Source organism: Ammodytes marinus (genome assembly GCF_949987685.1).
Source record: "Ammodytes marinus genome assembly, chromosome: 8".
NCBI classification, from domain to species: domain Eukaryota; kingdom Metazoa; phylum Chordata; class Actinopteri; order Uranoscopiformes; family Ammodytidae; genus Ammodytes; species Ammodytes marinus.
The window spans coordinates 5,853,535-5,976,034 of NC_137212.1; the positions used below are offsets into that span (position 1 = coordinate 5,853,535).

The 122,500-nt window shown below is 40.7% G+C and overlaps 5 protein-coding genes and 1 long non-coding RNA gene across 6 annotated transcripts in view; 1 reads left to right on the forward strand and 5 right to left on the reverse strand.

Moving 5' to 3' along the window:
* Positions 1-6,893, reverse strand: part of ror1 (receptor tyrosine kinase-like orphan receptor 1) — a 170,676-nt gene extending 163,783 nt beyond the window's left edge. The window contains exon 1 of the mRNA XM_080032410.1: positions 6,541-6,893. Within this exon, the coding sequence (XP_079888536.1) occupies positions 6,541-6,649 (109 nt within the window). The 5' untranslated portion in view covers positions 6,650-6,893. The remainder of the gene's footprint in view (positions 1-6,540) is intronic.
* Positions 6,894-15,076: 8,183 nt separating this feature from the next.
* Positions 15,077-26,312, reverse strand: pgm1 (phosphoglucomutase 1). Its single transcript, XM_080033261.1, has 11 exons — positions 25,975-26,312; positions 23,869-24,031; positions 23,030-23,173; positions 22,280-22,405; positions 20,924-21,114; positions 20,572-20,726; positions 20,065-20,180; positions 19,605-19,740; positions 18,877-19,060; positions 18,029-18,163; positions 15,077-16,075 (listed from the first exon to the last, which is right to left on the reverse strand). The coding sequence occupies exons 1-11, from the start codon at positions 26,218-26,220 to the stop codon at positions 15,986-15,988; spliced, it is 1,686 nt and encodes a 561-aa protein (XP_079889387.1). The 5' UTR covers positions 26,221-26,312; the 3' UTR covers positions 15,077-15,985.
* Positions 26,313-27,713: 1,401 nt separating this feature from the next.
* On the reverse strand, positions 27,714-41,911 carry efcab7 (EF-hand calcium binding domain 7). The gene is made up of 13 exons (XM_080033232.1): positions 41,641-41,911; positions 40,908-41,119; positions 40,369-40,455; positions 39,456-39,681; positions 35,813-35,934; positions 32,488-32,629; positions 31,766-31,875; positions 31,344-31,507; positions 30,831-30,964; positions 30,204-30,352; positions 29,616-29,825; positions 28,576-28,683; positions 27,714-28,387 (listed from the first exon to the last, which is right to left on the reverse strand). The coding sequence occupies exons 1-13, from the start codon at positions 41,768-41,770 to the stop codon at positions 28,307-28,309; spliced, it is 1,875 nt and encodes a 624-aa protein (XP_079889358.1). The 5' UTR covers positions 41,771-41,911; the 3' UTR covers positions 27,714-28,306.
* An 11,664-nt stretch (positions 41,912-53,575) lies between these two features.
* On the reverse strand, positions 53,576-77,431 carry alg6 (ALG6 alpha-1,3-glucosyltransferase). Its single transcript, XM_080031975.1, has 14 exons — positions 77,292-77,431; positions 76,896-76,980; positions 76,256-76,345; positions 75,940-76,028; positions 75,415-75,497; positions 74,907-74,971; positions 73,690-73,875; positions 71,824-71,959; positions 65,963-66,048; positions 63,638-63,722; positions 62,876-62,946; positions 60,506-60,574; positions 57,088-57,286; positions 53,576-54,456 (listed from the first exon to the last, which is right to left on the reverse strand). The coding sequence occupies exons 1-14, from the start codon at positions 77,371-77,373 to the stop codon at positions 54,256-54,258; spliced, it is 1,527 nt and encodes a 508-aa protein (XP_079888101.1). The 5' UTR covers positions 77,374-77,431; the 3' UTR covers positions 53,576-54,255.
* A 5,895-nt stretch (positions 77,432-83,326) lies between these two features.
* On the reverse strand, positions 83,327-85,335 carry foxd3 (forkhead box D3). The gene has a single exon (XM_080032343.1). The coding sequence runs from the start codon at positions 84,912-84,914 to the stop codon at positions 83,700-83,702; it is 1,215 nt and encodes a 404-aa protein (XP_079888469.1). The 5' UTR covers positions 84,915-85,335; the 3' UTR covers positions 83,327-83,699.
* A 14,523-nt stretch (positions 85,336-99,858) lies between these two features.
* On the forward strand, positions 99,859-101,343 carry LOC307254756. Its single transcript, XR_013844996.1, has 2 exons — positions 99,859-100,227; positions 100,913-101,343. It is a non-coding gene; the product is annotated as an uncharacterized lncRNA (long non-coding RNA).
* The last annotated feature ends 21,157 nt before the right edge of the window (positions 101,344-122,500 follow it).

The following is a 122,500-nucleotide window of genomic DNA, read 5'->3' on the forward strand; positions in this document are numbered from 1 at the left end:
GTGTGTGTGTGTGTGTGTGTGTGTGTGTGTGTGTGTGTGTGTGTGTGTGTGTGTGTGTGTGTGTGTGTGTGTGTGTGTGTGTGTGTGTGTGTGTGTGTGTGTGTGTGTGTGTGTGTGTGTGTGTGTGTGTGTGTGTGTGTGTGTGTGTGTGTGTGTGTGTGTGTGTGTGTAAAGTACAGCAGGGGCTATTTCTATAACGTGGCAGGAGTAATTTGTCTTCCAGGCAGCAGCTTGAAAGACATCAACATAGAAACTATTGAAATCCAGTGTGTGTGTGTGTGTGTGTGGTTGTGGTTGTGTGTGTGTGTGTGTGTGTGTGTGTGTGTGTGTGTGTGTGTGTGTGTGTGTGTGTGTGTGTGTGTGTGTGTGTGACTTGTAGGAAACAGGTCAAATCGATGGAAAAGGAAATATAATGTTGGTCTTTAAATGTACCAAACGCTTTTGATATTAATGCTACCTTACAGCAGCTAAGTCCAGATCCTACCTCTGTTCAAATCATTGAAGTGCCACACACACACACACACACACACACACACACACACACAGGCTTCTACACTCACTGAAGCACTAAAATCCCAAACTAATGTTACTTTTTTTCGTTCCTTTTGTTAAATCCAGCGCTGGGTTTTTTTCCTGAACCCTGCCTGAGGTTTCTCTCTCTCTGGAACAGCCTGACCTCCTGTGCAGACGGCAAATTGCAGGAAAAAGGGTTTCACGCTCGGCTACAGTTTGTAGTGGCAGAACCTTCATCAAACGTTCCCCGACCAGGATCTGTGAGTGAACTGTGCTTAGCCTCTGATTAAACGCTGCCCTTTTTTTTTCGGAAGGGACTCTCTGACCGCTATAAGAAAAAAACCCTCTAAGCACGCTATAATACACAGTGTCCGATGTGTGGAAATAAAGGCATTTTTTACAGTGGAAAAATAGCAAGGGAAATTTACACTTTAAGTTCTTAGCATTCACAGACTTGGCTCTAGATCTAGAAAATGAAAACCTAAAATGTAGGATCTACTTCCAAAAAAAAAATCCAGTGTCTGTCAACCCCAAGCACTGCTGCTGCTGCTGCTGCTGCTGACGACATTATTTTTTATCCGGACATTCCAGCCAGCAAGTCCAGTGGAAAACAACTGTACCATTTACGGGAATCACACATCATAAGGGGGAAATTCTGGGAGTATAATGTACGGGAGTGAGTCAATGCTAATAGGAAACAAACAACCACAATAAGAGAGTGATGAAAACAATCAGAAAAGAGTCAGAAATGTTCAAATGGATAGCGTATACTTTTAAAATATCATTCGGAGCAAAAGGAAAACCACCCCGCTGGCCTTACATCAGTTAAACAATTAGCACACACAGTTCTCCAAACAGTGTTTTGCCCTATGGCAACCAGAGGAACGGCTGAGACCTTGGCAAACACATGGGCCTAATAATAACGAGTGGGAAGTCGGTAATTGCCGAGTGCCAAGACGTGGTTTACACACCGATGTTTTGAATCAGTGACATAAAACAGAGGTCGGAGCTGTGTGATTTATGGCCATGTGCAGATTAAATTAATGTCCATGACTTTTTCTTCTATGTTCAAAATGAAGTCAAACAGTCAGAATTTTTTTTTGAAGAATCACACCCCACCCTCCTCTCAGAAAAAGGAGAACATATAATACATCTGTTTCACACATATAGTTTTTCTGCAACATTCTTGTGCGTCTGCTAAAAGGTTTTTGGGACGCAAGGCACTTGATGACTGAGTTAGTGTAGCGTGGACTATGCAGAGAGGGGAGTTGAGTTTTTAAACACAGCAGTCATCTATCTACATTAGGAGAGATGTACCACTCAGACCATGACAGACAGACAGAGCCCAACGTTTCCCAGAGCATCTGGATAAAAAAAAGATAAATAAACGGAGTGTAGTATTGAAGTGCCGAGAAACTGAAGGCCAAAACATTGCCTTTTCAAGCACTGGTCACTGTTGAGTTTTTGTCTATTTTTGCTCTCATAACATGTCTTCCTTCATACTAGTATAAATATAAGGTCCAAAATGTACATGTGGGTGTTGCCTTTACTAAATTGTGTCTGTCTGCGATTGAATATTTCTCCTATACAACAATCTTCAACGGCCATTATCTCAACATGACTTTTTTTTTTCAATACTCTGAACCAAAAATCTCAACTTCCAAAGCACTTACCTCAACTAAATGTATTTTTTTTAAACCTGTACATAGTATTTCTTTGATGTATAAAATGAAAAGGGCTGTATCCGAAATGTATGTATTATTAGTTAGGTGATGTCAAATTTGCACATTTATTCAGACATTACAGAAAAATTCTAAAACAAAAACTAACTTTTTATCAACTGGCAAAGTACAATGAAGATATGTATGTTAAAATTGTTACCTACAGTGTCTCACCTTAAAGGACAACTTACGGGAATATGAGCAAACGAAAAGTCAGTGGAGCGCATTGCAGCTTTTACAAGGATGCATAAAGAAAGTGTGCTACCATAAACTGTGACATCTCTTTCACTGCTCTGTAAACCCAACCCTGAATATGAGTGCTAGAAAACGCCAGTAGACATATAACAGATATATGTAGAGACATCTCAGTAGCAGTGAGAGAGCAGAACAAGCTCCTACTCACTTTAGCCTAGACCGTGGATTTTCTTTTAAGGGGTGAAGTGCCTTTAGTGTCAACACTGTATCCTGGTTAAAAAAAAAAAAACTGCAGCTGGGCAGGTCCACCCAACATGATTTATAGCTTTCCCGAGTGTTATAAAAAGGCTAAATGCAAATCTAAACAGAATTCACATAGAGGCTTTGCCCTGCACAGGACCTTTTATGTCCAGAGGTGAATGTCCCGTGTTCACAAAGACTTACACAGTTTATAGAGTGAGAAAAACGTTTAAACAAAGTTTATTTTTATTGAACATGTCGCGGATTATTACTGTGGAGCTAAAGGGGCGCTGGGCTAAAATATGGAATGACTGTGACATGAGAGGGATTTTGATATGACTGCAGCTATCTTAGCTTTAAAGCTATAGTATGTAACTTCTGTTGCCCCCTATGAGGAATTCTGTCAACAACAATGTCGGTGTATCTAAATGAGGTTAACCTTTGGTGATAGTGCAGAGATCTGATCCCTTCTGCTGTACGTCCAGCTTTTTTCTTAGCATTAGAATCAACAACTGCATTTTTTTTTGGGAGCTGATAGGCTTAATCAACTTTATGTGACCTCGTTTGGCTATGGCTTGAATGTAACCGACATTCATTGATTAGAAAAAGTTACGCGCAGTAGCTTTAAACCAAATGTGCATTTACTCGCACTGCAGTAATCCTATTAATATCCTCTAACTTTCAGCAGAACATCTAATTTCAAAGCTGCAAAAGCTGGGTTCAATTGGAGGTTAACTGATTAGGAATAAACCCAGTTGGCACGGCTAAAGTCCTCCTGGAAGAAAAAAATAACTACTTGGCCAAGTCAACCTTCGCTATGAGTTTATTCAATTGTGCAGAAAAGCATGAGAAAGAGACCGCCAGGGGAGGAGAGTTGTGATTTGAAAAGTGACGCGGGCAGTGATTATGAGAACAAGATATTATGATGTGTTCGTCATGATTCCATCTTTGTTTATATTACCAAGGATGAAAGAGAAGATGCCTAAGCTGTTTTTAGTTAAGCGGAGAGAACGTGCATGTAAACTCAGATGTTTGGGTTATCAGTCGAGCCCATTATCCAATTTGCCTAAACTGGTCACGACTCACTTCCATTAATGAAAGTGAATATTGTGACGATGAAATAGAGACAGACTGAAACGCTTTTTCAGGTTGACTTTCTTCACTTTGTTCAGCAAGAGAAAGCAGCTGAGAGAAATACACTTGCAAACATACTATAAATCCTTTGTCAAATCTGCCACCATGTAAACAGAATGCCCTTGTAGTGGACAGGGGGGATGTCCTCACTGATCCTCCCTGAATGTTCCTGGCATTTGACCCACACAGTGACAGAGCTGTGACCTTTGACCTCTAAACTGGAAGCTCCAGACTGACCAGTAAAGCAGACAGAAGCTGGTCAAGACAAATAGCGGCATTTTTTAGTTTCGCTTTCACAGTACATCCATGTTATATCCATGGCCACTGATTACATGGTAGTTAAAGGTAAAAGGTAGCAGGTAGCGATTCTAGAGAATGCTTGTTGACTAAATCACTTTTTGTCAAAATGAATTAATATATTTCCTTATCATCCGCCTACCTGTCTGATGTGTGCGCGCTAAAAAAAAAAAACACTGTTAATACACAGCCTAGGCTCTGTAAACTGTCTAAGCTAGACAAAAAGTGATTTTGAAAACTTGCATTCTCCAGAATCATGCACTGACTCCAGCTTTTAGAGTAAAGTATTCAGTAAAGTAGATCATTAAGAATGTACAGCGAACAGTCTGACTCGCTATCATCTCTAAAACACAAAGATTGAAGCTGTTCTGTCTCCTACAATGGGAGAGAGTGCAAACGCATGCAGTTCTTCTTTGTGAATAACAGCATTAGCATATGAAATGTATTTTGAGGGTTGTAGAGTTTTTGCCTCTAAACTGTGCAGCTAACAAGCAGAGGCTTGGCTCTCCTCCACTCCGTGTTCCATCACCAAAGTTCTAGAATCAAACCCGTCCAGTTCAAGTTATATGGATTAACATTCCACCATTGGCTAACAGTAAGAAAAAGAGGGGCAGAAAGATATGGTAAATGGACTTGACTTATATAGCGCTTTTTTAGCCGTTTTTCTCAGCCCCAAAGCGCTTTACATTTCTTACCACATTCACCCATTCATACAAACACTCATACGTCGATGGCAGTAGCTGCCATGCAAGGCGCTCTCTGAACCATCGGGAGCAAATTGGGGTTCAGTGTCTCTTTGCCCAGAAACACTTCAACATGTGGCGGGTAGGCGGGGGATCGAACCTATACGACCCTGCACTCCAGAGGACGACCTCCCAACCCACTTCACCACTGCCGCCCATGGAAGAAGGGTATATGGAAAGGGCACGACTATAGTAAGAAGCCCTAACGTACACAACACATCTTATACTGTACATCTACATTGTAAATTGCATCTAAGGAGGAGAGAGATAATCCAAACAAACCCCCAAGAAACCTTCCGGAGATAATTCATCACTGCCCATCACTAAGCGAGGATTGGTTTATATACTATACTTAGAATGCACTCCAAAGCCAGAGCACAGATGAAAAAACTTCCCACGAGCGGTTTCATAAACAATTCAAATTCAATTCAAAATTCAATCAATCATACTTAACAAAAATAGGCACTCAAATCCCCTAATATACATGGTTTATGGGCCCTGTAAACCAGTGTGTAAACAAAGGGAGGCCACCGTAGCCAGCATAGCAACATGCCCGTTTACAGAGCCTAGGCAGTGTATCAGTAGCACACCAGTTTTTTTTTCAGCGCACACACAGTACAGATAAGTAGCATATCATGAGGAAATATTCACTGATTTTGTCGAAAAGGGATTTTGATAACAAGCATTCTCCAGAATCACTGACTCCACCTTTAAACCAGTCAACCAAAAGCCTGTTGAATGTACCATTAGTGCATGTTGATTCCACACACTCAGACAATAGTGGAAATAAAGTTCCTAATGTAGAATGAGCTGAACAATATTGCAAAACCCTTTACTTTGAACCACAGCGCACTAACAAACAAACTGACGATTTACTTTACGTTTGGTTTTGTTAAATGCATCTAAAACAAACTACAGTACTGTCTAATAGAAGCCCCAGTCTGGTCTGTTTTTCCTCAAATGTGTCCATGCCTCCCCATCCATGCCTACTGCCTGAAACAGCTACAAACTAAACGCTACTCTCTTACCATCTAAATGCTTAACAACTGTTTGCCTTTTAATTAAGACTGTTCTGCAGATCTTATCTCTTATCTTTAAATTGACCTAAATAATTGAGGGTGGGCTGAGTTGGGGGGGTGGGCACAATAGCTATCCAGCTGAGCAGTTAAGAGCCCCCCTATTGTCTGCCAATGGAGTCAAGTCTTTCCCCCCGTGCAAACGCTTCAGAATGACAATAGGGGCGATAATCTAAAAACCAAGATCATTTACATGAGAGAGGGAACGCTCAGTGTAGGCAAACAGCCCTTCTTTAAATGGGACGCAACAACAGTTTGTCGACACGTACGAGCAGATTTCAGGTGCGAAAAACAAATAGTTTGGTCGTTAAAAATATGCCACCCTAGACCCTACAGTGCACACAATGATGCATGACTTAAAAGTGTGTTTAAAGTACACTAAAGTCACTAAAAATCCACTGATGAGAACTTCGAACACATGCTTCAAAAGTCCCAAACTGAGATTTTTGTCGTAAAGGTTGACAGAAGATTACATTGTTAAACACACGCGTGGTGAGCCTGAGATGAACCAGCAAAGTGAGCAAACCCCAGCAGAGAAGTAGTGGAGAGGCACACACCACTGTTTACCGTAGGAAAAGAAACACGCACTGGGGACCATAGACTGTTTGGATTGGGACTTACCCGAAGCCGCGCTCAGGTCCAGCACATTTTGGAGCAGCAGGGCGATCCAGAGCGCGCAGGCTGGACATCTCCACAGACGCTGGCTCTCCGTGGCCCGTGTTGGATACATTCCTCCGGCTGTGTGTGTTTAAAAACCTCCGCTGGCTTTTTATCACATCCACTCACACTCCAAAAAAAATCGAAATCCTTCTTTAAAGTTAACGATTCTAGGCTAAAATACAAGTGCCTCAGTAACGTGTGCGTAAGTCTTTCCAAAGCGCACCAAACAAAATAAATCTCCAGTGGAAGAAAGTTGTGTCCGTCCGTCCGTGTGTGTGTGTCCTGGTTTGCGTGTGTTTCCTCCTCGCTGGAGCCCAGCAGCTCACTCTCTCTCTCCGTGTCTCTCTCAGACTGGAGCGCAAACCTTCCGACAAACATTCAATGCGTCTGAGGAGGCTGGTCGCTGGTGCCCACCGCAGCAGACACATGGCTCTGATTAGGGCACGTGTCGCCACCCCGTGGTCACTACAGGAACTGACAGAGATACGTTTGTATTAGAGAAATGTATCTCAAGTGGACATACCCATACTTCCCTACTATTTAGTATGCCAGAAAAAGATTTTGGATGTCCCAATACATGCACATGTCATTTGTAGCATGCTGAAAATATATAAATGCCACACTAACTCCAATAGCATTTTGGAGTATCCGTCTTTATTCTTGACATTTCACGACATAATGATACAAACATTTCCTTATCTGATTTTTTTTCTCTCCTGTGGCCCTTAAACTCTTCTTTACTTGAGCATGTAGTGTTGAAAAGAAAGAGTATGTGATTTGGAACGCAGGGACCAGTATTATGAAAATCTGACTTTACAGTGTTTGTGCGTATACACACATTTTGCTATTTGGTTTCCCTGTACCAGCCCACAAAAGCTGAAATAAGACAACTAAGTCAGTTTCCTTTGAGCTGTTGAGGTCCGAAAATGTGTGAAAAAATACCTACTTTAAATGTGATCCCTGGGAGGGGAAAGGAAGGTTTTGATTAGGAATCCTTTATGAGGCCACAATGGACCATGTGCTAGACCACTGGACCTGACAGGAGCAGGGCCACGAGAGGTGAACCCCAGACACTCATAAGCAAAGCACTACGCCCTCTCTCAGATCTACTATCCAGAAAATAATCCAATCTGTTTGAGGTTAAATGAAAAACATTCAGAGAGGATGATATTTCCTTCTAATGAGCAGGGCTAGGTCACTATATGGGGAGAACCGGAGATGCTAAATTGCTACCATTCTTTTCCTGGACCCAAAAAAGCCCCGGTATTGGACTTTTCAAAGTGCTGTGTGTGTGTGTGTGTGTGTGTGTGTGGGTGGACACACATGCAGAGACAAAGTATGTGTCAAAATCCAGAAGTGAGTAGAGTAAAATGAAACAATGTGTGGAGTTATAGGGGAAAAGGTGAGTTTAGAAACAGTGCAAGGCTCTGGAATTAATAATTGTATAATGGTGTGTCTCTGTGTGTGTGTGTGTGTGTGTGTGTGTGTGTGTGTGTGTGTGTGTGTGTGTGTGTGTGTGTGTGTGTGTGTGTTGCTCCAGTGAACATGTCTGCAGGCATGATTGTTCATAAGAAACCTTATTTTCTTCTATTTACACTCCCTATTCAGTGGGAGTCAATATTTCCCACATAGGAAAATACTGTTTAATCTTTGTTTACACTGTATAAACAGAACATAGACATAGTGTCATAGATAAGAGAGAGTTAAAGGTCTACACATCTATAACTCTATTGGAACTAAAGGAATGACATCTTTACACCCCAGACGTGCTCTCTGCTGACAGCCATCTATCTACTCCATAACTAGACAGTTAATCTTATAGCTAGTCATGGAGCACACTAAGGCTTATTCGAATCAAGTCAAATCATTCAAAACGGGCATTCTTTGACGTTAAGGGGAAGGGATTTATAATATTAATAATAATAATAATAATAATAATAATAATAATAATAATAATAATAATAATAATAATAATAATAATAATAATAATAATAATAATACAGTTTATTTGAGAGCGCCTTTCAAGACACTTTACATACACAGATAAAATAGACACACAACATTAAATAATACACACATGTTAAGTAATACACTAAATAAGAATCAGGCCTATGAATATACACACACACAAGTGCAATTAATACCAATATTAATAGGAACATTAGAAGCATAAAAAAAGTTCTAAAATGATAATCGGAAGAAATAATTAAAAAAATATATATTTTACTTTAGAAATTTTTATTTACAACTTGCCCAAAACCGACAAGTTAGTTGCTGGATTTACTTGGTGGTTTACTTGCCTTTGACCATCAACCCTTATTGTTGAACCCTCCCCTCTCCTCCTCTCCCTGGAGAAATGCTACTAACCAAAACTTAAAGATAACACTGCCCAAGCTTCCTGCATACAATATATATATATATACAGTACCTCCTCCTATAGGATAAGGGTGTGTCTGAGTTTAAGTTGGGGGGATGAAACCTTACTTTTTTTTCAAATATCCTTGAATAGGTTTCTGTGTTTTTTCAAGGATTCCTGCATTACCGTATGTTTACTGTATGTCATCACATCTTTACAGTGTCCCTTCTCCACTGTTACTTGAGTGGAGGAGGAAATTAAGAATCCAGTCATTATAAGAGTTGAGGGATACAAAGCAGCATGTTAAGATGGCTGAGAAAGCTCGGCTCAAAACTAGGGCTGCGGTCAAATCAAGCAACTCAACATGTAAACACAGACTGTAGTTCATTAGCTGCTGATGATTGAGTGTTTAGTCTCATTTTAATGTGTTGGACATAACAATACTATCAGAGTTTGTGATTTTTTGAAAAAGTGGAATTTTAAAGAAAATATTTATTCTGAGTGTGCGCTGAAAAAATAAATCCAGTGTTAATACACAGCCTAGGCTCTACAGTATAAACAGGCATCTTGCGAGCTACCATGAGCCCTCTTTGTTTACATACCTGTTTACAGAGCCTAGGCTGTGTATTAACACAGACTACACCTTTAAGTGGTTTGAGTGCCTATTTAATGAAGAATCTGATCATCTGAACCGCAATAAAAACCAAAGAAAAAATTGGAAGTGCTTGAAATGGCATGTGCAGACGTGGTGGCATGTGTTCGATTGAACATAACATTTCAGTTAACACAATAGAGGGCTCATGTGCTCCAGTGATATCACACCGAACCAAATGCAATTGGGCCTGACTGGTTGGTTACAGTTTAGAGAAACGTGTGAGGCGATGTGCATCATGTGTCAGCAGCAGTGTTTGCAACCGAGGCGCCCTGTAAAAATGGTCTGTTTGAGCTGCCAAATGGATTTAACTTAAGATGTGTTTAGGTGGTTTTTCTCTGCCATATAAGGACCCTTAGAACAGTGGAATGGGGGGGGGGGGGGGGGTTCGAGGCCCTCTTACCACTGCGCTGATCAAGTAGCCAGATCATTCCTGACATCGGGCCTATTTTTCCTCCTTGATGTCCATCAACTTCATTTTACCTAAAGTGGGATATGATTATTAAAATTGCAACCATGCGCGGTGAGAGTCTTCTAGATTTCCACGGTATATGGATTAGGGTTCTGAGGGTTTCTTTGAAGAGCTAGTTTACCCCTAAGGCTTTCCATAGACAGGGGGGCCCTTTGTTACAGCGCTGGCAATAATGTCCGAATTAATAAAAAGAGAACGCAAGGAAGAGAGTGGCGATGGCCTTTCAAATATATCTGCCACGTTTTTGAAGTGTTTTTTTTTTATGATTCTCCGAAAAAAATATCTCTTGTCAATTCTACTTCTCATCATTCGAATTGCGCATTTGTCTGAAAATGTGCAAGGGTTTTGTGCATTCTTTAATCAGCGGATAAGTCAAGATAGTTTCTCGTCCAGGATTTATACATCATTAAATGGCTGACAGATAATATTAGCCTCAGTGTGTTATCCTCTGCTTGCCCCTCACCCACCCCCTGTCAAACCACTGTCTCCGTCAAAATCAGATTGGAACTCTTGAGCTACATATTGAATTTTTTTAGGGGGCTTTGTTTTCAAAACGTCTGTTGCATGTTACTCTATTCCCACGAGGTGCCATTTTGGAACGTACTGCAGTCAGTGATGATGTAAAACAAACGTTGGATGGAGGGAACTTTTCAAGGACATAACTGTATGTAGCCTCCCTGCATTTAAAGGTGCAGTCAGTGATTCTGGAGAACGCTTGTTGTCAAAATCACTTTTTTTCAAAATCAGTGGATATCTCCTCGCGATCCGCTGCCTGTCTGAGAGAAAATCCTGAGTTTATACACAGCTAGGCTCTGAAGACAGGCATATTGCCAGCTACAGTGGGCCCCCTTTGTTCATATACCAGTTTACAGAGCCTAGGCTGTGTATTAACACCAAATGTATTTTCATCACACCCGCAGTATGGACAGGTAGCAGATCTTGAGGAGATATTCATTGACAACAAGTGTTCTCCAGAATCACTGACTTCAAGAAAGGGAAATCTTAAATGCGGGCTGGCAGCACTTATGTTTCAGATACAGTTTTACAGAACAAGCCTCGACCACTGAAAGACCATCCAATTTCCTGAGATTTATTTCAAAATCACTTTAAAAAAATAGGTCAATTATACACTGATGTCAAGGCAACTCTATATTGCCCAGCTCTCTTTACCTCATGTGAAGTTGCTGGCAGTGGAACAATAATTGCTAGCAGTTGAAAACATACTGTTACACACAATACATTACTAGGTTGGGTTGTGTACCATACATCCTGTCTTTCGTTTGGATTTTCTGAGCAGCACATATGGAATTTGGATAAACAAGGAGATGGGAGAACATTTTTTGTTGTTGTTTGACAAAATAAATCACATACAAAAGAAAGACTAAACCATACTGCACTGTTGCCTGCCTATAGTATACACTACATTTGAACATGTTGGGTATTTCCTGTTACAGTATGGAGCCTCAATTTGTTATTTTTTCTTTCATCCAAAATCCTAGAATTTTTTTTCGAAATAGTCTCTACTACATCAACACACACTTCAGAAGACAATGGGCCATAGAAGTGTGGAGTTTCTTGGCGTATTTGTCTTTTTATTGACCGAGAGCCAGAAGAAAAAAATAAATGTAGTACGGACACGCTAAAAAGCCTTGGTCCAAGTGTGTGTGGTCAGAAATGTACCAAAATCTTCTCATCCAATTCCTGGACTGTTTTTTTTTATGGCCTCACACATCATACTGTAGCAGGCTTCACTTCAGAGCCAGAGAAATGGAGGGTGTTACTATATGGCTATATGACTCATTTGGAGCCCCTATTATTGCCAGGTTTTTTTGGGGGGGGGGGGAATTGTCTTAGAATTTATCAACCTCACACACTCTGTCAAAGCTTGTTTACATCCAAATTGACAATCTGGAAGTGTTCTCCATTTTCGGGCATTGGCGTAACATCATTCCAGTTCACAAACAGCAAAGTCAAAAGCAAGCAGATGGTGCGATGTTCATTTAATGGCATTAGCTGGTTTGACAAATGAGATTTTATGAATTTGCTTGGGAAAATCCCTGTTAGAAGGGTGGTTAAGTGGTGAAGCGTACCTTCAGTCTTCTAGAAGCCTGAGCTTGTGTGTCTATTCATTTACAGTAGTAATGTAGTAGGCCTAAATTGCATTTCTTTAGTAATACACACTTATTCACAATATCAACATGCTAAGAGGGGCCTTCAATTGGGTCCTGCTTTAAGCCTGTGTACAAAACTAGTTTAAATACCTTGATTATTTCAACCGATTCTGTGCTTACATGGTAGGCGAATACATGTGTTTTGATCCGATAACTTCACAGCATATTTTTATCCATTTAAATATTCCAGCCCATGAATACGGCAGGTTACACAACGCATAGAGTGGAAGGAGCAGGGACCAAAAACCATTGTAACTTCCTGACGAACAATGTTGTAATCCTGCTAACATATACTGTATAGTCCCTATGGTCAGAATCCTAAAAATGAAACTACCTAAAAAACATGACGTCCATTAAAGTTCTCTAGAGGTGACATTAACTGAGACTTGTACTATTAGTTTTGGAACAGGCAGCCTCGGGATACAATTATTTAATGTAGTCAAGTGTTATGGAAGTTTTTCTAACTCTAAAACACTGTATCGTTTGACAGAAAAGTTATGCATAAGCGAAAGGAAAAGACAGAAATAACCACAAGAACCAAATGAGTAAAACCTGATTGTACAGCTACACAGCTTTTGCTTTTCCTTATTTGAGAATGATTTCTTTGTCTGCCCGCGTTGCCCTCTTCTTACAAGACATGCCGGTCTAAAAAAAAATATTAAAAAAACATCAGGCTCCTGGCCAGCTCCAGAAAAATACCATTTGGAGTTTCTAATAGCTGCGGACCAGTCCAGCTTAATGTAACTGTGTGTGTGTGTGTGTGTGTGTGTGTGTGTGTGTGTGTAAGCCTTATTGTGATTACCTGATGTAATGACAGCCAATCCAAATACAGCCTGCAAGCCATTAGGAACCGGCCCGGACGAGAGGAACACATTATGTATTGCACTATGTCAGCCTGACAGCATGCAGGGCCTGCCGTGTGTGTGTGTGTGTGTGTGTGTGTGTGTGTGTGTGTGTGTGTGTGTGTGTGAGAGTCTGAACACTGTTGCATGAAAAGCTTTTCCACCCGGTTATTGCAACTCCTGAGAGAATAGAGAGGAAAAGCTTAGGGCAGTTACACATCCCCAACACCACCGACTGTATACCTTTGAAGCCCCGCAATAGGTCTTTATAGCAGTATCTGTAATCTTAATGTAAACACAGATGAGAGATTTAGGTCTTAATTTAGGTTTCATTTGAACTGTGTCAGTAAAATTACAGGAAAGGTAAAATGGCAGAACACGGAACTTCGACATATTTATCAAAACTCTTCAAATATCAAAGAAAATACAACTTGAATGGTCAATTAGTTCCAGCTTAGGAACTATTACTGTTTACCGTGTGTGTGTGTGTGTGTGTGTGTGTGTGTGTGTGTGTGTGTGTGTGTGTGTGTGTGTGTGTGTGTGTGCGTGTAGGGGGGGATTAGTGCAAACAGGGCTGAGCTGATTGTGTTGGTCAGTACGAATGACATTGACATACTTGACAGAAATTGGGCGGAAAATGTGCCATCGGTGATTGAGCCCACTTATCCCCCATTTCTTTGTCTTCAGAGGAGTTTTTGCGTGGATGCACCTGATTTTTTTCCACCCTTTACGCTCCTATTAACTAAATTGCCGCCAATTCACATCCAGCTACGGTAGGTTGCGTGAGGGAAAAGTTGACACCGATCCAACACCTGTATAGCCTCAAACATACTGTGTTACTTCAAACATTTTTCACCCATTCCTCCTGTGGAAAACTACATTTCAAAGCATAAGAAAAGTATCAACTCATATCGGTTTTGTCTTTAGATATAGGCATTTTTGGATCCTCCCCAGACCTTTTATAAGGACGATTTATCACCCTAATCATTAATCAGAATTACAGTGACTATCTCGTTTCACAACAAGACCTTGTGTCAGGGAGGGGATTCATCACTGTGTTTCTCTGCTTGGCCTCAGGAATGTCTTTGGAGAGGAATGGACTTTTTTTTGTAAAACCACTCTATGCTCCTGGAAGCTTGTAAACCTGCGACTTGGCTCAATCGCTACAGGAAAGGATTTCTGCCTTTATCTAGAATAACTTCCCAGCTGAAAAGAAACCATCATTAATAAAATGCAGGCAAGCACACACACACTCTTGTACATCTATCTTTGTGAGGACAGTCAAATACTATCCTGAACTTTAAATGCAAGTCCTAACCCTCAAACAGGCCTTTAAAGAAGTGAGGACCAGGCAAAATGTCTTGGCTTTTCAAAAATGTTCTCACTCTTTAGGTTAAAAGCTAAAGCTGGTCCTCACAACGACGCCCCCACACACACACACACACACACACACACACACACACACACACACACACACACACACACACACACACACACACACACACACACACACACACACACACACACACACACACACACACACACACACACACACACACACACACACACACACACACACACACACACACACACACACACACACACACACACACACACACACACACACACACACACACACACACACACACACACACACACACACACACACACACACACACACACACACACACACACACACACACACACACACACACACACACACACACACACACACACACACACAGTTTCAATCTCCCTTGTGAATGCTCAGTTTTCTAAAACCAGGTCTGTTACATCAATTACAGTTGGCCCTTAACACTTACTTAAGCACCAGCTGGTTTCTTAAATAGAAAAGGTACAGTATCTAAAAATACTTTGGAGTATTGTGTGACTGTGACTGACACCTGCATATGAATGAAATGCATTACATATGGTGCAAGCAAGCAGACATTTAAAAAAAAGGAAAAGAAAAAAAGTAAAGCATGACGACAGTTGTTCTTTTTATGTTAGGTTGATTTATTCCTGGTGGATATGTTGGTTCTCGGGGCCTATAAGCAAGTGTTCATGATTCAGGTATGAGAGGCAATTTAGGTGATTCTGGAGAACAGAGGGAGAGGAAGGCACCATGTAAGTTAAGGGTAACATGGGGTGAGGTTTGCCCCAAAATGGCTGATTTATGATCCGTTTGGCAGTTCCCTCCATTTTAATGATATAGTTCAGGAACAGATCTGGACAATAACATACTGTAGTTGAAAATAAACTACTTGAGGGGAAATCCATTTTAGTTGCAGTTAATGCACCTTTGATTTTTTTTTTTACATGTTTCATTAAAGCTATAGTGCGTAACTTCTGTCGACACCATGAGAAATTCGGAGTAATTACAACAACACGCATCTACATGAGGTAAGCCTTCGGTGATCGCACATGGATTTTATACCTTCTGCTGTACGTCCAGGTTTTTTCTTAGCAGTAGAATCAACAACAGAAACATTACATTTTTCTGAGCTCCTGTGCCAGTGTCAGGGGGGCGACACCAGTTTGTAAACCGCTGCCATACTGAGAAATACAGAGAGAGTTCTGTAGTGCTGATATGCTTAATCCACTTTATGTAAGCTCATTTGACAATGGCTTGAATGTAACCCACATTAATTTATATTTAAAAGTTACGCCCTATAGCTTTAAAGTTAAATCAAAAGCCCCTCATATAATTTCTTCTACTCAACCTGCATGTTCAAGTTTCAAGTTTTAAGTTTTTCATCCAGATCGGTTCCTTAAAGGGCTAGGAAGAAACTGAATCCCAGACACCATTTTGGGGCAGCTTCACCCCCGTGATAGCAGAGATGACCCGTTGCTAGGGTTGAGAGGAGGCATCCCGTTGTCAGGGGTGTGTGTAGGCAGTGTGTGGCAGAGGGATCATGTGATGACGGTCGGGGCGGTGCGGCCTGTCTTCTCCTGGAGCTGAGAGACCTTCAGAGCGATGTCAACCAGGGGGGCAAGCATCACCTAGAACAGACACACAGAGCAGGGTGGATTGATTTAATTGACACAGCGAAAATATACACAGCATAATTGGATTGATTGGAATTCATTTTGGACAGGTACAAGAAATTAAAAAGGGTCATACAGAAAATAAACAGGGACACAGAGCACCAAATCACACAGGACATAAGACATATTCATACAGCTGTGTCTGAAAGCAGGTGTTAAAATGCATGTTGAAGTGGTCTGAAAGTGTGCAACATTTTCACTACATTTATGATCTTAAGACTCAATTTAAAAGGGGGCCATTTTGAATCCAGCTGTAGTCATTATATTAAATGAGCCAAGGACAGGTAAATTAGACAAATGATTGTCAATTGTTTCAACATACAAGTGTAAAAGTGTAAAACGTTTTTTTTTCCCCTGGCCAGCCAGCTGAGAAAAAGTCCAGCAAAAAATGACCTTCCGATAAACCTCAGCATGCAGTTTTTACACTCAAAATAAAGTGCCTGTTTGGATTATACAACTAATCTAAAACGTGTTCAAAATTGAATGTTGAAGGTGCTGGCTTTAGCTCTATATATACATACTCTATCGATCATCTTGTGCAACTCTTGGCATGAAGCATTAAAATGTAACTCCCAAAGTGTCGAACTATCCCTTTAAAAAAAAAAAAATCATAATAAAAAGATACAGTAAAATGCTTTATTTCAAATGATGCAATCTGGTGAAGGAGATGACCAGACATTTTAGCTGGCATTGCTTCCTCTTTCCCTTCAAAACCTTCTTCAATCAAAAGTTATCACTATTGGTGTGTAAATCAAACCTACCCAAACTGAAGCCAACTGAACCATTAACCCCACCCGGGCCATTTATCTGTCAAGTTAAAATTCTGAAGCAATATGTTTCTGCTTATCTGTTCGTTCCCGCTGTGTAAACACTGGACAAGATAAAAAGAACTAGTATCATACTGTATGTATATATACACATATTTTGCTCTCGTCCGACTGTCTTATTTTCTAAATCCCTTCCCTGTCCACACCAGTCAAAACTTTATGAGGTGTGTAGTTGGGAACTCACACACTTTATTTCCCCCCTGTGCTATCGTTTCCTCTCTCTCTATTTTGGCCCTGATAGGCTCCCATAACTCAAGACTTGGCCCAAAACATCTCGATCATCTCCCATGATGATCCCACAAATTCAAAATTTTGGAACTTGCTTTTAGAAGAGCTCTCTATACGGTGCAAATTGGCTGTCTAGCAGGATACTTATTGTTTTGGCCTGAAGTTTTGGAGCCAATGTGAGTTAACCTGTCACTGCTAAAGCTGGGTGGGGATACAATCTATATTAATATAATTTTTCTTATTCTTTTTCAACAATTTTAAATGGATGAAAAAGTTCAAGAGAAAATAAGAAATGTTTTATTGTACTTAAAGGAGTATTTGCATTTTCTTTTGGTAAAACACTTATACACATATTCACTTTTTTGCTAAATAAGATAAATACCAATTTAATGTATTCTACGGCCAGCAGATAGTTAGCTTCGCACAAAGACTGTAAACCAGGGGAAACAGCCATTCTAGCTATGTCCAAATATGACACAAAAAAAACAGCAACACATCTCAGCCCTCAAATCAATGTTTTTTATTTATCTATTTCATTTAGCCTTAAGGTTTTTAGGGCCCAAGTGAGCTAACCTGTGAATGCTGAACCTAGGTGGGGTGACAAACTATATTAAGATCATTTTTCTTCTTCCTTTTCTGCAATTTTTCATAGATAAAAATGTTTAGGAGAAAAAGTGAAAACTGGCGCAGGCTCGGCCAATGTTTATTTTTCTATCTTGTGACTTGATTGTCTGGTTTTTGTCTCAGTGTATCTAGCCGGGGGGGGGGGGGGGAGGGGGTAGAAAGACTCCCTAAGGTGCTGACCATAGATAGTATATAATGACCTATATATACTGTATGTATATATGCTGACCTGTGGGTCCTGGTAGATCTTCTGGGGGTCCTTCTCATAGCTGTCTATGTAGAGCCTGATGGTTGCCCCCGCGCTGCCTGTACCGCTGAGACGGAAAATAATCCTGGAGCCGTCAGTGAAGATGATCCGCAGACCCTGAGGGAGAGAGAGAGATGGATAGAGAGATAGAGAGAGAGGGAGAGAGGGAGAGAGAGAGAGGGAGAGACGGGGAGAGAGAGAGATGGATAGAGAGAGAGAGAAAGAGATAGAGAGAAGGGGGGAGAGAGAGGGGGGGAGAGAGAGAGTGGGGGGAGATAGAGAGGGGGGAGATAGAGAGGTGGGAGAAGGGAGAGAGAGAGAGACAGAGATTGATTGTGATGAATGAAGATGTACACACATACTAGGGAAAATATGTGGAGGATTTATGTCATAATAACAATGTTTCAAACTGAAAGTTATTCATTGGCAATAATCCTGTCTATATGACTGTATTATGTATTCAGTACATTTTGAATAAGGTTAATCCAAATGATCATACAATTCAATATTTCAACCCATGAGACACTGAGGTTGCCCTCATCAACAGTGACGATGGGTGTAAGAGCAAAGAAAAGGAGCATTTGTATTGGACTGGCTTAAATGAGATACATTCATGTTTTTAGAAAACGTAAAATAAGATCTATGGTGTGAATTCCTCTATTAGCTGAAACTAAAGTGGTCTGAAAAAATCTCCTATATATGAGCTTGAGCACAACTTTGTAAAAAAAACAACTCAAATTTCCATCCAAGTGATGCACTAAATCCAATGATTACATGGAAAACTTAGAGAAAAAAACAGAATAATATATAAAACGGATTTTTCCTCTTACCTGGTTTTTGGACACGCTTCCGTCCACGGGGTCTGTGTAGGCGAAGTTGTCTGACAGAGCGACCTCATACGTTTTATCCCCAGAGGAGAACTTCTTCCCTATGAAGGCCGGGTCGAACATGGCCGTCTCCAGCTCCTTGATCATCTTGTTGGCTGCGTCTGAGTCCACCTCCTCATAGTCGTACCTGGGGGGGGGGAAGTTTTAAAAAGATGTTGTCATTTATTGAATGTTTAAAAAAAAAATTATAGGAACACAAACAAAAATGATAAGCAAGAAAATTTAAAAAAAAAAATTGGATCCTTACAAACATATGAGTTACAAATAAGTACTGGTAGGTCAATTAGTTATTATTTTTAAGTTCAAGTTCAAAAAGTCACGCTTGGTTGATGCAAAATTGGATCAAATGTTGATTTGGTCACAATAATAACATATACAAACCTAAAACTTTTAAAGAGAGAGTCTTGAGACAGGTTTATGAATTGACTGTCTCTGGGCGTGTGTGCTGCAGTTCTCTTAATTACCACTAGAAGGTGCCAGGGTACTAATTTGAGTAACACAAAACCCTGCATCAAACCTGTAGGTTTTTGTACTGTACAACAGTTCAACATTCTGTTTTTTAAAATCAATAATGAAAAAAAAAAAAAAATAGAAATCATACTACTTTAACTCTCTTCTTGTGGGACTCAAGCTCACATTCCATAACCCTCTCTACAGTGTTCACTTCTGACCTGGTGAAGAAGTTCCTGCCAAACTTCTGCCAGTGATCCTTCATGATCTCCTCCACGCTCTGTTTCCTGGTGGCTAGGATAGACAGCCAGGCCAGCACCGCCCACAGACCGTCTTTCTCCCTGATATGGTCTGAGCCTGGGGGGTTGGCAGAGAGAGAGAAATAGTGGATGACTTTCATTTATTAGACTTCTGGCTACATTAAAGCCACAGTGCGTAACTTCTGCCACCATCATGAGTAATTCTGAGAAATGAGAACAACACTGTTGGCACATCTACATGAGGTAAGCCTCCAGTGATCGCACATGGATTTGATACCTTCTGCTGTACATCCAGGTTTTTTTCTTAGAAGTAGAATAATCAAATTAAACATTTTGTCTGGCTCCTGCAAAGTAACTTTGTCTGGCTCCTGCAACAGAAAAAGTTACTCACTATAGCTTTAATGAGACCATGTTAGCTGACCTGTGCCGAAGCTCTCCTCTCCACACAGTGAGAGTTTTCCAGCGTCCATCAGATTTCCAAAGAACTTCCATCCAGTGGGAGTCTCGTATAGCGCCATCTTCAGAGCTTTAGCCACACTGGACAGAATGGAAAACGCACATATGATGAAGCTGGTCAGTGACTTATGAGTGTTCAGCACTTTTTCAATTTATCAAGGAAGGTAAACGGTTAATATCAGCTAAATGTGGTTTGCTTTTGAAGTGAAATAGGCCAAAAGTTTGACTGGTAAATTGTTGTTTCATATACTTTGTAAATGCGTTGGTTCAAATTTCAAAAATAGGCAAACAGCTATTGGTAAATTCGGTGCTTCCTTGAAAAACGCCTCCTATTGTTTAAGTAATATTTGTTGTACCTTGACCATGCTGTACACTATTGTTTTGTTATTATTTTCTATGTGTGCTCCATACTATACTAAGGTCACAAGCCAGTAAGAAAATGAAAACATGTTTATGTTGTGTGTATGTTTACTTGTCCAGGGCTCCGCTGGTAGGCATACTGCGAGCCAGGCCTTTGACTCCAGTCTTCTGGAAGTAAGGGATGGCGGCCATGTTGGCAGCGATCACAGCCACTGAGTCTGAGGGGTTCACGAAGAAGCCGTGTTTACCCAGCACCATGTTACGGTCCTGGAGAGAGGGACACACACAGTAACACAAACAGGTGGTCAACACAACAGTCACACATTTAAGAATGAGGTTCCTGAGCTACAGTAAATGGTTAATTGGTGATAGAAACGTTGAGTGACAGCCCTTCTGAGGTTTTCTTGTGGAAGATACTTAAATCACTACAGATGATGTGTACACGGCTCCAATAATGTACTTACACCATCACCATCGAATGCGGCTCCAAAGCCGTACTCTCCCCCCTTCATAGAGTTGACCAGGTCTGCAGCGTAGGTGAGGTTGGGGTCGGGGTGGTGGCCTCCAAAGTCCTCCTTGGGGACACAGTTCACTGCTGAGCTGGCTGGAGAACCGAGCTCCTCACACACTATCTTCTTCACATAAGGACCCACCACTGGAAGGAGAGAGAGAGGCTTTGAAAAGGGAATAATACAGTTTGCTAAAAGTGTACATGGAGGGCTCCTCTACAGTACTGCTTAGAACTTAATAATCAGCACATCCTTTAACACTCGTGCAATTGTTTGTACTTTGCATTGTTTTGTTTGAGATGACATAAAAGGTCATTATAACTATGATATATTATTCACAAATGTAAAACACTTAGCTTAAATACTTAACTTAAGTAGTATTTGGCACTCCTCTAAAAAGCTTAAAGCTGTCTCCTGAAACTATTGTGGTAGCAGATTTTGCATATGATATATCTCTGGACTCAAATGTTGGAATACTTATTAATGCAATAGAAAACATTTGTTATTATCTTGTATAGACTTATGGGTGTAATGAAATATATTGCATGTTGGTGTCCCCCCCACCATCCCCCCTCACTCTCCCGTGTGGAGGGAGAGTAGCCAGCCTGACTACACATTTGAAAGAGGACAACGGTCCTGCAGACAGCCTCCTGCTGTTCTGGGTCAGCCTGCCCCACCCACGATTATAATATGAATGTATATCTCAAAACCTGTCTGCCTCCCAACCTGTCTCCCCCTCCTTTCCCCCACCCAGCTTTACCTGTCTACCTGTCTCCCCCTCCTTTCCCCCACCCAGCTTTACCTGTCTACCTGTCTCCCCTCCGAACCCACTGTTAGACGCCTCCCCCCTGGGGGGCAAATGTTCCTTAAATAGATGACGATTTAAGGGACAAATGGTCAATCTTTGCTGCACGTTACATGTGTTGGAACTAGTGACCACTCCGCGGAGTTTTCTTGCTTATTGATTGAAAATAAACCTTTTTGCTTCTACAACATATCACTCTGCTTGATTTTCTCACCACACTATCTAATTTATTTTAATTTAGGGATCCAATTGTCTTAAAACCTAAATCCAAACAACATACTTTGCAATCAGTTTTGTCCATCACAAACTGTGTTTCCAACTTTGCTTTTTTATACCGAATATATACATTTTGCCTTTCAGAATTGCATATTTTGCAAATGAGTTGAAAACGTCATACAGCAACTTCTCGGACGGCCAACAGCTTTCCATACAGAGGAGTTGGCAACACTGACTGGTCACAATTGGCATCGGTTGTGCTAATGACGTTTGGTATTTTATTTTCCTACCTCCGTGCATAGCATCCAGGCGGACGTTAATGTGGTTGGCTCCGGACAGAAGTTCTTTCAGTGCAGGGAAGTCAAAGATTCCCCTCAGCATCTCAGCGTAGGCCTCCACAGAGTCCACGATCTCCACTGAGACACACAGAGGAAACACAGTGAACACAGCAGGAGATGTAGAGATACAGACATTGGCTGGATAACCAACTTCCTTCACACAGTGGTCAAACTAGTTTTTACAGGTCACCATTTGTATTCATTCATTGTTACAGAGATTCAGAAAAGTACAGAAGTAAAGCTGTCTGTCAATAAGACAAACCAATATTTGCCCAGTGCTTGATATTAATGCTTGCCCGCTTGCACAAAAGAGACAAGGGGCAGGAGAAGGAAATAGAATTTTGTGTCCCTGGTTTGTTCTCTTGGGCTAGTTGGTTTGACCGCTTGACAGCCACGACTGTTATCTGTTGTACTTGAATACATTATTAGAATTCATCAAATGCCTGTTGGCTTTACAAAATTTTTTTTAAAGACCTACATTTTCCATTTTGGGAAAGTATGTTCTGCTATTGGGCAAGTAAAACATAAAATCAACTTGCCAGAAGGGCTGAAAAGGCTTACTGCCAACAAGGCCTGATTTGCAATTCTATTGTGGGCCACTGTTATTCATTTATCTTTACTCAAAGAGCAATAAATGAATGAACCGTCACAAACTCTTTTCTTTTTATTGTGATCAGGACACCGTTTAATATGCCACTTTACCTGTGAAGGGCTTGAAGGTTTCCACTTCAAAGGTCTGTTTGCCGATTTTGGAGATATCCACTTTGAGCTCGGGGCAGATGTGATACTCCTGAATACTTTTGCTGACCTCGAATATCTTGTTTGTGATTCCCTCTGGAGCCGGGCCTGGGGACAAGGGCAAAGAAATGATGCACTGATGGAACAACGGTGGCAAAATACAGAGGATGATGATGTGGTCAAAAAACACAACAAAATTACATCTGTAAGCTCATCCGAACAATTTTTATTCTTATTTACAGCATGTGTGTGTTGTCTATTTTCTGTATTGTATGTCTTTTAAATGGACCTTGAGTCTAATAATAAAAATGTATGATGATGATGATGATGAAATTGAAGTAAAGATAGAATGATTACCCATTTACAGAGGCTAAGCTTTGTGTTAACGCTCAATTTTTTAGTACAGACAGGTAGCAGATTGTCTAGATTTTGACTGAAGGTGATTTTGACAACAAGTGCTCTCCAGAATTGCCAACTCCACCTTTAATCAAGCCAATTAAAAGGATTTTTAAGATAATCAGCACTAGCAGATACTTGTGCTCATATCATTGACTTGCTCTCTGAATATCCGTATCGACCAGTGAAAAACCCATATCAGTCGACCACTAAATTGAATTTTACAAATTCAAATTCAAAAAACTTTATTTGTCCCCAGGGGGCATTTGAAGGCAGATAGCGCAGCAGTATTACAAAGGACAAAGGTTAAAATATGAATAAAATATGTACATTGTTTGTTTATAAATGGAGAACTGACTCTTAAAAGACTATAGACTGTACTGTACTAGTATGCAGTGTCCTCTCACCTCCACTGGCGATGTTGTACTTGATGCCAAAGTCTCCGTTGGGGCCTCCGGGGTTGTGGCTGGCTGTGAGGATGATGCCGCCCACCGCCTTGATCTTACGGATCACACAGGAGACGGCCGGGGTCGACATGATGCCATTCTGACCGATCACCAGATGACCGATCTAAAAGGAGGACACACAAATACATAGGGACAAACAGACTGATTCAAACATTCATTAACACACTTTCTCCCATTGCATTGTTGGAGTTTGAGAGTTTTTGTTGTTGCTAGTTGTCTTGCTAGCTTTTGGTAGTTGATGTGTTACTATGTTATCACAACAACTGGCGTGTTATTGTCATGAATGTTGTGTCCACAAAGATAACAAAAAAGGTGACACAATCTCATGTTTACCCATAGATAGTATATAAAAAGGTGTTTACCTTAAATAATGACATCTTTGCTACCATTGTCAACAAGTCAAAATCCAATCTAATGCCATTAATGTACATTTCTCCAATGTATCCGTTTCTTCTGAAGTGTTATATTGCATTACAATCATCAAAACTAAAAATATATTAAAGCACATCGTAGAAATAGCAAGAAAGGTTACGAAATTCTAGTATAAGTGTATCTTGCAGACGACTATTTTAAAAATCATGTCACTATCTCAGTCCGGGAATTCAATTTTAAACATGCAATGGTTTCCTTTATTATGTAAACATATGAACAGTAGCCCCCCCAGTCTGTGCACGTTTAGCAATGACAGTTTCTCCACTGCTTCATTTCCTAACATTAACCTCCTGTGGAGAAACTGCAAACAAACTATCACACATCTTTGTGCAACTTCAACCTAGCAGCATCACTAAAATAACCACTGCATTTAACAATATCTTCTTTGCAATAGCCACACAAGAGACAGAGTGGCCATTGCATGAGAGAGAAGGTCGCATACCGAGTCTAGACAGCAACAACAATGTCCTTTCCACATGTGATGACACTACATTATGCTTGCAATTGTGTGGGCTACAGTTAGGAAAAGGGCATGATGGTGAAATTGTATAAAGTAAAATTAAACGCACGTACTGTAGGCCTATGTACTATCTATTTCTGCACTTGCTTTTGCAGTTCCCATCTAGGCTACAGCAGGCATATGCAGCAGGGCAAGTGGGCCACGTTACGTGACTGGGTGCACGTCGCACGTCACGCCCCCTGCTCGCCTAAATTCCTTGCAGCAGCAGATAGACTGGAGAAGGCAGCCAGCGGCATCCCATTCCCACCACAGCTGATTATGAAACAACACAACAACCAAACATGTTTCTGCACGTTAGTATAATTGTGCATGAGTAAGTCCAAGTCATTTTTGTAAACCCACAAACAAAACGTCTTACATATGTTGTCATTAAGCGAATAAGGTGCTGTTTTAATGCCAGTATGTCGCGCTAAATGTCAACATTCATGTGGTATTCGTTTGACATCCAAGTTTCATTCAAAAGGTCACCGTGCCGTGATCAAGCTGGCATCGGTGACCGTGCAGGGAAACGCATACGGATGGGGTTTAGATGATGACAGCATTCTTTTTAACGTAACTACTTCAACATAACCTTGTGCGAATTGCCGAGCATCTTTTTATAAAGACATTTTAGTTCAACTGTATACAGGCAAGCTATGCTACCATTTTGCCAAACAGTGTTTACTTATCACGCCACAGGAATGAATGAATGAATGAAGGAGGGGGTGAGAGCATGCAGTTAAATTAATGCATGCTTTATATTATATTTCTGCACCCCTGAAATTGGTTGAGAGGTGAGCCACTAGCCAAACATTTAATATGGCTCATTGGCTCATATTAACCACACCTGTAGCGGCTAAATTACAGCACTGTATGCTTGCAATACTTCCGTAAACGTTGGCACCTCTCCTTGAGACCACAAATGATCAAACAGTGTCCAAGAGTGTACTTTAAAACTTCCATAATACTTTATGTTGACATTATTTGACAGTTAGCTCGGTGCTAGCTGCAATGCTAAAGAGAAGGGCAGTTGGTGTTCTGAGCTAACGGTTGCTAACGTTACCAGGCTCAGGGCAAAATGTGGATATTTCCTTGTCCTGTTATTTCCTACTAACCCCGTTGGCAGCAGCTATCTGGACGATGAGCTGAATCGCCTCTTTCATGAAAAACCTTCCGTCTCCTCCCACCACCAGAGAGGCAGCCTGGCGGTCCGCAGGCTCGATGACAGACAAGGTGCTCTGGATGAAGTTTTCCGCATAATGTTGGTTCTGCTGGAAGACGGTAACCCGCTTCCTCAGACCGCTCGTGCCGGGCTTCTGGTCCGCGTACGGCTTGGTCTTCACGGTGGTTATCTTCACCATTTTGTTAATACTAAAGCACCAGTCAGTCAGAGTCAGTCCCCCCGGTGTGTGATCCGCAGTGTGTCCCGATGAGGAGGCGACTGCAGCGGCGAGCAGCCATACGTACACACCGGGCAACTCCCACCTCATGGACCCGCCTTCTCGGATTAAAGGGCAAGTAATGGCACACATGGAGGAGGCTTGGAGGATTTCCACATATTCATCAACAGGAAGGTTTGTTTGAGAGATTGCCTTTTTAGATCTACTCAAGTGTTGTAGTTAAATAAATAACCATTTAAATAAGAAAACAGTTGAAATATCTCAGTAATCGTTACAAATACTCAGACTAGAGAAAGATGTTGCAATAACACTATTTGAGAGAAAAGGTTCATTTCACAACTTCAGGCCAGAGCTGTTTGCCTGTTGCATAACGGTGTGTTTGATCATCATAAGCAGAACAGAGTTTAACGTTAGACCTGCCATCATACCAGTGGGGTCCCTCTTCAAATAGGTGTAGGCCTCTATACCAAAGGCATGACATATGTACCAAGAACAGTCAAGTTACACTCACTCAGTGCTATTAAATTATTAGTAAAACCTATATCTTACTGACAGCCAGGCGATTTCCTATTCCATATGCTTTAAAGGTGGAGTAAGCGCATGTTGTCAAAATATTTTTTTTTTGTCAAAATCAGTGAATATCTCCTCACGATCCACTACCTGTCCGTACTGTGAGTGTATGCTGGAATGTAAAGGGTTTGTAAACAAAGGGGCCCACAGTAGCTATATAGCAACATGCCAGATAACAGAGACTATTTTTTTTCAGTACACACACACACACACAGATATACACAGATTTTGACAATGTGTGTTCTCCAGAATTGCTGACTGCACCTTTAAATGTAGAACTACAGTCTCTAAACATTCAAAATGGCTCACAACCCCCGACTGCCCAGAGCTCCATGGCCCAGAGCAGTAAAGAGTTACTGAACCTCTGAGTGGGGAAAGGAAGAGCAGACAGGGGCTCGGGACATTAAATACATCTCACATATCATGTGACATTTAGTTAGCCGGCTCTACTGTTTCAGCTGAGAAAGTCAAAGGTGAAATAATGGCCTCGGAGGTATAAATAGGGGGTCAAGAGTCTTCTCAACTGGAAAGGCCAAGTGCCAATAAAGTTCAGACCTGAGCGCGATGCAGAGGAATGCATTTCATTGCCAATCCAAAATCCCCACAGACACATACTGTATTAAGAGTATGGAGAGTGGGGTGACCAATAGACACACAGTAACAGATTGCATGCAGGCAGGAACACACTTTATGTCCAAGTAGTAAGGCACAAATTCAAATTAAAGCACTGATTTGGTCGTAAATAATAATATTTATATCTACACAGGTGAAGTTATAAAAAAAATTACAGTAAAAAGTAAAATATACAGTATAAAAACAACAGTAATAGGCTATATTTGAATGCAGTGACATGAAAAAGTAGCTATAAAGGTTAAAAAATCATCTTTCATATAATTGAGACTGTTTGAAAATTGGGACGCATAAACCTACATTGAAAACATGATTATTTCTACTGTCAATTCACCATGATAATAACCTTCATTTAAAGCTAAACTATAAACAAAAGTGCTATGTGGCTATGTACCCTTAGATCTATGCATTGTATATATGAAATTTCAAATTCTCTACTTTAACAAAAACATGTCACACATACAAAGGCACAACCAAATCCCTAACAGCCATTATCAGCTGAACTTTACGACTGCTTCTCTTGCTGCCGTCAATGTTTAACAAATCTGACACACAGAGTCAATGAGCTAACGAAACACCATTATTACAGGTGGGTCTGATCAAGATGCTATCCATTAGTAAGAAAAGGGTCTTAGCTCTCTGTTTCACACACACACACACACACACACACACACACACACACACACACACACACACACACACACACACACACACACACACAGGTACGCTTTTAACGCTGGGCTTCTAAACGTTGAAATGATCAGTCAGTGTTCCTTTTGGACCTAGTTAGATCTGGATTTTCTCTAGTAGCATAGGTGAGCATTGAATCCTTAGTGGGAGCACAGCTTTACGTGCAGGGTAGTATTGACTCCACACAGTTGTAGGTCCAGTCCTGTCTCTCATTGATGGGCAGGACATGTTGGCAAACCTAGAAGACAGGACACACATCTATGTATCAAAAACTTCATATAATATGTATTTATTCCATCGTGGCAGCATATCGATTATTAATAAAGTTTTTTTTCTTATTCAGAATTGACTGTTAGATTGTATGTTTGAATTTATTAGAAAGTATAAGACATAACCAAGACATTTTCAGTTTGATTGACTTCCTACCATCTTGGTCCGGCCGGGCACCTCCACAGCAAACACACTCATGCCTCGGCTGCTGCTGCAGTTCCTGCTCTGCTCGTTGTTCACATGGACAGTCACCTTCTGGTTCGTCTGCAACACACATGATAGTGGTCACACATCGCTAGTCAGCTTTCTTCATTTAAAAAGCAGAAATGTGGTACAATAGCTAAACAAAAAAGACAAATGTTGTAATAGTTAAGATTCTTTAGCATTTACTCATAAACAATTACGTTAAACCAAAAATGGACAGATAACCTTATGGTCATTTAAGAAAATACAATTAAATACATAATATAAAACACAAGATCATCATTAGATGACAGTACTACATCCCACTCATAAAGCTGCTAGTGTCATTGAATAGTAAGGTAATAATTCACTATACAGCCAAATAAATGACAAATTAGCTCTCTAACAAAGACGAGGTATACATGTAACCATTTCCCCTGTTCAGTAGCTCCTTTGTTTCACCAGGTCATTCTCTCAGAGTGGCTCCTGTTGCTATGAGAGTCAAAACGATGGCTGCATATCAATTACACACTGGGTGAACTGAATGGTCCCTGCAACTATACACTGTAGACGGTGTTCCCTGGAGAGTGTTACTATTAAAGATACAATACATAGACTCACTCTCTATGCTTAAAGCTAGAGTGCGTATCTTATGTCGCCCCCATGAGGAATTCTGATTAATTAAAATAACACTGTCAGCGCATCTAGTACATGAGGTAAGCCTTTGGTGATCGCGAATGGATTTTAAACCTTCTGCATATACATCCAGGTATTTTCTAAGCAGTAGAATCAACAACAGGGGGGAGGGGGGGTGACACCAGTTTGTATACGCTGCCATACTGAGAAATACACAGAAAGTTTTGTGGAGCTGATAGACTTAATCAACTTTGTGTCAGCTTATTTGGCAATGGCTTGAATGTAACCAGCATTCCTTTAAATGGAAAAGTTACGCACTGTAGCTTTAACATCTGATAACGTTCACAGATTCACATAATAAAATGTATGCGGTCTACCTTGTTGGCTATGAGTGAGGAGATCCGGTGCTCTCCCCTGTATGTGTAGACGAACACACTGTCCTGTCCCCTCAGAGCTTTGGCCCCTGTCCTGTTGGTGATGGACTTCAGCAGGGCTTGGTTCAGCAGCTTGGGCCCTGAGTCCAGACTGACAGGCTGCATGGACGGCTGGCTGCCCTCACAGTGCACGTCTATCTGGAACGGACAAGCCTGGCGGAGAGGGATTCATTCAGTTTGTAAATAGGATTCAAGTAGGATACTGCAAGTTTGGATGTGTTTCTCCCCGTTTATACCATATTCTGTGCGAATACTCTATTCTGATTGGATGGAGAACATTCCATAGGTGTGGAATTAACCCCTGATGTATGGACACCTAGATGGAACTGTTACATTCTGCCCACTTTACCCCGTATATTGTAACCACCAGTGCATTTGCTTATGTAGCAAGGATAGTTGTGTAGCATGTGTTATTGAAGGTTGAAATTTATTTTCTTTTAAGTGAAAAACAAAGCCCTAAATGAAAGCTTATAAGCACAACATTACATCATGTCATATTTGGTTTGTATCAGACGTGTGCTGTGAACTGACCTCCAGCAGCTCCAGTGTGCGGTTGTAGCCCATGGACTCCAGAGTGACCCACAGGTCTGCAGGGTCTCCGTCTTTCTCTGTGGCTTCCATCAGGTTCAGCTCCATGAAGCCCTGCCGCGTCAGCTGGTTCTTCCTCATGTCAAAGTTCTCTGTAAGACCCAATATGAATAATAAGGACGCTTGTAAGAGCACAAAATGTAACATTGAAGGGTGTTTGTGTATGAAACTTCACTCTACATTGAAGTGATTAGCTCTGCAATCCATAAATTATTGACTCACTCTATAATGTTATACAATTATTACACTATTTTGATCGCTCCATTTTTAATAACTGACCCAAAATGAAATAAGTTGTGACATTAAGGTCTAAAATATATTAAGTTGCTGTCCATCTTGGCCAGGTCTCTCTTGAAAAAGAGATTTTAATCTCAATGAGACTAACCTGATTAAATAAAGGATAAATAAAAATAAATAAATAAAGTTTTTGGACTCAGTGTTTTGTTACATTAGTGACCAGATATTAGATTTTGGCTTGTTGTTAAATTTCGGAATCTTATGAAGCTTCTTTTCACATTTATTTTACAGAGTGTGATTCCTGTGTATCAGAGCCCTAATGAGAATGCTTACCTTTGCAGACGGCCCAGGAGTCCTTGTCACATTTCTCTCCACTGGTCCTCAGCTCAAAGAAGTTGTATTCCTCCAGACTGAGCAAACCGTTCCCATCCAGATCTATCACCTCAAAGATGTCCGACAGCACCTCCCTGTGGCAAGAAGGGAGCAACACAGAGAAATGTCATGCAGAATTTAAAGCTACAGTTTAGATTCCCACTAATTCTTCCATCCATGTATCAATTCAATTGCTGTGGTTACGATGTAGCTGGCAAACCAGACCAGATTTTTCTGGGGGCCTGCGTCCATAGGGGTATTCCATATTTGAATGCATAATCCCAATTTTTAAATATATCATATCAATGTTTGCTATGTGGTGTGTTTTAATATTACCATTGATAGTAAGCAGGCAAATACTCACACACACACGCACACGCACACACACACACACACACACACACACACACACACACGCACACACGCACGCACACACGCACGCACACACACACACACACACACCCACACACACACCTGAGCTCCCTGGTGAGGTCGAATTCTCCAGTGTCCGTCCTGTTGACGAGCTCTACAGGTTTGTTAGTAAGGCTCTTCTTGCTCGTTCTCTTTAGTTTGCAGCCGCTGGAGAAGGGAAGCAGGTGGTACGTCCCAGCATTCAACTCTCCTTTCCAGACATACTTCTGTAGGGACAAAGGAGTCGCAGTGTAAGTTAAAAACACAGAGCATATCCTGGAATGTAGCACAATCAAGTTTTAACTTCATTGTTTCAGAAATGACAGTGAATCTAAAAACATATATCTTTTTTTAACTATGCAAAAATGTTTTGTATGAACATGCAAACTTAACTTTCTTAAACCATCATCGGGAATTATAAGACATTTTACACTATGAACAGATGATATGGTACATGTATATCCCCCAAACACACACCAACATACCTCTTTTTCTTTTGATTCAGTGAAACACACTAAAGTTGAATCCTCTTTGGTTTCACCAGCTGACATGATAAAAAGAGCTGTGTCCACCGTCATCCACGAAGAAGGCTTGTCTGAGAAATAACACAAAAATAACATGATAAAAAAGTATAAACTTTTTTTTTGGATAAAAAATGGAACCATATACCAATACAAACGAACATTGAAAAACACTTCAGATTCAATGAACGGTACCAACAATACCATTTAATAGTGCATAATGCAGAATGATGTAGTCGCCAGTAGGTCTAGTAGAGCTTTTTATTCATTTAATATGATGCATTATGATATTGTGATTTGATTGCTATTACTTAGTTTCATTATACCCGTGTTTTTATTACTTTGAAATAGTGTTTTATGACCTTTTAGTATTTCATGAACTGTCACTCAAAATGTGAACTTAAGCACTGTATTGCGTAAGTGCACGTACTGTATGTCATTAATGTGATCTATGTGTGAAGGTGCATTTTGGCAAGTGTGTTTTTGTGATAAAGTAGAACATTTTCTTAAAAGTAATTATAAGATCTGATGTATAATTTAGTTTTTGTGTAATGTTTATCCACATGAGATTGTGTGTGTGTGTGTGTGTGTGTGTGTGTGTGTGTGTGTGTGTGTGTGTGTGTGTGTGTGCGTGTGCGTGCGTGCGTGCGTGTGAGAATAAGGTTAATCTCCTCCTATCTTAGTACTTGGACTGTGGCTGAGGCTGAGTGGTTGGATGGTGAGGTAGACGCTGGTTGTCGTGGGGATGTGGAGCTGGTACTGTAGAGAGCCGATACTCCCGTCATCCTCTATGAAGAAACAGCCTTTCACAAAGCTGTGGTGCCACTCCTGGAAACATGGGAAACAATTCTGCTTAACAACAGTCCAATCACAGTCATACAAACTTGTATAGTGTGTCTGTTAAAGCGAAATAATTATTATCCCTCAGCTTTATTATCAGACCAAGTTATTTATTATTAATTTATTATTTATTATTATTTGCATATTTACTGTAAGCCCTTAGAAATGTCTGTTAACTATATACAGTGTACCAAGGTATTTTATTTTATTGCAGGTTGCCTTTTAGGAACTGGCTAGGGACAAACCATGACAATTAGCACACACAGCTAACTCTAGCTTATTTACAGAATCCTGTCTCTCAATTAATGAGCATTGTCCCTATCATAAGGACTGAAACATGTATCCTAATATATTTTGTTATTGTCGTCTCTGTTTTCATTTCGACACAATCCCGAAAAAAACAGTTTTGCTGCTTGACAACAAAATGCATTTATCAATTCTAGTAAAAGAAAACTAATTTGCAGTTCAATTGATCTTATGACAATGAAAAGTATCTTTTTATATAAGTGAGCAACAACAGTTTGGTTGCTCACATGATTAACATAAACTGCCATAGTGATGATTGCCACTCCAACCTTCAGGGGGCATATTGACTATCCCCGTGTTCCAAATCACATACTCTTTCTTTTTACTATACTACATACTAAAGTACAGAAGAGTTTAAGGGCCACAGGAGAGAATTTCTTTTTCATTATGTCGAGAAACGTCAAGAATAAAGATCATTACTCCAAAATGCTACTGGAGTTAGTGAGGCATTTATGTATTTTCAGTATACTACAATTGACGTACATGTATTGGGACATCCTAAATCTTTTTCTGGCATACTAAATAGTAGGGAAGTATGGGGATTGGAACACAGGGGTTGCGTTCCGAATCGCATACTTTCTACTATATAGTATGTAGAAAAAAGATTTAGGATGTCCCGATTCTTGTGGCCAGATTTAGGATGGTTAGAAGTACCCGGATGTCCTACTTCATGCGGCCAAGATTGTTAGTGTTGAAAAGTGCATCCTAATTGGGCGATTCTGACCCACAATCCAGTGCGCACGTGAAGTGACGTAACATCGACGAAGCCTCCATATGAAAACAAACGGGGATGCGACGGATATAAAAGCAAGAGGCAAGATCAAGGCGCAATGTTATGATGAAATAAGAGAGAAAAGTATGTCCCAATAGTATGCCTACTGCATCCTAACTAGATTATTTTTATCGTCGGATGTAGTATGTAGAATAGAAAAAAGAAAGAGTATGCGATTCGGAACGCAACCAGGGTATATGTGAGTTCGGCCACATGTAATCACTTGTTATACTCATGCTGATCCAGAGGAGGGCAGAAGTGTTACACTGTGTGTCTGCTGATAGCTGAAGTAAATCTCCCACTAGGATCTGATATGGCAACATTGGAGTGTGTTTTACTTTGATAAATACAGACTTTTCAATCTTGGGCCGGCGGTCATTCAAAACTATCAAGAGGCTACTCAGGCCATATTTATGATTCCTAATATTTCTTTCATCTAAAAAAAAAATCATGTTGTTCCTTTGTTTAGACTGAAATGAGGTAATCATTTGAAATTGAACAAGACCATAAAAACAAGGAAGTTTTTCCTCTTGCACTCATTGGAGACACATTAAAAGAACACACAGTTGATGTGGACACACAGTTAGAGCACACACAGGTCTAGAATGGGCTATATATCCTTTTAGTGGACTAATACATCACCAAGTTAAACAAAGAAAGTACAATAAAGATGGCAGCGTGTCACTCCTTTAGAGAAAAGCCATTTTCTCAACGTATTTATCTTGGGTTGTGAGAGGCATAAAAAAAATCAAACCATAAAACTTCAGTGGTTTGTCCAGACAATGTTAAATTAGGGAAACCGCCCCGGGCACCAATCCCTTGTTTAAAGACATGAGAGTGAATGCCCCCATTGAGAGAGGGTCAGCCAGTAGAGTAATACAGGGGCTGTCACCTTCTCCGGCCACACAACTGATTTACTGCTATGAAAGACCCCAAACCGGCCACAAAAACACATACAATAACAAACACACACACACACACACACACACACACACACACACACACACACACACACACACACACACACACACACACACACACACTCACTCCTTAAGCATGAATTTGACCTTTTCCTTATGTTTATTCTTATAATTATAACATACAGATTTAAAAAAATATATATATACAAATTCTGAAAAAAAAGAAGAATGTTCCATATAGTTTGCATTCTTGACGACATGTTCTTACACACACACACACACACACACACACACACACACACACACACACACCAACCAATTATCAGCCTGTGGCAATATCGCAGCCAATATAGCGAGCAGGACTTTCCTCTATACTCTCTCTAGACACACTTTCCTTTACCTCCGTGATGTCTGGCCCTTTCCAATCTCAACACTGTGAGATGGAGCAGAGGGCTGTAATGTTTAGTTATTTATTTTGTCTGGCCGTAAAGCAAACCAGCTGAGGTTAAGCCAAGAAGAGTGAAAACAAAGAGTGTGGGATCAATACAGTGTATATCTATCGGCAGTGGGGCTACAGTTACACGTTACCATAGAACACACATACTAAGATTACCAGGTTTTGTCAGTGTAAAGTGTTAATCTTTCAGTGTTTTTAATAAGCATATACTGCAAATGTAATGGATGAGTTATTGTTATAAATGACTGTATTAAATTAAACTTCTTGTCATGAAATACCAATTAGAAACATTGGTAGATTGAAATAGAAGTGGACTTGAAAATGAGTTTGAACGAACAACTCTGCTTATGTTAAAACTTAGTTTAGTAAAGAAAAGTGGTGTCTAAATGTGCTCTTAAGTGGGTAAATTACTGCAAAACCCTGGGCTCAGAAAAAAGTATGTACTGTATTTGTCAATGATATGATTGTATGATTTACAGAATAAGTATCTCTTATGAACAATTCTTTGTCATAATTTTACTCCAGCAAATTTTTCAACTCTCTCAAAACTAAATTGATTACCTCTAGGTTTTAGAACATTGATTGTAAAACCTTGGGCTATCAAAACTTGTAATGGGCATATTTTTCTGTGTTTGAAATTCCATGAACTAAATGATTATGACCATGACTATAGAGGGTTGTTACAATAGATAGTAATACTATAGTACATATGTTACCTGTAAACCTGAGGGCTCTTGTATTTTGCCGCCCTTAGTTCCGCTGGTCGTCATAGTGGTTGGATTGGACAGAGACGAGCGTCTACTGCGAGCGGAGGACGGACGGGAGGATGATCGGCTGTCTGCAACACACACACACACACACACACATAAAATCTCATGTGGATAAACATAACACAAAAACTAAATAATACTTATGATTACTATTAATAAATAAAACATTGCTGCAATAGAACAAAAAGCTCAATCGACTGACTGACAGATTAAGTTTAGCCCTCCTCCTCTCTGAACAGTAAACACACTTTCAAAAGAACGATGAGGCGCACACAGTAATTGACGTAATCTGTCTTCTCAGAAGTCGGTTTCCAAGTTCAAGTGACTAACAGCTACTTTGCATTTGGGTTGATTCTGTAGAATAGTGTGCTCTCACGCTCAAGCTCCGTTTTAATTAATTACGGAGGCATTTTAATCACAAATGGCATAACAGCACCCTTTCAAATCCATTATCTCGCACAACCTATTTATTTATTTATTTATTTACCTTGAACACTAATTGAAGCCAGAAAATATCAATTCACTAATGAGGGGCTCTGATTGTTTCCATTCTGGACAAAAAATAATCAAGATGTGATAGGCTTACAACAAGCAAATTACCGCAGCAAGAGAAATAAATAGACCCACTGTCATGGTTATTTGTCATGGATCTATTCTGTATTGATGGCAGTATCTTATTCTACAGCTACCAAATTGTAGCTATTGTGTGTGTGTGTGTGTGTGTGTGTGTGTGTGTGTGTGTGTGTGTGTGTGTGTGTGTGTGTGTGTGTGTGTGTGTGTGTGTGTGTGTGTGTGTGTCAATGTGGACAAAGATTGCAGTGAAACGTGGCCGAACAAAAGCGTCAATGTGAGCTTTTACTGACTGTGGGGTTTATAAGGAATGTTGTTTCAGCTCTGGTAACTTCCTGGTTGCTGGATAACTGCACAGATTGAACTAAATTGACCAATTATCAGAGAGACGCCATGACAGTTCGTATATACATTGCCCTATCTGTTTGACAAAACATATTAGACACAAAACACTGTTATGCATATTAAAAAATGTGTGTCTCAATTATTTTTTAAATGGGGCACTCAGGTATAGTGGTTAGAGCGCCCTCCCCCCACCCCCTCCTATAGAGGCTCAGTCCTCAAAACAACACCACAGGTTTGAATCCAGCCTGTGGTCGTTCTCTGTATTGCATCCCCCTCTCTGTCCCTTTTCATTTGTGTCTCTCCAAATTGTCTAATAAAAAAGGAAAATGCCAAAAAATCTAAAAAAATAAAAATAATAATAATTTTGTTATACAACTAGCAAAAATGACCCTTGTACTATGCTGTTATAACATATTTCTCAGGGTACAAGCGCTGGTTCACACACACTGACAAATCTAGCAGCAAATGAGCAGTCAAAACTGTTTTTGAGCTCCAAGAATAATCCATTCAACATGTGCGCTCACGTCCGTAGCCTTGTTAAAATGTAGCGAGTGTTGGATCGATACAGTGGGAGAGGCACAATAATGTGATAATCCAGAGCAGTGTGTGGGAGCTCATTTGTTTTTGCAGCGCTGGTGGACGGGGCCCTCCCTCTAATCTCTCACCATCTCCCCAGTGAGAAGTGCTGGAATCCTCCCAGATCAATAACATGAACATGGACTGACCACTTAAATCAACCCCATCTATCTTCCCCTTATACTGTGTATAGGACCATCCCTGGCTGGTTCCCTCATCCAGGATCTCTAGCCATTGTTTTACCTCGAAAAAAATGCTGCTTTCCAAAGTGCAAAAAGTGGATTTTACACCCACATTCAACTGGCTGAAGGTACAAGTGTCTATTAGAAAAAAGATACTATGTTAGTTCATTATATATGGATGTTAAAAGCTTCTGGAAACCGGGTCTAAAAAAGTAAGAAGAAAAAAATAGGCTATATGATATAAGTTGGGTGTCTCAATAAGCTTTGATTGAAAATAAATGTTCTTAAACATGCTAACATTAAGTTTAAAACATTTTTTTTGACAGGACTGTGAGGGTGTGGCCGTATTAATCGGCCTCCGTGGCAACAGTCATTACTTTTATAGAACATTCGGGCAGATAACTGCTGAGATTGGTTCAAAATACCCATAGTGTCTATTGCGTCGTAAGAACCAGAGCATTTAACCCGAATTTCTGTTAAGTTTATCAAAGTTAAATGACAATGTCTTTCATTTTGGATTGATAAATATGCCTAACTCTTTTCAGATGCTTTACTGCCATGCAACTAACTCCCAGAATTACATTGTTAGAATGACTTGTGGATGTGGGTTTACAGAGGCTTTAAATGGAGAAGCTGGACTGAATACAAGTCCTTGTTTGTTTAAGCTATGACAACATATTTTTGGCGAGAGCTCTGACTCCAAAGACATGGTTGAAAGGTGTTGATTTTTCATCAGAGTAGATGGAGCTTTTGTCAATCTCCTAATGGCAGAAATGATTACCCAAAGCGCGACGCTTTACAGTCTCCTCCCTGCAAACAAGCTGCCCTAATTGTGAGGCTATTATGATGTAGGGCCTGTGTGTGTGTGTGTGTGTGTGTGTGTGTGTGTGTGTGTGTGTGTGTGTGTGTGTGTGTGTGTGTGTGTATGATGTAGGGCCTGTCTTAATGAGGTGATTTGTCACAGTGTGAGTGAAAAATCGATCAATAACAGAGCTATTATTTATTCATCAAAACTAATCGGTGAGGCGTATTGGGCCAAGCAGTGTGTGTGTATGAGTGCACAACTATAAATTGGAAATCTGAAATATACTTGGTGTTCAGTCGCCATTGGCTGCTACTCTGGACCTGTAGGTTGTGTCGCGCAAATTGCTATCATGTTCTATTGTATTCTAAAGCCCAGTTCAGACCAAAGATTCGCCTTGCAACTGCTTGCGACGAGACGGTTTTAGAACGTCGCGGGGGAGAAATTGCAGCGGTGTGAACTGCTCGTTGCAGCGCGTTGCAAGGCGTTGCAGAAGATTCAACACGTCAAATCGCAAGGTCCAGTTTTAGAACGTCTCAACCGTCTCGTCGCAAGGAGTTGCGAGTTGCAAGCAGTTGCAAGGTGAATCTTTGGTCTGAACTGGGCTTAAGATATTAGCATTTCCAAAAATTTGCAAAAATACAGCCTTCTCAATACATGTGTGTCAGTAGATAAATATGTGCCAGTGTTATGGATGGGAAGAGAAATATTTCCAAAGAGAAAAATAAGCTAGACATAAACTTAAAGCTATAGTGCGTAACTCTTCTATATAAATGAATGTCAGTTACATTCAAGCCGTTGCCAAACGAATTGACACAAAGTTGATTAAGCCGATCAGCTCCACAAAACTCTCTCTGTATTTCTCAGTACGGCAGTGTTTACAAACTGGTGTCAACCACCGACACTGGTGTGTTGTTGTAATGACTCCGAACTCCTAATAGGGGGCGACATAAGTTACGCACTGTAGTTTTAAAATTGTCCTTGTTGAATAGCTTTTCATGTATTAACTATTTAAATAATAGCGCTCTAAAAACTGCTAAAACTCTGTCAAAAAAATAATTCAATCACTTATTAAATGTGATAATTCTGGAATGTCTATAAACCCATTCCGTACCTTTCTTGAGTGCTGTGTCAGAGTCTGTCCGCCCTGTCTCCGGAGGCTGAGGTTGAGTGGATGCTGCTGTTGCCGTTGACGACGATGATGATGATGAGGTGGAGTTCTTCAGAGGGCTGTGTGACTGGCTGCCAAAGTTCTGTCTCTTCAGCTTGGCATTGGTCTCCAGTCTGCCCATAGCAACCGTCTCACACTGCTCCACTGTAGACACAAGCAATCTGCAGAACTGACACACACGCACGCACGCACGCACACACACACACACACACACACACACATGCACACACGCACACACACACACACACACACACACACACACACACACACACACACACACACACACACACACACACACACACACACACACACACACACACACACACACACACACACACACAGGAAGCCAGCAGTGAGAGAGGATGATACATGGGGACAATCTGAGGCAAAGGAATAGGGTTAGACATCCTTAGAACTAGGATGGAGGTGAGCATATGACAAAAAATAAAGACATCTCCGTATTCTGTATTTAATGTAAATTCAATTCAACTTTAACAGAAACGGTTATAATGAATCTGATAGAAGAAGATGTATTTGTTATCCTGTACTGTGGTGCATACAAACTGTTAAATGACAGTGCAACACTATGGCTAGGAGACTGCAAATTCTACTTTTTCAATTTTTTTTACTTGCCTGCTTGGAATATAGGCTTTGTTTTGACACTACATTGGTGGTTGTTTTTTGTTTAGCTGATCGAATGGATGAAATGTTTCAATGACTGATACGAATAAGTTGACACAAATCTATTTAAAATACCCTCATGTATAGGCTTAGAGGTAGACAGGTAACATAACCTGAGTGACAAGGATGGCATATGCAGCAAAGTGGTTTCAGGGTCATTTCAAACTAAACTTACTTCTGCATAGTCCAGTTTGCCGTCCTTGTTGATGTCAGCTAATGAGAAAATGGCGTTCACCTCTTCACTGGTCATTTTCTCTCCACCCTGGAATAGTCAACAGGTTTTTTTTTTAGTATTAAAAACCACCAGACCAACTGAAATTTGTCAAAATAACTTTCTTTCAAAATCAGTGAATATCTCCTTGAGATCCGCTACCTGTATGTATTTTGTGTGCTAAAAAAATGGTTATGTTGCTAACTACTGTCTGAACCCCCTTTTTATACATTCTGTTGGTTTACATATGATTTTACAGAGCCTAGTCTGTATGCTAACACCAGAGTTTTTTCCCGCACACACAGAGAACGGACAGGTAGCAGATTGTGAGGAGATATTCCCTGTTTTTTACAAAAAGTGATTTCGACAACATGCGTTCTCCAGATTCGCTGACTTTTTAAACCTTTAATTCACTCAAAATGAACAATCAGCCCAAAACAAAAGGTAGCTATATAATTTGTTGCAGATCTGTCTAATACAAGATGTTTTTTTAGGATACTCACAGAGGTGAGGGCTTTCTCCAGCTCACTGTGTGAGATGAAGCCATCTCCATTAACGTCCATCTTTCTGAAGGCTCTCAGCAGCTCAGGTTCCTCGGCTTTCCTCTCACACCTGACGATCTCACAGAAGTCGTCAAAGTTGAGTTTGGACGTTCTGCGAGGCCAGTATTTATTCAGAGATGCTTGGGAGGGATTTCTACCGGCCTGCTGCAGAACTGGATCGGATTAATGGGGAGAGAATGATATTGAACATTGAGTTCACGGACAATTTTCTCATACAACATGACTTATTTAGTCCAAGTAGTAGTAAAAAGTAAGAGGTCTGTGAAATCTACTAAAATGTTTTTGGTTGAATTATTTAATTTCTGGTCATTCAACATATACAACTAAAAAGCCATATTTTGTCTCAAATGAATGTTCTCAACATGACCATATTAAATCATGCCCTGCAGATCTGCTGAAGATGTTAATGAGAGAGGGATTTGTGAATTATTTAAATTGATCAGTCAATCGCATCAAGTTGAGTTTTATAATGTAAAACTTGGAATGAAAAATGTATAGTCCATGGGACCAACCAATCATATACACTCTTTTGATAGATTTATTTCTAGATTACATCATTTATCTCTACCTGATATAACTAAATTATGAAATTCAAATAAATAAAAGTATAAACTTTCACTCTATTGGAAAACGTAAAGGTCGCACGCTAACAGTATGAAGTATAAAAGCTTACCGCGACATAGCTGCTGCTTGGAGGCGATATTAGTGAGACTGGACCTGAACACAGAGAGGTACGCGGCTCTGCATTGTGTGTAGAAAACCTCTCCTTCATCAGAAGGGCGAGGCGACTCATGAAAAGACATCTTTGGAAGATCAATCCACCTGGTTGCTGTTAGCTTTAGCACCCTCCAGCTCAGAAACAGCAAGACAGCCAAATACGGCGGTTAAATTAGAGTAAATTATATATTTTTTAGACCGTTGAAAACATCTTCTAGCATACAATATCCATTTTATTCAGTAAACTACGCGTTAGCAACGACGGCTGTCAAACACCGTTGCTAGCCGCTGCCTGTTGCTAGGTAAACAAGAAACTCCTCGGTGTTCACCAAAATACGACACGGAAGAAACAAACCTTAACCCTTCCTCTGGCTGAAAAAATAAACGCACAAAAACCATATTGGATCATTTAATTTGATTAAAAAAGGTATTATTAAGAATATGTACGGATTTGTATCTGTATTCAGTTCAGACAGTTTTTTGCGTTGTTCCTTCTAGGCAGTAATAATAAGGAGGCATGCGGAACTATATATAAACCAGGGTAGGTTAAACACGGACTGTTTGGGTGGAGCAAAGGCGCCAGTTTCAAAAAATTGTGACAAACATTTTTTCTTTTTGCTGAAAAAGACTCAAAATGCCGTGAGTATTCTTCAATGTTTCTCTTTTATCTACCGTAAGACTTGTTACAACATTGATATACGGAACCTTTTCTGCATGACAACAGATACTATAGATATTAATCACCAGTTTCACCACCGACTATAATGATTGTTATGGTATTAGCTTGTTGTGTGTCTGACTCGGTCTGACTTCAATAACCTACGTGTAATACTTTAATAGGAAGAGTCCTTGTCATTATGTTACTATTATATGCAGTATTCCCACAGTTTGACTGTACTTTGCTGTTATTGATGTCGTGCACACACGTGACGTAACTTTCCAGTACTTTATTATTGTAATCTTATGATACATTACATCTTCGTGGGTTTATTCTGTCGTCAGAGAAATAATATTAAAGTGGACTGAGTATTTACGTAACCAGGAATGGCTTAATGGTAGATTAATAAAACAATTAATTGAAACTCAATTTTGTTTTCTCAACAGTGTGAGAAGAACTCTGCAGATGAACGATGCTTATCATGTATGTCCGTACACTGACAATGTAACCACTTGCATCCATCACCTAGCATACTGATTGTTCATTTCTATGTACAGAAATAATATTTTAAAATATTAAAATTAAATATTTTTTACATTCTACAACTTTTTTTTGCTGTAGTAATTTTTCTGTCCTAAAGTATTTTTTTGTTGCTAATTATCTATCCATCCTTCCTCCCTCCTTCATTGTGCCTGAATAGCCCCCAACTTCCAAAATACCAGTACGACTACGTGCAAAAAGCCACGCACCTTCAACTGGGACTGCAACTCCTAAAGCAGGTGTGTTCATAAATCATTATTGATATCTGAAGAAACATCAATGTAACCTGTGACAAAAGATTATTACCCAGAGCATGAGCTAAAGCTACACACAGAAGCCGGACAGATGGATTTAGGACATGTCCATGATGCGAGGGGCTGAATTGTTCTCGGTTTGGCCAGGAATGGCTGTGACTTACTGCCTGTTGTCAGGGCTACGTCTCATGTCCAAATAGTCTATCCTGTCTGTTCCTGTGTATTGATCGCACACGCTCCGGCACGCTTCACATCTCACACTCTTATATGGTTCTTATGTGCTGTGTTTTTTTCTCCAAGACAACTTTTGAAAGCCCAGTCCCAACAAAGTCAGGTGTGTGCGCGTGTGTGGACGTGTGTGCGCGTGTGTGTGCGCGTGTGTGCGCGTGTGTGTGTGTGTGTGTGGTCTGAAAGGTTAGATAAAATGAGCTATCGACTAGAAAGTCAGCAGTTCATTTTCTGGGACAGGGAGTTTATTATGTGAAGAACCACAGCTAGGAACAGTATGTGTGAGTCAGAGACATCGTTTATAGCTTAAAGTGTGAATGACCTCAATGACCTTTATTTCAGTATAAATGGCAATTTAAAAAGAAAGTATCGACTGACTTAATATTTAGAAAAGTGATAATCCTGACATTTTTCTGATCATCATGAACTTGAGTTACGATGACTGTTTGCTAAATTGTAGCTTACAAACGAATAACCTCAATCCACAAGCTCCACCCTTCATTTAAGTGATGGCCTACTGTGTGTATTGTTGTCGTTGTGAGGTAAAACTAAACTGTATCCTTGTGGGTACACAATGCAACACTAACTCTCGCATAGACCAGCATACTCCAGATTGTGTTATGAAATAAATTATTATTCATCAACAGGCAAGACCAAAGTCCCGATACGTCAACAAGAGCTCCCGCGGCCAGAGTTGGTAGAGTGAGTACCTTTAAGTCACCACTTTTGTATTTCCCATATTTTCGACAACTATTTCCATCAATCAGTTTTATGTGTAGTCCACTAGTCTGGAGCAAATTTCAAAGTTTTCTTTTCCTCTCACTGCTAACTGTTGATATATAGAGAGAGTCCAAGTCAAGCTCCAGAGTCAAAGGGTTAGAGAAAAACTCGCTTTTTATGAGTTGCTATATTTCAATCGCTGCCACACTTTCCTGATGGCCGTAATGACAGATCAGAATTTAATGACAGGAGACACGGAATGACGGGGATCCATCATCAAGCGGCCAAATGATCAGTGATTTACATAGCACTAAAAATAGTTGTATAAGAGCCACTTAACACAAGAACCATTTCCTTAGTCTAGGCAGACATTCCGTGTCTGGGCCCAATCCATCAAAACAAGCATTGGTTTTATAGTTTTATAGTGCTGTCTGTCTGTCTGTTGGCTGATACACGTGACACAAACTGGGTTTACAATACATTCATAGCGATCACTTGGTTATGTCTTGTTAGGGGGTCCTTTTGGGGTGTTTTAACTTTATTGTAAATTTCTTAATAAGTATAAAGGTGGGGAAAAGTGGAACTGCAAACTAGCCAGACTAAAAGCAGATACTTTGACACTGATAAAAAACTGAAAACAATTATTACAATTAATTGAGATGAACAATTAAATTAATACATAATCAATAAGTAAATAGTGTTTTTTTTATATAATCAGTTAATATTGTAGTTTTTCATTATAAAAGTCTGAGATTGATACTTATGAATACAATTATTTTAATTATCCATATGTTTTAGGCTCATGCAGGTTCCACCATTTACCTACTTTAACCCTAGCCTGGCACCGCCCGCCTACTTACTTCCGCTCAATTTTCATTTCACTTCAGTAGTCAATGAAATGAAGTAAGATGGTCTGGTTGGACCAGGCTACTTTAACCCACTAGTTACGGCTAAATATATGACAGACTATATTACTACTAGTCAAAATGAGTCCTCATGTCTAGTCCTTTTTAAGAGACATATTTTATGTTTTAAGATCACAGCCGATAATTTATTCAAAAGGTCCCACTATCATCACTATCAAATTTCCAACACAAAATCTCTTTTTGAACATCATGTCATTGTGTCGGCTCACTTTCTTCTTGCTCTGACCAGATTGGAGTCTCTGAGATCTAAACTGGAAAAGTCTGTGGATTCATTCATCAAGGCCAGGACAGAGCTGGAGGAAATACTGGTGAGAAAATACTTTTTCTTTTTGGACCTAAATCTTTACACTGGGCGGAAATGTCTCCCGTCTCCGTCTCCATCGTATCGGGAGATTGAGAGATGATGGTTATTGTATTTATCCTTTCCAAACTAGCCTACTTTCACATTTTGAGATTTAGTTTTCTGGCTTTGTTCATTCATTTCCAATACAGTGAGCTTTCTCTCACACAGACAGACAGACAGACAGACAGACAGACAGACAGACAGACAGACAGACAGACAGACAGACACACACACACACACACACACTCACACTATTTCTGTATATTGCTGTTTTCTGTGTGGTTTTCCTTTGATCTTTTGTGATTCTGTATTTTTCAACAGCCAGCAGATGGCAGCAGTGAACAAGCAAGATTCTCCACTAGATCTTCTGCCGGCCTGAAGACTGAGCTCAAGAGACACAGAGAGCTGAGTGAGTATATACTACTATATACAGTATACTATCTATGGTGAGTACACACATCAGGAAAACACTGTTGAATATGACTGGGAAAGTGGGTTACAAAAACTGTAGTTTAATTAGAGTTATATGCTGCATCTTTTCACTGAAGAAACTGGATGTAAGATACTTGAAGCAAGTTACATTTTATGTTCTTTTGACTGTTAATTATTGCATATATCACACATTTTATATAGCACACACACACACACACACACACACACACACACACACACACACACACACACACACACACACACACACACACACACACACACACACACACACACACACACACACACACACACACACACTTAAACTAATTGTGAAGGGCCTTTTATGTCTTTTTCAGCATCCAGAGTGGAGTCCTCTTTGAAAGCAAATAAAGACCCCAAGCATCCCAGCCAAGGTAATGCATCTAGTAATACATGTAATAGACCTACTAACACAGTGTTAGAGTAAGCAACCTTTTATAATTTAGCATTCAATGTGTTGTTATGCTTTTCAGAGATGATCACACCTACTTCTGGTAACTGTATTTCTATGTCACATTGATCACTGACAGGCTTTATGACCACGTGCTGCTAAGTAGAGCTCAGGGGTTGAACAATATCACAAGATTTACTGAAGTTTTGAAGCTAAGAATAAGATTTCAAAACCTATTTTCTCAAAGGGCGCATTCACTTTGGTTCTGTTGGACAACTTGAATGTTGCAGCAGTAGAATCAACAACTGAAAAATGACATGGGCACTTCTTGAGCTCCTGCGCCAGTGTCTAGGGAATTCCCCAGTTGGTAAACGCTGTCATACTGGGAAACACAGAGAATGATGTGGGGCTAGCTCAATCAACTTTGTGTCAACTCATTTGGCAATAGCTTGAATGTAACAGACATTCATTCGTATGAAAAAATGACGCACTATAGCTTTAAACGGCTTTATTAATACAGCTGTGATTTCGACCTTGTCTTTAGCTCTTTAAAGGGGCTGTAAACAGGTTTGTCCCCATTGTTTGTTTGGGATGAGCATGAAAAAGCAAATGTAGTCACGATGCAGTTTCATTACCGAGGGAGGACACCCCCCCCACCTCCCCCCCGCCTGTTATTCCTTCACTATTTGATTTGCTAGTCCCTTCATCATGTTTTGCCGTTTCACATTAACACCATCAATGGACGCCTTGTTTCTCTCGACAATCGCGTTCTCTTCAACCTTTGGAGAAAAACAACTATTTTGTTATGGTTACACAAACAAGCCAATGACTGAGATTTCCTTAAAACATTGATTTGATTATTTAAGGCACATATTGTGCCGGCGGCGCAACAACTCTTGTGATCCAAATCGCACAATGGCGACTTGTGTTTAGAAATTAATAGGGAGGGTATTGTCAGGAGGGGCCAGCTTGTTTTCCGATAAGGTTGTTAGAAATTATTTTTAATTGGTTCCAGTGAAGGAAAGCTGAACAACATACTATGATGCATTGTGGATCCGTATAGCCCCCCAAGGAATGTCACATTTTTTTGTCACATGAGGGGGGATCCGTGAAAATGTATCAGTTTTGCCTAAGCCTTCCTTACAACAACAGAGCCTCACAATGTCAAGGCAGATAGCGCTGGGAGAGAATAGGACCCTCTATGTAATGTTGTGCAGTGAGACACACATTTTTAACCAAACAAACTGTTATTCAAAGACTTCCGAAGACTTCTGGCCTATATCTACTGGGAGAGCGTGAAATCCAGACGGCTGATAGCTGATGCTATCTTGAAGCGTGATTCTGTTCTAGTGTAAAATGTTTGTTTAGATGCGCTGCTATGGCGTTTGGGCTGCGGGGGCCCATGTGTTGAATAAAGGCTGACTGCTTTATGAGGACGTAAGGGTTGGACAGAATGCACCGGTTTGTTCTCTTATCTTGACAGTGTCAGTGGGGAATTATATACTGAAGGATGAAACAACTAAAGTATATAATGAAAAAGGGGATTGTGATATCTGACATTGTAGATACAGTATGTGTTTTACTTTATAACTACTTTTAAAGCCCCTATCCACAACATTATTTTAACTATGTATTTTAGGGAGTTGTATGATAGTAAAGCATCTGAAAAGAGTTAGGCATATTTATCAATCCAAATGAAAGATATTTAATTATAATTGTTGTTTAAGTTTGATCAACTTTACAGCAAATAGGTTTAAATGAGGTGGACTATGCTCTGGTTCTTAATACACAATAAGTATTTTGAACCAATCACAGTAGTTCTCTGCCCAAATGGTCTATAAAAAAAAATTCCCGTAGCCATGGACATCGTTTGATATGGCCACGCCTACACAGTTTAGAATAGTCTAGACAGTAAAAATAGGTGTTTTTATTTGAACTACTTTACTATTTTAGACCAGGTTTCAAAAGGGTTTTAAAAGTATTACTGACTTTTTATGGACATATTGATACAGTACAAACTGAATATGGATTTGACTGATTTCCAGCCACATCACAGGTTTCTTTGATGTGAACTGTAGCGATTGATTTAGACATCATTGTGATGAACTGTTTTCCTCTCATAGACTCGATACTGAATAGATCCACAGTCAAAACTCTCCATCGGGTTGTCTTACCCTCACTACACTTTACAGGAAAATCAGTGATGGAGGACGTCCAATATTAGCTCATTTACTGAACTCAGGAGCAAGGCGAAGCGGTTAAAGGGGCCTTTTGTGAGTGAGAAGAAATCTATGGTTGCGTTCCGAATCGCATACTCTTTCTTTTTTCTATTCTACATACTACATCCGACGATAAAAAGAATCTAGTTTGGATGCAGTAGGCATACTATTAGGACATACTTTACTCTCTTATTTCATCATAACATTGCGCCTTGATCTTGCCTTTTGCTTTTATATCCGTCGCATCCCCGTTTGTTTTCATATGGAGGCTTCGTCGATGTGACGTCACTTCACGTGCGCACTGGATCGTGGGTCAGAATCGCCCAAATAGGATGCACTTTTCAACACTAACAATCTTGGCCGCATGAAGTAGGACATCCGGGTACTTCTAACCATCCTAAATCTGGCCACAAGAATCGGGACATCCTAAATCTTTTTTCTACATACTATTTAGTAGAAAGTATGCGATTCGGAACGCAACCTATGTATCCTCCTGATATCGGCTAACATTAGCTACTGTTCATACCAGACCAAGTGAGACTCTAGCAGCAACAAAACCCAATACTGTTAGCCCAAATCCAGTTGTGTTAATACACATCCTAGGCTCTGTAAACGGGCCTTTTGCTAGCTACGATGGGCGTTTTGTTTACACACCCATTTACAGAGCCTAGGCTGTGGATTAACAGGATTTTTTTTCCCAAGCGTGTGCACACACAGTACTGAAGACAGGTAGTGGAACATGAGGAGATATTCACTGAGTTTGACAACAAGCGTTCTCCAGAATCACTGACTCCACCTTTTATTAAACCTTGAAGGCCAATTCTCCAGTCCTACTTCTCTGCCTATGTCTTCATCTGCCCTGTTCCTCCCCTATACCTTGTCCCTGCTTTTACCTGCCTTAGACTGATAGAGAAAAGAAATAAGTTTAACTGAGTATGAGTGCAGCATTTAGAAGTGCTTACAACGGCCATTTAAGGTTAAGAAAAGTTTCAGTAAGCATTCTAAAGAAGTCACTCTCTGTGTGAGCAATCAGACTTTTGGGTTGAGCATAAATCCTTCGGGGAATGGTCGCCCGCATTACAAATACCCGCAGCGTCCCTTATGTGCTGATGACTACAAAATTGAAAAACGAAAAAAGGGCCCTAATAATTTTTTTCCGAGGCAAGTTTCCCTCAGCAGTATAGCTATTGATTATTTGTGTGTGGTGAGAGATTTGGAAAATTCAATTAAAGGAGTTGTGCAAAGGATTCATAAATTCAGCCCCTTTCGACCCCCGTATCGAGACACGGTTATGTTCGGGAATCAATGCCGCACTTCACAATATATTTTCTTAGGAACATAAAAATAAATAACATTTAAACAGTTCTGCTTACTACAGAAACATATTTTTATTTTCTCTCTCGTGAAGCTTTTTAAGCAACCAAGCCCAACCGGAGTCTTATGCGCATATTCCGGTGTGTGTGGGGGGTGGTGGTAACATATTTTTATTGCACTTTTTCCCCATAAGAAAATCCTATATAATATGAATTTTGAGATGACAAAATGAGAAGGGGGGGGGGGGGGGTAAAAGGGGATGGCTCAGCAGCAGAGTAAAAATTGATCAGGCCATAGATAGGAGGGGGGGGGGGGGGACACACCACACCGTTGTGGGAAGATTTGTATGTCAGCAGTAATGGGCTGTATTAAAAAAGAAGATTCCTTAAGATGTCATAAAAGTGATGGGGCTGTAGTGTTGCAGGTCGCGGGCTATGCTATGCCGTCCCAGACCGGGGGCACATCAATCCTATAGCAGGCCACTCACAGACAGATGCCACCTCACACCCCATCCCATCGGCTGTTTTATGCTTTCTGATGGAACACACGCTTTGCAATTAAAGGGGGGAGTTGTATATTAAAGGCTGTTTTTCGGTGGAATTCGATCGACCAACGTTAGGTGTTGCAGAGTATGCAATCTTCTTCCTAGGCGGGAGGAGTTCTGATTTAGAGACATTTTCAGTCAGTTGCATTTCATCTCGGGCTGCAAAATAAATATATTATTCCGTGTGAGTCTTTGATATATTAACATAGCAGGTAAATGTGTATTTTTTTTCTAACCTTAGTAATGCAGTTGAAGGTTGAATCACTTATTAGCATTGTGAATATGGATAGGATTTTAAGATTGTGATTAACTTGACATTTAATGAATATTTGTATCTTAAATGGCATTTTCTGTGTGTATCGGCCACTTTAGTATCTCTGTTGATTATTGAAAAGTAGGTATTTATTTTTGAATAAAACACTTTCACTTTGTTATACATTTCTTTCACTTCTGATTTGATCTTTTTCTCCTTTTTAGGAAAAGTGAAGTACGGTAGCTCCTACGAGTTTCTGAAGTCCATCGTGGGCTAAGGTAAAAAGATTATATCCACTTGAACTCAATAGATAAATTGATAAATTACAAACTAAGTCTAAACACTGACATGAATCTGTTGGTTTTGTTAACATATAGCCTCAGTTTATGTAAAATATCCCTGCTGCTAAATCTCTTCTTTGTGAACATCTTTGACAGTGACTGTGCGTGGCGTGTGTATAATATCATCGGGTGCCAGTGGGGTTACAATCATGTTTTCCCTCTCCCATATTCCCCAGGTTTGTGTGCTAGCGAGCCATCTCGGGCCGTTGACAGCCAATGGAATTGCTCTTCACCTCGTGTGTTGTGTGATCCCGCGGAGACACGGGCAGGAGATGAATCTTGAATCCAGGCTGTCAGTTTGAAGAGGCTGAGACGTCTCCGAAAACCGTCATTCATTTTGCCCCGAGAAACGTCTGAAAACTGTGGGAGCGAAACATCTTGACGTGTGAGACTGCAGACTATAACCCGTCAGATTCTCATGCCTGGCAGCTGACAAATGTTGATTCTACATTAACCACAATGCTGCGACGCTGTGCAAATTATTGTTCTTTCGGGATGGCAACCCAGCTCATCCCCCTTTTATAGCTTAAATCTATGCAACTATGCAATCCTCCCCAACTGTGCTGTTTTAAAGGGGGAGTCAGTGATTCTGATTCGATTTATGTCAAAATCAGTGAAGATCTCCTCATGATCTGCTACCTGTCCATACTGTGTGCACAGAAAAAACAAGCTAGTGTTAATGCAACACTTAGGCTCTGTAAACTGGTATGTTAACAAAGGGCATGTTAACAAAGCGGGCCCATGTTGCCCTGTAGTTGGCAACATGCCAGTTTATGTAGCCTAGGCTGTGTATTGACACTGAATTTTTTTTCGGCGCACACACAGTACATACAGGATTGTGAGGACAATTTCACTGATTTGACAACAAGCCTTCTCCAGAATCGCTGACTCCACCTATAATTCCTTTTGTAAAGTAAAGGTGTGGGGTGCAAACTGTCTCACATACACCCAACAGTAGTCTGGTCTCTGTATATGTCAGTGCTGCCTGGGAACTAAGGCCGGGACCCTCCCGCTGCCCGAGTCGACCTAAAGCGACAGCTGCTGTTCACAGCAACATTTCCTATTTCTGCCGAAGGTGGATCGTGTAACTCTCACTTTATCGCCCTTAGAGGCCACGTGAAGGACAAAGCCAGCTCGCTCATAAACAAAACTAATGTTTTCATTCAAGCCCCTTTGGAGATGGGTAGAAGGATTTTGTGCACCTTACCTCCACTGATGCATAAAATAATACTGTATCTTACCTTTGGTTTTTACTGTACTGTAGGTCGATATGTAAAACTGTTATCACCTATTTTAGTAGAGTACACCTTTAACCAGATTTTCCTTCACCTTCCATTAGCGTAGAGTGTTAACTATGAGTATCTACTTACTGTGACAGCCTCTATTCCAAGGTCTAGAGAGACATGGAAACCTGGGATATGCATCTAAGATAACAGGGAAGAGACATGGTGGTGACAGGAGCCTGATTTCCAATAGGGCTTGATAGAAAAAAAGGCTTGTGCTCTGGTGTGCAATTATTTAATTCATTTAACTTTTTTTAAAACACCAGTAGTATAACACTTTATACATTGAAATTGTTGAATGACATTTTATTGTGAGTTTCAAACTGAAATCCTAATTTAAACTAAACGGTATAAGCACAGCCAGGCAAGGCAGTTTGCTTCTATAAATAATATATTTTAATCCTTTTTATTTTTACTTTGACTTGGGATTGTGATGTCACTTACTGCACTGCATTGCATTACCTTCACTTTATCTTACGAACATGTGTATTAAAATGGATGTATTGTATTTATTTATCAATTCTAAACTGCAACTAATATTACACACTGCACCTTTAATAAAGAACTCCAGATATAATCGTTTGTACGTATTGAATTTTTATAAACCATTTTACTACAGCTGTCTTTTACTAATGATGTACTAATTATAATATTATTCATTTCATTTTGCATTTCAGAAAGAGTTTCAATTCTAGAAATCTTTCCAAGTGAACTGCCACAACTTTGTACATTCAAATGACAAATCAGTGCCTTTCACATCACCACTAATTGGCCCTTGTGTTTGAATCACATTGTATTAATTAACAGTTAACTCAGATCTTGGGCTCATAATATTATTGGCTACCGGCCCCCGGAGGCCCTCTCCGATGCCACGGCAACCCTCGCTGACCTGATAACATTTATAGTTGTAATGGATTTTGTTTTATGCCTGTCATTAACTCGCTCCGAGATTGGAGGAGAGAAAAAAATAAATGGCGGATTGTACTTTTTTTTTTTTTTTCTGTGGTATTTCAACTTTATAGCATTATGTTCAGATATGTCACCTTCCATCTTCCCCCTTTTTTAAAGCCCTGCCCTGTCACTGGTTTTGTTTTAAAATGAACCGGTATTTTCGTGCAAGGACGGACCCCTTCTGCAGTGTCTAAGGACTTGTAATGAATATTTAATGAGTAAAAAAAAGATTTGAAAGATATCATTTTTGTCCAATTATTGGACAGAGACTGTTAGAGCAGGTGATTTAGCGGACGACTTGGTAAAATGTAGACGAGTTTATACGATGCTGCTCATAATCTAATCATTTAACAACATGCCAATAAAAAACCCCATGTTCACTTTTAGGACATTGAGACATTTTTTAATTTTTATTTTCACAAGTTTGTACAAAATAACTTCGACGGTGGATAAAAAAATATACAGTAGAAATCCAATACGAAAAAAAAAAAAAGGTTAACATAGATCATCATCGGCCTTTACCGCAAGACATTTTTAATCACAATCTCGAAGGGTGGACAAAATAACGGGAACACCTTCTCAATATCATTAAGTCTAGAACGTCCACCACCGACTATGGCTTTGGAAGGTTACAACAACATGAAATGAACACCTCTCCCCAACGGGTCTAACAATAACTGAACTTTAGAAGACCCCTCAATGCCTCTTCTGGGGGATACACGGGCAGAACTAAGTGTGAGCTGTACACTGTGATCGCTTGTTTATTTGTAGTTGTGAGATTAGCCACTAATAGCTTGAATGTGAAGTATTATTGGTCCAAGGAAAATAATAATAAAAAGGTCTATTTCACATTTCTAGGGAGTAATTTGGCTACAGTATTTCAAATGTAAAAGGCTAGATTGAGTTTTTCTAAGAGTAACCGTTTGTTCGGAAAACACAATTTCTGAGACCCCCAAAGTAATATCGTCAAATCCATTGTTTTAGTTTAGTTAATATTTGAGAAGCTGGAACCATCAAATGTTATTGCTTGAAACTTGACTCAACATTTATAACAAGTTCAATGGTGCAACACTGGTTTTCCCTGAAGCAAAATTAGCTCAAAATCGCTAACTATATTCACCACCTTTGGCACCATTCAGTTGGTCTTCTTCTGGCTCTTTCTGCTTGGTGCTGGTTCAGTGAACTGGATGACATTGAAGTAAACAAACGCTCCCAGGAAATGCAGGAAAGAAAAGAGAGACACCAACACAGGGAACAGGTCGGGGAGATGTGGAGGAGGAACCATGGCGACAGTAGCAACGCTCAGACCAGCCATGGCCGCCATGCAGACGTAGAACTGTAACATAGTAGGACAAAAGTTGTAAGCAATTGATTCAAATTCAGAAAAATTGGACGGAAGACAAAACCGTTTGTTGAGTTTATAATAAACAGGGTTCTTTCAGAGTCTGGAAAGTTTGGAAAAATGCTTATTTCTATATTTTTTACTGTTTTTTAAGGTTTGAATTTGCTTAAAATCTGAACATATTGCTGGAAAAACGCTGGATTTTCTCAATATTGATCAGACTGACATATGGATTGTCAACAGATACTAAATAGTTTACAACAAAAAAAAATATTTCAATGACTTGGCCACATTAGTGGCCATGTAGCACACTCATATTGATTGATAATGTGGAGGTAATTTATAAAAAAATTACTAAATTATCAATAGCTTCCGTGACACAGTGACTCAAAATCTGCCCAAGAAATGATTACCACACAGGACAGACCTCTTTAGATAGAAGTTTAGTGTTGGCTGCTGTCAAATAGCTGTGTTCAGATGCTACTTTAGAGCTTTAGAAGAAGGAGATACGAAAGTTTGACCAAAAGATTTTAACTCAAGTTCTACTTGTGTCTCTCACTGTCTTCATCAAAAAAGTTTGCTCAGTTTTGCCCTGCGATGGTTCTCATGTCGTCATGTGACAAATGCCTGAGAGCGTCAGGTCAACAGGTGTTGGTTTATGAGCAGGAGATCATAACCCCTGTCTCTCTAAACATGTCGCCTCCATGACGACCGAGCAATATATCCAATCATGACCACCATGAGACTCCGTTAATGGCTTTAAAAAAAACAATTAAGAAGAACTTGAGTTAGGATTATTGTTGCCTACTATGGAAGGAACTTGTTGGTCAGGATGGAGTAAATGTTGACTGTGCAATGAATGGTACCAAACTTTTCTTCGTTGTTCGATAAGCTGAATGAGTTGCATAATACACGTTTACAGAGCCTAGGCTGTGTATTAACACCAGATTTTTTTTCCAGTTCACAGGTAAGCAGATCACGAGGAAATAGATATTCACTGATATTTGACAACAAGCATTCTCCATAATCGCTGACTCCACCTTTTAAGTCTAACATAAGTACTTTTTTTTTGTTGCCCTTGCTACACAGTTGCAAAGCGAGCTGCTGTTGAGAGCGAGATCAGCCATGTGTCTATTTGGACTTTATGACCCAGAGTTAAGTCTGTGTGAGAGTAAGATGGAGAGAAACACCTCGCGCACCGCAACCCCAAACCCCATGAAACCTTATCGCCATCAGCGGGGCTCGCTATTTATGCTGCTTGTGTAAATAAATATATCTAGGCAAACCTGTGTTAATGACAAGCGCTATAAAAAGACACCTTCTCTTAATCTCTGACACCCCTACCAGTGCCCCTGTCGCTAAGGGGCTGGCGGTGCACCCACTTCAGACACGGTGGAAACTTAAATAAGTGATAAATAATTCTTGGGCCTGGCAGCGGACAGCTTACACAGCTTACAGCGGCACACATGGGGGCTTTATTTATACAGTTGGGGTGTATCTCTTCTCTCACACCGTTGCAATTTAACTCGAGTGCCACTTTCAAAAGTACACGCCACCTGGGACCCCGGAATCAGCACCCTTCTTATTACAAACGCATCAGTTTGTACATCCGCTCTCGCCTCTACCATGTAAAAGAAGCACACTTGAACTATTGGCCTATTCAAGCAGCCGTGTACTGTATGTACTTGTGTGTATGTGTTTGCTGTTTCATTGAACAATGTTGGATGTAAAAGGAAACCATGCTTTAAACGTTAATGAAGTTGGAATGGAAAATGTGTGATTCTGGCGCCTACTAGTGGTCAGGGAACCCACAGGGTCTTAAGAGCATTAAAAAAAACATTGAATTGAATATTCTCAAAGTCAGTGCTTTAAAAGAATTACATTTCCTTAAAAAGGACTTCATTTTTTTCAATTGCCCTTTAGTAGGATGAAAAAAAAAAATACTGAATGTCAGACAAGTTTTCCAGGTAAGACCATGGAGAGGGGTCGTTATGTGAAAAATACGCACTTTTTGATTTAGTTATTATTGAGTATTCACACACTTTATGAAGCCATTGTTATATGAATGTGAGTAAATAATGTTTTTTTTAATACTAAAAGTACCTTATAATGCGTACAGATTTTTTTCATTTTATCCTTCCTACTTTTTAGCCTGGTCCAACCAGACCATCGTACTTCATTTCATTTGACTACTGAAGTGAAATGAAAATTGAGCGGAAGTAGGTAGGCGGGCGGAGCCAGGCTACCTACTTTTGCCAGTATGGCTGTAATGCATGACATTGAAAAGGTATTTAAGTTTTTTTTTTTTACATTGAGATTTCTGTGGGTACCCTGGGTAAAAAAGACAGTGGTAGACAAGAACCACAAATGACCCGGTAAGTAACAAAGAGATGAAAGGGCTGAGAGCAACACAGTGAATCCTTATGTACATTTAGAATTCGAACCAAAACTGACCTTCCATGTTATGATCCAGCCCCATTTCCAGTTTGGTTAAAGGTTAGAAGTTTTTGAGAACTATTTACGTGGCAAATAAAATAAATCGATTCCCCCAGTGCTTGTGTACAGAGACAGTAGTCCAATTAAACGGCTTAGCTCGACCAAACTGTGCATTGGACCAAAACTGACCTTCCATTTTACAATAGGGCCCATTTCCATGTCCGGTGTGGGTAGGAAGCAGAGCAGCCTGCGGTAGGCTCCCATCCTGAGCTCCTCCTCCGTACAGCGCTCCAGAGCCGACAGCAGGTAGACAGACAGGAAGAGGAACGCTAGAGATGTCACCGCATAGGGAACCAGCAAGCCGTCCTTCACTAGCAGAGGCAGCATACTGCACAGGGGCACAGGGACAATGGGCTGTTTACAGTATGGAGCAATGTACACGGTTGCAGAACATAACGTAATAACTGCAAATAATGCAGGGCTGTACGCTTATTTTTTTAGGTGGTAGCACTGGTGCTAGCAAGCAAAAAAAATCAGTAGCACAAAAATAAATTCAGTAGCACACAAAGTATGATCGAAAACTTGCATAACCTTAACCCATGCATTTCGCTCTAATTACCTTTTAGCCTGTCATCTTGGTCTCATTTGAAACTCTCAATTAATGTCATATCCTAGTGTGTGCAGTAATAATTGTAGAAAAATTAATAGGGGTGCACTGATTGTAATTTAGACAAAATAATCTAACCTGCCTGCCAATTGCAATTTTTTGCTGATTCAGAAATATTTCTCCCCATAAAATTAATATCTATATATTTTTTGTATATACATATCATTATTATATTCATAATAATAAACATTTTTGGTAAATGTCCTTCTGTTAATTAAAACCTAACTTTAAAACATATAGCCTATTAAATAAATAAGTATACATATTGGTACAATTTAGGATAAGTTAAATAGGTTGTTGTGAATGTGTTGGGAGTAGTTCTTCAGTGGCTTATCAGTTATTTCAAACTTTGTTTAAATTGACTGCTCTCTGCAGCTGAAGCAGTTGATTTTCAAGCTAGCGCACTGCAGGGCTGTGAAGCACGAACTTCCTGTTCTTACCGGCTTCAAAAAAGTCAACTCACGTTTGGCTAGTAACATGCTTTTAATGTGAAGGCGCACAGGAAATGTTTTGTTTGCACACGCGCTAACTTAACTGCGTGCCGTCTCTTTCCGGTTATTACCGTTGGTGAAGTGTAGACGCTAGGTCCCGAGCACACATCTTTCACCAGCCAAAGTGGAGGGTGGACTCAATAACTTACTTGCCTAAGACTACATTTACCCGAATTTGGAGAGTGTTAATGTAGAGCCCTCTAAGCAGTGTTGTGCAGCACTCCTCTGTGTCTCAAACAGACAGCATCTGCTCATTAGCACTCGTGCGAGTGTACTTGTATTCATCATCGCACGTGATCAATTTCAGTAGCAAATGCGATCAAAACTGTCGCACTGTACAGCCCTGAAATAATGTAATATTTTTTTCATTTTGTAGTGTAATAAAAGCTGATAATGTAGCAATAACGTAATAGACATTTCTGAACTAATAACTTTTTTGTTAAAGTTTTTGCCCATAATGTAATAAGTTGTTACATTATTGGCCAGCTTTTAAAAACATTACTGTAATAGATGGAGCTGATATTGTAACAATATACTTATCACTTTATTTAGGTTGAAATTAATGGCCAAGCCAATAATGTGATAACTTATTACATTATGGGCAGAAATGTGTTATATTTTTGGTTCAAAATTGTATTACGTTATTGGCTGCGTTAAATGAATCAGTCAAATTGGAGTGCTGTCCTCAGCTTTTGTTCCAAACACAGTTAGCAAGAATTGCATCCAGATATATAGTAGCTATTGTGGAAGCTGGGGCTTTGATCCACTCTTTACATAGCATTGTGGTGATGAGATTTTTTTAATATAAATCCAATACATTACATCATTGACTTCAGCCTTGTGTTTGTTTAGAAAAGGCCAACCACACAGCTTACTATATGCAGCAGTAGCCCTACTACACAAACACTCAGTCCCCTTGGGGAAAGATGGCTCGGACAGTCATGCCAGGCTTATCTTAGTTTAGCTGAGGGCTATGAGCAAGAACAACAGTTGACTTATAGTAGAGCAGCATCACCCTTAGCTTATAAAAAAACCTATCTAGCCCAACAGACCACTCATTCTGTATTTTACTCTAGTCAGCAAATAAATGTTTAACAATCTGGAAATACATACTTCGTCAATTTAAAACACACTGGCTGCATTCTGTCCTCTTAAAATTGCTCTGGTTAAGCGTCCATTAAGCCAAATTATGAAAACAAAAGATGTATTTTAATTTTTTTAAATGGCAGTCAGTAGAGGATGTATTGTATGTGAACGTCCATGTTACACACACACACACACACACACACACACACACACACACACACACACACACACACACACACACACACACACACACACACACACACACACACACACACACACACACACACACACACACACACACACACACACACACACACACACACACACACACACACAGTACTGAGAAGCAGCAGCTCCACAGAATGACCCCCTGTCCCCCAACACAACGCACACTTAGACGGCAGGCACGCAGACTATGCCATGTAATCCCCAGATATCCTTATACTAAACCACACGCACAACAATTAGTGCTGCCGCAAGAATTTAGCAACAGCTGGTGAAAGTTAGACCCGGCATTTGCACAGCACTACTTGTCTTTTCCATTCATGGCCCTTCATGCTTCACTCAACCCACACATCCAAAGATCCATTTAGCTGTTTATGGTTGTTACTGTAGCCTGTAGCATTTGATATTTAACAGAGTGAGGCTGGAGACACTGGTGAAATTAAAGGCAAGATGTCTTGAATGAAAATACAGTGTTTGATCTGATTAAAATATTTTTGCACATTTTCACCTTCACTAATAGCAAATGGTAATGTTTTTGTTTTAATGCCAACATAGGCAAATCAAATGCTAATACAGACATGCATGTATGTATTTTATTCTCTCTTCTTACTGTTGGAAAAAAAGAGAATAGGTGCTTTCTTTTTTAAATTAGAATAGAATGCCCAGCTAGTGAATTTCCATATCAGGTGCTAGCTGACAAGCAAAATATCATTTTTGAATGAGCAAAATATTTTTTTTTAAAAAACACACAATGTGCAGCATTTTCTTTGCCATAATATGGTTACATACTAAAACAAAAAAAATACAAGACTAATCCTGCGTTCCAATCCCCATACTTCCATACTATTTAGTATGCCAGAAAAAGATTTAGGATGTTCCAATACATGCATGCATGTGTAGTATGCGGAAAATACATAAATGCCCCACAAACCTCAATAGCATTTTGGAGTATTCGTCTTTATTCTTGACATTTCTCGACATAATGAAAAAAAAACTTCCTTATCTGATTTTTATTTTCTCTCCTGTGGCCCTAAAACTCTTCTGTACTTTAGTATGTAGCGTAGTATTAAAAGAAAAAGTATGTGATTCGAAACGCAGGGTAAGTTTGCAAATACCCATTTCTTACTCAGACTCTTACCTGAATGTAGAAGCCAGCAGGATCCAAATAGAGACCAAGGGGAGTTCATGTAGCAGGAGGCAGACCGGCCTAGGAAAGATCAAAGTTGAATATACTAACTGTTAAAAACACTCTACACTGAGCAGCATTCAATAGTATTTAAACATAAGTTAGTAAGTGAATCAGTGTAAGGTCTGAGCTAGATGTGAACTGATGTCATAGGTGTATAATAAAAGCAACTGACCTGATAATAAGACATATGTATAAATTGATTATTGAGTCAGACATAAGTATCACATAATTGATATCCACATATGCCTTTACTACGCCAACTTTTTTTTTTTTTTTCAGGTTGATTGAGCAGGGACAATAAATGTACACTAGTAAAAACACTTTTAACAGAAATATAAAAAAAATCCCAGAATTAGCGGATATAAAATAGCTATTTTACACCTCCTGACCCTGGACTGATAGAAAGAGGTCACCCTGGGGCGCCCTTAGCTCAGTTGGTAGGGCGTTCCCCCCCGTGGGCCTCGGCCAGCAGCGGACCCGGGTTCGATTCCAGCCCGCGGTTGTTCTCTGCATGTCACTCCCCTCTCTGTCCCATTTCAACTCTGTCTCTACACTATCAATAAAGCATAAAAATGCCAAAATAATACCTTAAAAAAAAAAAAAAAAAAAGAGGTCACCCTGTGCCAACCGTGGCACCTGCACCTGCCGCCATCTTGCCTAGCAACCGATCTGAACTTGAAGATGAGTATTCAATTCAAACATGAAAGACTGTTGCCAAGAAGTTACAGTATCAAAATTATAACTTTATGACACATACTGTCACACTGTGTGTGTGTGTGTGTGTGTGTGTGTGTGTCGGTGTAGTAGAATCTTGTTGTTAAGAACCTGGTATCCTGCGTCATAGCTAGCCCGTGCTGCGTTGTACACTGCACTCCGTTTGGGTTGCCACTTTCCACCGGCCGCTGAGCTCATAATTACAGCCCGTGCTCTTTGGGCGATCCTGTTACAGCCCAATAATTGATCCTGCGCAAAACAACGGGCCGGGCTGCTGCCTGCCATTCCTCCCTAAGCCCTGGAACATGCATTACTGATTGATTGAGCGGGACAGGTGGGAGATAGAACTCAATAGTTAATAAAGCAACAATCTACCCTAATCTAGATTAATAGTTGAGCCCAGATCTCTGAACCAAATAATCCCCTCACGGTCAGAGCTGTGCCAGACGTCACTCTCCTACCAACAGCTTTACACATACAGAGGTAAATGGTAATGAAACACACACGGAACACACACACACACCAAATCGAGGCCTGAGCATCTTGAAATCACAGGACACACACACACACAAACACACACTATTGCATTTACTCTGTTAAAGTGAATACGAGGAGCTTTCAGTCTGTATTTATTCTAGTGGCACCTTTGGACAAAAGTAAGGTTTTTATGACACCAGCGCCCAATTGCGTGCCCGCAGCACGTGCTTTTGTTTAGGAAGCGAGTGAAAGAGAGATGGCAGGATGCATGGCAATGAGGTAATGTGTTGGATGTGACTATGTCAGATTAATAATGGTAAATATGATGATGGTGAAGCAAAGTAAACTTTGATATAGTAGTGTTCATAAACACAGGATGTTTCGGTCTGCCTGATGTAAATCTATTTGTCTAAGTTACCGGGAGATCGTACCCGGGCAAAGGCAAAGATAATACCTATAAAAAACTTTGTTTTCGCTGGTGGTCTCGTTTGCTGTTACAGGTCAATTATGATCATCAGAGGAAAAAGGCCGTTTCATAAACATTTCAAAGTCCCTTGTAGGAGGTTTAACTATGAGCCAACTCTGACAACTGACGATCAATCAAAACAGCATGCGCCCTGACAATGGAATCTTTTGTGTCTGCGCGGCGCAGCATGATGACAGAGGTGAGCGGCCTCTCTGTTAGCAAGTCTGTTCTTAAATAGATTGTTCCTCTGTAACTGTGGGACTACAGCAGGACAATGATGTCACTACGAGGAGGTGCACATACGTATTCAACTCATCAACAGTATCCAGGACATCAACTAGAAACATTAGATTTGTATTTATGACTATTACTACTATGTGCATTCCAATGTATTGTTTGTTTTTATGATTTTATTGTACGGTATTCTATTTGTATTTCTTTTGATGTTTATACTGTACGTATTCAGAAAGGCGTCAGCAAATAAAAAAATATATTATTTATTTCGAGTTTGAGGTTGGGAACAGACGAAGCAGAAATCAAATGTATACTCGTGGTTATTTGAGATATCCGTACAGGACAGAAAAAAAGTGCCATTGTTGCCGACAAATCGCCCACCAAGACAAAACCTCACAAAGCATTACTAGCATTACCTCTGTACTTACAAGGCAGCCAAGAGGATGGACTTCTCGTGGACTTGATAGGAGAAGAGGAAAAACGCCAGAGATGAATTTACCTGAAAAGGGACATCAGGATTATTATAATACTCAAATTAAACTTTTATATAGCACTTTTTATACACAAAAAGGTAACAAAGTGTTTTACATAGAAAAATCAAACCCACCCCATCCACAAACAGAGCAGTATTACTTACTAAAAACACATTTAAAAGAAATCATGCAATATAACTACTGATTCCGGCACTGATATGACTTGATAACATACTTTTTAATAAACGCAGTGAATGAAAAACCATTAATGAACAAAACAAGCATCAATTATTTGATCATAGTTTAGACAAGACAGTGAAATACAGAAAGGCCATAAACAAAGGAAAAGTATTAAAAGAATGATATTGAAGCCTACGTGTTATTGGTTAAAAATTAGGCCATGTCTCTGTAAAGTCTCTGGAACAGCCTTCCCCCGGACATCAGAAATATGGACTCACCTCTCACCTTCAAATCCCACCTCAAAACACACTTATTTAGGCAGGCATACTCACCCATGGACTGAAAATCTGCTGCAAGCTCTGTGCTTTTTAAACTTGTTTTAATTGTGTTTTTGCCTTTTTTATGCATGTTAGGCGACCTTGAGTGCCTTGAAAGGCGCCATACAAAATAAATGTATTATTATTATTATTATTATTATTATTAAAGTAAAGGTCCATTCATTCTGCCTGCTATGGTTATGGACACTTAGAAACTCACCAAGGCAAGTTTGAACTGCCAGAAGGTTGGCTTCGTCAGGAGTTTGAAACAGGAAGGCAGGACGGCCAGGAGAGTGCAGGCAGAACTGGAAAACACAACACAAACAAGCCAGTTAGTTTATCTCACATCAGCATTAACAAAATGGAAAAATGCACAAAAAGTCTTAAAATCTCAAAGTTACTGCAGCAGGAACAAAAATGTTATACATAAGAAGAAATGTAGAGTCATAGTGTAATATCAAGTTGTAGTAAGTAGCCTTTAACTAATTGCATATGCACACAATTCCAGGCTTGACCCCCAAATGATTAAATGTTTTAATTTAATTCAAATTCAAACTACTTTATTTACTCCACTAGGGGCAGATGTGTTGAGAGCAGGTTGTCGTAAACATGTATGTTGAATGCAAACAATTAATCTGTCTCACCAAAGTCTAACTGTGGATCTAAATCGTTGTTTTTCTTTTGTTAACCCTAACCGTTTTTTTTTAGACCGCCTGCTTCGCAAACTAATGCCTCTGCTACGTGGGAAATGGACAAATACTGGCCCCTTCTCAGGGTTAGCAGCCATTAGTTTAACCTTTCAATTGTCACCTGCTGGGGGGTGGAGGCCCCGGAAGAGAGAGACTGTGTGAATGTGCTGAGAGGTCTGCCGGCAAGTTAGTTCAAAGTATGAGGGCAACAATGTGATTGTAGTACGAAATCGCACAAAATAAATATAGATGGATGGATAGATGGATAGATAAATAAATAGATAGATTTTAATATATCTCATTTCATTTAACCTTTATTTATACTCGAGAGATCAATTGGGGTGACCCTCATTTGCAATGATATGTTTTGATAAGATGCCATTTCTGCCATTGCACATGGAAAGACAGACAGGCAGGCAGACAGACAGACAGACAGACAGACAGACAGACAGATAGACAGATAGACAGATAGACAGATAGACAGATAGACAGATAGACAGATAGACAGATAGACAGATAGACAGATAGACAGATAGACAGATAGACAGATAGACAGATAGACAGATAGACAGATAGACAGATAGACAGATAGACAGATAGATAGATAGATAGACAGATAGATAGATAGATAGACAGATAGATAGATAGATAGACAGATAGACAGATAGATAGATAGAGATAAAATGACTGTGGTCGAGAGATGGCAGTAGGTAAGTGGGTATTTAGCGTGTACAAAAGTGAGTGTGTGCCGTGCGTGTGTTATGTGCAGGGCAGGGTTTTGCGGTCCGGAAAAAGGACATGTATCACTTTTCACAGCTGATTCATTCTAAGTACACACAGTATGCCGTTTAGCAATCCACTCCCCTCGCCTGCGCCAAAAAAGACAAGAGTGTTTTCTCATTTGTTTGACATGCACTACAGTCAAAGCAGTCCAACTTGATCCCCCCCGGACTTAGCAGTCTGGCAGAAACGTGTCCGCGCGGCGAACACAGACCCCTAAATTTAGCGTGCGGCGTTATTTAAGCAGGAGCGGCCATAACACAACTGTTGCACCGTACTTTTTTTCTCACTGCAATCATCAGACGGACAGGTTCTTCTGAGCTTCTGGTCAAAATAACTTATCCAAATACTTCCGGAGATAATCCATGGGGGAGAGGGAAATTGTGTATGTGTGTGTGTGTGTGTGTGTGTGTGTGTTGGGGGGGGGGGGGGGGGCAGATAAAATCAAGTTGGATATTATACAGCAAATTTGTTTGTGTACTACGTTGCATCCCGATAGCACGGTTTATTTGTCTCTCACACACACACACTTTATAACATTATAATTTCACATCGCTACACTTAAATTTGTATCTGCACTGTGTCCTTGTTACTTGTGTGTTTATTATGGTCTCAGGTGGCTCTCTTCACTTGTGTTTCTCTTATACACATTTTCTTCTTTTGTATTGCCTTGTTGAAATGAGGAGCCTGAGACTTGAGAATGTCATTGCCAATAAACTGCTTCTGTAATTGTTGTGCATATGACAAATAAACCATATTGCATCTTCAATCTTCCATAATAATTTTGAATAGAAAAGCAGTTTGATTTACTCTGTTTCTCTCTCTCTCTTTTTTTTATATACGTGACATGACAAACCTCAAATCAAGTCTAACCATCAATTAAAAACCAAACATGTCAAAAGAAAAAGGAAGACCAAAAAAATACAAATAATAATAATTATTAAAATAAAAATCTCTTTCTACGACACATGTTTCTGTTTCCTTGGGAGAGCAAATGAGACAACGTGTAATGATAACAACAAAGATTGAGAGGGGGAAAAAGTGAAAGCTCCTTTAGGATGGATATTAGGGATTACCTGAGATAGATCTGAGAGTCACTAGATAGAATGGATCGGATCTTTATCAGGACGTTCAAGCTGCACCATGTGTTGGCCACCTTATCCTGTGAACACACACACACACACACACACACACACACACACACACACACACACACACACACACACACACACACACACACACACACACACACACACACACACACACACACACACACACACACACACACACACACACACACACACACACACACACACACACACACACACACACACACACACACACACACACGAAGAAATGATGTCAGATGAAAACAAAAAACATTTTCAGAATTCAACACATACTACGCCTGATGCCAGCTGAAAAAAAAATTCCATTTTGGAGAGAAAGCACATTAGTGGAATTCCTTCAAGTCATGTTTTGCCCCCCACCGAGAGTGTAATAAAAATTCCCCAGTGCATTCCAGAGACATTTGTAAGTTAAGACTCCGTCATAAATTGACTGGACTGTCAGAAAAAGCATGGGACTTATTTGTAAACTTAGGGACGCGAGGGCAAGGGTCACACCGGAGATGATTCTGCATTACCAGCAGAGATACAGACCAACCACAGAGCACTACTGCTGAAACATACGTCATTTCAATGTTATCAAAAAATTTCGCTATGAGTAAATGCATTTTCTACACAAATATAAAAATACTCTTTTCTTTACTAATTTACAATAAAAAATTATCTTTTTACGATAAAAAATTAGCTATAAAGTTTCCAAAGCAATATCTTCACTTGACTTGTTTTGTCCGACCAGAAGTAGCCTAAAACTTATAGATTTAACGTGCAATTTAAAAAAAAAAGGAGCACATCTCACATCTCACATTTTGGAACCTACATGGACGTTATTTGAAATTTTTCCAACCAACCGAATGATTAACTAATCATATCAGCTCTGATGAAACCACAGACGTTTTTAGACTGTACCATTTGCATATATATTTTTTTTCATGACCCATGAAATCAGACCTATGATGTTTGTAAAAGATATGGAAGATATGTCACAACCTTAATACCTCTAAAATACTTGTGCTTTATAAGAGATGACGAGGGCGTTGCCGTGAGATACTGTTGATTTAGAGTGCTTAAGCAGTTGTGCAGGGGATCAGATGATATCACAGGACACACACACACACACACACACACACACACACACACACACACACACACACACACACACACACACACACACACACACACACACACACACACACACACACACACACACACACACACACACACACACACACACACACACACACACACACACACACACACACACACACACACACACACACACACACACACACACACACACACACACCGTGCCTTGATCAGCTTTATAATTCCAGTGTGAATGGTTTCAGTGTGTGGCCCTGTGTCTAGATAGAAACACTATTTCTGGCCACTTCTCTCCTCTCTCCTCTTTGCTACAGCTGCTCCGTGCACAGCTGTGTGGATCTTAATGGACCAGCCCAGTCAGCAGCACTGGGACGTCCCACTGTCGGTGTGTTGTCTCGGACCCTTTCCTCTCTCTGCTTCCCGTGCTCCAAATAACCGCTACGGGAATGTTCCTGTGTGTGTGTGTGTGTGTACTTGTACAACTATTTTTGTGAGAATCAATTTGAGTTTTAGCCTAAGGAGTGAGGATTTTTTTTTTTTAAAGTGAGGACATTTTGGCCGGTTCTCACTTTGGGACAGGCCTTTAAAACAGGCTGTTTGAGGGTTAACACTAGGTTTTAAGGTTCAGGTAGGAATTACGTTTAGGTTTCGGTTAGTGGAAGGGTTGAAATCAGGCATTTAGTTTTGATGGTTAGGGTAAAGGGCTAGGGAATGCATTATGCCAATGAATATCCTGACAAGTATAGCCATACAAACGTGTGTGTGTGTGTGTGTGTGTGTGTGTGTGTGTGTGTGTAGGGGTCCCATCAGCAGAAAATGTAAGGAGTGCGAGAGCAGCGCGGCTCCTTCACCTATGAGCTCGCTTTGGAATTTCACAGTCAGAAGCATTTGCTGCCATTTTTGTGAGCAGGCCGCAACGTGAGACGGCAGAATGCAGCGCGGTGGGTAAACTTACAACCTGCCTCCGCCCCAGAAGCTGCCACTGACCGCCACACACACACACACACACACACACACACACACTTCAACCTACCCACCCTTTCTCGCCCCTGTCCCCCTTGTCCGATAGCTTCTGCTTACGTGCACAATTTCACAATTAGTCCAGAACACCCCCACCCCACCTCTCTCTTGGTACTGTCGTCACAGCGGGGGGTATAGTGTCTCTCACACCCTGTGTATTATGTTTGCATCATTTCGTTGAACAAATACTGCCAAAGTGCTCGCTGCCATCTGCTTCCCCCTCCGCTAGAATGTTCAATTACTTCTCACATCCATGACACCTTGTGCCGGGTGCCACCTTGGGGACCAGGACGGGAGAGAGGGTGAGACAGGGTTTCAGAAAGGAGAGCCGCCCGACGCAAAACCCTTTCCTTTTGAGCTGTCAGTCATTTTAACACAAGCACAAACACACACACACACACACACACACACACACACAGGCGCACAGTCACACACACTCTCACACACACACACACACACACACAGTTACTTTACCTATGCGTCTTCCACAACAGCTTTCAACACGGACAACGGAAGTCTTTAACCCTCTTTGGTGCCATGTTGCCTCAAGGTATCATTCCTATTTTGGGCCTTTTACACCCACACAATACATCCTCAATTATGAAGCAATACCATGTTGTCTGAGGGTAACGTTAAGACAAACTACAGCATAAAAAAATATTCTTGAAAAATGTCAATGCTGACTATTTTAAGACTTTTTTTTCAACAGGCATCATACTACATAAGGTTTAAAGTACGGTACTCACTATCGCTTAGAGGCAATTACTGACTGACCACAGCATACAAATGTGTGTGTGTGTGTGTGTGTGTGCATGCCTGCGTGTGTGTGTGTGTGTGTGTGTGTGTGTGTGTGTGTGTGTGTGTGTGTGTGTGTGTGTGTGTGTGTGCTATGAAACTATGAGACAGTCCCAACACACTTATACGGTAGTAGCAGTCACAGCAACAGTTGTCGGATGTGCAGTGATACGCCTGTAAAGCGGTAGCGTTGTTGGTGCCCGCTGCTGATCGGTGCATATGGCCAGAACACGGCTTGGCTATGGAGTGCTGAAAACACACGGGTCATAAATTAGTCAGATTTATCTCTAGCGGATCGCGAGCCCCCCGACACCTCCCCGAGATAGAGTGAACCTGATCTCTTGACCTTTCACCATTTTATTCCACTGTTTTCTTTGATCTGATGCAGCGTATCCCATTTCCCCCGGGCTAAGCACTAGTAGCTGGAAGGGTATTCGCCATGCTAGGGGGGTGGGGGTGGGGGTGTGTGTGTAAGGGCACAAGGAGTGACACACAGGTTGTTGTGTATGACTTTCAACGGCCTGTTGTAATGTGTTAAAGCCTCTTGAAACCTGGTCTAAGAATGAATATATGATATCAAGGTTTGGTGTCATAATAAGCGTCTACAAATATCTGATTGGAATAAGTGTTCAGAAATATTATAGAACTTTGTTAAAAAGAACTGTACAATGTTTGAGAGTTTGTCGGTGGTTCGATTCCCCCGTCTCCCCGCCACATGTCCAAGTGTCCCTGGGCAAAGAGACACTGAACCCTAAATTGCTCTCGATAGTTAGCTTACACCCTGCGTGGTAGCTGCTGCTATCAGTGTATGAATGTGTGTGTGATTGGGTGAATGTGTAGTGTACAAAACAATGTAAAAGCGCTTTGGGTCTGTGAAAAACCAGGGAAAAGCGCTATATATAAGTGGAGTCCATTTACCATTTACCATATACAGGACTGTTTGGGCGTGTGTCTCCTTGACACAACAGTCATAGTTTTTATAGAATGTTCAAAATACCTAATGTGTCATAAAAACCAGAGCAAATAATATGCCAAACTCTTTTCAGCTGCTTACTATCATGCAACCAACTCCCCAAATGACATAGTTAGAAAGATCTTGTGTGGATTTGGGTTTTACAGGTGCTATAAAAAACTAAATGAAAAAATGAAGGGATTCTTCTAAAATTATGCCACTTTCTAAAAAAAAGTAAATGTTGACTCATCTTGAACAAGTCGGCACGAACAAAAAAATTCCAACCAATAAAGCAATCACGGAGAAATCTTATAATATCACAGAGCCTTTCTTTCTCTCACTGCATTGCGATTTGGAATGATCCCTCGCGGTGTTGTTTCTAGCAAGAGCATTGTGTTTCAACAGAATTTACTTCAAATTAAGGAGAAAATGAAGCATTTCATGGCGTCTTGATTCAAACTGACACGTACTGAAAACGCATTAAAATAGTATCAGTGAAAAGGAGAGAGTAAAAATAACACTAACATCCTTTCAGCAAAAAGAAAAACACATGACCCCTCCCATCCCCTCTGTTTAAATTGTCTACATTCTCTAAACTGTGATAGATATGTAAGAATGGGGGTGCTCATAGTGTAGTGGTTAGAGTGCCCTCCCCAAACCCCCCCATGGAGGCTCAGTCCTATTCGCAGCAGACCCGGGTTCGAATCCGGCCTGGGTCGTTCTCTGCATGTCATTCCCCCCTCTCTACCCCATTTCATCTCTGTCTCTCCAAATCTGTCTAATAAAAGAAAAAATGCCAGAAAATATGTAAAAATTACAGACTTCTGTGCATTACATTTAGTTAGCATCCCAGAATTATTTATGTGCAAAGAGCAGCCGCAAACCAACTTCAAACGGATATGAAATCAGCCGACACAGCACCGGGCCTCAGGGTGAACAGACACATAACAGCATCTCTGTTCAAAACACAACAAAAAAAAAATGGCATCACATATTTTATCTCCTTAAAAAAAAAAAATCCCTCAGGCTTATTGAGTCAAAATGTCTAACATGTTTGATTTTATGCTTTTGATGGTATGTGGTATTTCAGGACATTGGATTACTCTAATTAAAGTCACATTTATGAATGAATTTATGAAACGTCCCTGGGATAGACATTCTTATGCATACCAGCAGCGGAAGGGTTGTGTGTGAAGGTTAGCCATCTGCCACACATTAGTAAGCCCTATATATTCAGCTGTACTCATCTCCCTGATCTGTCAGGAGATATTGTATTGCTGCGCTTGTTTCTTTAAATTACACATCAGGATTTGTTGAGTAGAGAGAGAGCCGCTATTCTTAGACGCTTGCGTGACAACAAGAGTATAAAATGTTTGTGTTTTCATAAGACTTGGTTCTTAAAGCTATAGTGCGTAATTTATGTCGCCCTAATGAGGAATTCTGAGTCATTTCAACCACAGTGTCGGTGCTTCTACATGAGATAATGGGTTTTATACCTTCTGCTGTACGTCCAGGTGTTTTTCTTAGCAGTAGAATCAACAACCGAAACATTTCGTGGGCGCTTCTTGGAATTTTTCAGAACTCTTGCACCAGTGTCGGGGGGCAACACCAGTCTGTAAACGCTGCCATACTGAGAAATACAGAGAGAGTTTTGTGGAGCTGATAGACTTAATCAACTTTGTGTCAACTCATTTGGCAATAGCTTGAATGTAATCAACATTCATTGATTAATTTATATGAAAAAGTTACGCACTATAGCTTTAAACTAAGTATTGGGACTTGTCGGGTACAGAGCTGCTATTCTTAGACGCGTGTTGAGTGACAGGAGTACAAATGTCTTTTTTTCACTTTAATGTTCATATGACTGAGTCTAAAAGGCCAGATTAAGCTATTTCAGTGTGCTGTTTTTTACTGATTTTGTGTTTAACAAACTGCCCTGTACCTCAAACAGGCCGCGGGCCACGGGAAAGACCCTCCGGAGCACCTGGGCCGCCTGTCCCGGGTCGGACAGGAACGGCAGCCAGCACAGGGCGAAGGTCAACAACACTGTCACTGAGATTCTCACCAACAGGAACAACCTACAAGGGAGGGACACACACACACACACACACACACACACACAGACAGGCATCAATCATATACCACTAATAAAGCAAAAATACAGTGACATTTTTTGTAATGTTACATTTTTATTTTTCAAGTGTTGACATCACTTTGAGACACTAAGGCAAAAATATTGTTTTTTTTTTTTTTTCAAGCACTGGTCAGTATTGAGATTTTTGGTTGTTATGTTTCCAATAATTTTATCCAATAAAAATATAAATACAAAATGTATGTTCAGACTAAAACCTTGTCTCATTGCGTCTGTATATTTCTCCTATACAACCATCTTCAAAGGCCATTATCTCTAGGTTTTTTTTTTCAATGCTCTGAACCAAAAATCTCAACTTACATCAGCTAAACTTTCCATAATCATTAGTAAGATATTGTCAATGTATCATATTAACTCAAACATTTATGAAAAAAAAAATGTAATACAAAAGATTATTATTTTAATTGAAGTAATCAACTGGCATTGTCTCACCTTAGAAGTTCTGTGTTTTGCTATTCATCAAATAATTAGTACACTACACACTGTCGGCAGGTCCTAAATTTGGGCCTTGACCCTTTGGTGTGTGGGAATGCAGTGAAAGCCATGCATCAGCTGAAAGTGTTGGGTGTAGGTCAGCCTATCTTGTCAGCTGTATCCGTGGAAGCTGCTGGTTAAAGTTGCACACGCAGCATTGCTGGGGAGTTTGGGCATGGCGAGAGTGTCATCTGGACATATCTCCCTCCCCCCCTCCCTCCCCTAACCCCCCCATGGCTCATCTAATCCAGCTCTCCATTTGCTACTAAATGCCCTTGGTACATTGTTACTAGATAAACAGACACTGGACACACTAGTAACACAGCATCCAATCTGATTACCTCAGTCATTCTGCAGCGCTCTCATGAGGACGCTGTTCTCTCACACACACTCACGCGCAAGCAAACACACACACACACACACACACACACACACACACACACACACACACACACACACACACACACACACACACACACACACACACACACACACACACACACACACACACACACACACACACACACACACACACACACACACACACACACACACACACACACACACACACACTTACATTACGTATCTGCTGCTTTGAGCACTCCAGTTTGACAGTGACACGGCTATGCGGAGTGAGTGACTGAACAATATAACTAAAACGATACAAGCGGTTAAATAAGCATAACAAACACAAAAATAAATCCTCTCCATTTTATTTTCACCTGCTTTAGAGAAGGTGTTTTGATCTGAAGGCGAGACATTTCAGGTGAATAGGGTGAAATTATTAACCTGTAGATATCGTCATGAAACTTTGCCAGTTGATTGCTTACATTAAACAATACTTTTTTGTATTACAATGTGTTCAGAAATGTTTAAATAAACATTTGCCAATATCTAACTAATGATGTGTAAATGTACCTTCTTTAAAAAACCTAAAATCTAGACGTCTGTCTTTTAACGGGGCGTGGCTTAATAGACGATTCCGCCTTAAAGTTTAAAGGTTGAGATTGTGACGTCATTTAGATCGGTTCCAAACAGACAATCAAGACCTTGACACCTTCTAGTTGGGATCACTTCTGTATATAACTGCATGTTTTAACTGAATCCCCCAAAAATGTAAAAATAAATCAATAAAAGTTCAGAATTTTTTTTCAAACACAAGACACATCCACCCAGACTCACCCTCTCCCCATGGGTCCCAGTTTGAGGCACTTCCCCAGCAGGTAGCAGAAGAAAGGCAGCGCGTGGTACAGCTCCATCTGTTTGTAGTTCAGAGCCAGACAGAAGGCCAGGGAGCCCATCGCATCCCAGCCCAGACCCAGGCCCAAAGCCCCCCACAAGGCAAAGCCCAGACTCACTCCATTGTACCTGTGACAGTTAAGGCCAATCAAGTGCTAGAATTGTTTCTATGTTTACATTTAAATACCTTTTTAAGTGGTTTTAAGCGACTCAATGTGGTCAAAGTCAAAGTCAGATTCATTTACATAGCACATTTAAAAATTAACATAAGTTGGGGGCGCCCTTAGCTCAGTTGGTAGGGCGTCCCCCCCCCCCCCATGGGCCTCGGCCAGCAGCGGACCCGGGTTCGATTCCAGCCCGTGGTCGTTCTCTGCATGTCACTCCCCTCTCTGCCCCATTTCAACTCTGTCTCTACACTATCAATAAAGCATAAAAATGCCAAAAAAAATATCTTAAAAAAAAATTAACATAAGTTGACCAAAGTGCTGTACAAAAATACAATACAAAACAATAGGCCTAAGATACACAACAAACAAACAAACAAACAAACAAACAAATCTTACCTTTTAACACTCTTGTGATAAAAGCTAAAGAAAAAAAGTGAGTCTTTAGTAATAACACTTGAGGTGGTATGGGACCTTAAAAAACATCAGCTGATCATATGCTCCGTTCACAGATTTAGTTTGACTGTTGTGTTTAATAGTGTGAGGATAAGCACAACTCTGTCTCATGTCTGTTATTGCTTCCCCTTCCATGTAATTCCATGAAAAACCAAAAGGCACATGATGATCTTGTCCAAAATATCTTCAAGTTGTAAACAGTCTTCTGTAATGTTGCTGTGGGGCGTAACGTCCAAACATTAGCTTTGCATCGACTATGACCCCGTTTCAACTTTTCACATTATTTATTCTTTTCAACTGATAAATCTTAAATCAGAAATTCAGCTTTTTTTTAAGTTGTTAAAGAGTATTTCAAAACCTTGCAATATTACAATTTCAATCAATTCTTCTCAAAGTCCTACATAGGCTTTACGAACACATACTAACTTAAATATATAACTTTACTAGTGTTGGGCATTTAAAGTCAATGGCAGTGTTTCACAGGTTGTCATAAAAGCAAATTATAACAATATCTCAGTGAATAAACAGTAGAAAGGATACTGGAAATGGCCATAGTCGATGAGGATCAGCCCGGGATAGAGGAGGAAACAGAGCAGAGTGGAAAGCTGGAGAAATAAGAGCATTTAGAAGTTAGAACAGTCAAAATATGTGATTAAGACGATACTATACAACTTTAATTGTCAGAGCCAATATGAAATGTGTCTTGCATCGCAGGTCTTTAATTGAAGAAAAAAATTAACGATTAGATGTCAGAACATACTGTAGGTGAGTGAGTGAGTGAGTGAGTGAGTGAGTGAGTGAGTGAGTGAGTGAGTGAGTGAGTGAGTGAGTGAGTGAGTGAGTGAGTGAGTGAGTGAGTGAGTGAGTGAGTGAGTGAGTGAGTGAGTGAGTGAGTGAGTGAGTGAGTGAGTGAGTGAGTGAGTGAGTGAGTGAGTGAGTGAGTGAGTGAGTGAGTGAGTGAGTGAGTGAGTGAGTGAGTGAGTGAGTGAGTGAGTGAGTGAGTGAGTGAGTGAGTGTGTGTGTGTGTGTGTGTGTGTGTGTGTGTTACCTTTTTCTTAGAGGATCCGTCTATCAGGTATAGACAGTATAGAACCACAGCAGGGAAGTAGATTAATAGATCTGCCACCAGGACTGAAATCCAACAAAGAACTATATTATATTCCATCCGCATTCAAATAATAAACGTTTTCACACTATATGATATAATTATGTTATAATAACAGTGAGTTGTTTCCGGTAGATATAGTATGTTTAATGAAAAATGAAACGTGTCCATGTATCAATTAAAAGGTGTAGTCAGCGATTCTGGAGAATACTTGTTGTCAAAACCAGTGAATATCTCCTGACAATCCGCTACCTGTACGTATGTGTATGTGTGCTGAACAAATAGTGGATGTTATTACACATCCTAGGCTCTGTAAACTGGTATGTTAAAAAAAAGGGTATGTAAGAAAAAAGGGGGCCCACCGTAGCTAACAACACGCCAGTTTACAGAGCCCAGGCTGTGTATTAACACTGGATTTCAGTGCACAGTAGCTTTTGGCTTGACTGTTCCCATGGTGACTGACTGTACCTGTATATCTCATGAATAACTTGTGAGCTGGACTTTCAAAACCTCTGGATTCCTCAAGCTCCACCCATGCAGGGTTTATCCTCTTGGCTCTGCGGGGAATCATAGATGCAAGAATCAGACAGAAATGTGTTTGTATTGTATTATTGATGTATCCTCAAACAAAAGGCAAGTGGACTACTTTTTAAAATGCCTTTGAACAACATGTGTAGATTCATGTGAATATAAAAAGTAGGATAGCAATGTAAGCTTTGAAGAAACTGACATGAAAAACTGTAAAATATATTGTCTGTATATTGATAATAAGAGAAGTACTCACACATGAGCACAGGCCAGGCTGTGGTAGGCCGTCAGAGGAGGGTAGTCCAGGCCCCAGTAGGCCAGGTCGTTGCTCTCCGTGTTAAAGTACCTGGTTGAGGACAAATGTTACATGAGTTTAATACCTTATGGTTTGTCCTTTTGCAATTTAAAATCTTCATTTATTAATAAACAACTTTGGTTTAACCAATTCCAACTGATTTATGTTGCATCCTTTAACCCCTAGACGAACTGGACGTAATACTGAAACTGTAGAACTAGTATCTGACAAAGATATATTAAAGACGGCACAGCCATATTCTAAGGTAAGTATCCTGAATTGTGTAATTTCATAGATTTGTATTATGCTCTATAGAGAGCATCTCATACAACTAATAACTGTAACATACAGCGGGGTGCAAAAGTCAGACTGAGACCATATTGAAAATCTTCTTTTTAAAAAGATATATTCAGAAAGTAATTTGAGGATTCAGAAACATTAAAAACACACATGTTATGTTATATGGAGAAACATTACTTCTGCACCGCTCCTAGCTGTGCAATGAATTATAAGAGCATGTATGACATTGACCAGTAACTAATTTGTAATTCAAAAAAAAAGTGGAGGGGAATCAACACACAAAAAGAATCTTCACACTGACCATTCCTTGACAGGGAGGTTGTAGGTCACTTCTTGCCAGTGTCGTTGGGCTTCATAGTCCCCAAACATGGGGGGTTTCCCCGCCCCTGGAGAGAGAGAGAGAGAGAGAGAGAGAGAGAGAGAGAGAGAGAGAGAGAGAGAGAGAGAGAGAGAGAGAGAGAGAGAGAGAGAAGTTAGCTGTCTAGTTTGTTGAATGGGGAAACTGTCAATGAATGACAGCTAGGAACCACCCAAACACAACAGACTGCTACACTGATATGTACACAACTTTATATCAGTAGTTACCAGAGCAACACTGAATTAAGCATCAATAGTAGTGGGAGTAGTAGTAGGCTAGTAGTAGGAGACTGTTGTGATTTTCTGAGCGCATGCTAACGTTAAGTTAGTCTCTTCCTACCTGAATATGAGTTCAACGAAACGCCCCATCTCACTACAACGCCGAGCAGCACACAAATAGACACAAGACTCCACGACGGCATAACTTAGAACCGTAAAATCAGCTTTGTGAGGAGAAATAAAGGCTAAAATATCGGTTCATTCAGGCAGTTTTGGAGTCTGTTGTTTATATTTCCTGTAAACGTCACCCACCAAGACTTCGTAGCGCGTTCTCATTGGACGCTCGCTCTGACACAAAGCGCCGAGAGACAAGAGACGTTCAGGGACATCGAGAGAACAACGCCGTTTGAATTTTGATCGAGCCATCGCAGAAAACTAGCTAGAACAATTTATTCAAAGAGTTTTTTAAGTATCTGTAATGCAACGAAAATGTTTTCTCTAGTAACTTTAAGGCTTTTGCTACATCACCTGTGACTGCAGCCGTTTTCTGTTTATAGATAATGTGAAGTGGTTATATTTCCCAACTGCATTGAATGCAACATCGGTTGAGGCGGGATTTATGACAAATTGATGGGTATTGTGAATTATTAAAGGTCTATTCATCCACTAATGTCTCAATAACTTTTAGCTGATGTTGGAATAATCAGAACTTGGAGAAGTGTCTTTTTGGATAATATAATAAGAAAGAGAGATAATAACATAATACAGTCTGTGGAACAAAATGTATTAATGATTCTTCACTGCTAGGCTATAAGCAGTGCCCTTTCTGTAGCCTAAATAGGATAGGCCTGACAATAACTAAACAATTTAACTAGGCCTACATTAAGCTAAAGATACATGCACCATTTATGAAAACATACTTCATAAATGTAGCCTATGTACATGTGATATCAAAGTTATTTCTCTAGGAATTAGAAAAAACTAAATCTAAAAAAATCCAAAGATATAAATAGCCTACATGAAATCCTTGTTCTGAATCCAAGTCCATCACCCCTTCTTCAACTTTATAACTATATGTCAACTTATTTTGTAACAGCATCCACTAGCCTACATCTACTGAGAGGATCAGTTGTCTCACCTTCTATATATGTGTGTGTGTGTGTGTGTGTGTGTGTGTGTGTGTGTGTGTGTGTGTGTGTGTGTGTGTGTGTGTGTGTGTGTGTGTGTGTGTGTGTGTGTGTGTGTGTGTGTGTGTGTGTGTGTGTATGTGTGTGTGTGTGTGTGTGTGTGTGTGTGTGTCTGTATGCGCGTGGCGTGTGCATGTGTGTGTGCTCTTGCGTGCGTGCATGTGTACTGTGCGCGTGTGTGTAGCCTATACGTGTGTGTGTGTGTGTGTTTATGTCCTCCTCCCCACACAATGTAAATCTCAGCCCAGGGGCGTATTCTCCTCTGTGACCTTTTCTTGTGGTTGACACCGCCGTCTTTGTTGCCAAGGTGTTGTGGCTCTGCTGTGCGAGACATGTTCCTTGTGGTTGTGTGGCATCAATTATGCATAAATAATAATACCCACGGACAACTAGCTGATTTGCAATGACACTTTCATTACAACGCCAGCAGCCTATAACTCACCGGTAAGCCATTAGTTATTAATGCCCGGGCCACGCCAGCTTTACTTTGTCATTTATTGCTTCATCTCTATGCCTTTTTAAATATTCAGTAACTGCTGTACCTACATTTACTGTCTGTGCTCCGTGCCCTGCAGGAGGCTATAGCTTGTGGTGGGAGATGACCTAGTTATTATGGAGGCATGGGCCTTGGTTGCCAATGCCATTGTACTTTATCATACAAAACAGTCAAGTTTGCTGCAGAGTTGAACTTTTTTTCTGCTATTTTTTCACATGTTGGATAGATAACTCAAGAACAAATACATTCAAAAACTCACTGTTTGGTTAACAAAATATTTTTTTTTTCTATACTGTGATGACTTTCAAGTCTGCACATTTAAAAATGTATCAATTATGATGACAAATAAGCCATAAGTAATAATGCTCTTCCTTTTTTTCCTGTAGGCATGCTCTTAATTGCAGTATAAATTGTTTGAAAAACCTGCTGTATTTATACGCATTCAAGGTTATTTCTTCTCTGTCTGAACCCAAAGTACACCTTATTACAGAGGCATTTGTTATCCTAGCAGAGTATGATTCTGATCCAGTATGTTTCTGTGACACTCAAAGTGCCCTCTGTGATTCAAAGGTCAAAGGTAACGCATTAACTCCTCCTCTTGAAACATGTTATTACCCAGACTAAAAAACAGGACCTCCTTTGCTACATAAAAGCAGGTGCATCCATCTTCATGGTGTCCCTTTGAAATCAGAGTTTTGACACGTGATATTCCAACATTGAACAATTTATTACCTTGCAGATGAACAATGTGTCAGCTAAAATTCTTACAAAGTGCTGTATCTTACAGTGTTCAAATGGCATACTCATCATACACAGAAACACAACATGTAAGTTATACTGCTTTGATATTGTTTTATGTTGAACACAATCCAACTAGGGCCTTTAAGTAAATCAAACGTTTTAATGAGCACTAGTTTGCTGTCATTTTCTCCTAAGTGAGGTCATTTCATTTGTTGTATAAATTAATCATTCTGAGAAATTAGCAGCTGCAATGTGTTTGCACAAACAGCTGTACTGAAACACTGTCTAAGCATGAATCCCATCACGATGAATGAATAAAAGAATGAAGGCAGAAAAGGGTCAAATAGAAAAATAAATGTATTGCATTTGCTTCATTTCTCAGATGTAAAGTGTTGCATTAAAAACAGAGTGGTTTCAGAGTCAAGAAAAAAAACTGCACTATGTATCATCATAGGAGCATCATCATTCAGTCAGTGTCTACACAGTTAATTTTAACTTTCCGCACCTTGCACACAGATATTCACAAGAGTGTAAGAGCCAAAAGACCACCCAAAATGATGAACAAAAAAAACTTTATTATATCTTGTTACAGTACTGATCCAACTAAATTTAAAAAGTCAGAATTAATTTGAACAATTTTCATTAGCCTATATACAGTTTCATTGTATGTGCTCCTGAGTTAACGTTCTGCTAATTGCTAAAATAACTATCAAACACGCACTGTCTTAAGCCCAATATAGACTCTGGCTGGTGGAGCTGTGGGAACCAGACTGTTGTCCACCTGTGCACAGGCACGTGCAGCTGCATAGGTCATCACCGAGCGCGTGAGTTCAGACGAGAGCGACTGTTTGCTCTGCGACTGAGCGTATTGGTCCAATCAGCTGATCAGGACTGTTGGCGACACTGTAGCGTGGAACACTGGATTTCAGATACAACATTTGATAGCAAGTTTAAAGCATAACAGATCTTTAAAAGGAAGATTTAAACAAACAGTGATTGGAATGTTTTATTTGAGAAAAAATAGGCTTCTATTATAACTATTTTCTATTACACAATTACATGTAGGCCTATGCTAACCTATCCTTTGAAATTACATTACTTTTCTTAAATCGGAATTGTATCAAATAAGTTAACTTTGCTTACAGTGTATGAATCATTTTTTATTTGATACGACGTGGAATCTGCAACATTTCCACGTTTTCTTTCTCAATCATCTGACCCCTTATTATGAAGTAATTAAAATATTTAACCGGAAGGTAAATATTACCCTAAAACTATGCGTCAATAGGTCTATGCTGTGAGGCTGTGGGTGTAGTCTGATTATGGATTATAGGTTTATAGAATATATTCAATTTGCAGTATTGGACAGAATTGAAAAATATTAATTGTGCATATGGCAAGGTTTTGTATTCCATCATTTCTGCTTGTGATTTGATCCGAAATATTTATCTGATCTTTAGCTATCCTGATGTGGATCCAGAGGTGTGGGTTAACGCCCCCTAGCGGCTAGAATGTCTCTCTCTCTTTCGAGGTGTTTTCACCGGTGCAGCATCACGCGCACACACACACACACACACACACGCGCGCGCGCGCACACACATACACACGGTGGATGTGCGTGTAGTTTTACTGCAGCCGCTCTTATCCAGTGAGACATGCGCGTGAGCTCGAGGCTTTGTGGACGCTGAACCTGTATGTAACCTAACCGAACATGCCTCACACACATAGGACGTAAATAAATTAATTAATTAAGACGATAATAGGCCTAATATTAATTATAACAATAAAAATAAGAATGTAAGTGCAAGTAAGATTTTTGATGTTTGAATTATATATTTTTTTTTCAGGAATTTGTGTCGAATATCCACAAAAACACCCCCAAACAGACAGCAGACATTGAGCTACATTACATTATGGCTGCTACCCTTCAGTCCGTATTGCCTTTCCACACAGACACTTTTAATGTAAATGATATTGTCTGACAGACTGTACCGTGACAGTGACCTCTGTGCGTGCCTGGGCGTCTCTTTCCCAACCCCTTTGAACTGCCTCCAGAAGTGAGAATATTCCATACCGCGCTATAGTAATGTAATACTACCTCTAGTCTATAAATTAAGAGTCGAATTATGAGAAAATAATAATGACAGATATAACCAAAAAACGCATTACAGAGCTTATACAATATCTTAATGATCTTATTTTTATTTTATTTATGTATCTCTACTGCATTATGTTTCGATAGAGGAATAATCGAAGGGGGAAAAAAACTAACAATGTGCATTGATGTGCCAAACTGGGTTAGTTGCAATAGGCTAATAAGTCTACGATGCAATAATACAATCTTACATTACCTGTAGCCTATATAGTGTCATATTAATGTTCATATTAATAGGTTAATAATAGGCCTAATTATAATACGCAATGGTAATAATGAATGAAATGCCGCGGTGACATTGGAGAAGCCTTTTGCATCATCAGCACCTTCTCCGGTGTCTGAAAGTGAATTGAAGCGAAGCGAGAGCGAGAGAGAGGCTCCTTTCTCTTTCACATGGGGATCAGATATATATAGCGCCTATCTCCCCCCCCCCCCCCCTCTCTCTCACACATACACACACACATACAGCACGCGCACGCACACACGCCAGCCAGAGCGCCATTTGCTGTTTGTGTAAAAGTGATTAGCCAGACACAACTGCGAAACTGTTACCTTTATAGTAGCCAAGCCGCAGAATATCCTGTAAAGCGATCCGGGCGGTGGTGATGTAATGGTAAATTAAAAGGAGGGGGTGTAAACGGTGACCTCCAAGTACAGGGATCAAGACCAGGACAACAAGCATAAATATAGGCTATAGTTTAAAAAAAAATAGACTGTTTTTTATTATTTAGCCCATACATGCTCATATTACGCACCGGTTTATAATCTACAGATTTATATGTAGAGCGTAAAAAAACATATGTCAAAATTCCCCAAATAATTCACTTTGGAAAGCTACACGTTAAGGTGTATTTTCATTTTCATTAAATGTTTTAGGCTATAACATTTCTTCCCTTTTACCCGATTATCCCTTTTACATTTTATTATATTTAGTTTGAAAAATCCACATAAATGAGCTTTTTAAAATGTATATTATATTTTGGAACAATTTCATTCATTTATAAAGTTAAAATAAAAATCTTTAAAATCTGAAAATCAAGTTCAAATAGAGTAAGAGAAAGAAATGTACTTGAACGGGTTGATTTGGTTGAGCTGTTGCCGTAATAATATAATTTATTTTCCCTCTGTCACTTGGTGTTATATCTAATATTAAGAAATAATAAAAGGCAAATGTTAAAATCTAGACTTTTTAAAATGGTGAAAATCAGAGTATAGCCTTATAAGTATTAAGCCTGAAAATGATTCAGTAAATGTAATAACATCGTATTTACAAGATAAGTCAACTATTATTATATTTGATGCATCTGTAAAGCCAAATGACCATTCCCTTGCCTTTCTTTCTGCCCACCTATAGCTTGAATTATGTAGCCTTATTTGAAAAGCACAATTTTAAGAAAATGTTTCTCATAAAAAACTTTCTATAAAACAATTTCAAATTATCAACAATGGAAAAAGATGTTTTTGAATTCTTTCTTCGATTTATTTACAAATAAATTCAGTTTACAACACAATATAGCTACATATAATAATCACATATATTTGATAATTTTTTGAAACTTATAAACAGTTATTTTTTCAGAGCATTTTGTGTCATGTTGTAGGAAAAAAGGGAAGCAAAACATTTGTGTCCAGTTATGAGCTTCCGATACAAAAAAGAAAATGTAAAATAATTATCACAGGTCTCAAACAAAAGGAACAAAAATAAAAACAAAGACAGGTAAAAGTCGAACAGGTAAAATCATTATTTTTTTTGTACAAATATTTACAAATATTACCTGTACAGAAATATCTCCTTTTTCTTTTTCTCTGTATGTCAACAGTCTTTTACACAGAGTCCAGTGTTTGCCTATTGATTTGTGCTGTCGACACTTCTTCCCCTTGTAACAATGTCTCTTCATATATATGTATAAAAATAATAGTCTAAAGAGTCTATTTTCTCTGCATTGGAAGTCATTGTGAAGGCCACTTGGACATAGCCGCGGATGACGGTAAAACATGTCCAGAGAGGAGATTTGACGGCACGCTCAACATGGGAGCGATCGCTGCGGAGGTCCTGGAGAGGGAGAGGGACTGCGCGCTCAGCAAGGCCGACTGCACCGTCACGGGAGGCCGCAAGAAAGCTTGGGCAGCCGGCGATACGGAAGACGCACTGGAGACCCCTATAATATTCTCTATGCTGAAAGAGGGTCGATTTGACGGCTCCGATTTGATCATGGACGCCGTGCTGAGGCTGTTGAGTTGCATTTGAAGACTCGGGCTGAGTTGTGTGTTGAACATTTTTCGGTTCAGCTCCGACGTGGGCAAGAGAGGGACGCCCGGGGGCAGCATGTGACCCATGGGGGACATGTAGGGGTACTGGAACCCGGCTGGATGGGCGTACGCAGGGTGGATGCCGTAGTGCCTTCCGTAGGGGCCACCGAGGCTATACGCGCCGAAACTTTGCATCATAAGCGCGGTCTGGTCCCTCAACATATCAGGTTGAACTCTCTTGAATCTTTTCCTCCGTCTCAGGAAGCTGCCGTTGTCGAACATGTCCTCTGACGCCGGGTCTAGAGTCCAGTAGTTGCCCTTGCCCGGGTTGCCAGGCTCCCGGGGGATCTTGACGAAGCAGTCATTGAGGGACAAGTTGTGTCGGATGGAGTTTTGCCACGCGGGGAACTTCTCGCGGTAATATGGGAAGCGGCTGCTGATGAACTCGCAGATACCGCTCAATGTGAGCTTCTTCTGGGGGCTCTGCAGGATGGACATGGTGATGAGGGCGATGTAGGAGTACGGCGGCTTCACCAGGCTGCTCTTGGATTTATTGAGACCTCCGGAACCGCCTCCTGACGCCCCGCTTGGGTCTGCTCCCTTCTCGCCCTCTCCGGAGCTCTCGCAACTCGGGCTTCCACCGCCAGACCCGTTCATTAAGATCATATCATCATCATCTTCTTCCTTATCTACCTCGATTTCGTCTTCCACGTCCACCTCGGACCCCGGGTCTCGGCGGAGCAGCATGCCGCCTCCGACGCCTCCCAACGGGCTTTCGCAGTCGCTGTCCACCCGCTCCATACCCTCCATGTCGTCCCCTTCGCCCACCACGTCGATATCCACGTCCTCCGCGGTGAGCACAGTAGTTTGGCCGGACATGTCGCTGGCTCTTTCGCTGCCTCCAGAAAGGGTCATCTCAATCTCACGGGCTTATAGGCTTACTCACACTTTTTTTTTTTGGTTTGAAAGTCTACACCGTGGAGCCAAAACAAACAAGAGCACAGCCGGCCGGGTGTGATGGGTAGGTGAAGCGCCGTCAGTGCGCACTCACGGCTGGTGTCTGCTGGACTTCTGATCGCCCCCCTTGTCAAGAGAGTGAATGTCTCCAAGAAAAAGGGAAAATAAATCTTCAAATGCGGTTGAAACCAAAAATATTTCTCCACTCCGGTGAGTAAAGAGCCAGGCCCCTTGGTTGGAAAAGAGGCGGCGAGTCTTGCCTCGAAGTTGTGTTTGGAGATGTGTGCCGACTTTTTTTCTGCTGTGCGCTCCTCCGCTCCAATGTCCCTTAAGCTTGTCGGACGGTGCGTGTATTTCCTATAGGCGTGATATTTGGAGAGCCAAGTCGAGATGACACATGCTGCTGCTTTTAAAGGCCGGAGCTTTTAAAAGGGACTGTCTGATAGATTACTTTTCCCCTCAGTATAAGATATACTATCAGAGCAGGGCACGTGGTGTTGTGACGTCAGACGCCCCCTCCCCTATCCTCTCATCTCCTCCGTCCCTCCTTCGCTCTCTCCCCTCGCTGTTAAACCATGCAAACTGGAGTTGTTTCATGGATTTGTCAACAATGGGACATCGGCAATGCTGCTTTCCGCTCATTTCTTGTGTTCGTCCGTCATAGACCATTTAACGGTGGCAGAGGGAGGAGGAGGGGAGGGGGGGGCGAGAAAATTGGCCCGCGTGATTGAAAGATCTGACGCGTATTTAACGTGAGTGCGTAAAAAGAAAAATCAACAAACCTTTTAACTTTCGCTCTTGCGCTCAAACTCTGTTGCAAACTGCGGAATGGAAACGACGACAGCTAAGTTCACGGAATACTCCTTTAATTTAAGTTATTTTGTCATGTGTTTTTTAAATAATTGTGCATGCATGTTAATTTCACCGTTCATTTTAAACCATTATCGAGCATGCAACTGTGCGTAAAAGCAATGCGTAAAGATTAAAGATGTCTTTTTTTTTTTTTACTTAGATTATTTGGTGCCAAAAATTGCATGCCTTGATATTTCCAGCGGTGCAGTCCGCCTTGCAAATTCCAAAAGCATGAATTGAAGTCTATCTGTTCCCGCAGGATTACAGCCGAAAAGGTGGGACGAATATTGAGCAGCAGAAGCGGCACTGGCATCAACACTACCCGAACCACAATGAATGGGAGAGAATAAAGAATTCCCTTAAGAGTTTGGATGAGGTGCTAACGACCCCAATCATCGCCTGTTTTTACATTTGAAAAAAGTAGGAAATGCGGGCAGCGGGTGAATGCAAAGAGAGAGGGAGAGAGAGAGAGGGCAGTTTATTCATTCACAAAGCGTGAAGGTGAGCGGTGTAGGCTGGGCTCGCGAGGAGAGAGAGAGAGAAAGAGAGAGAGAGAGAGAGAGAGAGAGAGAGAGGATGTCGGATCCAATACAGAGGCTTTTTTTACTCCCCTATTCGCAGTGTGAGAACTATTTGAGAGGACTGGCGAATGAACCGGCCATTCGCGTTCCATCTAACGTTCTTCAGAGAAATGTGGAGCAAACGAACAACGCAGCCGGTTAAGACTCTATAGAATGAGTGTGTGTTCCAAGCGATTTAAACGTTCCATTGATTTTATCGGAAGTCTTTTTAGCAGGTTAATGAAAATATCCATAATCGTCAACACAACACAAGTCAGTTATTTTGTGACGAAGATTTATTTTTTACAAATTACGACATATTAATTAATTACAAAGGAAGATTATGTGATAATTAAGGATTATTTCTCGACTGCAATTTCGCCTTTTTTTCTCAATTTAAAAGCACTATTCGTAAAACATTTTAATATAGGAGTAATAATCTACATTATTATACATTTTACATTTCGATAAATTACATTACAATTACTATTGTTTTCTTATGTCACCTAAATAAAACAGATTTTTTTTTAGAGAAAACCATTAATTTTCATGAATGTATTTTGCAGTCGATTTTGCTTTAAATTCCCTTTTGTGTTATTTTTGCATCTTGTAGTTGGAGCACATTTTGATCCTTAAATTGCTTTTCAAACGCCTCTGCTCTCAGGGTAAAAAACGTGGGGATTAATCAAATGCTCCTATCATTAATAATAAAGACCTACGCGTATGGAAACAAGGCTTCCGATTAGACTAGTGCTAATCTCTCGGTGACCCGTGTGATCCAAAGGTCCGTCAATAGGGACTATACTTAGAAACCAAGTGTCCACATCAACTGCTATCCTGCTTATCCACAGGGCCAGTGCGTATTTAATAATAGCACTGTTTGTCCTTTAGTATTGCTATCTTTCTCAGGCCATCCAGTTATTTGGGGAGGTTTTACGCAATCGAAAATGTACCCGAAAGGGGATATTTTGTTGGATTTGACACATTTTGTGCCTTTCTTGAAATCAACAGAAGACCACTGAACTCGGTTTGATATCAGTGACCCGTTTGATCATAGATGGGCTTTTCCCTCTCGACAGAAAGGTTTTGTCATGCAGCCAAAAACAAAATGCTTTGTGAATTGAATCACACTTGGTTGGTTTGTATTTGACATTTTGGGGGAATGTTTTGAGGAATCAGGGGGGGTCATAGAGCCACTGTCCTCTTAACACACTCTCCCTGTGTGTGTGTGTGTGTGTGTGTGTGTGTGTGTGTGTGTGTGTGTGTGTGTGTGTGTGTGTGTGTGTGTGTGTGCGTACGTGCGTGCGTGCGTAAAGAGAGAGAGAGAGAGAGAGAGAGAGAGAGAGAGAGAGGGAGAGACAGGTGCAGTCAGCCTCCTTTAAAAAAAATAAAAATCTCAGTTTCGCAGTGTTGTGTGAAAGAGGCGGCGTAACTGCTGATATAACCTGACTGCAACTACAGCACCGCCGCGAGTGGGGGTTTCAATTCAAAGCCCGTCCTTCCTGTGATCTTTTGAAGCCTCATAAATCCGCTTTTATACCTCCGCAGTTTGTTAATGAAATGTACATTTTAAGCACACATGCAGCAGGGCTTAGCGCGACCAAAAACCTTTCAGTATAATAAGCCAACTCGTTCCGGCGTGAGACCATTATAGTAGCAGGTGGGGGGACGGAGAGATAGACAGTGGAGCAGCACAGGTGATGATGGAGAGGAAACAATATATAGCCACGTGTGCAAACTGCAAAACTATACCAGCAAGGTCAACCAACAAATAATTGTGATCAAAATAATGTGCTGCGTGGGTGAGCCCCTCCATTCTCCTGTGGGTAACCCCGTCTGTTCCAATGAGGTCAAAGGTCACGGTCTTCGGCAGGTGACCCTGGTGGTTACTGCAAGATGGCGCGTGAGTAGGATATTTTAATGATGTCAATTATGTCAATTATTGAATAAAAGTGACAGTTAGATAATGAATAGTGTTTATTTATTTCATTTTGGAGTAAAAATGCCGTATTAGTTGTGGGATATTTCATCTGTTTCGTTACCTTTTCACTTCGTTTGACATTATGTGATGCCAATGGAGTGATAACTGCCTTGTAATTTACGAAATATATTCATTTCAAATAAAAACTACATGAACATGGAAACGTGCGCATTCAAGGGCCTTTTGAAGATCATCAGGCCAACATTGAAGAAAAAATAACTTGAGGGTATTTCAAGGCAGTTTGTATGTATGCAGCTAAATGTCAAGGGCGTTCAGTGGTAAAAGGGGAAGGTTTATATGGGACAGTGAATTAGAATTTTTGGGTTTGGTGGATTTTTTTGACTCCACCTAATCCTAACTGACTCCATGCAGCCTAACCCACAACCCTCTTAATATTTTGAATTCTTTAAACATTTACTTTAAAAAATAACTCGTTTAGAATGCCCAACCATTGGATCATTTTTGGTGTTTTTTCATAAAAGGATACATTTGTTTGTTAATTTTTAATCAATTATTCAAATCTATATTAACTCAAAAACACTTGATGTGTATGTGTTGTGCTAGCATCCTTTAAAATGCAATGATACAAATACAGGACATGGCTATTTGACATCATATACAAGTGCCAAAATTAGGCGTAAAAAAATCACATTATTCCAGGACTAATTAAAAGCCCAAACTCAACCTTGCCGCTTGACTCACGTTCCTGCATCGAAATCAGCTGTTTGTGAAAGCAGATTTTTTGAAAGGCAACTCACTCGATTAATTAGGTGAAGCGAGCAGTTGGGGGCAGCAGCTAGTAAACCGATATGATAAATTAATGGCATTGTTAGCGCGCCTGTTATCACGAGCATTATGTTAATTATTTAACACCGGTGGCCAAAAATCGTCAGCTTGTCAGATTCAATAAAAAATAAGATGTGCTCAAAAAAAAAAATATATATATATAGCTATGAGGCACACAAATCCTATGTCACGCCAAAATAATACTTTATTTAAATTAATATTCATATTTATTTTTATTCCTAATTGGAATTTTTCATGGCCGATTATATGATTTTTTTTTCAGATTTTTCTACCTTTTTTTTATTTTTATGAAATCACCATTTGCAGCCTCCCCTCGAAGAATCCACTCTATCAACCTGCGAGTGTCTGTCAAACAATATGACGCAGCCCATTCTTTAACCCTCCCTCCTGCAGCATCAGCCACATCTGATCTCTCCGACACAACAAGGCACGAAATAGCCTCCAAGACACTCATCCAGGCGCGCGTGCATGTGTCCATGTGTGTGTGTGTAGCCCATACACGTGAGCGTGTGTTTGTGTATTTCTGGATGTCACCATCTATTTGACGCGCGTGTGTGTAGCCTAGATAGAGACGCCACAGCTACAGCAGGTGATATAGAAAGACTCGCCCCATGTCTTTACTCACTTTAGCTTTTCGTTTTCGTTCATATTTTTTTGGGGCCTTATATATATAAGGTTAGGCCTTCATCCCCATATACAACACTATATATATATGTTCTGTTCATCCCCATGGGCTATGAATTCAGCGCCAAACTCAACCTCTTATGTTTTGCTTCTTGGGTGTTGGGATGAAATGCTGCTGAAACCAGTTGGGGAAATAAATAAATACAATTACATTAAGAAACTTTGCTTTTGTATTTTTTGGAGGAAAGCTGGACGTGTTGTGTCATCTTTCATCTATATCTGTATGTTAGTGGCTTGTAACCGATATACAGTTATCAATGGTCTTCAGTCACCTCTCAAATTGTGCTTATAGGTCTTAAAGTTTGCTTCATCATTTTAGATATCAGGCTTTGAATTAGGTGATTATAGATGGAGGTTGGTTCTTAAACAAACAAAAATATATACAGTAGGCCTATATAAAAACAAACATTTGGATTTGTCCAATGTGGTATTTGGCAAAGATGTGGTGGAAAGTGTAACATTAAAAACATATAATGAATTATCACACATCATATTATGATTTTTAAAAAAAAGTATATAAATAATTTAAAAATATTGTTTTTCCCTGGCAATCGTTTAACAGCCATGCTAGTTAAGGTTAATTTAGGCTTACATGAAATTGTCTTGTTAACCACTTGCAGAGATAAACGTGAATACAAAAATCACCATCCATTCATTATTCCTATAACCTCAGCGAACACCTCGTGCTCACGGTGACAAGTCAGCAAATCATACGTGGGTGTGAAGGCCTCATAACCGCTCGCTCATTGTCATCCTTGATTAGGCCTATTTGGCTCTTATTTTACAGTTAAATTGAGCCATTGCGCATTCATTCGTATTCATTCGATATGAAACAAGAAAAACAACGAAATAGCTGAGTATGCAACACAATTCTAGAACAGTTCATCTTTCACATTAACATACACTGTATTCCAAGTTAAAATGTTATTTCTGCATACTTCCGTAGCACCGGTCCACGCAGCCCTTCTCTGCCCGTCCAGCGCTGCTCTCCCTCGGCCGGCCGGCAGTGGGATGCCCCCTGGGAGGCTCCGGGGAAGACTCGCATGGTTAGCTGGTGGGAAAGTGACACCTCCTGCTAAATGCAGCCGGATTACCATGCCAATGTGTACTTGTTAAGTACGTGCAATGTCACTCAGTTTGTAGGCCTTTTTGTCATTCAGATTGAGCCCCCGAAATACTTGCATCAGGTACGACTATATAGGCTACATCGCCGTGTTGTGTGAGTGCAGCGATTCAGGCTGTAAACAGTGCAAATTGGCCCCTATGCAGCGAGGCATTAACGCGGTGTCAAAACCAAAACACATGCGACCAGGCTGCCCCGGCCTTGTTGCAACCAAACCATTGTCTGCGTAAAACCACAGCAAACAATGTGCTAATACAGCCAAAGGTGTTAAGTGGTGTGGGGCTTAATAAATAAAGACTACATGAAATCCACTAAAATCGACCAAAATGTGTTTCTCCGTATCTCAAAACGCCATTCAAAAAGGGAAATATAGTGTATTTTAATAGGGTATTTCTAGGGGGAAAAAAACTAAACTGAAATCCCAAATTTATATTACGTGTCTCCAGAAACTACATAGATTTTTTGGGGTAGTTTTATGGAAAATTAGGCAACTGAAACTGAAAAAAAAAATGTTTTTGAGTACAGAAAAAACAGTCCTAAACACAACAAAAGAAGGTGTCCACCATAGACCTATATTGTTTGCAACGTGAGGTTGCTTTTCACAGATGTATAATTCACAACCCCAAAAAAGGAAGCTCTCATTCAGTGCGACCCCTGAACTCAATATCCTCTTGCCTATTGATGCATACACATCACATGCATATAACATCACACTAAATTGCCTCCCACATCCCGCCTTGCCCTGCTGCCCATAATAATATTCCTTCACGTAATCTGTCAAGTTCTCTCTTCACAAAGACACTTTACCTCTTCTCGAACCCAATTATAGCGATTGTGGAGAAAGAAGAAAATGATGCAGTAATGATGTACTGATGTTTTGATTTTTATGACTTCTTAGAGAAATGCTTATGTTTAAAAAAAGTGTGTGTGTGTGGTTGTAAGAAAAGCATATTCTACAATATATCAGATATTTAAAATTAACCTCACTAGTAGACTATTAATGACCTGCCTTATCCTAATGAAGGCTTGTTATTTAAGACAAATTATTGAATCCATCTTAAAGCCATAACATTTCTCCTCTAATGTGTATGCTTGTACGTTAAATGCCCTTATTTATTTACTTTATACCAAGCGTCCTTGTCTGTTATTCTGGGGAGGAGGAGGTGCTGCTGCATATATCTCACCACATCCTAATCAAAGTGGTTGTGCTGTCTCTCGAAATTAAGCACTGCACCTTTAAATTGTCAATTATTGCGAGGTTAAGTGGACTGAATAGACCCAATGATTCAAATCAGGTGTTACAATTTACCGCACATGGCTATCTGACTTCATTTCATTTTGGCCGCTAATCTCCCTGGAAGACAATCAAGTGATGTATTACACAAAGGAATGAATATAAATGTGCATAATATAGTCAAAGCTAAGCCATGACTGAATAACATGTTTGTATATATATATATATATTAAACACAGATTTTAGACTATACACCAATAGACCTCTATTCTTAGTAGTTGAAGAATTTTGGAAAGATTTTGGTCAATAGCACCAATCACAATGTTAACTCCGCACAGCACCAATAGATGTCTTTTTACTTTTTGCTGGAGTTTTTTGTTATGTCACTCTTTACCCTAAGCTTGTCTGTCTCTGGCTGTTAATAAAAAGCATATCTTTAATTTTTTTCAATGTCATGTGTACTTAAATCATTTAGTACAAAAATAACATGATCCAGATTCTTGCAACTGCAAACACACTACAAGTAGAAAGTTATGATTGACAACATAGCAGGAAACATACAGAAACACATACTTAAATTTCAAAAAGCAAAAGTACAGAATTCATAGGCTTGTGTGGCATTTATTAAGTTACTTTTACACATTACTGAACACACATTGTAATGCTGCAGTTGAGTTGCAGCCAATATGTGAACAATTGTAAGTAGAGCTGCAACGAATGACTGTTATCATTATGAATTAATCTGCTGATATCTTTCTCTGTCCAAAAAAATCAATTGATTGTTTAGTTTGAGAAAAAAGTAAGAAATGAAATGCTTGTTTTTCTCTGACCAACAGTCTAAACCTTAAATATAATTCAATGGACTTTCATTTAAGACAAGAAAAAGCAGCAAAGCCTCACTTTTGAGAGGCCTTTTTGGTATAAAAAATTATTTACGATGAATCTTCATGAAAATAATTCCAATTTTCTGTCAATGTTCTAATCAATCAGTTAGATTAACATTTCAGCTTTAATATTAGATACCACTGGATAGTAGTTTATACCACTGCATCATATTTATAAGCTCCTCATATGCTTTGTATGTAAAATCTTACAAGCAGTATATAGTCAACTGATACATCTAATGAAGTAAATGTCCAATATTTCCTTCTGAATTTGAGTAAAAGTATAAAGAAAATCACTCAAAATCAGTCCACGTACCTCAAATATGTACTTAAGCACCTTCCTAAGTAAATATACACAATTACCATCCACCACTGCAGAATAACCATAATTAAGTTTGGTTAAATGACCCAGCACTGCAGTAATAAAAAAAATAAGACAGGGTCGAAACCAAGTGATCATTTTACTATAAGTGATCTGTTCTCATATTTCAGTTTTCATTATAGGACTTAACACGTCCGAATAACAAACTTAACAACCAAAGCAGTGTTAACAACCAAACAAAGCCCCCCCCCCCTCCCTCCCTCACACCCACAAGTCAGTAAGCATCAATATTTTACATTCCCTTCAAGAATCCCTGTTTAAAGATGCAATCAATGGCCGCCATTCATTATCCAATGTGTATGTCTTCTAGGTATGGCCTTTGTCATTAGGCAATAATTCACCCCGTCCGCAGTCCCACACATTACTCCGCCGCTCCAACACTTTTTACAAATGCCTCGGGGCTATAAATACTAATGAAATCTCTTTGCTTAATTTGATTTTGCTGGTACACTCGCAGTTATGGCTGAACTTTCCCACGAGAGAGCTCTGATTGAACACTTTCAAGTCCTTATGGAAGCAGGCAAACATTCCACAGAGAGCCGGGCTAGATCATTTCCATAATTGCCCTCGATTGGCGGCCGGGCCTAATGACCTTCAGAGACAATAAAAAGATTCTCTTGTTAATTCCATTTCTGTCGCTGACATTCAAGAGATTCCGATCTTACATGTGTTTGAGGGGTTCACAAGATAACAAGTGTGCTTTTTTTTCTTCGTTTTTCTCAACCACCCACCCACCCCCTCGGAGCCAAAGAGCAGAGGGGTCTATTCAGTTTTAAGCTATACCCCCAGACATGCTGCAGCGATGTGGGCTATGTGCTACTGAAAGGGGTCTGGTTGTGTCTTCTTCCATGGCTGGTCCACCACCCACTCTGCCCCAAAGTTGGGTAATTTATGGGCCTAAGGGGTGTAGTGGGGAGGGGGAGGAGAGGGGGAGATTAGAAAGATGGATGTTTGAGGCAATCAATTCTCATGTTGCGTTTTTTGAATGGTGGGATAGAAAATGAAGTGCAGAATAATTAAAAAGATCACAAGTCGCCCCTCGCATGTGATAACGCCGCCGCGGCTCCCAGAGGCGGTTTAGGGGGCTGTGTGCCACAGACAGGCCGGAAAGGACTAAAGGTTGAGTCAGTGATTCTGGAGAATAATCACTTTTTGTCAAAATCAGTGAATATCTATCGAATATCTATACTCAAGAACTGCAACCTGTCCGTGCTGTGTGTGCGCTGGATACAATTCTATGTTAATACACGCTCTGTAAACTGGTATGTAAACAAAAGTGGGCCCACCGTAGCTAGCAACATGCCTGTTTACAGAGACTAGGCTGTGTATTGACACTTGCCCTTCTTGCTTTCTAAATCGCATACTCTTTCTCCTTTCCATTCCACATACTAAGTCTGACCATACAAAGAATCAAGTTGTTTCTACCGTACTAAATAGCAGAAAGTATGGGTATTGGAACGCGGCTATGATCAGCGTACACACATGGTACGGACAGGTTGCGGATCTCGAGGAGATATTCACTGATTTTGACAAAAAGTCCAAAACACCACCGCACAATGGGGGGATTTGAATCATCGACACAGACTGAAAGCTGCTGTGACTGTTTGAGAACTGCTTGTCCACTAGATTATAAGCAGAGACTGTTGTCAGGGAGAGGAAACGTGTGTGTGTGTTTGTGTGTGTGTGTGTGTGTGTGTGTGTGTGTGTGTGTGGGATGGGGGGGGAACTTGTTACTTGGAAGTCCAAAGTGAGGGTGACTCAGAGCTGGCATGAAGAGTGATGGGGGCGGTTGTTTGGAATATGTTTCACAGTGACCACAATGCGCTCTGTGTGTTATGGGACGTTAAAATAAAATCCATCCGCTCTTTGAATATCAATCAGTGTCAAAATGTACCATCAGCCGTCTGCATGCACAACTGTGTGCTTTTATGCCCGGACAAATTCAAAATGGTAATATTCTCTAAGGTCTTTTTATACATCTCTATAATGTGACGGAGTAAATGTGAGATGTGCATATGTTATATCTTGGCCCACTCGCTTGCACTAGTTCTTTGCTTGGTACACAGCATACCATTCAAAAGATATTAAAGAGACTATGAGCAACTTTTTACATTTGTCTGATGTAACAGCATGTAAACAGCAAACGAGACCATCACACACACAGTCGTTGAATTATGATGAGAAAATAAAGTAAAAAGGACACCGGTGAGCTGGCGAGGGCGTCCTGGAGACAGATGGTGGCATGTGTGAATGCTCTTCTCTGCTGGAGGGAGGGATTGTGTGTGTGTGTGTGTGTGTGTGTGTGTGTGTGTGTGTGTGTGTGTGTGTGTGTGTGTGTGTGTGTGTGTGTGTGTGTGTGTGTGTGTGTGTGTGTGTGTGTGTGTGTGTGTGTGTGTGGTGTAATGACACCTGGCAGTGAGCTCACATTGGATGTCATTCTGCTGGTCACTTGGTCAACTCAACATTGGCAAACTGCACACACACACGCACACTTACAGTACACACACACACACACACACACACACACACACACACACACACACACACACTGCACACACCCGTGCCGTTCTGCAGGCGGTGGTTAATTTAGTGTCGATTTCCTTTTTAAAAGGTGTTAACATATCGTTACCGGCAACCCATAGATTGGTTTCATTCTAGAGTGTGAGTTTGAGGTGTGAGCGTATACGTGGGTCAATCCTTGAGGTTGTTTTCTACATAATGTGTAAGTTCGTTATCAAACTAATCATATGAATTGTACAAGAAACAGACTTTTTAAATGTATGTTAACCTCTGATTGTAAACGGAAGCATTGGGTTCATCCATGTTTTCCCCACCAGGGACTTTTGGCTCTGTGAAGAACCTTGTGGAGCATCCAGACAGTGAATTGCATCATTTAAACATGTCACACTATCATCAAAGTGCTGCGGTTAACAGCCACTTGGCCCGGCATCTTTTTGGCCTAACGTCAGTGACTGAACTGAATAAACCAAAAGCCGGGGAGAAGCTAAACGGCTAATGGGACCATGTGACTATTGACTTGACAAAGCTACATACTCAGAACAGCTAACTCAATTATCATGTTAGAATTCTGCATGAAAACAATCTACACTAGAAATTAGAAGCGTTCACCGTCAGATGACTCGCGTTAGTGCAGCCGTAATGTCGTTTGGAAACGGCCTTACACCTTCTATGAATGTTATCAAATGTTTACAAAAGAGCTTAATGTGCTAAAATGCAATCAGATAGTCCTCTGTGCACTGTGCAGTGTCCAATAGGGGTGGTGTTTGTGATGCATTTTGGGTGGAAAAAAAAACTTTGAATCAAATATAGTATAAGGGATTTTAACCTGATATTTATACTATTTTATTGGGACTGTACACATTCATAATGGGTGGTTATTGTCATTTATCGATCAACAATAATAATGGGTCTTTATTAGACAGAGTACGAATATGAGCTCAAATGAGGAGAGAGAGAGGGATGTAGGGGATAAACATGGTCAACAGGGTTACGTGGTCAATGCCTTTAAACCCTATAGGCCACCAGAAAGCTATGATGACTATTCCTGCACAAACCAGCACAAAATACCTACCAGCAATGCACTGTGTATGTGTCTCACGATATTGTTGTAGTGTTGCAAAGTGACTTTAAAGTCCTCAAATGATTTGGGTAAAAACATATCTCTTCCAACTTCACCTTGGCTAAGAAGAGAGAGAGAGAGAGAAAAAAAACAATGCAACTCTTACATGTGGCACTTTGTAGTTTGGCTTATTTGAACAGTTATGTAGTGGCATAAATAAGAAGCGCCTCCAACAGATATGCATACAGCACCTTTATCTCATACTTATTCTCTCTGGTTCAGTTATGTCATAGCCACTGACTCACAAAGAGCCACCACATCCCCTCTGCTCTCCTCTTTTAAACATATCCGAAGTTCCATAATTTCTTTCTAAAGTGGATTGGAAATAAAGTGTGGTATCAGGGATGCTAACTTACCCTTTAACATGCACGTCTTCTGATGATTAGTTATTTGGGTATCCATCACATACTAATGAATACCCAGTTTATTTCCCTATAACTGCCTTTCCTAGCCTACAGGTCAGGTTTTTTGCTACATCCTGCAGCGGGGGGGCCTTCAAACTTTTTTTCGGGAGTTTTCACAAAGACCCCCATTCTCTCCCTCTGTGTTGCTCTTCTTCATCACCAGCTCCGGGGCACATAGCCGACTGCGCTCAAACCCCGGTATTGTCCGGAGCAAAACCACATATTAAACGTCCCCCCCACCCCCCCCTGCATAAGCCATTTCATTGAGCTTGCAGCGGGACATTCCTTTTGCTGGGTCATCCATCTGTGTACATGGTTTGGACACACATTTGAAACAAAGCAAGCCAGTCAAGGATAATATTGAGGAAGTTACATACATTTCGAGTTTCGCAGCATTATGTCACTTTTCGGCTGTTTTCCGTGCGTTTTTTTTTTTTTTTTTGGCACTGGAAGTTGTTTGGTGACAGATTCATGCGGCTGGGACACATTGCGAGACCATAGCTCGGAGGCTATTGGAAAAAATGTCTCCCTGCATATGTAATGTTTTGCACTTCATTAGGAATTCTGGATTTTCCCCGTCAGGAATGTCAACGGAATAGAAAGAGAGAGGGACACTAAGAGAGCTCTCTATCCCACTGCAAAACAATTAACAATGAATAATAAAAAGAGGAAAAAAATTAAATCTCATATGATACAAGCCACCAGTGATCCTGAGTGGATAATTCATCAGTTCTGTTTGGGAATAGAACACGATCTTATCGCTTGTTTGTTTTGGTTATGAATATGAGTCTTATTCCATATCTGTAACTTCACCTCATCTCAATTTATCTCATGATTTATGTTGTGCACCTTGTCTTTAAAAAAAACATTTAAAACATGAAAAAGCTTTGAACGTTGATATGCCGTTGAGATTTAAGAATCTGCCCAAGGTATTAGGATGAGGTTGTGTGGTTTTGCAGGCTTACAGGAGGAGATAGTCTTCAATGCATGTCTTCTTTTCATATGCATAAAAAAAACAGTTTGCTAGATTATGGATTACGTAAGAATTTTTCAACCTAACCGACCATTTGACTGTTTGACCAACTTCCAAGATCACAAGCTCAGTGCCCTGCAGATAGAACACAAACAAATTAAGTTTAGAGTCCGCTTGAAACTAGATTTTAAAAGAAAACTCAGTTCTGTTTTGTTCTATGCAATGTTCAGCGCTGTTCGTAGTTGCTTTTGTTTTCTGTATGTGTCTTTGTTTAACACAGTTGCAGTGCATTCTGATTGTTGGCAAAATTATAAAGATGATTTTGACCTACTTATTTTTTCCCCTAGTTGCAGTGCACTGAGCTCTCTGAGGCCTCTGTAGTTCACTCATTCTTTAAAACGTTTTTGCAGTGACATTGCTGTTTAATAAAAGACAGTGACACCACTTAGCTAACTTCACAGTCATATTGTGTCAGTCCTGCATGTTCAAAGAGGTCAAAAAGCAACAGCTAAAAGCCATCCATGTATCCAGCCCATTTATTATAGTCCCTCACTACAGTAACTTAATATTGACCAACATCAAACAAACCGGCTTCTTCAAAAACCTTCCGTATAGCGTTCTAAACAGTGGACCCAGTGTGTCTAAACTTCCATGACCCGGGAGGGTGCTTTTTGTCCCTGAGATTCCTTCCAATTGAGCACATTAATCGCTCTGTAAACATTTGATTTATTTTCAAAGGGTGCCTCCAGTTACCTTTAATTGTATTTGTGCAAAACCAAAGTCATCTGACAGGAAGGAATTGCTCTGTTAAGCTGCTGCCGCTGCTCAACAACCCATAATAAGACCTAAGTTACCCTTTGCTATGGCAACGTGACATCTAAGAGTTGACCCTTGTCTGCTCACATGACGGGGCAGCCCAGTTGTGTTTGCAGATCACCGGCGTTAAACAATAATGAACCTATTTGTCACCAGGCAAGAATTAAAGTAAATGTCATTATAGTGGCCGAGGCTGGACTTATAATCAAATAAGGGCTGTTTAAAGGGCTGCAAAAACACTAAGATTTGAGAGGACAGTTGTGTGTCTCTATGCTGCAAAAACAGACCATGTAGCCAAATCTAAATGTATGTTGAAGTTGAAATTCAATTGAAAACGGAAGAGGCCTGTTATTGAGTGAAAAATGTGACATTTGGATTGACGCAAAAAATGAGTGTTTTCCACTACCTGTCTTTACTGTGTGTGCGCTGATAAAATAGTTAAAGGGAAAATTCGCCCATTTTCATGTGAATGGTATATCAGGGCCGAGTATATTAGTAGTCTATTGAAAAAAGCCCCCCAAAAATTGATCCGAATTGGCAGAGAGCACAATGATTTCGGATTTAAACTGATGACGCGGGGCTGACGTAGCCGTTTTTACAGTTCCTACAGGCCCCAGGATGCATTGCGCGGGGGGGTACGCTCTGCAGCCAGCCTGCCCAGATTCCGAGCTGCTCGCGTTACCATGGTGACAAACACAGCACGGACCTGACCCGTGTAAGCAGTACAGTAATAGCGCGCTTCGTATTATTTCACTGTTGGACTACTACCACAAAGAAAACATGCCGTCCTATAATGTGCCTAGATGCGCCAACTTTAGGAAACAGAAAAGAAGCAGGAGTAAGCGTAAGCTGAAGATACTAGGCCCTACCTGTTGCCTATTCACCGGCGTGATGCATAGCCCCAGCCCCGGGAAAAAGAATCCGAATAAAGGTAAGCTAACGTGAGCTAAATTGCATAGTAGCCTACTGTAGTTAGTATCAGTGTTTCCCCTACATTAATAACTGTGCTGCCCACACCGCTGTTGAATATTGTGTCCCGGTGTAAGGCTGATAGATGGGGCAAGGAGGAATTAGTCTACCGGTTGTAGCTGTAGCCAAGTTACCTTAGCCGCTAAGCTACAGTTAGAAGTGAACTCGTGAGGGGGGCAGTAGGCCCCTCTGTGTATCCTTGAGGAAGATTTAGTTGCATTTGCAAGACTGTTTGTGTGTGACTGTGTGTTTGTTTTCCATGTGCATGGTTATTAGCGATGTCGTTAAAATGATCAGCTTTCCAAAACCATAAACAATTGCTATGCTGATGGTGATGGCTGGGTGATTAGCACTGATGTCCCTAGTCTTGTGTCGTCTTGGCTCTTCCTAATGCAAATGCATAGCCACACCCTGGCATACAGTATGCTTGGCTGCTAATATAAACATGATGTCTTCTTAGACAAAAGACTACTATTGTGTTAGTGCACTAACTGACTGACCTATCTATGGTTACATAGTGGTTTGTCTGTTTTATATATTTATTGCAACAGCAACATTATCTTTACAGTATAACACATTGATTTTTCTTTTGTCATCTCTTCAGTGCTGGGCTGGCCTTGTGATACAATCATAATTTGTCATTTCAGGTGAGGTCCAAAGGAAGATGGTGTATTGTCCGAGGACCACACACTCTGTTGTGAAGACTGTTTACATCCCGCACACACGCACCACTTCAGAGCATCCCTCGTAGAACTCGTCATCACATGAAGAAGAGACTGCTGCCTGCAAAGTGCTGTCATCATCACTACAGCTCCCTCAGCCTGCCCTCCCTCACAACATGTCCAAAACCAACTACAGAAGAAGCTGCTGCTAAACATCACTCAATATTTCAACAGTAACTTGACGAAGGAAGCATTATGCTACAATTGTTTTTCCCAACACACTGGAAACTCAAAGCTTTTGAAAATGTTATTTTTCTTTTTTACATTTGTATATGTACATACTTTACAGTTGTGTGTAGAATAATGCACACTGTTTTACTTGCTTGTTATATTAAACTCTATCTATGCCTTATAAAGTGTTTGATTCTCTGAAACTATTTCACTTTTAGTTGATAAGTCAAACTTATGTATTAAAATGGTTACCTATGCAATGACAAAAAACAATCATGTTTATACAAAATTATTTTTATTTGTAAATACAGTCAAGGAGAATTGACACATTTTCACATGATTAAATCTCAATCAGTGTCCATAGTTAGCAGCAGTATTTACAGGTCAAAATATTTGATCATAGCTCATCCGTAGCTTCTACGTAGCGTCTTCTTCAGCCTGTCGCCTGTAGTGACCATTTGGAGATGGATATTTGGCTCTGATGCGCTGTATGACACAATCAGGTAAGACGATGCGGTCCCCTTGCCAAGTCTCTCCCCTTTGGAGCACCCACTCAATCAAGAACCGACGTGTGACAAGTCGATTATGTCTAAAGGAATTAAAACACAAAACAAGTGGTTACTCTCCACAAAGCTATAATGTAACAATAGCAGCCAATGTAAGAACAAAAGACTGGTCATTTTATTTGACCTGTTGTAAAGGGTTCTTCTGAAAAGTGCTATAGACATGCTAAGTGCAACATCAGTGCAATGGCTCAGACAACACAATGTGACAAAGATAACGTTACAACATGCTAGAAAAAAATAATGTTACTCACTCAATGATCATCTGCCCTCCCGGTCTTGCTGGTATTTGTTGTCTTTTCCAAATTATTTTTGGGATATTGAAAATGTCTCTCGGTTTCTAATGGTGGTCCAGTTGTATTGTCTTACAAGGCTAACCCTAACCAAGGCTGAAACAGCTGCAGCCTCGGCCTCTCTGCATACTGTATTTCCTCGCTGAATTTCTTCAGCAGTGTAGGCTTCTCTGGCCCAACTAAATACCCTGCTGGTTCATTCCAGTCAGCCAACACACTTTTTAAAGTATCCTCATCCATATCGTCTGTGCCCGTGTGAAAAGATGCAATTTTCAATACAGGAAATGATACAAGTAAACTGTCACGGACCATGGGCATGGACAGACGGTTTGTTTTGGTTCGCACGTGCTTTTAGAGCCCGCCCCCTGGATTCACAGGGAGGGGGGTTGGTGAGCTCGGCTCCAAGAGTCTGTAGTCTGCACGAGCTCTTCCTTGACACGGAAACGTCACAGAAACGTCACCGGTGAATGGATTTTTGAAGCTCGGCCCCCGCGAAACGGACGATGTTGAAAAAATACACGGGGATATAATGCAACCCAAAGGATATTATGGTAGATGAGTTAAGGTTGAAAATCGGCGAATTTTCCCTTTAATGCACAGCCTAGGCTCTGTAAACTGGTGTGTAAACAAAGGAGGCCCACCGTGGCTAGCAACATACCCGTTTGCGGAGCCTAGGCTGTGTATTAACACTGGATTTTCTTTCAGCTCGCACACACAGTACGGACAGGTAGTGTAGATCATGAGGAGATGTTCACTGATTTTTCACAACAACCGTTCTCCAGAATCGCTGACTCCACCTTTAAGGGAGTCATCAAAGTTACTACTACTCAACCTACCAATCAAATGTCATGGCTATGTATCCCATAGTTGGCCCAACAATTAACTTCAAGCAAGGAAAGGTCGGATCACCAAAGTCTGTACGATTAATACTGTGCAAGGACCATGAATAACTGTACAAAAGTTCACGGTATTCTTCTGAAATTCTTGGATTGAAAAGAACAAACTACTTTCTGCCAGAGCTTTGAGTAGTAAGTCGGCCCAACATTTTACTTCAAGCCAGGAAAGATTTTGATTGCCAAAGTAGCTTACTGCTTGCTTCAGGTCAGATTCACAGCTGAGAAACGGCTAGCCATCCATCCACCATTTTGTGTCAACGCTAATGTCCTGGTCCACTCTAAAGAATAAGTCCACTGGGGACTCATATGCCCCTTCACACTGGTCGCACTGACACGGGGCCATTCAGTTGGCATCTGTCCCATGATCCCTCCCAGTCACAAAGTTCACCCTGTGCTTGTGTCCGTCTGCTGTATGTCACGATCCTTGTACCACTGTACTCCCGAGAGAAATATCGGGCACTACGCGTGTGTTTGTATACACGCGGTTACTACCATAATTTTGCACCTTATATAAAGCTTTATTGCAGACACAGGTCCTTATAACACATCATACAGTATTAAAGGAGATACAAAAATACACAGAAAAACTGTCACAAGCAAAAGTGTGTGTTTTGATTTTCAATAAAAAAAACGTTTCAATATGTGTGTGTGTGTCTATGTGTGTGTGTGCGGTATCATCTCCCCAGTGTATTCTAGGCCTCTTACTCAACTCTCACATGAGGATGACACGAGGGCTTCTGGTTTCACTGTAAAATTAGGTTGACATCGATAGAGTCACAAGTGTCACCATGTGGCCACCCGGCACTGAACCACAATACAAGCCGCCACTTTGACAAGGGCCTTTCTTCTTCTCTTCTGCGTGTGTGTGTGTGTGTGTATGTCTGTGTCTGTGTGTGGTCAGTGTCTGTGTTTGTGTCTGTGTGTGTGTATGTGTGTGTCATCGGGCCAAGACATGTGGCGTTAACCACAATTAAATCATTCTTTCATATTTCATGATTAACTTGTAACTGACTGGTCTGGTTGTCTTTGATGCTGTGGTCAAATGTGGTGTCAAAGGTCTCGCCTGGATTTCATTTAGATTCTTCATTGTACCACACAATGTTCATTCAATCACACATGTACATGCTTATGAATGCGTTAAAGGGCGATTTTATCAGGATGGTGGACAATTATTTCAGGACTGAGCTTAGCGAGCCAACGGAACGCACCTCTCATCACTGCTTCGTTACCTCATGGTTAAAAAGCACACAAGCTGGTTTGTAAAAGTATATTGGCATATGTATGTCGTCATCAAGTACATATACATATCTAGTATGCGCCTTATCAAATATGTTAAATGTTAAACAGCTAAGACAGCCGGACACATAAAAACATTGGTCATAAGATGGTGTCAGCATAGGGATGAGTGACCCAGGTATAAATAATGTTTTCTAAAAGCCTAATAGTAAATAATATCTTTAGATTTTCTTCTATTGGAATAAACAACCATCCAGAAACCATGATCATATTAGATGAATGGAAACGTCTCAAGCTCACTCACTGTGATACAAAGTCAAATCCCATGTAGCAGCAGCAGCCTTTTCGTGGTGTTTTGCGCCGCCGGGCCGTGAGTTGTTGCCCCTCCCTGGTCAGATCATTTGTTTTCCAATGGCTGAAGGTCTCTGTTGCCCAGCTCCAGTGGACAGCACCAAATTAAGAGGTGCACCCCAGGATGGATGAGCGCAGGGCGGGTGAAAGATTGGCGGGGCCAGGCAAAAGATTTTTTTTTTCCCTGTTTTTCTCCATTTTCCTTTTAGCTGCTGCCTTTCTGTCAGATAGATGATGTGCGAGGGAAATATTATTTGTTCTGTTTTCACTGTTGATTCTGTCCTGTCCTCCTCCGAGCTGCTATCTCAATTCTGATGACAGCAAAGCGAGAGATGAAGCCGGAAAGTAGAAAGACCTGCTTTTAAAATGTGTTGCTGTGCTGCTACAGTTACTAGGCCCATAGAGGAGTAAATTAATGTTACAATTCATGATAAGAGGGTGATTGATGACATCATTTTCACTTGGGTTTTTACTTAATCTTTGAAAATCCAGTTTTGCTACTTTATTTTGTATAAGGTTAGTTTAAACCTCCTACAAGGAACTTTTAAATGTTTATGAAACAGTCTCATTTTTCCCCTGATGATGATAGATGACAGCAAACAAGACCATCAGCAAAACAACGATATTTCTTATAAATACCTTTTATTGGGTAATTTAAAACGATTTGAGGAAGACAGACCAAATGTACGAGGCTACAGCACACGCTCGAGCCCTTATCTCATAAAAACACCAAAGCTTTTGTCCAAAGGTGCCACTAGAAACAACACAAACCTGAAAGCTCCTCGTAGCTACTTTAAAGTTTTGCTATAAAACGTTTAAGTTTAAGGCAAAGTTTTGCTCATTGCATGGAATAAAAAATTAAATGGTGTGTGTGTGTGTGTGTGTGTGTGTGTGTGTGTGTGTGTGTGTGTGGTGTCTTGAGAGGGGATATGCAAAAAGACACATTTCAAAGTAGCATTGTGTTAATTGGCAAATAAATCAACTTAACTAACTTAAAAGGCAAAGACAGAGAGAGAAAGAGAGACAGAGAGAGAAAGAGAGCTAGGTGTCACTTGCCACCAACATTGTGACAAGTGTGCAACACCTTCCAGCCTGTGCTCTGTGCCTGGTGAAGAGAACAGGCCTCAGCTGCACCAAGGTCATAGGTTACTGCTCGGTCCAGATGAAATACTTCATCGCTGTTAGATTTCCTGCTTGGGCACACAGAGGGGTTAGGTCACCACATATATTGATCCAACTGTCACACCCAGTGTCCCATTGAGAAGTGTCTGTGAGGAACTGTGGCCAAAAAAAATTAAAGACACAAATGTGTATGTTTTTTTTAATTTTTTTATACTGTCCTGGTTTTGTGTAAACAGCAGTTAGGGTGCTTTAAGACCATGAGAAGTTGATGCTATTACATAAAGCCCCGGAAAAAAATGAAGAGACCAGTTTTTCTTAAGAGTTCATCTCTACATAACTTAATGCAAATGCTCCTAATGACAATATGCTCACTGTGAGTTTGGTAGAAATGTTGTCAGTAGTTTATAGTGTAAAACCAAAATGTTCATTCTACTCAAGCATATGCCTATACATTGTCAAAAGAGAGACACTGAATATTTGAAGTGGTCTCTTAATTTGAGATGTATATACAGTATACAGTCCTGGTTTTGTGTCAACATGGTGCTTTAAGACAGTGACAAGTTGATGCTGCTGTTAGTTTTCTATATGTAAAGATGGCAGCAGCAAAGGGAAGGCTGTGGCTCTTGTCATTTATGCCATCAGAACCACTTGCTATCTGAAAGCACCTCTAGACTTTATCAGCCTCCAGAGGATAGTTGTCAGTGTGACGGTACACGTTTAACTTGACAGTTAACAGTTAATCACCTGTGAAATTTGATGCATGAGTGCAAATATTCTGAGTACCTTTACAGTTGTTTCATTGTGATCGTTCAAAGTTTCTAATTATTTCCATATGTAATATTTACTTTAATTGCATGCACAATTAATAAAGTGTATTATACTTGTGTCAGTAATTGTCAGTAATGTCAATGTAATGTATAACTTTCACATATGCTTTTCAATTGACGTGAAAGTTGTTTTTACAAAATATAATCCCTTCAATTTTCCCATAAAACATTTGATAACGTTGAAAATCAAAGTTAATTTTTCATCCACCTCAACTGGTGAGACAACATGGCAGGAAAGCCCAAGAACAGCTTTCAAATCGACATTGCTTATAAGATTGTTTTTCAGATCATGATAGTTTGTTTCCCGTAAGGTGTGAGTTACATGTCCGTCATATATGTACAGTATTCTCTTTCCCAGCAACAGTGACAGACACAGACACAGTCCCGTCCCGTGACTGTGTTGTTGCGGGTCGACTGAGTCAGTCAGTCAGTCAGTGGCTATGAGGTCATCCTATGGAGACGGACCATCACCCCGGTAACAAAGGAGTGTGCTATGTGCTGTATCTGTGAATACATGTGTGTTTCCTCTCAGTTTAAGACCCTTATTTTACAACCCCCCCACCCCCCCAATCCCCTTTACGCACACACACACACACACACACACACACACACTCACACACACACACACACACACTCACACACACACACACACACACACACACACACACACACACACACACACACGCACGCACGCACGCACACACACACACACACACACACACACACACACACACACACACACACACATACCACTGCCATCACCTCTACCACTAACCTTAACTGTCAGAGGCCTATATCTCCTAATAGCCAATTAAATGCCTTGATTTTAGCCAAAACAGCGTGCTAAGGAATTACCTAGTAGAGCTGGACGGGGTTACTTATCTGTAAATGGTGGTTCCTTAGCATTTGGTGGCATTTGAGGGGAACCCGATCACGAGATAACTGCAGGTCATTTGTATGTTAATGACTCAATGACATGTAGTTAAGTTAGGTGTGTGGCTGAACGCCTCGCTGGAGCGCAGAGTGGGGCAACGCAGGCAGAGGCATGGAGTAAAATAGTATAGAATAGAATAGAATAGAATAGAATAGAATAGAATAGAATAGAATAGAATAGAATAGAATAGAAAAGAAGAATAGAGAATAAAAGGTACATAGAAGACCATACATAATATGAAGGACATAAATTGTACAAAACAATAAAATAAACAAAATACAAATTGGTAGAAAAATCCATCCCGTGACAAGTGACAAGTTCATGTCTGGTTATTATTTCACATGATCCTCACCAACTGTTATATACAAATATAATAACTGAATAAAATTGAAGTCGTAACATTTCTAAGACAAAGGCAACTAAACAGACTTTACAGTAAGGTTACAAATGTTTTGTTGATATACATTTCAAGGTTGAAAATAATTACATTTCTAACTCATTTTTGACTATCAAATTAATAAAAATCTATAACTATTTGTTTAAACAATCTGCAATATTCTAGGACCTTTGCATCGGGCCAATCAATCATAGCACATTCTTCTCTATGGCAATGGACATACATTTGTTTTCAAGTAAATCTAATTTTTAGATTCAAATTGGCTGATCAGTTACTTTCATTTCTGACCACATCATAAAGAATACTGTTGTTGACTTCCTTAAAGTGTGCACTTAAGGGTTCATGATGCTTGAAACAAACTAGGTCATTAGTGACCAACCACGCTCATAGACAAAAGTGTTTACGCTCTTTGCAAATGGCCACCCACGGACACACACACACACACACACACACACACACACACACACACACACACACACACAAATGGCTAGACACAGAGAGACAAACACCTGCTGTCATAGAGAGGGGTGAGACCAAATGAATTGTAAACTGGTTTTGGTTCAACGGTCTGACGAGCACACACAGTTGGAGCAAACTGACGCCTTGACACAGTTCTATGATAACTGTGAAACTAGCCAATCGTTGCTAAGGATTAGGTATGACATCATCCTTTTGCAGAAGGATGTTACAGTAATGCAGTCAAGTTAAAGGTGGAGTCAGTGATTCTGGAGAACGCTTATTTCAACAGCCTAGGCTCTGTAAACTGGTATGTAAACACAGCGTATGTAAACAAGGGGGCAGGTGCACTGTAGCTAGCAACATTTAGCCCGTTTACAGAACCTATAGGCTGTGTATTTACACTGGATTACTTTTCACCACATACATAGAACGGACAGGTAGCCGATCTTGTGCAGATATTCACTGATTTTCCTTTAATGATGCACCTTTGTCAAGAGCACCTTTAATTATTTTTAATTACTTTAAAATGTAATACAATGTTTTGCAGTTGGGAAACAAATTGCCACCTAATTCTACCATCGCTCAGACTTGTGTTTGCCGTTACCTAACAATTTAGAATAAACAGTTTGTCAGAGCGCACTGTGGCATTGTTTTTAATTCGAAAACAATTCCCACATGTAATCTAACACCGTTGAAGGCCTCTTCCAATGAGCACGGGAAGCCATTGATATCCCCCCTCTATCTGCAGCATGCACTCCTAAACAGCAAAGCAGAAAGTTGTGTTGCGAATGTTCTATGCAAATGTTTAGCGTATTAGAATACACAGTTGTAATTAAAACATAATTAGGGAGACAAATGGTGCCTTGCGTAGCTCTGCGCCTTTGGCTCCGGGAGTCTGTTGATCAGCATCAGGCCCCTTGTTTAGTCGTCCAAAACACGGTTTATGTGAAACAAGCGCCGCCGACTGCTAGCATTAATTGTTATCATTGCCTTGGAAAGCAAATAGGTGCCATAGTAGCGCCACGGACTGTGCAGAGAGAGAGAGGAGAGGGACCCCGGACAAATTAGTGTGGAAAATGAGAGTGTCGAAAATTGGAGAGGGATTAACACGGGGCGATAATGAAGCAATTAAAGAGTAAGCGCTCAGCACTCAGGTGCCTTTACCGAGCTGTGGTTCACTCCAGCTGCTTTCAGACGCTCCAATGCAAATATATCCCCAACGGTGGTGAGGGGCAGGCAGGCAGGCAGGCAGGCAGGCAGGCAGGCAGGCAGGCAGGCAGGCAGGCAGGCAGGCAGGCAGGCAGGCAGGCAGGCAGGCAGGCAGGCAGGCAGGCAGGCAGGCAACACTCCTGTCCTGATGCATCGCTGATATACAGAGAGAGAGAGAGAGAGAGAGAGAGAGAGAGAGAGAGGGGGGGAGAGAGAGAGAGAAGGAGAGACAGAGAGAGAGAGAGGGAGAGGGATAGAGAGATGGAGAGAGGGAAAGGGAGAGAGAGAGATGGAGATGGAGAGAGAGGGAGGGAGAGAGAGACAGACAGAGAGAGAGAGTGTGTGTGAGAGAGAGAGAGAGAGAGAGAGGGAGAGAGAGAGTGAGAGAGAGAGAGAGAGAGCGAGAGAGAGGTGAGCACAGGAGGACATGGGGCGCTCTAATGCAATGTGACAGAGTACAACACAATCTGACAGGACGGGACCGGAGGAGATAACACCACACACAACAGCAACACACAAGATACAATGCAGCATGAGAAGACATGGCGAGACAATGGAAGGCAATGCAATACATTACCGAGTATTGAAAGCTCTATACTGGCAGCTGGCATTGGTTGGTTGGATTCATAGAATTGTTAATGTGTTCTTTGATAAGACAGGGATCAAAATGCCGCAACATGGAGGAGAAAGATGGATGGCAGCTGGCCTTATTCAAACCTACAGTGTCCAATTAGGAAAAGCCTAGAGGTGTTTAGAGACGGTTTACGCCAGCAGATTAAAGGCATACTCAGTCATTGTAATCCAAAATAATTTAGGCAAAAACAGCAAATATCTAATCACTATCCACTACCTGTGCGTAGTGTCTGTGCTTTCGAGAAGAAAAAAGTCTGGTCCTACGTAATACAAAGCCGGGGCTCCGAAAATAGCTGATGGGCCCTTTAGCCTAATGCCATTTTTTTGACCCAATGGGAGCTCAGTTAAAATGTCAGCAAGCATGCTCCGGAAACCCAAACCTTTAAACTCTAATATTCCCACAATTTATAAGACACTTGAATGCAACGCTGCCCAAATGATGGGAGAAAAGGCAGAGGTGGAATGAAGACAAGAGAAAAAAGTGAGAGTATAGAGAGAGGAAGGGGACTGTTCGGGGGGCTGTCCGTGGCAATGCCAGACGTCCATGGGTTGGGGGTAATAAAGCCCCTCTCAAAGTCAACAGTTCAGAAACTCCTTTGTCCTCCTAAAAGAGCTTTTAATTTTTAACACAAACTTGCACTTAGGTATGCATGAACTTTGGTGAAATCCCCAGACATGTGTATAAAAGGCTTTTAATGGATGACGGTCATGTGCTCGTGGCGCTGGCGGGTAATGATGTCAGCCCCTCGATCTCATTCCCTCTTTTTGGCTTCCTTGATAGAGGAGGGCCTAATGTAAATTTAATATGGAGTGATGTATGGCAAGGGGATGGGTGAGTGAGTGAGAGTGCAAGGGGGTACCGGTGGACTTTTGGGGCAGTGTGTGTGTGTGTGTGGGGGGGGGGGGGGGCAGTGTGTGTGTGTGTGTGTGTGTGTGTGTGTGTGTGTGTGTGTGTAGAAGTGTGTGTAGAAGTGTGTGTGTGTGTGTAGAAGTGTGTGTCTGTGTGTGGGTGTGTGTGTGTGTGTGTGTGTGTAGAAGTGTGTGTGTGTGTGTGGGTGTGTGTGTGTGTGTGTGTGTGTGTGTGCGTGTGTGTGTGTGTGTGATGGGAAATTGGGGCTTGTGAGCAAAGGTGGAGAAGGTTGAGTCGACTGGGATGGGAAGACAGGTGTGTGTGTGTGTGTGTGTGTGGGTGTGTGTGTGTGTGTGTGTGTGTGTGTGTGTGAAGTGTCTCTGTGGGGGGAGCAGCTGGATCGGGGCGCCGCTACTTTGCCAACACTGTCTTCTTTAAGCAGGATTAATGACGACGTACGAACGCATCCATTGCTTCCTTTATACACAAGCGTAGCCCCCCCCAACACACACACATGCACACACTCCCACAGCCTCACACACACACACACACACACACACACACACACACACACACACACACACACACACACACACACACACACACACACACACACTCCCACCGTCTGATCTACACAGACATGATCGTCCCCCGCCATGCCACATTTACCCTCGACAATGCGTAGGGGAGGGAACGCTTGCTTTTGCTTTAGCTTTCCAACAGGAGGGCGACATCTGAATGGGAGGAGGCTTTCAAAGACCCCCCGTCCCAACCCTCCCCTAACCCTGTCGCCCCCTTGTCTCACTTCACACAAATGAAGTGGACAAATGCTAAATCAATGTTTTTAGTGTTGCTCATCACCGTCTTTTTAATCCCCCTCTCTCATTGTTCCCGTGGCAGATTGAGGGGGTATTGATGACCATGACTGTCACCATTTGCAGCTATCAAGGGTCGCTCTTGCTCTTTCACACACACACACACACACACACACACACACACACACACACACACACACACACACACACACACACACACACACACATATAAGCACGCACACACACACATGCACGCGCACACACACATGCACGCACGCACGCACACACACACACACACACACACAAACAAACGCATACACACACACACGCACACACACACACACACACGCACACACACACACGCACACACACACACACACACACACACACACACACATGCTAACAAGGACACACAGTTAAATAGGAACAATTTGTGATGGTGTATAGCCATCGCAGAAATCTCTCCATTCTCCATCTAGTTTGCATTAACGCTGCAGGATTTTTTGCAAACAATTTTCTTCTTGTGTGTGTGTGCAGTCATAACGGACAAGGAGATGAAATCCAGGTCCGATCTGTGGACCTAATGAGTTTTTGCAAACGATCGCACTGTAGATTGTCATGGGGTTATTAAACAAAACATAGAGATGGCAATAATATCATGTAGAATGCAAGGTATTGTTTCAGTGATAAGGTCATTGTTCATTAAGTTAAAATGAGTTTGGTAATCCAGTATGATTACATACCAGTTTACAGAGCCTAGGTTGTGTTTTAACACCAACAACACAATACAGACAGGTAGCAGATCTTAATGAGATATTCACACAAAGTTTGATTTTGACAATAAAGTGTTTTGACTACAAGGCATTCTCCAGAATCACTGACTCCACCTTTAACCAAACACTGTAGGAACACAGTGATGATTTCAAAGTCCTTCTTTTGACAGCATCATCATCGTCATGACCACCATCATGTCCGTATCCACGGCGTTAATAGATGCAGCGCAGAGAGGAGGATGAGCCGGGCTGGAATGAATAGTGAGAGGTATTCATCAGACCAAGGGGGGGAAGAGAGCGCCAGCCAAGATCCAATTATATATATTCATTAAGTGATAATGATATCATGGTCTTTTAACTGAGAAGAAAAGGGAGCGTAATTGAATAATAACAGTTGTACAATCCCAGAGGATTGGACCCCCCACTCCCCACCCCTCTCTCCCCTAACCCCTCCCTACATTCCCACCACACACACACACACACACACACACACACACACACACACACACACACACACACACACACACACACACACACACACACACACACACACACACACACACACACACACACACACACACACACACACCGACATGGTGGTTGGTGGTGACCCCCCGAGGGGTTGGGGAGGGCACGGAGACTGAAGAGCGAGGATTGATGGAATTCTATTACTCCCTGATAGATTTATTATGAAGGCCTGAGTGGACTCTCTGCTCCACTTTGTCACTCACACTAATCAGCGTAGGGGTAGGGTGTGTGTGTGTGTGTGTGTGTGTGTGTGTCCCTCTCCACCCTAAACCCCCTCTTGTCCTGCCCTCCTGCCCCCGTCACCAAAGACAAGGTTAGCAGCAGCAGCCCCGTCTGACACGGCAAGGCAGACGCGACGGGTGGCCATTTTGGATCTTGGATCACAGTGGCACAAATGGGCCAGCTGAGCTCCCCTGACCTCGGGGGTTACAGCCCTTCATTTGTTTATTAATGGAGGGCCATGTGCAACACCATAAGGGTGGCGTGTCATGTCGCGCAGAGATCAACAGCTCTTGATCAACGTGGGATCGGATAGGATAGGCTGCCCCATCCTGACTACCTCCCCCCACAGAGGAAAAGAAGACCAAAACAATTTGTAAACGCTTAGCATGGTGATGAGGCCCTCGCTCACACACACACATCCTTCAGTGTAGACTTGTGTGTGAGATGACAGATGACATTAGGCAGGTGAAGGGATGGTTGGTGCAAGGCCATTGGTGTGTTAGTGTGTTTACATGCTGTTGGGCAACCAAGTCAGTGTAAGCTTCCTGTAGTAACCTGGATTCTTAAAGGTGGAGTCAACAATTCCTGGATTCTTAAAAAAACTAAAACTAAAATAAAATAGTTTCTTGCATTATATGTTTATATTTGCATATTACTGCGTGCACAGTGCAGAGAGAGAGAGAGAGAGAGAGAGAGAGAGAGAGAGAAAGAGAGAGATGGAGAGACAGAGACAGAGACAGCGAGAGAGAGAGAGAGAGAGAGAGAGAGAGAGACAGAGACAGAGACAGAGACAGACAGAGATAGAGATAGAGAGAGAGAGAGAGACAGAGACAGAGATAGAGAGAGAGAGAGAGAGAGAGAGAGAGAGAGAGAGAGAGAGAGCTCTGGTCATTATGCCATGTGGCTCTGATCCCTGGATTAGGGGAGAAACACTGAGAGAAAATCATTGTCATTACAACAGGCTTCCACCGTTGTCTGTTTACTCTGCCCTTGTCTTCCTCCACTCACTTCAACACCCAAAGATAAACCAGTCCAGAGGCAGACCATGTTTGTATTCCCAGGGGCAACATGACCCACATACTAAGGAGTCCCTCAGACCTGAGAGGGCGGGAGTGTGTGTGTGTGTGTGTGTGTGTGTGTGTGTGTGTGTGTAAGTGTGTGTGTGTGTGTGTGTGTATACCTTGTCTGTTTGCGTGTGTATATTTCTCCAACACAACCAAGCCATTATCTCAGAATCAGTTATTTCCCCCAATACCAAACCAAACTTCTCCACTTCTAAAGCACGAACATCAACTAAACTTTCCATAATCATTCATAGCACTATTCTGAAGGTTACATCACAAGGATTTATTCATATGTTGTTAATAGTCTGATTTATGATACATTCTGTTCTTAAAAACATTGAAAAATGCATTTTTAAGACCTGTAGGCTACATATATAAAAAAAAACATTATTTATAAAATTAACATAAAATTGTTTTTCAAAATCCTTGGGTCTCCTTCATTGTACATATATAATTTTAGGTCAATTTAATCTCTACCTGGTATAAAGGCCTTTGCACACCGGGCGCAATGCGAATAAACGGCACGTAAAAGTGAATGTTTTGAAATGTGAATTTTGTCGCGTCTCACTTTAAGAAGCGACGTCCCAGAAAAATCCAACGAAAAAATAAAAGACGCAAATTCGCGAAACGAAATGACGGTGCTGGTGTGGAAGCTTGTATTGACTCTGTGTATACGTTCCGTAATTAACAAATTAATCGCACGAATAAAACGCGCCCGGTGTGCAAGGGCCTTAAAAGTGCATTGCTGAGAAACACATTGAAAATCTGACACGAACTCATTGTTTATTAGTTGTACAGGGACATCTGCTATGTGTTGATGTGGTTGAACCCTCTGTTTGGGTTGTCTGCTAAATTCAAACCTGGTTCCTGATTCCCAAGGATTCACAACAACACTGAATGTTCTTGAATAAAGTTTCCAGATAAAGGACAATGTTTCACACCCAAATTAGCTTTTCATACATGTTTTAAAGGAGCATTCTGCAGGTTTCCAAGTCTTTGAGAAGCAGAAAACACAGTAACAGTTTTAGGCTCAGCGAACATAGACAAGAAAGATCTTTTTAAGAACTAATGAACAATACTGTTTAGGTTTTAGTTGTAGAGTCTGTGGTAAATTTTACATGGAATATGTGTATGACAGGGACATGTGCATGTCTTATTTATGTATTATGTTTTTATATTCTTCTAACTTTTCCTGGTACTTTTGCTCAGTGCTTAGTGGGATGTGATGGTGGTTAACTAGCAGCTTCTTGTTTGCAACTGTTTTGTATTTGCAGTATACATTCAGGAACATACATTTAACCTTTTCGCCTTCAAACTTTAACAATACCATAATCACACCTTTTGTAACAGGAAAACTATTGCTGAACAAGCTTCAATATCTTTGTTCGAAAAGCCCTACTAACGTCCTACTCATACTAAATTTGACGTCAATTTGAGTATGTTGTGGTTGTGTATGCGAGAAATGCCGGTATGAGTACTTTCTTCCGGGAAGATTTTGTGTATGGATCGATAGGTTACTGAGTAAGTAGGAGGGAGGATGTTAGTAGGTCGTTTCGTACACAGCCATACACAGGAACAGTCAATGTGAAAAAACTGCTTGAAAATAAAGAAAGCAAATGTTAACTTCCTCTAAAAGTGCATTTGGAACCAATTTTAGTCCGCAATGTTGCGCAGCTTTTCAAACACTTTGATTTGTGTGTGTGTATAGTTCCATAACTGGATGTTTTTACACACTGCATTATGACTGTTTACATAGTTTGATCCATATGGCAACACATCTACGCTCGACCACCAGCGATCATGTTTCCGGGTGACCAAATCTTGTTTACGATTTGGAATTTATGTTTTTGCGTTGTATAATCATTACTCAATCACTGTAAAAGGGGACCTTGGTTAGAGGTGTAGTGGATAGAGCGTGAACCATATTGGCTCCGGCCTTCGCTGCAGTAGTCACGGGTTCAAATCCAACCCGTGGACCTTTACTGCATGTCATCCCCCCTCTCTCTCTGTCTCCCCATTTCAACTCTGTACTATCTAATAAAACTTGAAAAAAATTCCCAAAAATAATCTTAAAAAAAGGGGACCTTGGTTTTAATATAACGTCTATATTATGTCTTTGGGAACCTCTGTGTGATGCTAATGCCAGAAAAAAGTGCACACACGCCATTGTTTGATGTGCAATTTTTTCCCCCCCCAATCAGTGCAGGCTTCTCCTAAATTTCTCCCAGCAAACGTCACTACCCGCTCCCCTTTAGGGTGGTCGGTACATTGTCTTTTCCCTACTTGTCTGTTTACACCCCTTGCTCCTTTGATACCAGCGCGTCTATTTGTTTTCAGAGGCCCGGGCTCCGTATAGTACCACGAGGCAGGGTAAATATTTTGAAGCTTCATAGGCCTAAATAATTGATTTATGTCACACAGGCAAAGCACGACATCCCCACTTCACACGGCTTTGTTTCTGTTTTTTTTTTTCCAGAGTATATAGGTTTATATGACTGAGAAGGACAATAATGTTTACCCCTGGTGGTATCGCAATTAACAGACGAAAACAGCTGCACACATGCATCCCAGCCTGGGTCGAATTAAAGAGCCATCGCCAACAAGTACAACTCTGGCTTTTGTTTACGTGCGGCGAGAGAGAGAGCGGTAAACAGAAGAGGAAGGAGGAGTCTAAGCGCTGTATGGTCTGAACTGAAAAATTGATTCACACACACATGCCAAGAAAGATGGTTCGGATAGGTCCGTCTGTCTGTATGTCTGTCTGTCTGTCTGTCTGTCTGTCTGTCTGTCTTTTTATTTGGCCATCTGCCTGTGTTTTTCTGCATTGGGAATTTTTTTTTTGTAATTCATGTTTGTATGATTTTATCTCTATAGCTTGAGGAAACACCACTGACTTTGGTAAGGTAAACCAGGGTTCGATTTCCGGGCGGAGCAAGTTCATTGTGGGTCCATAGGCAAGACCCTTAATGCTAAATGCCTACCACCAGTTAGTTAAGTTGCTTTGGAAATAAGTGTCTGCTAAATGACATGTAATATGATGTAATTATGTAATGTTTAAATTTGCCCAGTGCATTTCCAACTGACCAACCATAGCGTTGACCACTATACTCAAGACATCCTCTTTGATAACTGAATCAAGATCTCTTTCCCAAATTATCACAATAACCATACAAGATGTTTGCCGGCATTTTACTTTTTCAGTCATTTTTGGATTTTTTTTGTTCTTTCAGCTTGTCTTCCGTCTTTTACTCTGTCTCTCTCTCTCTCTCTCTCTCTCACTCTCTCTCACACACACACACACACACTCAACTCAACACACACTCATTCTCATTACCTCATTAGCGGAGGCAGCTCTCATTTAGCTCTTTAATGACGGTTCTAGATGAATGGGCCTTGTGCTGATCCCAGAGCTGTGACTGGATTAGTGATAATGACTGATGTGTGTGGAGTGTGACAGCCTCATCTCATCTCTCCCCAGGTCCCATCCTGCTGCAGCCCCCGGGCCGGCCGAGGTGAGGGTCCCATCCTCCAGCCCTCTAGGTGAGGGTCTGCAGGCAGGGTGTCTGTCTGGCACTGTAACACGGTCTGGGACTTCATGAGATTGAGATGACCCCCAGTTTGGTTTGGTTCTGTATAAGGGTATGAAAAGATTAGATTTCAATGGGCTTATGTATGTAAACATTAGAATTTTGTATGAGAAGTTGGTCATCTGAAGCCATATTTTTTTTCTTTTTAAGGTGAGGCACTGCAGATAAAAACATTGTTTTGTCAAGCACTGGTAAATTTTGAGATGTGTGGCTATTTATCTTCCATAACATGTCTTCTTTCATACTAATATAAATCAGAGGTCAAAAATTTATTTTTAAGTTTATTTTTCTTTCATTACTGACAACATTAAACACCAATATGTTGTCAAAATGAAATAAAGATTCTAACTCTGGCTTCATGCAACATCTAGATTTTAGATTTTTAAAGAGATGTAAATGTGTACATAATTATTTTAATATTTCCCAAGTTGCATATTAACTCAAACATTTCAGGAACAACTTGAAACACTCAAAATATTTGTTTTAATGTAAGTAATCAACTCACAAAGTTTCATGATGATAACTATACGTTAAAAATGTCTTCCTATTCACCTGTAACTGTCCCTTCTGCATGGTTAACTGTCAATCCCACCGTCAGGCCACATACTGTATTTCCCCCTGGGGCGCGGCTGGATCCCCTACAGCTGTCCCCTGAGCTGATCCATCAGGCCAGTCCCCCCCCCCCCCCTCCCCCCTCTACAGACCAGGACGTCCCAGTCTGAGACCACAGGGGCCGTGGCTCTGTGTCTGAGGCCTGCAGAGGACCAGGCAGGCTGCATTAGTTCAGCCTGTTAAGGGGCTTGAGGTGTGTGTTAAGACCTTATTGGGTCACAGTGGTGAGGTGGCATTTTGCAGCAATCGGCACTGAGCTGGTTAGATGGGTGTTACTGGCCTTACTGTTTGAGTTGTAAATCATTTTATATTGGAAATATATTGAAGAAGAAATACACCAAGTTATTACATAAAGTAAAAGGTATTTATGCTTTGACAACACACACTTTGGTGGAGAGCTTACACAATATGAATATATAACATTTGAAAAGTATCAGATTATTTGAATTAACTACTACACTGTTTTTAGATGAATAGGATTAAGGTACTATGAGGAACTTTTAAATATTTCTGAAACATTTGCCTGTGGCCTTTGTCACCGCAGGAACTACAGCTGGCATAGTAAAAATCACTACTGCGTTTGTCCAAAGGAGCATAAAATCTAACACAAACTGAAAGTTCCTCGGAGCACCTTTAAAGGCCAGCGTATGATACTTTATGGTACTACAAGAATTGATTACATTTAGAGCCCTTACACAATGTCTTCAAAATCATCTTATAAGACTGAAGACTAGAAGTACTGAGCCAAAAACTGTCCCTAAAAACAACCTGATTTTGGTTGGATTACTTTTTGACACTTTTGTTGTTGGTGAATAACTTATACTGCTGTAAAACATCATTTGTGGCATGAAACTTCATTTACCCAACAATATCTAAAAGCAGTAATGTCGAGGAGAATTCTAAACACTTTTCAAACCAGAGACTCTTCATAAATGGTGTTAAGCTCATCTGCATACGAGCACTACAAAAGTGAAGTATGGCCTCACTGTATCTGAAAGTGTGTGTGTGTATGTGTGTGTGTGTGTGTGTGTGTGTGTGTGTGTGTGTGTGTGTGTGTGTGTGTGTGTGTGTGTGTGTGTGTGTGTGAGGGCTATAGGGATAATGTACTACCCCCTCCCCTCCACACGTTTTCCCCACGGTGTGTGTAGCCCAAAGGCAGTAGTGGGCTTCTCCCCTAGCTCTCCTGTGACTAGTGGCTCTGCTCCCTTCACAGCACCACTCATCTCCTGCTTTAATGTCATCTAGCTGTGGGGTGGCCGGCGCCTCGCGAACACATTAATCCCATTCCAAATGCCATAACATTTCCCAAAAAGCCCCTGCTTCTTAAAGCCGATAATTAGAATGTCTATTTAAAGTTCACCGCTCTGCCTTTGCCGTTATCAATTAAGAGACGTTTAAAAAGGAGATCGTTCGGCAATCGTCAACAAATTAAATCTCTTTTTCCCCGACGTTTCACGTTAAGTCTCCGATGCTTAATAGGGGTCACAAAAGGCCCGTTTGAAAATGAGACCAGAATTTAAAAATTTTCCAAATAGCCCTGCAGTGTAGAACTGCCTATAATTCACAATCGTTGGCAAGTGGATGCGGTTATGCAAGTGAGATTTCTGGAAAGGCTGGCTGGATGGGTCGCCATGTGATATAATTTGATAAAAAGTAGAAATGACACGCTGAAGAGGGGCCAAGTGAGGCTCTGATTAACATTATCAAAGCTTTGGCTGGACGTTGAACAGTGAGGTCAATGAAGCAAAAATGCATCAAACAGAGAAGACAACAACAGTTTTAAATGGGAAAAACAAAATATAAAAAAATGATAATCACAAGCCTCATACTTTTATTTCTTTATCACATTACTAGTATTATTCCTGAAAAACAGCATTATTAATGTGCATGTGGTTTGTCGCATGATTCAAAGGACAGCAAAAGGCTAAATATTTGCTTAATAATTTAATAATAATATTAATTTTAACCAAGATAGGCAAGGCAAGGCAAGTTCATTTATATAGCACAATTCAGACACAAGGCCATTCAAAGTGCTTTTACAGGGGCATAAAATACATCAAGATTACACTTTAGAGATAAAGAAATACGGAAGGCAAATTAAGTTAAATGAAAATTCATTTTTTTGAGATTTTCATTTGTGGGCGTCGTCTCATCATTACTGACTGACGGTGATACATGAGTGTCGCGCGCAGGAAAAGGATCATTTGGAGGCACGGAAGCCCAAACCTTATTGTTGGGAATGTGTGTGTGTGTGTGTGTGTGTGTGTGTGTGTGTGTGTGTGTGTGTGTGTGTGTGTGTGTGTGTGTGCATGGAAGCCCAAACCTTATTGTTGGGAATGAACCATCTGGATCTCAAAGGGCTAAGCTCCCACATCTATCTTCTCTGGGATAACACAGGAGCCGGGCTACGGCGAGAGGCAAGACTGATTGGTTGATGAATTATGGATTGACTTTTTTAGCAAATTGTGATATTTGTGTCTGGCAACGTGATGCTGATGTACCAAGATCATCAGGATCAAGATGAGCATGTGGCATAATGATCGTCCTAAGGCAGATTCTCATTAAAGACAGATTTGTATATATCTGAAAAATAAATTGTTTTATTTCTTATTAACCGAAATACTTTTTGAAAACTTTGCCATAATCATTCTTGGAACTATTCAGAAGGTTATTACAGACGGATTTGTTCATATGCTGGTCATTGTCTGCGTTATGCTACATTTTCTTCTTAAAAGACCTAAACCTATTTTGAAGAAGACTTATTTTTTGATCTATAAAAAGAAAGAATAAAAGCTGTTTCCAAAATCTGTTCTGTGAAACTTTTGACAGTAATATGTTGGAAAGATTAAACAAAGATTTCATCTCTATAGATTTTTGATTTTCAAAGAATTTAAAATGTACACAAACATAGTTAATCATTGCCAAATTTGCATATGCATTAAATTTTTTTTGAAATAATTGCAACACAAAAAAAAAATATAATTTTAATGCAGGTAATCAACTGTCAAGGTTCCATGACGATATCTATAAGTTAAAAATATTATTATCATATATATTCACCTGCCGTGTCTCTCTGCAATAGTCACATCTTTGTAACTCAGTGCACTGACATTTTGTCCCGGAGCAAGGCTTTTAAAACAGTACAACATACCATTTGATGAATAACTTTTTGTTGGGGCCTGTGTGCGTGCATGCAGAGCCCATTATGTTTGATGTCCCTCTCAGGGGCATACACAGTGTGGCCCTTGTTCCTCCTCCTACCTCTCTGACAGGGGGACAGGAGGGGTGAGGGCCCGGGGAGGTGTGCCCTCTAATAAAACATTTATATCCGGACAAAACAGCGTGTCCCGCTCCAGCCACAACACTGGCTTTGACACCGCGGGCTCTTTTGAAGTTAGCCTCACAGATTTAGGGGCTTTTCTTAAGGGGGGCCCATTGTTCACGACTAACCCCCCCTCCCTCTCTTCCGCATTCCCTCCCCCTGAGTCAAGACACTTTTTCACTGCTAAAAAGTCTCACACAGTAGTCTGCAGTATTAGCCCACTTCAAAAAGATGCCCCCACATGAAAGGGTCTTGCTTTGACCCCCTAGCCCAGCAAAGCGGATGGCTAAATCGGTATAGATTTGAAGAAAAGCGGGGTAATTTGTATCAACTCAGTCAGTTACTATGCAGCCCAAACAGGAAGGTCATGTCTTTAATGTCGTGGCCTTAGCACCCGTAGCTACCCCCATAGCAACAGAACATCAATGTAGCATCAGTTCTCCTCCCAAAAAACACCGGCTTGCACTCTCCTCAAAACGATGCGCGTAAACAAGGCCCGATTGTGGCGAAGATAATCGGCCTTCAATTGTGGTTGCGAAGGCGTGCAAAGGAAGGCAGAGTGAAGACAGGAAGTGTGTGTGTGTGTGTGTGTGTGTCTGTGTGTGTGTGTGTGTGTGTGTGTGTTGCTATTTAATTGTCCAACATTGGC

Bases quoted from the DNA above. Each gene is read 5' to 3' on its own strand.
- efcab7 (XM_080033232.1), bottom strand. From the start codon at position 41,770: ATGTCTTTTCATGAGTCGCCTCGCCCTTCTGATGAAGGAGAGGTTTTC. The intron at 29,826-30,203 runs GTCAGTTCACAG...CCTCTCCGCCAG, and splicing joins GCACACTGGAGCTGCTGGAG to GCTTGTCCGTTCCAGATAGA. The intron at 28,684-29,615 runs GTAGACCGCATA...TGTGTGTTGCAG, and splicing joins CCTCACTCATAGCCAACAAG to ACGAACCAGAAGGTGACTGT.
- alg6 (XM_080031975.1), bottom strand. From the start codon at position 77,373: ATGCCGTCGTGGAGTCTTGTGTCTATTTGTGTGCTGCTCGGCGTTGTA. The intron at 76,981-77,291 runs GTAGGAAGAGAC...CTCTCTCTCCAG, and splicing joins TTCGTTGAACTCATATTCAG to GGGCGGGGAAACCCCCCATG. The intron at 54,457-57,087 runs GTCAGTTTTGGT...ACTATGTTACAG, and splicing joins GCCCTATTGTAAAATGGAAG to TTCTACGTCTGCATGGCGGC.
- foxd3 (XM_080032343.1), bottom strand. From the start codon at position 84,914: ATGACCCTTTCTGGAGGCAGCGAAAGAGCCAGCGACATGTCCGGCCAA.
- pgm1 (XM_080033261.1), bottom strand. From the start codon at position 26,220: ATGGTGAAGATAACCACCGTGAAGACCAAGCCGTACGCGGACCAGAAG. The intron at 20,181-20,571 runs GTAAACATACAC...CATTCTGTCCAG, and splicing joins ACCAGCGGAGCCCTGGACAA to TGTGGCTAAAGCTCTGAAGA. The intron at 16,076-18,028 runs GTCAGCATATAT...TGTCTGTTCTAG, and splicing joins AGATCTACCAGGACCCACAG to GTGATGCTTGCCCCCCTGGT.